Source organism: Atractosteus spatula, chromosome 2 (assembly GCF_055471065.1).
Source record: "Atractosteus spatula isolate fAtrSpa1 chromosome 2, fAtrSpa1.hap1, whole genome shotgun sequence".
NCBI lineage: Eukaryota > Metazoa > Chordata > Actinopteri > Semionotiformes > Lepisosteidae > Atractosteus > Atractosteus spatula.
The window spans coordinates 71,860,749-72,004,927 of NC_142707.1; the positions used below are offsets into that span (position 1 = coordinate 71,860,749).

General features: G+C 39.9%; 1 protein-coding gene across 1 annotated transcript; it reads right to left on the reverse strand.

Annotated features, from left to right (window-relative positions):
* Positions 1-18,457: 18,457 nt before the first annotated feature.
* LOC148840177 (uncharacterized) lies at positions 18,458-89,495 on the reverse strand. The gene is made up of 7 exons (XM_088936541.1): positions 89,436-89,495; positions 89,227-89,353; positions 84,149-84,231; positions 82,868-83,173; positions 80,838-82,252; positions 79,960-80,136; positions 18,458-18,656 (listed from the first exon to the last, which is right to left on the reverse strand). Exons 1-7 carry the CDS (start codon positions 89,493-89,495, stop codon positions 18,458-18,460), a joined length of 2,367 nt encoding a protein of 788 aa, XP_088792667.1.
* Between the last annotated feature and the right edge of the window lie 54,684 nt (positions 89,496-144,179).

Consider the following 144,179-nt stretch of genomic DNA (forward strand, 5'->3'; position numbering starts at 1 on the left):
TAATTTGATATTTATTTTAAATTTCAAGGACGTGATTTCAATTTTATAATACCGTCACCATTTGCATCAGATACAGCTATGTTTGGTGTTTTTTGTTTTAAAATCCTGTTCCAGGAATCAAAAAAGATTGTTGCCATCATTTGGGATTTCACTGTAAAATTTTAATTTAGCCCTTCTTTCTATTCTGATGAAAACTTAAGCTACTTTGACTTCACCCACATAACATCTATAATGAAACAGTAGCAATACTGTATATATAATATGCATTCAGAACGACGTTTGGAAGTAATTGTACAGTAACAAACACTTGTTATACTGTACCTTCATTTGACTAATTATTTGAGAACAAAAAATCTTTTTTCCAAAGGTCACGTGGAGGCCCATTAGTACAGCAGGGCATTCACCGGAGCAATAGTGTGACCATCGCGGTTCCGCGCGGACTCGTGCCCTCCGCCACCCGTTTCATCCCGCAGCACCTGGGGCGCGAACCCGGGTCTCTGGCATAACGCAACAGGGAACCAGCCGCATGAGCTAAAGGAGACCTGCCCCAGCCCAGGCAGTCCCTGCTACGAGAAAGGAGGGCGATGACGTTACCGTATCCGAACTAGCCCAGCTACAGTAGCACGGTGTGAAGTATCCTTACCCACGGGTGCAACCTGGGATTTGTACCCACAACCTTGCAGTCCGGGGTACTAACCACTACTCCCTGCTGCCGCCTATTACAATCATCTCAAATATTCACAGAATCTTAAAATAAGACTAGAATGAGTGTAAAGTAAACACTAAAATCAGTTTGCATATTATTTTGCTGCTAACAGAGAATATGTGTGACATGTTACATTATGAACGAACCTAAAGGGGGCAGCATTCCAAGTCGAAAGAAGGATCCATATGCAAGGGAGGACAGACGCAGAATGAAGGAGAGCCAACGACAAGCACTGGAACACAGGAGCAAGCAGGCAGGCAGGGCAGACAGGAAAGCAGGCAAAGCAGGCGGGCAGAGACGCAAGCAGGGTGCAGCTCTGAAGTCGGGCCGCAGACGTGCCACAGAGATGAGAGCCCAAAAGGGGTGGTCAGGCAGGGGAGGGGTCCAAGTGCTGGAGAGAGGTCCACGGGTTTGGGTGATTTCGGGCGAGTAATTCAATACACAGAAGAAACAAGAACAAAGTGCCAGATCACAGAGCAAGATGCTGCGACCAAGCACGGCAATGTTGCTGGCGTGGGAATAAATACCCTGCCGGGAACAAGGCAAGTGCCGTTTCATTACAGTCCGGTGGTATTGACAACCTGCCTGACCACGTTGCCACGGCACCACGCAGATTGGATGCTTGATTCTGTGACTGGCCACCGACCGTAATGTTTCAGGCACTGGAAACAGCACTTACCCGAGCACAAGCTCTACAACTGTATTATCCATCCACCCATCCATCCATTTTCTAACCACTTCATCCAAAATCGTCCTTGTACTTGCATGAGCGTCCTCCAGTTGCTCCAGCTTCCATCCACTGTTCAAAGACATGCTGGTAGAATAATTGGCTTCTGGGAAAATTCGCCCTGGTGTGAGTGTGTGTGCACTCCGCCCAACCCACCTTGCACCTGGGGCTCCAGCTCCACCCCAGACCCTGAATTGAAAGAAGCAGTTAGAAAATGGATAGATGAATATTTTAAAAAAAAATATGTGCAGCAATAGTAGGTTGGCAGAAGAAGATTAATTTAGATAAATGTTCGAGGAAGTAAGGATCTAATTCTTGAAAGATTACTATTAAAATTTTAATTGTAAAGATTCTTAGTAAAGTCCCAGTAAAGTAAGCACTGGTGTAATATGTTTTGAGTTGTAAGTGTGTGATCTGTTGGCTCCATTCTGATCATTTTAAATTCAATATTTGATATACACAGCTGAATTAGCCAAACCCTGACGTTGCAAATGCAAATATTAACACAGCTGAATTCTTTCTAATAGAGATTTCACTCTGATGATATTTCTCAGATGATAAAGTTTCATTCCAGTAACATAAATCAGCACAGATAACCAAAGCAGTAACCTATTATTCACTTTTGTCAACAATAGAGTGTAACTGACACAGAAATGAATTTGAGTCACCTGTGTTACAATTTGATATATATGACCTGTGAAAAGTGTTTATTTGAGAGAAAACAGTTTCAAATACAATGTCTACAGAAAGGCCACACACCCTTTCCAAAGTAACACATTTTGTAGCTTAACAACCTGAAATCAAAACGTATTAAATCAATAAATTTTTTACCATTATTTGGACATCATCACACCCAACTTCATTAACAAAACCATTGACGAACAACAGTGATGGCTCTTTTGTTTCGTGTTCCATCAATAACATTCTTTTTTAATTTGTCAGACTATGCTGGTAAACTGTGTGAGTGTCTTCATAGATATTAAAAACGGCCATCACAGGTCAGTCTACGAGAACACACACATTCTGAGGTCCCAGTTATGTGTTCGTATATACACACCCAGAAGTTCACAAATTGTCTCAATTGTTCTTTGGGATAGAGCCCCTCTGGTTATAATATTGGAGTAAGTAATAAGTTATACTGATCTAAAAAAATTTAAATATGCAAGGCAAGGCTTAATTCATTTACCTGCAAACCCACTTACATTCAGCTGAGTGGGTAGATTCCCAGTTGCACCTAAGGATACAGTATATGATATGGGTATCTGTTATGCACCAGAATTCTGGGATAATGAGGTAATTAATTTCACCCACGCCAATTATCGCTGCATAATGAGAGCTCCTCTGGTACGCAGCATGAGAATATCAGACAGCGAGACAGGAAGGGATAAAAAACAAATCACCTTGGCCATCGCTGACTATAATATTGTATTTAATCCTTAAAACAGAGGTTCCTGATCCTTGACATTTCAGGTAATACAGGTGCAATGTTAAATTGGGGAAGAAGGGTGGGATTGTGGGATCAAGCCGTCCCTGAGTGGCCCCTGCAAAGATATCGCTGGGCCATCCAAAATGCCTGAGGACAGGCGTTAGATACCTGGAATTTGGAAAAGGCATGAGGAAGGGCAGGAAAGCAGAAAAATGGGAGAGAACCCCCCCCAGGTGATCCTGAAAAATGTAATACTGCGCTGAATGGCCTCTATTTAATATGTGCTGGGATTTTTAAATAAAATCTTCTGACCACAGGCCCTTAGCAAATTACAAACTCGACACCTGATTGCAGCTATCCACATGCCAGACGTGTCTTCCTTTGGCAACAAATCCTAACCCATCATTAAGGTCTGGATTTGTAATTTGTGTCAGCTGGGTGTTCAGTTTCAATATAGTCTGAACCTATTCCAACTGAGGACGAAGCAGCTCACTTAGACATATTTTATCACGTTACATCAATGTGTGTCGCTATTCTGACTATAAAAAGGGGTGAAAACACATGAAATTAAATGCAAAATGTTTTTGACACGTAATGCATTGTCAGCCATGTATAATGATCAAGTTTGTTAGTGGACGATTATTTTTTAGAACTTCGCAAGCAGTATACTGTTGGTCAACAGGATAATAAGCAACTTTAACTTTAACAAAACCATCCATTGATTTTCGCAAAACTACTGAGTCAATGATTTAGCAAACTGTAAAAGATTTGCAAGAGTTGCATGCTTAAATGTAGGAGAAGGTATGAGGCCTATATGATTTAAATTTCTATGAAGGCTGTCTTAACTAAATCAAGATAAGAGGGGTATAATAATGTTTTACTTATCTTTGCAAAGAGTTAACCTGGCTGCTATTGATAATAAGTATAATTCTTTATGGAATACTGGTAATGTTAAAAAGAGATCTGTTACATTAAAATCCTATTAATTAGGCTTAAGGTGCCATTAATTAAGCTTTATGTTGGATAGAAATCCCTGTAACTGTCTACTACTAATCTTTGTTGGTAATGAATGAATTAATGAATGACTTAAGGATTATAAAAAAAATCATTATGATTATTCAGATATATCCTTTCATTCACTGATCATTTATTCTTGCTTCTGATGAGAAATGTCCCAAACTTTATACCCCCTACATTTTTCTTACTATAATTTGTTAGGTTTTTTAACTGCCAATGGTTCTGTTTCATTCAGCATAGACAAATCCTGAAAAACCAGAGTATTGTTATGTGGATTGATATGTACAATATATAGAATGTAAGGTACAGTAAGTATATAAGAATATGTAAGTACAGTAGCAGTTCAGCATCAAACTCCATCAAGATGGTCACGTCCTTGCTTCTGCTCAAATGTAAAAAATGTAGAACTGTTGCACAGCCTACAATAAACAAGAACACCTTCCGGTTTACCACAATCCTACAAGGAATAAGGAGCTTGGGGATAATGGATGAATGGTTTTAGAACTATCTAAACCAGTAAAGGCAAATAAAGAAGTAAGAACCGAAGCAGTGCATATGTTGGTATGCATTACATGTTTGCTGTAAAAAAAAAAATCACAAGAAACACTGCCAGTTTGAGAATTAAAAACAAGATGGAAATACAGTATAAAAGTTACTGAAGGATGTACTGTAGTTGAGAGCTGAAAGATCACAGGAGCTATCTAAACGATTGACTCTTGCGCAAATCTAGAAAGGAGACCAGGGATTGAACAGTTGCATGGCAGCCTTGCAGTTTATAATGGTTCCATCATGCATATACAATGCATATACTTTTTCTTCCATGTATTCTTGGAGTGATTATTGAGTATTATCATAAATTTCTATAACTCTACCATGAAATGCATTACAACTATTTACCATTCAATACATCCCAATGCTCTGTTTTTACCTAGGTTTACTATTTCCTATTGAAGATTTACAGATAACAGTCCACATATCTCCAGGTGCAGAATTACTTTCAATAATTTATTTGAGACATGCTCAGAGATGCATATCAATCATGAAGAATCAGAGAAGGGTGACGTCTTCATAAAATCTTTATTATAATAGAGGTCCCTGGGTAAATTGAAGGTGGATTTCAGATGCTCAGACTTAATCTTTCCAACAGTTCAGAATCCATCTGCAAAATTATTCATAAAACCTGTCGCTGGCAAATGGAAAAAGATGCTACGTTCACTTACTGGGATGAAATTTAAATTTTAATGAATCTTTGAAATGCAACACAATTGCACAATATGTATTGGGTTTGTTGTTTTCTCAGTGGACTGTGCTTTTCCTAAAAACAATTATAAAGTAACACGTCAGCTTCCTGCACAACGATGCTATGCAATTAGCATGATTTGTTGCATTGTAAATCACTAAAATGTATTCAGTAGTTTGATCAAACCCTAATTAAAATGGAGAAGAGGCATGAGTTGAATGAGTGATTCAGAGGACCAGCACTCAAGCAATTTAAGCCTGGTGATTATTAGTCCTCTATGAGCAGTGAAGACTTCTGCACTGTTTCATAGAACAACTCAAAAGTGCACAACACTAACAGGTTACAACAAAAAAAGTGCACACAGTCAAGGAAATGTATTGTGCAAGTATTTCCTTCTCTTTGCTGTCTTATTTACATTTCTTAACACTGTATTTGTAAAGAATATTTCACTGATCACTTTTTATATGATAATGATTCACAGTTTTGATAAAAAAAACATTTTCTTATTTGCTGTATTTTAAAAGCAATATACGTGCTTTTTTTCCTTATTTCTCTGTCCCAAACTCAGGCACTGGGTAGATCCTGCTGTTTTTAAATGCAGAAGTATAGTGCATGGGTGGTGCTTGTAATTTGCATGTCCACTAGACAGTAACTCATTAAATTAAGTGGGTGTGCAACCCCATTCATAAGAAATCAGAATATAATATCCAATTATAATACGAGGCTGTGAATGCTGTCACTTGCTTCAACTTCAGGATGGATTGTTAATCTGACCTTAGTCTGTGAAAAAGAAAACATAAGCTTAACCATGGATGTAGCAAAGTGGAAGCACAGAAAAAACAGACGCCTGTGAAAGCTTAATGCAGTGAGTGGATTAGCATATGTTATACAAACATTGGGGTGCAACATGAACAGAGAGCATGAGGAGGTTCACAGCAGTCCCTGTATTATTCACTGTTGCCTTTGCATCCCTGAACAGTTAACCGTCTCCTATTATATTCAGACATTAGACAGACATTATTACACACCACAGACATTGATATTTAAGTATGATGACATTCCACTTTGTTCCTGTCTATATCCTTGCATATTAATTATTGTCTAAATACCAAATACCTTTCAAGCTTTTGAATCATACTATGCATATGCAAACGCCATAAGCAAATTTATGTTCGCATAATTCACCCACATAAGACATTAACAATGAGATCGCTTAATACAAAGAGACATCCCCACTGTCGGGGTCATTCTAATTGTTAGAATCTTTTTAGGGATGTCATACAAGTCTTACAGTTTATGCGAATGCTTTTCGTGAAAGAGCTTGGTGCTATTTGCAGCAGCAACGGGATGGTGCCGGACAGCTTTAGGCCTTATTAAAAAGGCTGGTAGATTGGTAGGAGACACTCTACCCTCTGGATCGCAGTGTTCAAAAACCAGGGCCACCGACTGGTGACTGGGGAACACTGGGCTGTAGGATGTGCCAGCCCAGGGTCCTGATTACTTCATCATTTAAGATCCTAAGGCACTGCTCTGTTCTTCAGAGCAGGGGTGTGGAATCCCAGTGTCCTGGCTAAATTACACCCCAAGCCCTAAAACATGTCACATGTAAAGTCTACCTTTAATATAAATGGTGAATCTCAGTCCTCTACCTGATCTGCTTTGCCTTTAGTACACCATGGCTGTCGTGTGTCACCCAGATGACTATATGTAAGGCTCTTTGAGATCCTTAGGGGTGAAAAGTCCTATATTGTATGTGGTCAAGGCAATTAATAATAGCAACAACATGAAGGTTATCTGGATGATTATAATAAAAACTTTATACCATTTTTCACTTATAAGTAATTCTACAATAAGGCAATTGCAAGAACTGAAAGCTGAGTATCGGTATAGCTTTCTATAGAAATGGCTGATACAATAGGATAGAAAATACTGATAGTGACATGCATAACGAGGGGAGCGATACAAACTGACACCACCTCATCTTATAACCCCTTATAGCCCCTAAGATAACAGCTTAGATTAGTTTAAAATACAGTCTTACAGTTACTATATATGTTGGCAGGCTGTTCGCTAAACTATTTAATTTAAAATTACACTACCTTATGTGCTGCCTTAGATGAGTGTTCAATGAACATAGAAGAGATACAGTTGAGAAATTAGTACAGTTCAACAAATTATCTTGGTGTAAATTATATTTTAAAAGATAGTAAAATAATATGGTTTGGATGCAGGGGAAATGTACTGAATGCTGTTAACTTTTTAAAGCGTTTTTCTTTGTGTTTTTTTGTTCCTGAGGCCAGGGTTTTTCTAAGCAGTTATGGATAAAGTTAAAGCTCACAGCTTTAGTCATGGTCATGGGTGATGTTGGAATTTTCCCTAAAACACTATACATATGAGGCTAAGAACAAAAGAAACACCACCCCTCCAACTGCTCACATTGCTGGACAAATACTAAATGCCAAACAACGGAAGACAATACACAGAAGCAAATCTGCTTTATTACGTGTTCTATTAAAAGCAAAACCTTTTATTGGTGTCTTGATGCATTATTGCAAATAGAATGGCCTAAAATATAACTAACAAAGTGTCTACTACTCCTGGAATGACTATAATTAGGACGTTGTTTTGACTGAAGTCTGAAATAACATATCGTCTGGGTCTGATGTTAAACTGTAAGCAACAATATACCCTCACATGTCTGAACAGAGTATATCACATAATTATTTCATGCATTCAATGAACCAGTTAAACGTACACATGTAATTTGTTGCGGATTTCATTCTCATTAAAAATGAAGCAATTTGGAATCGAAGATGTCCACCTGTGGTTAAAACAAGGAAGCTTAGCTTTGGTTGTCAAGGGCCACTGTCCAACTGGTCTTACAGATCTCCATTTTCTTGAGAACAAGGAAAGGTTCGACTTGTCCAGTTAAGCAAATAAGGAGTTTAATTAAGAAATTAAGGACTTATTTGGAAAGAAAAACAGAATCTTTCTGGCCTACCTGGACTGCGGTTGTACACCCCTGCTGTAAAGGGTTCTAACTTTATTTACCTTTTTCTTTGTCAGAGTGATACAATATTACAAACATTTACTCCCCATGTGCATTAGTTCACACTGTACTAATGGGCTCACAACACAGTCCTCTTCTGAGGTTATCAATAAAAGAACGATTGTTTCAGAAACCAAGGCAGCTTCCAAGAGGCAAACTTATCTGTGCTGATAAGAGCAAACTGAACAGCAAGCAAGTGATAGGAGAGAAAGAAAGGGAAATATGTAAAAACAGTTTTCTAATCTGTACAGGAAATTCATTAGCTCCTTCGCTGTAATCAGAGTTGCTCTTATGTAAAAGCTATGAGTTTAATGAATGTTTTTTGCTGAAGCCTTGATCAAAGGTGACTTGCGGTGAAAACAATGTGAAAGTTACATAGAGCAGTTAAAAAAAGGCTTGAATTAAAATATTATAATTAATGACTGCTGCTGTGGTGAGTGATTATAAAGTGGTTATTATCACTTCTATCCTACCTAGAAAAGTTTTTAATAACTTAAAATAAATCAATTTTGTCTTGTTAACCTGTGGATATTGATATGAGCTATACATGGGTAAGCACAGGAGATTTAAATAATAATCACATTGAGTTAGAAAACTGTGTCTGCATCTTGGGACTTTCAACAGCAGAACTAGTTAGACCAGTTTAATCATAACTGTAAAACCCCTGTGATTTATGAGGAAGTCATTAAAAAATCCCAGTTATTATGAAACTATATACTGTACATGTGTATGAGTGTATACACATTTGGTGTATTAAGCATAAGGTTAATGTGTATCAAATCTCTAGACAGAACTGCAAAAAGTAAAAAGTGGAAAGCTGCTATTGGTAAGATCTCAGAACTGTAGATATGGAAATTTGCATTTAAATTAACAACGGCAGCATTCTTTTCACATTTGTGAAATACTGCCACAATTCAAATGTCCCAGCCTACCAGATTAGATCTATTTTCTTCTTTTCCTCAATGGGCTTTTGGCCTGCAGCCAGTGATGTACTGTAAACATATAATATTTTCAGGGTAGCTAAGCTGGGCAATGATTCCCAAACCTTTACCACCCAGAGGTCCTGGAATTTCTCCTAATTAACACGTCGCTGTTGTTTTTTTTACAAAATGGTCAGAAATGCCTTGTTTAATATGAGTTTATGAATCATTAATTGCTTGATTAGCACAGGTTTGCATTACAATTTTAAACTGGGCTTTTCTTTAATTGTACAAACTGAATTTCATCTTAAGGTTAAGGTTACTTACTTAACAACTGGCAACTCATCATTACACTGTGTGTCAAAATAAATGTCAGCTAGAACGTCTCTTCAGTCTAGCATTTTTAATGTTTGATGTGATGTTTTAATGTAGTCTCAGTAAGTTCCTTCTACTTATATACTGTTAATTTCCTACTTCTACTTTAACGTGCTTTGAGATGTCCTTGTCAGGAAGCGTTCTTTCAGGACCCTATGCAGACAACACAATCCGGGGAGGAGTGAGGAAAACACAGGGAAAAAAGCATGAAAGGGGCTGGAAGGAACAGGGGGGCATGTCCATGGTGCGCTGGTGTTCAGGGGAGGTATGGCCGAGGCAAACAGTCCAAGGGAGTCCAAGGCAAATCCAGGAGTGTAGCAAATGTCCGAGACCGGGTAATCCATCCTGACAAACAGAGTTAAAAGCCGGAGCAGGATCCGGCGGAGGGTCGGGGGAATAAAAGGGGGTCACGGGACCAGAAGCTCCCTGATCCCGGACCCAGATGGTCAGGACACTGTAGTGAAGTCTATGCCGTCGAGTCGCTTCTGGACTCGCTGGTAGGCGGGCTTCCAGGCGTCCATCTACCAAAGCTGAGTCCCGATACGCAAGAACGTCTGGTTTATATAGCACGGGGGGCTGGAACCGGAGGCAGGTGCGGGAGATGAGTATAAAACAAGGAAGGGCTGGAGTGTCCTTAAGAGGAGGGGTTTATGACCGTGACAGTCCTGACATGAAAGATGTCCATCCATTTTCTAACCACTCCCTCTAGTTCAGGGTCACAGGGGAGCCGGAGCCTATCCTGGCAAGCAACAGGCGCAAGCTGGGTCACCCTGGACAGAACACCAGTCCACTGCAGAGCACACACAGACATGCACATATTCACATCAGGGCCAATTTTCCCAGAAGCCAATTAACCTTCCAGCAGGTCTTTGGACTGTGGAGATGGAGATGGAGATTTGAACACAAATAGCATAACTCAGATTCTTATCTCTTAAGAAGCCGTTACACAGTACATTCGTTCAAGCAGCACGAGGATATGCGCTGTTCTGCGGGAATGTTGTTATGCCAGGATGAGCCCACAGGATGGGCAGTAAGTGAGGTTCCAGGACTGGATCAGGGTGGCACTGTGCAGTCAGGCTCCCATCCATCAGTCCAGTTCTGTAGCAACTAATTCCTCCTGTCTGCATCAGTCAGTTGTACACATCAATCAGCATAGTGCTCCATACATCTGTACCACACTCACTGACATCAACACAGTTTTACCTACCTTAGTGGTAAGTACACTGATAACTATGGTAAAATGAAAATTATGATAAACACACCAATTAGAAAGCAAAGTATTTAAAATGTCTAATTTTACAAAACATGTTTGGTTGGTAACAGCTTTGTAAACTAGTTATTTCATATACTAAAGACATGTTTGCTAATATCAGAGAGGACAGTGCTTTGTATTTATACATTTGTATATGAAGCTACTGAGCACGGCTAGTCTAACACAGAAAAATACAGTAGGATCTAAAGTAGAATGAATATAGGCCATGTGTTGAATATATGGGAAATTTAATATGCTATACTGTACATTATATTCATTATGGGATTAATGTGGCTGGAGTTGTTATAAATAATGAGGCAATGCAGTTGATCATGAAGAAAAAAAAACAGTCTGCAGATCCCAAGCTGGGCAGCAGGACTGCATTACAAAACAAAACTCCAGGTTGTCGATTGCGCCAATGACATGTTATTCACATAGAATAGAATAGATTATTTATATAGTTATGTTCATATTCTCCATTGCATACAAAACAAAATGTATTTTCAGCCGCAGATCAAAGCAGTGGCAAGAAGGGGATGTGTAGAATAGCCAGATGAGGTAGGAAATGAGAAACAGGAACAGTGTTAAATATATTCGACTGAATTGTGAGCTTAGCAGCATTTCAAAATCCTTTTAAAAGAGCAAATGGGCACACAAACGGAGAAAAAATAACCCAGAGGACAAAGATGCTATTAGAGGAAACGGACAAATAATGGATTTCTGCCACATTTGAATGTTCCTGTTTGTAAAATTAATAGATATTTATTTAGAAGAAGTTTTAAATAGGCTTCCACCTTATACAGCTTAAAAAAAGATGAACTGCTTTCATGTGTCACTGAATATGGTAGAGAAGGTCATTCACAATAATTCAAATTGAATACTTAGAGTTCAGTATTATGAATGTAAAAAAAAATAAAATCGCCAATAATGGTATGCTGTAAAGATGAAAGAAATGTGTTTATTTTAATGTATAATTTTCCTTTTCACATTTTTATATGATGATGTTGTGCTAGCATTTCAAAAAAAAAATTTGGTACTTTCCAATGAGTAACAAATGGAAATTTAGAAACAGAGAAATAAGTCAAGGTTAATTCCATAATGTAAAGAAAAAAGACGAATAAAACAATGTTTCAGCTGTGCAAACAGCTGTTTCAGGTGTGTGGGCAGATATACACAGGAATACACACAGACACAAAGGGCAGTGATTTTATGGAGAGGTAAAAAGAGGAACTATTCCCTTGGACAATCTTTGAGATCTTTGATACTCATTGCTCTGACATTTTCCCTGAAATGGACGGACAGTCTTCTTCCAATGCAGACAACATTGTTATTTCAGACTTCATTGTCACCAATGCAGACAACAGGACACTTCCTGAAAGTGATGCAATAAAAGAGATTGCTGGGCTAGAATAATGCCCTCTGGATCTCCCTCAACCCAGTTTGCGTTGATCCTTCTGCTTGCATCCTTTCACAGGGAGTGAAAAGATCTTATACAAGAAGAATATCAGAAGCCAAAATTCTGCTTAAACTAGTTTCAGACCCCCCCGTCAACCAATGACCAACTGATTTCTCCATAAAATTTTCTATTTATTTGCAGATGTGAGCCAAAATTCATCACCCAAGATTATCATCTCTTTAGCCTGAAAAGGACACAATAATAGGTGTATTAAATGCTGAAAAGATGTCACAGGAGCCGGTCCTGACTCCCGTGTAGTGCCTACTTTAGGACCCTGTGCAGACGGTATAACCCGGAAGTGACTGGAGAAGAGCTACAGGGAAAACACGGCGAGGAACAGAGGGATGGCGAACAGGGGGGCGGTGTCGACAGTGATCCAGGTGCAAGAGGGGAGTGCAGGGGGAAATCAGGGCCCAGTCCAAAATCCAAAACCGGGCGATCCATCCAAGACGAGACAAGAGTAAAAACAAGAACACGATCTGGGACTAGGAAGTTAAAAATGGTGTGACGAGGCCAGGTGCTCCGGGCCCCAGACTCAGCTGGTCAGGACGCCGTTAGGAGGCCTAAGCCCTCAAGCCGCGGACGTGGGGTGACTTGATGCTAGGCGGGCCTCCGGGCGTCCGTCTTCCCGTGCTGAGCTTCTGAGCTTCCGGAGGACCGGGTTTAAATAATATACGAGGAACAGGGGGGGGCAGGTGAACGTGATAATGAAACTAAAATACAAAAGGGATGGAGCGCCCTCTAGAGGACGGATGACGATCATGACAAAAGAGAAGAAAGAAAACACAACGTTTCGCCTGTGGAGCCCTCTTCGGGTGTTTTCTCTCTTCTCTTTTCAGCTTGGAATTAACCTATTACTTGTTCCTTTGCAGCCTACGCATGCTGACGCAGGTACCCACCTGAACCATCTCTTTAGCCTGCTTTTCTCCTCCACTGTGCATTTGCACATTCCCTTTCTTTTGTCATCTTTGCTCCTCCCCCTTTCCTTATGTTTCTGCTCTCTCCCTCATTACCCTTCACACATGAAAAAAGCCCCATAGCTGAAACACTGCGTTTTTCCTTCCTTATGTCTGCTTTTCAGCAAGGAATGAGCCTTCGCTTGTTCCTTTGCAACGTGCATGTTGAAGATGTAGCATCATTTAAATCTTTAGGTAGACTTAAAGAGGAGTGACAGTTTTTAAGGATTTTCCATTTTTGCTGGTCAGGCTGTGTAATTGTTACAGACACAAAACTTGCTTTACAGTAGTTACGATCTATGGAGTTCATTCTACAGTATATTGTTGAAAATAGTAATATATACAAAAAAACAGCAAAAAAAACAGCAAAACAGCAAAACAGAGTTTTGGATCCAAAGAATGTGTTATAAGGAAAATAATAACTGATTCACGGTCAGATATGATGTGAAATCACTAAGCATGAAGCTAAGTAAACCCAAAAAATTAAATATAAAATAGAGCACTGTAATGGATATTTCAGAGAGCATAAGAGAGCATGATAAACACCAAAAACATTTATCCTTAAATGACCAGATATTTGGACATGTAACTAATTAAAATATTCTGTAAGCTTTTGTCTGGGGATAAATAAAACAGTCAAAATGAAAGCAGACTTGAAAATGGTTCAACCTGTTTAAGTGTCACTGCACTGTCAAAGCTCTCGTCATTTCCCTCAGATGTCTGGCCCTGGGTTATTTTCCATGCTTCTACTTTCTTTAGAAAAGTGAGCTTTCCTCATAAATCTCAGTTCCTTTTGTCTTACTATTGGTTTGTGTGTTTGAAATTTTACAGTACTAAATAAACTATCAATAACATCTTCTGTCACATAAAGGAAAATGGCTTAATGGAATCTTGGCATGAGATCAGGTTGTATTATTCTCTACTGAATTATTATTCTCTCTAGAGTTCTAACTGAACATTTACCTTAGAACAGCTACATTGGAAGTCCTCTAATTGTGTAACAAACTTAATTAGGAAGTGTGTCTTTTTTGAAAGCCAATTACTATTGTGGTGTATTAAAATGTATGTTCAGTTTCTGGTTCTTTATCTGTACATTTTGTTCAGATTCTGGTCTTTATGTCTACAGATTCGTAGGATTCCTTTGGATTGTTGAACCTTCAGTAACTTTGCACCTTGCACATCAATATTACATCTCTTAAATTAATTAAGCAGCAGGTTCGTTATTCCTTATTTAGTAGCCCCAATGAATGAGTAGAATGTCAGTTATTCGGCATCACTCCTGAGTGCAAAATACATATTTTACATATTTCTCATAACTCAATAAAGCATGAGTTTTAAACAACAATTGCCTTATTTGTCTTAATCAGTGTGGTTAAGTCAGTTCGCTTCAAACAGTATGGAACATGCAGCAGTCAATTTCAAGCTAAAAAGCAAAAATAAAGAGCAAAATGCACATTTTGGCAGCTGAGCCTTCTTCAGGTGTCAGTGTGGGTGGAAGAGAGGGGGAGAGAGAGCGTAGATTTGGAGGAAAGATATGGGGTGGGGAAAACAAAAGAAAAACACCTACCAGTTTGGACAAATCAAGGCGACACTAACAACACAGAGAAATGGGGTTTCTGGTATTTACAAACGAAGCAAAGAAAAACGAATTCTCCAGAGGCCGTGGAGCCGGTTCTGAAATAGTTCATGCAGTAACAATGGAGACTCTGTGGGTGGAGGAGCAGCTGAGGCTGGGAGAGGCTCTCATACAGCATTCACAGAGGTCCAGTGGTCAACCTGGAAGGAGTGATGTGGTAAGATGCCCCCTCACTGTTTTCAAGCTCTGTTGAAAATTAACTCCTGAGGTTACCAGTCTATATCAGCACCTCACTGCAGGGTGCTGCAGGAAGAAAGAGAAAGGAAAACAAAGTATATACTGTATCACAGAAGGTGAAATAACTGAAAAAAAACAACAGGGGCTTTTTTTTGTACTACAAAACCTGTCTGTTGACCTATTCTCCTCCAATGAAAGTATGTACACTGCAGGTGATGCACAGTTGAAACATACTAGGTCAGGAAAAGCCCGACATCTGCCCCATGCAGATGTCTCTGCGATAAAGCAAAAGCAAAAATCACCTTCTACTCTACTGCTTAAAATCAAGGGGTGCCAGTGTGATGTGTCTCGCCCTCTCTCCTTGCTCCTGTCAGGTTTCAAGCCTGGTAGATTGCAGGCTTTGAGTACACTCAGCTCCAGTGCCTAGACAGCACATTACTCCACCTCACCAAACACCTGGGTCTGCTGCTGCAAGAAGATTCTGCACGACACCAGGGAAGAGCAGCTCAACTCTGACCCTGCCTGGACTGGTCACTGGCAGGCCGAGAGCCATACAGCAGCACTCTATAGACAGTGGAGAATTCCACCACACCACAAGACCAGGTGCTCTCCCACAGCAGCATTCAACTGCCTAGATTCCAGAAGATATCTATCACCTATTTTATCAACTTTAAAAAATCAGCCATTCAACAGACTTGATGATCTCTCCGACAATACTGCGTGCTGAATTTCAATATTTACAAGACTCATTAGTTAGCCAAGAAAACAACTTAAATTCAAAGCTTCAACTTATTTCATGCTAATATTTATTCTTCTCCGCATTAGGAAAATATTTAAATATCCTTTTCCTTCGCTACCTTAAAATTTAGATCTTAACTTCAGTTTTCTCTAGTAACGCTTTATTTACTTAATTGTTTCACAAGAGCAACCTTCTTTAAATACTATACCAATCTATATTGTGTAAATTGTTTATTTTTTATTTACCTTACAAATGAAAACTTCCCACCTTTGGGTTCCTTTTTGTGTTCCTTTTTCTAGCAGATGATTCTTTCAGTTCTGGTAATTATCAAAAAGAAAGAAATCCACTGTGAAACAATGAAAACAGCCAGGCTTTGTCTGTAAATATTGGTACTATTGCTACCACTAGTTATATGCCTTCAATTGATGTAATTAACTGTTTTCATTTTGAAGACTGATATAGATTTTGTCCCGTGTGCGCTTATAATTATCTCTTCACTGATCAATAGAAATCTATTTATGCTCTTTAACATACACAGGATGTATGCCATATGTACAGAGTGCTTCTTTCAGTGATATTTCTGTGTATATTCCTCACAGAATTAAGATCACTGTTGCCGACACTTTTTGTGCCAGACTGCCTGCCAGTTGAATATATTTACATTTATCGGCTTAACACAAATAAGCAGCTGCTAAGTTGCACGAATCTATTCTCGTATGCTCAATTTAACTAAACATTGTCATGTACTGTACACATTTGCACTCCATAAAATCGGTATCCAGGTACGCCTCTGGAACAAAGCCTAGCACTTTGAAATCCAAAACACTCCACAACAACCCAAAACAGGAAGCAAAGCATGGGCACCAAAAATAACTTACCATGAGCAGATTATACAGTGTGTAACCGCATATTAGGTAGACAACACCTACCTAGTATGCCAAAGAGTGTGTGGATTCTGTATTGGTTTAATCTGTCGCCTTCAGATGCACGGATGATTATCATCTTTACCCATGAAGGATAGCCATTAAAGGAATGCATGACTTTTGTTTGCACTTCTATAAATCATTTCCAAGGCAAGAACAATTCTGAAATTGACCACGCAGAAACCTTATCACTACTTCTGAGATTTGTTGTATAACTGGCACTTTGCATTGTATTTTAAAGGACCTTAGGCCTTTTCTTTTGGTTTCTACATTATAAGAACATTTCTTCCTATATTATCCACATCAGTATTGAATATATTAACATAATCAGCTGAAATCTCTTATAAGGTATTTATTAATAACTCTTAGAAGTTATTTATTCAAGTTAGCTACCACTGATTTGATATCTGCAACTAATGTACTTATTTTAACACTCTTCGCTTATCAACATTACATTTCAGACAGATCTGAATTGTGTCTGCTTCATGGGTGCAAAACTTTACTCCTAAGGACTATTCAAAGAAATGGAAATCACCACTCCCTTAATTGGACCAATTAAGCAGTTAACTCAAGTTAGTTAACATCCCAGGGGAAAAGAACATCTAAATAGAATGTGGTCCTTTAGGCACCGGAGTTGTGTGAACTTAGTCTGTGTTATTTTGCAATAGAGTATTTATGTTGCGACCTACTGTTTATCATCTGCTGCAAACCTGGTGAGTATCACGCCCTGTACACCTAGAGGGCGCTGCTCTTCTGTCCTGTTCCTAGTTCCCTGTGATTATTCATGTCTTTCTGGTGTGTCTTGTTGTGTAGCCTATTTACTTCCTGTGTCTGCTCTGCTCCTGGCTCAGCATTGAGGGTACAGACGTCGTGAGACCCGCCTAGCACCAGATCGCTCCTGTCTATGGCCTGAGGGCATAGGTTTCTATACCGACATGGTCCGACCCCCTGAGCCTGGGCTAACCTCCGTGTTGCCCTTTAGCCGCTACACATAGGGTCTCTACTGCTCTCCTTGTTGTTCCACGGCCCTTCTGACATCCGTGACAGACTGCTGAGCCTACTCCAGACCCCGCGAGCAGTTTTTTTTTTATTTTTGTTTTCTGGTTTTGGGATTTTTTTTACTCCTGGTTTCGGGCTTCCATGCCCCCTGCTTTCCCTATCTGTTGTGAGTTATTTTTTACGTGTTGTTTGTTTCCCTGTTCCGTCAGGGTTTAATTTTGTTGTGTGTGATTTTTTTACGGGTTTTGTCTGTCCGGACTCCAGCACCCGCTAGTCTCTCTGTCCCCGGCTCCCCCGCCTGCTAGTCTCTCTGTCCCCAGCTCCCGCGCCCTCTAGTCTCTCTGTCCCCGGCTCCCGCGCCCGTTAGTCTCTCTGTCCCCGGCTCCAGCACCCGCTGCTCTGTCTGTCCCCGGCTCCCTCGCCCGCTAGTCTCTCTGTCCCCGGCTCCCACACCCTCTAGTCTCTCTGTCCCCGGCTCCCACACCCTCTAGTCTCTCTGTCCCCGGCTCCCTCGCATGCTAGTCTCTCTGTCCCGGGCTCCCGCGCCCTCTAGTCTCTCTGTCCCCGGCTCCCTCGCACGCTAGTCTCTCTGTCCCGGGCTCCCGCGCCCTCTAGTCTCTCTGTCCCCGGCTCCCGCGCCCGTTAGTCTCTCTGTCCCTGGCTCCAGCACCCGCTGCTCTGTCTGTCCCCGGCTCCCTCGCCCGCTAGTCTCTCTGTCCCCGGTTCCCACACCCTCTAGTCTCTCTGTCCCCGGCTTCCTCGCACGCTAGTCTCTCTGTCCCCGGCTCCCGCGCCAGCTAGTCTCTCTGTCCCGGGCTCCCGCGCCTGCTAGTCTCTCTGTCCCCAGCTCCCGTGCCCGCTAGTCTCTCTGTCCCTGGCTCCCTCGCATGCTAGTCTCTCTGTCCCCGGCTCCCGCGCCCACTAGTCTCTCTGTCCCCGGCTCCCGCGCCAGCTGGTCTCTCTGTCCCGGGCTCCCGCGCCTGCTAGTCTCTCTGTCCCGTGCTCCAGCGCCCGCTGCTCTTTCTGTCCTGGGCTCCTGCGCCCTCTGGTCTCCCTGGCTTTTTACCCCAGAGGAGGGGGTAGCTCTCAGCCGTGGACTCCCGGAGGTTTCCTTTCTGTTAAATGAAGGTTTTCCTCCCCCCAGTGCTGTGCAGCTCTTTTTTGGGCGTCAGGAGCCACCCTTGAAGGGGGGGGGGGGTACTGTCACGCCCTGTACACCTAGAGGGCGCTCTACTTCTGTCCTGTTCCTAGTTCCCTGTGATTATTCATGTCTTTCTGGTGTGTCTTGTTGTGTAGCCTATTTACTTCCTGTGTCTGCTCTTCTCCTGGCTCAGCATTGAGGGTACGGGTGTCGTGAGACCCGCCTAGCACCAGGTCGCCCCACGTCCGTGGCCTGAGGGCATAGGTTTCTATACCGAAATGGTCCGACCCCCTGAGCCTGGGCTAACCTCCGTGTTGCCCTTTAGTCACTTCACATAGGGTCTCTACTGCTCTCCTTGTCATTCCACGGCATGCCCTTCCAACATCCGTGACAGTGAGTTTGTTTAGAGTCTGTATTAAGGATATGTATTGGGAACAGAAGCCGTGTATGTTTGTATGTTGTTCTTTCAAAAGCAGGGTAAGACCTGAACTATATTCTTTAAGTGAAAAAGCCATTACAACCCTCAAGATGTAGGCCAGGTCCAGTAGCCTACAAGAACATTGTTTGGTCATCTGTGCAGTACTGCTCACCTAGGTGCCCCATTCACTGACATCTCATTTAAGTCATTCAATCACAAGTCCTGTAAACAATGCTTTGAACTGGACGATAGACCACACTGGCATAAACTGAATCATAAGCTTCTCCATCACTGATGCTTCATGGGTATTCTCTGTCAAATTGGAATTGGTATTCTCACTCTATTGGTAGCAGAGTGACACCTGCAGGATTGGCTATACTGAATCCTGAACCAAATTACTGACACTAAAACCACCAACAAATCTGCGTTTTTGTAAGTTTAGATAACAAATAGCAACATAAGAAATGAGTAAATCCCTGATATGACAAGGTGTGGACAGATTGTCATTGCTAGTTTGTAATCAATTCAAAATATCACTGGCAAACAATAACCAATAAAATAAACCATTTTGGTAATGTTCTGAAAAGTGTATTAAAGGGCATAAACTAGCTTCAGCATTCTTTACAAGCTGGAGCCTATCTGGATATGTATGTTAGGAGTCACAGTTAAGAGAAAAATTGATGAACATGAGAGACTGCAAAGGCAAGTATTACTAGCTCTGCATTCTTCCTGTTAAAAACCACTGTAAGATTAATAATATGTCTGAAATGACAGAACACTTTTCTAATTAAATTTTGGAAAAAACATTTTCAATTCCTCTGACTAGAAGAAGAAGATTGGACGTACTGTAAATCCATAGCTCCGTCTTGTTTCTTTAAGGGAGGTCTCTTTCCAGCTGTTTGCAGATCTATGAAAATTCTGCCTGGTGTGAAGCACATTCTTAATATCTTTGCAAAACTGAACAAAAGACTGGGAATAAACTCCACCAGACATGTCACAGGCAAAATCTTCAGGCTGCACTCAATTATGATGTTGTTAAATGAAAGTTCGAAAGATCTCAGGTTTACTGAATCATGAGTCACTGCCCAAAGCCAGGAAAGCAACTGCTGACAGCAGACAGAAACTGTTGCCACTAGGTAATATTACAAGGGTACATGAAGCGTCCAAGACCAAAAATCAGAACACTTAAAACTGCAGTGGTTTTCTTCTTACCAAGAAGCTAGATATATAGAAAATGTTATGATTATTTTTGAAAAAATAAACTTTTTATGATGGTCTCACCTCAGTAGCATTGAGGACAAATGTATAGCCTTTGTTAGCTTTCTTTTGATCTGTGTTAGAGATAAGACAGATGCAAATGGAACCTATTCATTTTTTAAGGAATAGTGTTGGTCAGTAAATGTCAGTGTAGTTTTAGTGAAGGATGAGGGAATTCAAAAGGATCTGACAGGACGTAAAGATGAAAACACACCTCTTGGTCACACACTTATGCTTCTGGGTGTACACATATTTATGATTCTGGGTGTAATAACTGCCAAGTAAATTATTAAGTCACTGAGCAGAAATCTTTTCTAACAAACTCTTAACCAGGTAAAGAGATTCCAGTTTAAAGAGTTTAAGCTTAGTTTTGGTGCATTATATTGAAATGATCCAAAATTACTTGGAGACACAAAGTAATTGTTGAACTTAGGGTCAGTGTTATTAGTCTCCATCCCCACGAATGTGATGCAACTCAGACTTAACTTTATTTTTCAGTAAATCTCTGGAGTGCTAAATTATGGGGAATCCATTCTCTATGAAGCCGAAAAAATGTATATACTTATTTATAGTTCTGACCAGTATGTTATTAAAGTCAGGGAAGAAAAACGCATTTTTCCATACTTGCTTTTCATTTTCTATCCTCTGTCTTCCTGCCCACAAATGGCAGAAATATTGTTGCTGGACTGCTTTTCCTACATGACTCTTTCATAAAGAAAGTAACTTTCAATTCATGTGACAAGCTACAGGGGAACTGCTGGTCTATATGGAAAACTCTTGGCTTTAACAATCTGCAAAACTAAACTTGATTTTGGTTACAAGCTACAGTTTTCACTTCTCAGTGGGAGGGGAAGGTTTTGACTTGGCAGAGATGTCACATTTCAGAGACGATAATGATACCTCTTATATATCACACACTGAAGTTGGTGCTGTCAATTCCTAACTAGATTCTCAACTGAATTTGTATTATACACTAACATGCATGCCTGAAAAGCCTCCTCTGTGAAGTTAATAAGATTTTGAATGTTTTGAAACTGAGAAGTAAATCACTCTGATCGTCTTTCACAAAAGAATGGACGCACATAAAACTCCATCAGCCAGTCTTACTCACAGAAAACATATTTGCTGAACGGTATTAGAATTCAGTATCTGAAAATGCAACACAACCATTAATAAGATATGTGAAATATTGATGTGATGAGTGTGCTGTACTGTTTGCTTATGCTTTCCTGCTGGGTTAGGAGGGTTTATCTAATTCTTTGTCTTGTTGATTTGGTCAAAGGCTATACACAGTTCCTACAACATTTAAGCTGCACGTCAGGAAATTATTATTATTAGGAACATGGCCTTTTTGAAGGAGGTGCACTGATATTTTATTGACCAGATAAACATTGTTTCATCAATGGAGTTCGCTGTGAAGGTCACAGGTTACTAGTGGTTGTGGGCACTACTGAAAGCGATATAAGATGCTGTTTTGTACGATTATGTGACACAGGTAGGACAAGTACGTGCCTGTTCGATGATCTCTAAATACTGGATAACACATGTCATCCCAGCTCATTCCATAAAATGTAAAAAGGGCTCAAGTCTGGTGGGTACAGCATCCATGGTATGACTGTCACATTTCATCTGGCAAGAAAACGGTTGTTAAACAAGCCGAGTGAGGAGGTGTGTTTTCCTGCTATACCAGACGTCACGTCTGGATGAGCCTAAAGTAAGGGTAGCCAGTGAGGTCTCAGGGCTTGATCATTATAGTGGATGGGCAGTCATGATGGTCCCAATCACTGCTTTTCTCCATTTTGCGGTCTGTCGTACACAATAATTAGAGTACAGTTCCTCATGTCTGTACCACACTCGCCGTGCATTATCCATCAGAGTGGTGAACTCACAAAACCTTGATTCAACACTAAAGAAAACTTGGCTCCAGTAGTGGTGAGTCCACCTGAGCAGACTTACTGTGGAGCTACTCATGGTTTAAAGAAAAAAAAAAACATGTTTTACTAAATTATAAAGTTTAATTACAGTGGATGAAAGACATAATGAAACAGTGATAATAAAATATTCTATAGGCTATCTGTTGTAGCTTCAAAAAGGTACTGTACCTTTTCACAATAAATTGTTTAAAACAATGCATGGAATTATGAAAATGAAATTACATAATTCATATATTAGTTGATCCATATACAAGTCTGCTCAGCATAAATTAAAACTCATGCAATAATTAAACTGCTGTTTGAAATTTTTCCTGATTTTAAATATTCTTTCCAGAATGTCTTTAATGAGTTGCAAGGTACTGTATATCGCTATTCTCTGTAAAATGCAGGCTACTTGTGAACATCCATACATTCAATACACAAACACAGGGAGAAAACAATCAGGTTATTTATTGTACTATATTCCAAAATCATGAGATAGGTACTCTTCTCCAATCTGTCCATTGTCAATCTGTCAAAGTATTAAAAGTCAATATGAAAAAAATATCACCAAAATAGATTTCTACAGTATTTAACATCTTAATTGAACAAGTAAAATCCAACAAAATTACATCAAATTATTTTCCTACCTTCATACAGATCCTGGGATATAGCAAAATGAATGTCAGTGGATCTGCTTTCAGCCTGCTGGCCTTGTCAAGCCTTTACAACATTTGTTTCTAATGAAAAGCACACCGTATACATGTAGCATGGGTTGTACTAAAGTAAATAAGATAGATAAAAGATAACCGATATCTAGGGCTATACTATCATGGAATGATTTGTTTGAAATCATTGGTGCATCAGGAGCAAAATAATATTCACCACTGCCCCCTTTCAGTGTGCATACTGATGTCAGTAATAGACTAATAATTAATAGTATCATAGCCACTTTTGTGAAATAGTGATATGATACATGGTAGTTAAAAATATCTTGTAAAATTTTACATAATACTATAACAAAGTTAAATTTAATTCAGAGACTTTATACCAGGGAGCAAGGGAAAGTGCAAATCTGTCAGCAAATCTTAACTCGCACTTAGTTTTTGTGAAGAGAAATGCATGAGTATTTGAACAACATCATAAAAGTATCACAGGGTATCTTACTACTATAGAACACAACTAGCTGCCCATTTTACTTTCACTAAAGATCTTTTCAAAATAGTTTCCTCAAAAGAAATGCTTAATTAAGGATGCTCATGATTTTGCCTTTTCTTGGGAATTGTGGTATTGTGGGTTACTGTGGCCCTCCAAATCCTATGGGTCAGCCTCCACAGGTCTAACAAAGCGAAGTGGCTCCTTTTTTTGCATAGAACTATATTGCATTGTTGTCCTTGCACTGTACTACTTATCAAGCCACAACAGTGCGATATCAGTAGGAGTCTGCCTCTCTTGGATTTTACAAACGTGATATCACGTTTAACCACAAATGTACTGTACGTCGACTGTTCTGTTTGTCAAAAATGAAAACAAAACTGAAAAGAAGAACTTGTCATCAGGCCAGACCCTTTTCCTGATGAGTCAAAGCTTGTATCCCCTGTGCCCACAGACTCCACATGTGGGGAGCATCAGAGGCGGCTCGGAAATAATTCACTGGAATAGCCATATAAGGAAAAAACAGGGCTTGAAATTTTTTAAGTGTTTAAGAAAAAGAGGCATTTACAAAATCATTTCAATGTATACATTCCTCTCACTCAGTTAGTGAGGATGCTGATCTTCGTGATGGAATGATATGACTTGGTCTTGGAAATGAATATCACTTAAAACATTTCTGTGTTAGAATGTAGCAGTTTTGTTCTTTTTTTTCTCAGCCAGGTTGCTTCTTCTGCCTTTTCACATTTGTGGCTTCTTCCCTACATCATTCTTTTCTTTTTATAACTTGATTAACGTAGGATTTTCATCTTCGTCATCTAAGGTGTTTTGCAGTGTATACATATAAAACAATTACATTTACAGAGGTTAGGTGCCTATATCATTTTTTTACGCCTTTGTTGGTCATGTTATTTCTACGTCTTTTAATTTCTGCTCTTTGTGGAGACTGACATCCAAACATATGATTGGCAGGGCAAGCTGCTGTGTGTGGGTACCAACGTGTGTGGTCCGATCGAATGTCTGCTGAGAGCGAGCTTGGCTTCATGACTGCAAGCTGTAAAGTCTGGATCAGCAGAAGCACTTCCACGCATGCAGATGAGTCATTGACTGTGCTAATATAAGGTTATGTGAGGTAACTGGATGGACAACACCCATACCTGACAAGCGGAAAGCAGAAGAAAGAGGATTTACCTCTGTCTGAGAATGTGAGAGCAAGAAAAGCTCCTTAAAATACCTTACCTTTCCTGTTTGACTTGTGGTCTGAGTATGCACATCCCCTCCGTGACTCACAGCAGATTAAAGGGCATCCAGAAACTCTTAGTACTGGTAAGAAGCAGACAGAGGTCTGACTGTGGTGATCGATTCAAAATGAATGGAATGGATTGGTCACAGCTGGAAAGGCAGATTTTGAACAAGCAGAAGACTTAAAATGATCTAGTTTTGATCTGGTTTAGGTGAGGGTAGACCCCACACAAAAAAGTAGGGTCAAAATGTGTCTCTTCCCATAGGAAAAACACAAATGCAATGAAAACGTGGTGAAAGAACTGATTCTTTATTTTAGTATGGGATTTTACTGACTGGGTGGCACAGTGCTGCAGTGGTCAGCATTGTTGCCTTGCTGCACTGGGGCCCTGGGTTCAAATTCTGTGTGGAGTTTGTATGTTCTTCCTGTGTTCACATGTGTTTCCTCCAGGTGCTGTGGTTTCCTCCCGCAGTCCAAAGACATACTGACATAGGCATAATTGGCTTATGGGAAAATTGGTCCTGGTGTGAGTGTGTTTGTGTCTTTGCGTGCCCTGCAATGGAACTGGCATCCCACCCATGGTGTACCCTGCCTTACGCCCACTAGGCTCTACTGCAACCCTGTACTGGAAGAAGCAGTTAGAAAATGGATGGATTTTACCAACTAATGAGGAGTGCAAACAAATACAACTGTCCCTTCCTTTATAAACTTACATTAAATGTTTAATTCATTTTCAGGCATAGCCTCTTACATTGAATAATATCACAAAGGATAATTCCTAGAGTAAAAACTGAAATATACTAAGATTAAAACAAAGTCTGCAAAACAAGTGGATGCCTTGTAGTCAGTGAGAGAAATATAAAACCTTTGACAATGCCAAATAAGATGCTTCTATCTATAAAAGGAAGACCTTTGTCAACCTTTGCCAGCATCATTTCTTTATAACATGCTGTTAGTCAAATGTAACTGGACAGTTTGTTAACAGTAAAGTCAACATTGTCAGCATTGATGGTGCAGAAATTGCCCCTGAAACACAATAAGAATGAAAAGATAAAGTTGATATAATTCTTTATTTCTACCAGAAGTCTTATACCATTTTCTTCAGTCATTCACAGAGATGAAATATTATCCTTTACAATATATCCCATACTGACTCTTTCTAAAGGAGTTTTTCCCCCAGCGTAAAACCAATACTGTGGTTTCACCCGAAATATTGCCCAATCTCTCATGTGTAACTGCACACATGTTGTCCTGACGCATTCACCCTGAGAGTGCCTCCTACATCTTTCCCTGCTGTCTTGGTATATACCTTTCAGCCTCTGGTTTAATTCTTCTGTCGCATTCCCGCGATCCCTGTGGAAAACATACACTTCCTGGAATGTCCTACGCTGTGTCGTTGAGCAGGGAAGAAAGCCCTTCCAAAGTGCTGAGAATAGAAACCAAATCCTAAAACCCTTCTTCCTAATATTTCCATGTAGTCTGCTTTTCTTAAAATAAAATTAAAGCATTTCTTTTGATAATAATTACATTTCCATCCGCTGAGGTTTTCTTTCATTCCTGCTCAAACACAATTAAAACACATTCCAGTGGCAAACACTAAAACACACAAAGACGAAAACGTAACCTCCATCAATATTTCAGACTTCTCCAGGGGAATTACGATGGTTTGACAGAAGCAAAACATGCCTTCTTTCCTTCAAAGAGCTCATGCTTCCTTTAATGCATGGTTGAAAATAGAAAATACACTTTGCATAGAAGAATGCTTTGAGTTTTAAAACTGGTTAGCATAAGTATCTCATAAGCAAACACATAGATTTTGATGCTAAAACTCTTTTTATGAATAAAAAAAAAACTATTTTCCCAGTGGGAGCAGACAGGAGAATAATAATAAATGTTTTGACACAGGTAGCAAAACATTCAGGCACTATTAAAATGTGCAATCATTAAAAATAATGTCTAGTTCAAGTTTCAGTGAAAGTGTGGTTAAAACCTTAGCACTACATCTTGGGCAACCAGGGCAACTAAGGCAAACCTGTTCATTTAAAGTCCTTACTACACAAAAATCTACAGTTGCCATGTTTATATATTTGCTCAATGATTCTTTATTGTCTGACCACTTTTTCATAACATGGAGCCCAGTTACCGATTATTAAGACTGGCATATGTGAATATGCCAGTCTGCTCCCGTGCTTGTGGTGTCTAGAACACTGTCTGGCACGCAGTACATGTTATCAGTGGATACCCTCCTTACTAATATGAGGACACTCAAGGTGAAAACATATGTATTGTCACAACAGCAAAAAGAACTGAAAAAGGAGTTTTAAACAGACTGTATGTTTCATTGCTTACAAATGCAGTAAGGTGTGATACATTTTCAATTAACAAAACCCAGAGTTTTTTATATTATTTTTCCTTGTCACCAGTGAAGCTTTTTTTTTTCTTGTTCCTGTGAGACACCCTACATCTACAATATCACCGCAATCCACCTTGAACACCACAGGCAACTGCTTTCTACTCTCACACATGTCCAGTAGATTCTGCATAAAGCAAAGCACAATTAGTAACAGCGAGGATCTTAATATAAACTCCACATGGTAATGTTAATATTTCACCATTGTTGCACTAATTTCTTGATTACTTCAGTAAGAATCTAAATGTTTCTCATGCATTTATTTAACAGTGATGTTTGAGTTTACATTTAATGCATCCTCACTGTCTTTACAGTATTAGTTTTGTCTCCCTTAAGTACCTGTAACTCAGACTTTTGAAAACAGTAGTGACAGAACACCACATAATTTGTGACTACCTTTCAAATCACTTCAATATCCGTCAGATCTTTTATTTTTCTAAGTGGTTTTGTTTAAAACCTCTCCAGGGATTTGTAGTGCACTGTGCCTGGCACAATATTTATAGGTAAATGAAAAGAAACAAAAACAATTTCTTTCCAGTTGGTTTCGTGTTGGGAAATTGTATGCTTAGTATATTTTCTAAACAAAAGGAACAACAAGTAATAGACAAATTACTTTAAAAATTAATACACATACTTTACAATTCACCCCCACTTACTTCACCCTAAATATTTGGCTAATTCATTCCCACAACAACCTCAGTCAAAATGTTTTTCTGTGTCAGTAGAAATTAAATGCATTCCTGTTCAATTTTTATGTAGCGTTCTCAAAATATTAGGGCTTCAGACTAATATTTGCTTTTGAATTTTTTGTCTATAAGTCTCTTGAAAAAACAATTAGAACGTACATTCATATTTGGCTGTGGAATGTTGTACTGAACGGTAGGCACATATCAATAATAAACGTGTTAGATATCATTATATATATTATAATACAGTTACAGAATATTTCTATAGAGTTATTGGTTTCAGGATGTGGTCCACAGGAGTCTGAAGCTCTTACCTAAAGACCAGTCCAGCAAGAGGGCAGATTCTGGATTCTTGGACTGTGGGCCTTGAGGGTCACAAGCAGAACACTGTGCTTGTCTGTAATGTTGTTAGCATAATGAACACAGTGGAAGGGCATTCCCCAAGTAGAATTGTGGTGCTGGTCCTCTCATTATCCAGCTGTTAACACACCCTAAAGCACAGTGATTTCAGACTTGACCCCATGTCTCTGCGTCGATCCTCAGTAGTCCCAGGAAGGGCAAATATGCCCTTCAGCACGTTTGCCACCACCGCGACTATCTGCTCCAGCGGGCCATATGCTTTGGATAAAAAGGTGGTAAAAAAAAGTCCATGGCAAAAAAAATGAAAACACGCCTGCCCTCCATCCTTGAGAAGAAGACATCTATTCCCCCTTTCTCCACAGAGTCCGGCGGAAGAGGGACATGGCAGATGTCATTGTATCCCTTCTGCGCCATGCAGGTTTCACAGATCTCACAGAATCCCTCTGTGTCCGATACCAATGCTACTAGAGGTGCCAGAATGTCTTTGCTTCCCAAAATATGCCCCATCCTAAGCAGGTTTTTCACATCCTGAGCACTTGCCCCCTTAGATAATCAATTGCTGCCTCAGCTCCTGCCGTTCTTAAAAAAAAGGGTGTGTTGTGTCCTCACTCCAGATGACCTGCTGGGTCAACTTTTGCAGGTACCCCTTGCCATGTTACTCATATACTAGGCCCCTCACAGTGGCCACCAGACAACACAACGGTATTCGGCTCGTTCCTCCTTGTGCAGTGTGCTTTGCAGATATCGAAGAACTCAAGGGTCTGGATCGATGGAGCAACCTTCATGTCCTTCAGGATTCATGAAGCTCAGCAGCCAGAGGACTGAAACATGAACCATCCAGAGTAGAACACGGTTGCTGTAAAATACACGACGGGGGGATGTTTCACAGTTTTCACCACTGCCAGCTGCCCAAGTCTGTGCTGTGGCTGCTGAACTCCCTGCTGAAATAAACAAACACCCACATTCTTTCTTGCTACTGCTGGAACAACCTGTGAGTCACTAGTCATCAGTATTCATCATAAACATTGTACTGGAGTCAGGGTACACAAACACAGGAGCTTCAAAAGTGCATGGGCTAGAACCTGAGTGAGACCCCACAGCATTTCCATCAAACGCTTTGATTGCCGACTCATCAAAACTTATGATGTGCTCTGAACATATAAAAAACAAACAAAAACATTTATTCTGCACTGAAAAATGAAAGAGGAAAAACATCCTTTTTCCATTGCAGAGTTCTTCAAACATGCAAAAGAGAAAGGGAGAGAAATGAGATAAAAGAGGATGTGGAGGGGTGGAGTAAGAAAAAGACCAGAGGATTGAAGGAGTAAGGGGACAGAGAAATGGAGATGATTAGGTGGAACTGTGAGGGACAGTTTACAAAGTATCTGTATATTATCCTACATAGGTAGGAAGCACAGATGTTATTCAAATCCTGTTGTTGATAGAGTGTGATCACATCGGGAGCGAGTGTCGCTATTGTAGTCCCTCCCCCTTAAGGGCGCTCCGGCTCTTTCACTTCCGTGTTGATTTTGTGCACCTGCCCCCTGTTCCAGCCTCCCTTCTTAAGCCAGACGACCACTCTGTTCCGGGCTCTGCATTCGTTCCCATACCAGGCGAGTCCGGGACCTGTAGCGTCTGGTCCTGTTCCCCCCTTGTTCCCCCCGACCCTCCACCGGATCCCGCTCCGGTTTTTAATCTCATTTGTCTTCGTCTCTGATGGACCGCCTGACTCTGGACATTTGCCTCGTCTTGGATTTCCCTTTGGACACCCTTTTGGACAGTTTGCCTTGGATTCACCCCCCGGAACACCTGCACACCATGGACACGCCCCCTGTTTTCATTCCCGACTCCTGCATGCCTTTCCCCCTCGTGTTTTCCTCACTCTACTCCGGATTGTGTTGTCTGCATAGGGTCCAGAAAGAATGCTCCGTCACAGCGAGAAAATGTTGGGCTATCATCAGCTGGAAGAGGTTGGTTATCCTCATTTCTCAAACATATTTGAAATGGTAAGATATCGCTGGCTTTCTCTGCCCAATGTAAAAACTGGGACACTACATAGTGTATACACTGTATCTCTAGATTGTATGTTAGTATGTTAGTATGACAAGTATGTTAGTATTGTAGATTCTAGATTGTATGTTAGTATGCTAGGATAATGATATATTGCTAATTCCATCAATTCCTTGCAATTATTTTTAGTCTTCAATCCCAAAACACTTTCAGTATTGGACGGGTTCCAATTCATCTACTTCTGATGAATTGCACAGCACACAACTTGGGTGACACTCATTTATGCACTAGAAGCCCCACAGCACTGTTTTCACTAGATCACTGGATAAGTGAAAAATTGGATCACTGGATAAGTGAAAAATTGTTCCACTAATTAATTGAAGACAAAGTTTACGAAAGGCCAGACTGCACAAGCCCAAAGTTGATTTGGGCTAGGACACTAGGATTAATACCTCAGTCTCCTATAAAAAATACTTCCAAACTGACTGAGGAAGTGATTAGATCACATTAGATTACATCAGTGTGCTAGTAATGCTGATTTGGTCTTAACTACTTACATCAAGTTTTAATGGGAATGATGTGTTTGCTTTACACGTAAAACTCCTGAAACAGATGAACCGAAGTAAAAATCCATAAATGTCTTCTACTTCTTCATGATTAGGATAATAATGTGTACATGACAGAAGTACAGTGATAGGATGCAGCTGTCAGACAAAATCCATGATCCAATAAGTTCATTGTACAATGGAAACAAAAGTTGGAAAAATTTGATTGAATTTATTTGGAATTTATTTATTAGGAATAAAAAGAATAAGTGACATTAATTAATTCATTAAAAAAAGATACCACATTAAGACATAAAAAAGTGTTTTTTGATTCTCAAACCCTTGCAATGTTTGAAAACTTTACAAATAACAAAACTCTCGGGGAATGGGGTGATGTTGAAAAATTCCAAAACCATAGAAATATACATTTTTGACGCCCTCTATTCCAGAAAAGTTCAAATCCTGTTGTTGTCAGCTGTGGTTAGACAGGGAATGAGGAAGTCAGTCAGCAGCTCAAAAACGAGCTTAAGCTTTTGGTTTGTGATTTGCTTTATGTTACTCAGACTGTAAATAAACAGCACTGGTTTTTACCTTACAGCTGCATTTGTGTGTCTGTATCTTGGCCTGCCTATGTAAAATATTGCTTGTCATGGCACTTCAACTCCCAGGTGTGTCACAATATGCATGACACAAATGTTTACTGCTCTACAGAACACTACAACATAAAATAAAGCTACATTTACAAAATACAGTGAGTACAAGAGCTCTGTTTCACAAAGTTTCTATATCTTAATTCAAGAACTGATGCAATAAATGTTGATATTTAAAAATTAATAGAGCAGACAATAAATTAATGAAATGACGCCCAAAGGGATAACACAATGCATTTAAATAGAATTGCTTGTCTCCTGCAGAATCAGTTGAGTAGCTCCAGATTATCTTAACGACTGCCTGCTCGGGGTATAGACCAGCTCTTAACCTTATTTAGATCTGCTGATTCTGGCTGAATATATATTTATTTTTCTCTGATAAGCTAATTCACTGTAAACGTGTTTTGAAGAAATCCCTCAGCTGACTGTTCTGCCGATAGCTGAGAAAAATAAACTTACAAGTAAAACTGTTTTGGGAAAAGAACCTGAATCATCAATCTAAGATTGAAATGTTCATAGAGCATAGATAATAGCTTTCATTCGTCCTTACATCCATGTACTTAAATAGCTTACAATAAATACAAAGCATTTCAGCTTCATAAAAGAGAAGCATTGTTACTCATGACAGCTCTTCAGTAAGAATGCATGAGACAGCCAAGATAACTTTTACCAACATTTTATATCCCTTTCTGTTGCAACAAAAAAAAAGAAGACAGGTTGTTTTTTAACAAAGTAAAGAAAGTGTTTCTGAGGCGGTCATAAGAATTGCAGTGCAGCATTTGTGATACTAATACTTAGAACTCCTTTGCAAGGTCTTACATCTGTGTTGAATTTGTTATGTTTACGTCTCTGTGGTCAATGGTAATGGAATAAAATATGTATGATATATCAGTATGTCAATACGTTAAAGGCCACATTTATCATCTTTCTACCAAACAAGACAAACTGGACATGTACTCCATCCCCAGCACCTATCATCAGCTATGTGCATGCATTTGTTGTAATTTTATCTTGTATTATGATGCTTATACTGTATCTGAATAATATTTAATCTTATGTAATGTCTTTCTGTGCAATCTCATATTCTTTAATTCTGTTATACGCACCTACAGATGTTCACTTGAAATATCTTGACATTATCATTACATATGACAAAATATCACAAAGGGTTTTGCAACCAAAAATGTTTTTTGCACAAATAATTTAACACAGCAGAAAAAATATTTAACAGTAGTAGAACTCTTAAGAAGAAAATGTTATCTGTTTTCCCATCAGTGGGTTATTTTGTGTTCATTCTGTGACTAATGATTGCTTTTAACATTATTTTATAATTCTACTTTTTGTTGCCTGATAGATGATTTCATTCTTTGTACTGTATTGTATTGTACATATCTTCCTAAAGAAAATCAATGCCTCTGGCTTCTTCACAGAAATGGAGCTTAATACAAATGTACTTGTTAATTGGTGAAACTGGAGGAAGCAAGTATAAGCAAGCGAATACCGACACAAATGCCAAAACCAACCCACAGTGATGCACGATGCCAACAGGTCAGTTTGTTGCTAAACAGAAATGCACTCCAGAAAGAACCATGACAATTAGAGCATTGTGTGACAAGTCATTAGGGCATCAAAGCATGTGTAGGTGTAGGAAATCAACCCAGCCAAGCCTCTGGTGAATGTTGGCCTGATTTAAAGACTTCTTACTTATTCCCAGAGCTGTACAGATACAAATCCATCTTCTTTAGGAGATGATTGGTCTAGTTTCTTCTACTCAGGACAAAGCACGCCAAAGTGCTTCAGGTCACCACAGCTCGACTGAGGTTTAGCAAAGAGCCATAACCAACGTGGAGTGTTGAAACCGTCACACGCTCTTCCAAGGCACTTTTCTGAAAGCCTATTAGTATTCAAAGTCACTTGTGAAAGCGTGCATTCCCTTTAAGATTCTCAGAATAGATTTTCTGTTCGTATTCATGTTTCTTTGTCAGAATGGTAACAAAGGTCCTTTCTTAAGTGAAGCTGCTAAAATTTGAATTGTGGTTTTCATGCCCTCCCGGATGCTGAGAGTTCCTAAGTCCGCCTCCTGGTTCTTGTGTACCTGGACAAGGAGTAATGTAAGGTCAGCATCTGCAGCATTTCGTCTGGAGGGGCTGCTCAGTCCCGGAGCTGCGTCTATTTCTGCTGGGATTCCTGCATCCCTCTGACTCAGCTTATGGGCCTCTGACAACCCAGTCTCCAATGTCAGAAAAGCAGAAGAAAATATAGCACCTGGAATCTCTAATCAGCTGAATTTGAATTCTCTGGTTTATCAGCCTGTGGATCCAATCCAGTTTCACTTTTATTCCTTCCTGTGTTAAGGAAAGTGAATTCTAAACAATGAAACATATATGTCCTAATATATATTGTTATTCATGACCAAAAGCCATATGGACTACAGCTCATGTTATATGGAAAGTGATGAATTAATTGAATTAGTTTCCCCTACATTTCCCCTGTATGTTTTCAGATGACCATTTCCTGAACTTTGCTTACGAATACCTGATAAACTAGTCATACATATAAAACAAAATAAACATGAGAGCTGCTTCACAAAATTCAAATATTTTTCCAAATCAGCAAAACAAATATGCAATTAAATTGTTAATACTGTTATCTCTTTCAGCAGACGTATTGTATATATGTGTGTTTCATGGAGAGCAAGCTGGAATATGTGAAAAGACAAATTCCTAATGCAAGAAATTGTATATGGCTAATAAAGTGATCTTATCTCTCTTATCTTATCTTATACTGACCGTTACAAAAGAGCAAACATACCAGGAAAAGACATTATCTTTGTATTTGCATTGTGCTTGTATTGTACTTGCCTTTTGTACAGTGTATAAGCAGTTAAGCATTTGGACACATTGAAATCTGCATAGTATAGGAATAAAATGGCTTTCTTATTCATTTACTACATTGGTCATGCATGATAATATAATAACAATAATGCGCAGGATTCAGGTTTACATTATAAAAAGTAATAAGACTAATAGAATTTAGTAAACTCGATGAAGTAAAATATAGACAACTTTAAGGGAAAATTATAGGTGCCTCTCCATTTGAGACACAATGTTTCACATGAAGAAGGCTCCACAGCTGAAACGATGTGTGTATCTTTTCTTTTCCTTTCGGCATGGAGTAAGCCTTAACCTGTTCTTTTGTAGCCTACACATGCTCCCCACTGGAACTTCTTCATTTAATTGTTGAGTTCAAATTCAGAAAGGATCTTATTAATCCTGCCGGAGCTTGTGAGACCACAGTGGCTTTCTGTGGTAGGAGGTGATAACTTGCGTCCTCACTTGACTTAAGAAGCTGTTGTCCTCTCTACCTAAGAGGCACTTAGATGATAATGATACTCTGCCATGCCCATCTGTGACTAAAGTGAGGAAAGCACAACGTCTGGGATTTCAGGCCCTTGGGGATTTATAGAGGCCCTGCCCATCTGTCTGTGCTTTATTTCCACACTGTCAAGCAAATCCCAGAGTGGGACCCAGGACAAAGTAGATGAAAACCAAGCTATTAAAAACGCACAGTGTGACTGGACTTCAGTAACACGGCACTTACCTCATGGCACTTAAGCAAAGTGGTTTAAACAATAAGCTGTGAAGCATCCATCTTGATTCTATGATAGCATGCCCATCCGGATAGTTCTAAACGGATTTAACTATTTTCATCATGAAGAAAACAACAACATTTCGAACAGCCCTTAGCCTATTTGATAGAAAGTAACTTAAAAAATAAGATGATGAATTCGTTTTTCGTTAATGGAATTGCATTAATTATTTTACTGGTGTGAGTGGAAAGAGCAAAGCAGTTTGTACGTATAGTGAGATCAGCCAGAAAGAAGCTAGGCCATGTTAGAAAATTATTTCAGTTGTTAGGTATAATTGACAGGCAGGTTCGTTTAGTACTATTGATGCAGATTTGTACAGTGTACAGTGGGCAGCGAATCTCCCAGAGGAGGCCTCACTAGTTATGAACTGCTTTTTTCATACTGACAGTTGTTTCTGTGAGCCCACATCAGATCTTTCTGCTTTGTTTCACAGCAGAGAATACAGTATGTGTGGGCCTGGAGAAACCCTGCAAAGTTAACAATCTCCATAGATACTCTGGCTCTGCACCTGGGGATGCGGCTCCATCTAGGAAACTGAGCATAATTACAAGATTAACACAGAGGAACAATCCAAGCCCTGAGCTTATCTATACACCACACCAGAGGACATTTTATGTGTGTACTGTTATTATGTTCTCATAATTATAATCTATTCCTTAACGATAGACCTCTCAGTTTGTTTGGGGTTTTTGTCTTAATAATATTTTTACTCTGTGTTTTATAAATGAAAGTGTAAACCTGTTTTCTGGTATAAAAGTAGTGATTTTTCTTGTTGTAATTGGCATTTTGGCAATAATTCATTTCAATACTATTTATGAATAGTGTATACTGTACAGCTTTTCATGCATTTCATGTGTATGGATGGTTGAATCAGTCTTGGTCTTATTAATCCACATCAAAAGTACTTTTACAATAATGTAGTGTAAATTCATTTTAGGAGAAAGGTAATGTGGAAATTAAAAATTAATATTCGGGTGAGTAAAATGTTTTGGTTTTCCTGAAAGGAGTTAAGAGAGTTCCCTTGGGATCATTAAAGCACCAAAGCTGGGCAACTGCGGGGAGCCTAGGCACAATTTGCTATCAGAACAAAAAAGAACTGTATCGTTTGCAAGGTTAATAATTGAGTCTTAGGATTGTGTAACATTATTAGTTTGTTTACATCTGTCTTACGTGTTTGACAGGAAGAGGTTTTAAACACGTGAGTGAAAACGTGAAGGCTAGGTCTTTAAAATAGATTAAAATTCGAAAGGAGCAAAATCACCCCAATTTTAGAAATATAGCTTTCCTTTTTATCGAACGTACTGTAAGATGGTTGGACGTTTTAGAGTTAAGGTGCAATACATAGAGTGTGGCATGGCCTCGCAGTGCTGAGACTCTGGGTTCGATTCCAAACCTGGGGAGCTGTCTGCGTGTTCATCTGTGTTTCCCTTGTGTGCTCTGGTTTCCTCCCACAGTCCAAAAATAACTGCAGGTAATTGACTTCTGGGAACACTGGCTGTAGGTGGGAGTGTGAGCATGTCTGCGTTTTTGTCTGTGTATCTGCCTGCGATGGCCTTGCGCCCCCTCCTTGCTGGGATAGGCTCCGGCTCCCCCACGACCCTGAATTGGAAGAACTAGTTAGGACATGGATGGAAAGAGTTTGGGAGAGGGGAATGATATATTGGGGGAAAAAAAAAAGAATGTAAAATGGATGGTGTAATACATGCAGTATTCAATATCTGTTTTTATTAATATACTGAATTTGCTGAACAATGTCACTTGTTTGAGGTCAGTATGAAGGCAAACTGGGAGTATTCTGTCTAACCTACCATCACTTCTGTGAATAAATGCCATAATAAATAGCATTGGATTGTGTACTGTGAACTGCATATAATTTGCTCTCACCTGTTTAGATATTGCATGCACAGCCGTTGAGCCCTACATATTTTCATCCATCCTCTTGGCAAACAAGCTGTCTGCAGAACAGATAAGGAAAGATTGTCCAGCTGAATGTTTTTTTCTGTGTTGTGAGAGAGTGGTAGGCTCAGACAGGATGGAGGTTCGTTGTCTGAAACCAGGTTGCAAAGACAGCAATGAGAAATGACCTGCCATCCTCAGTCACCTGAGCAGCTGAAGGAACACAATTGGTCGGGTGACATCTAACACCAGCCTAAGGCTTCCGGGTTGCTGGCTGGGATGGTATTAGAACCCCTGTTTTGTGCTGTATCAGAGATATTCTTTATTATTTTTGAATATTTTTTTATGTTTCGTACAAGGGGTAGATAGTTCAATATTTTTTTATCTATGTAAAATGTGATTTAAGAATTCAGGTGGGTAGCTGCGTCAGCATGCATAGGCTGCAAAGGAACAAGTAATAGGTTTATTCCATGCTGAAAAAAAGAAGAAAGAGAACACAACGTTTCGGCCGTGGAGCCTTCTTCAGGTGTGAGGGTGTGTGATTTAAGAATGTCGATTGTGCTTTTAAGTATAGTGGAACGCTCTGGGGTTCACGTGGGTATGCACCCTCACCGCTGCCGCCTCAGGTCAGCCCCCTGCCGCTGGGGACTCAAACCCAGGCCTCCAGTGTCACTCAACAGGGGCCCAGCCAGTTGAGCTAAAGGGAAATCTCCCCTCAGCCCAGTGGCTGCGGTCCCTGCTATTCACAGGGAAGGGCGGCGACGTCACCACACTGGTAAGCCGGCTCGAACAACCTGCAATGGAGGCCGTATGCGTTACAATATTCTACAACATTACTGAACCTTACAGTTTTTTAAAACTTAAATTAACCAATCTATCTATTGTATCTGTCAGAGGTTTTGCCAGTTTGACATCATGATAAGACCATGATTTAATATCCACTGCAGACTGTGATCACATCCCAGAAAATAAAAACAAACATGGTTCTTGTCAAAATACTGTTTGAATTAACATTATTTTAGTCTTATTCTCTACAAATTATTGTTTCTAGGTCACCAGCCCGTGCCAAATTCATTTTGAAGTAGAGCTTTTAAAAATGAATAATCCTGTTCATTCAAATGTCATTTTCCTTTACATTATCTGCTAGCAAAGAAAGGAGCTCATCTGTGGATGGGAGGCACTCAATGGGAAAGTAATTGTTGATCTAATATAAGGTGTCAGTGTGTAATAGGCAGCACAATAAGTAATGTTTCCAATGACATTTTCATAAAGAAGTAGGATGCCATCCCTCTTTTCACTGTCAGTACATCTTTAGCACCAGCTGTCTTACAGATGATGAAATGATAGGTCAGTGCACTCATCCATTACACTGCCAAATATGGACAGTCTGAGAAACAGAGAAGAAGGTTTGCAGGTACAGTATCGCCTAGGACCAATAGATTCTGTAAAATACAGAAAGGTTACGGGAAACCTAAGACTACTTTGGATGCAGAATCATATCAAAATCCTGAAGCTCTGAATTTAGACAGGTTGTGACAGGCTTTGAAATGGTTGCCCCCAAGTTCTCGTATGACGACAACAGACAATCTTGAAGCTCTCTACCATTGTGCTGTAAGAGAACCTGCCTGCACTGCACTTTTTACCCTCTCTTTCTGCTTAGTATTTTTTGCCAGGTTTTTAAACTTAGTCCATGATAAGTTGACAGGCCTTACAATAAACTGCAGTGCATCCTACTGACAGACATACATTAAAAACTTCTATAATTCCTTCTTAATAGGTGTGATTTATTTCTCATTGTTTATTCTAATTTAAATTATATGGTTCTTTGTTAGAACCATTATATTCCTGGTGCTCTTTGACTGGCATTTCTTCATTCAAATAGAACCACTACTGCAGTATGTTTACCATCTTTAAAAAGGCATTTAAAAAAAACATATTTTCAATATTAGTATATTATTCAGCATGTTTGTTGCATTAGTGTATGGCTACATATTAAAATATGTGGATTCGAAATAAAGTTAATTGTTTTAAAACCGGATCTATATCCTGGTCTGTTCTGGTTCATGTGTATTTTATTGCATATACTGTCTTGATTAGGTTGTACAATTCACATAGGTCTGGAAGACTTGTTTTTATCTGACCTACTATCAGATTTTTTTTAATGTAATTAGGCTGCTGAGGAAAACTTCTTCTCATTTTGGGTGTGGGGAGGTTATGAACTCTGTAAAATTCCTTTTTACTATTGCAGGCCCTCCAGGGAAGCTTACAACTGGCCAGTCAGGGTTTCATCAAAAAATAAACACAGTATAGCGTCTTCTGGTTGATTTGATTGTTTCAAATCAAGTTACAGTGATTACCATCAAATTCTTACTATTAAGCATGTCCATTAACTTTTTGTCTGTGAATCTGTGACAAGCCTTGGGACTGATTGTTATCACCCCAGTACAGCAATTTATTGTTTGACAGTTTATCAACTTATAAGAAAACAGCCTACAAAATTAAATCCATATTCCTTTTTTGCTGCACACTCTATAGCTGTGTTTTTTCATGGGTGTGCCTATTTCTCTTTCTGCGGCTTAGGGGAAAGGCAATAAAGCATATACTGTATAGCCAAGAGAAACATCATCTAGCTTTGCCTCTCTGCATACAGTATTGGAAAATAATTCTGGAAATAGTCTTGAAAAAGTATATACTGAAAATTCTGAATTATATATTAATAGCTGCTGTGTAAAAATGTAATTTTACCAAATGTAGTATCAGACTGACGTGCGATAATGTCTTTGGTTATAATTCAATCACACTATAAGTATAGGTTTGCTTTCTCCGGCCTCTCCTATTGTCAACAGCACCAGTTTAACAATCTCACCTCATAGTCTTACACAGTGTGTAAGAGTGATACACAGTGTATCCGTGAGCTAATGAAGGAACAGGTAAAGATTTATTCCATGCTGGAAGATAAAGAAAAGAAACACTTCTATCCATGACATCTTCCCCATCTCACAGGACAACCCTTCCACAGGGTCGAGTCATTGACAGAATGTGCAAATAAAAAGTCTGCACTATTTACAGAGAGGTAGCATAATGTTTCAATACAGTATTGCTTCCCCACAACACAAAACAAGAGTCATGCAACACTTCCTACATGTGTCTGTGATGAAATGTTCATGTGCTGTCCACCTGGCTCTTACCCGTATTTAGTCCTCTATGGGATGAATGTGGTAGATGGATGTCAGCATCACACACTATGAAAAAGCACTGCCGAGTGCTGATCAGTCGGTTGCTTTATACAGTGTGTTAAATGCGAGAATATATCTGTAGTCCACAGGCACAGTGTTTCCTGGCAACACCACTTGGATGCTTGTGTTTGAGCTAATGGTGGAACCAGAGGGAATCGATCATTTGTGGGGTGATAATAATAATAATTTAAAAATTGCTTTTACTTACTGTATATAGCACTTTTCTGGACACTCCACTCAAAGCGCTTTACAGGTAATGGGGATCCCCTCCACCACCACCAGTGTGCAGCCCCACCTGGATGATGCGCCGGCAGCCATAGATGCGCCAGCACATACTGTACCAGCTCTCAGTGGGGAGGAGAGCAGAGTGATGAAGCCAGTTCAGACATGGGGATTATTAGGAGGACATGATTGGTAAAGGCCAGGGGGAAATTTTGCCAGGACGCCGGGGTTACACCCCTACTCTTTGTGAGAAGCGCACTGGGATTTTTAATGACCACAGAAAGTCAGGACCTCGGTTTTACGTCTTATCTGAAGGATGGTGCCTTTTTTTACAGTATAAGTATACTGGGGCATTAGGACCCACATTGACCACAGGGTGAGCGCCCCCTGCTGGCCCCACTAACACCTCTTCCAGCAGCCTTAGTTTTCCCAGGAGTCTCCAATCCAGGTACTGACCAGGCTCACACTGAGCTTCAGTCTGTTTCCAGTTGTAAGTTGCAGGGTGATATGGCTGCTGGCAATGCGGGTTGCCTGACGTGAATGAAACGTGTGTTTCGTATCTTACGTGACTTGCAAATCTCCTTAGAAACCTGTTTAAAATGATGAGATCACTTTGGGTCAGTCACAGGGTGTCAGGCAGGTTAACAGAAGGGATTCAGACTGCAATTTAAACCTGGGACTGGGAAGAAAAGAACGCAGTCCAAGAATGAAAATTTAACTTCCTGAGTATTTCTTTGAACATTTTTTAAAAGTGCATTTAAGTTGTTATTTTAAAGGTACTACATAAATTTTCCGTGAAGCTAGAATCTATCTCCCCCACACACACTCTTTTGAGACCCCTATGTTGAGTAAAAAAGAACACAAACTCTGAACTCTAATGCACGTGCAGCAAAGAATCTTATAACTTTAAAAAGGGGTATTATTTAAAGGTCCAATTGGATTCAGAAATATTTAAGAAAAAACATTGAAAAACAGACTTACTTTAGTTTAGAAATCATAATACATCTTAACCCTGATAAACCATGGTTTCTTGCCAAAAACAGTTGTTTTTTTTCATTAAATACTGTTTCTAATTAACCACTGCACTAAATGTGTGTACTTGCGTTAATAATTAGTTAATGGACGGGAAACAGAAGCTACAGAAAGAGGCTGAAGGTTTAAAAGAAGTGATGTAGAGTAGGTAGTGGAGTACCTTAGTTATCAGCATGTATGTCCCTTTAACCATGTGAACCCATCTCCTGAAGCAGGTCACTGCTGACCCAGGGCAGCCCACTTGTATGACACAATCTGGACAAGGATATGCATCAAAAGGAAAAAACGTGAATCAAATTAATTGAAGATGTTTGTTCTTGGATACACAAATGCTTCTGTAATATTTTTACCATTCCGATGTGTACTGTATGTTTTTAAATTATGTGAATCTGCCAACAGCTGATCACTATTATAAACTCATATTTAATTGTTGCACCCCCTTTCTTTGCTCAATCCAACTAAAATATTGTCTCTTAGCTCACTGCTCCTTCCTAATTATCTGAAATTCAATACAATTGAGCATACGACTGACATAGTAAGGAGGGAGGTCAAGTAAAAAACAGTGAATTCTATGAATTTTTGACATGCATTTAAATTATGCATGCATGAGGTCACTGAACATCTGTGTCCCCCACACCCTTATTTTTAAGCCAAAATGCACAAATATTTTATCGCTTGTTTAATTTATTTGAGCCAGAGCTGTCTCTAGTGTAATATCTATCAACATAACTTCATTGTCTTTAAATCACTCATTGAACATTTTATGTCAAATTATAAACAGAACCTCAACTACTTCCTATTTCACAGAGGCACTAAACTGATATGTCTTTACTTTTCCTACACGAATTCAACATCATATTTCAGGTAATAAACATTCCTGGCAGTGTGTGAGTGGTTTATTAATTGAGCACTGCAGATAACTGCACTTTATAAAAATGAAAATAACATCTGGACAGTTTTGCTTCCAAAGAGATCTAAAATGTCTAAATTCAAGCTACATACAGTATGTAAATGGCCAGAGGAATTTCAGAAAAAAAAACTTCCATATTCTTTAGATATACAGTATATTATGGTAATGTAGAAGTATATTATATTATATTATACATTATATTAGTATAATATATATAATATACTGTCTTTCGGATGAGACATTAAATTCAGATCCTGACTCTCAGTGGAATCTCTCGATAAGAGTAGGGGTATCCTGGGGTCCAGGCCAAATTTCCCCCCTTGGCCTTTACTGTGGCCTCCAAATTGTCCCCATGTATGACTGGCTTGCACTGGCCCTGCGATGGACTGGCACCCCATCCAGGGTGTACCCTGCCTTGTGCTCGTTGCTTGCCTGGTAGGACACCTTATGGTATAAAGCGGTTTGGCAAATGACATGACATATATAATATATTATTATTATTCATTGTAGGTTTCATTTCACACCTCTCTTCACCTATCCTGACTTCACACCTCCTGATTGGCCTCTCTTTCTGTCCCCTGTTTCCACCTCCTGCCCCTCCTCTCTCCCAGCTTGTGTTCTCCCACTACATTACCTTTGCTTACTGCCCTGTCTTTCTCACACCTAAAGAAGGCTCCACGGCGGAAATGTGTTTTCTTTCTTCTCTTTTCAGCATGGAATAAACCTATTACTTGTTCCTTTGCAGCCTACGCATTCAGACGCAGCTACCCACTTGAACTACTTCAATATGTAATATATTATATTAGTATATTATAGGAATGTAGGAAGGCATACCCTTCATTCATTCCATAGTTTGACACGGGTATTGAGATCTTAGAAACTAAGCAAGGCCAAGTCTAGTAAACACAGGGATGGACGTTTCAGTAAATACTGTTGGGGGGCTGGCCGATGAGACCCTCTGGCCCAGAATTTGCTACCCAGCTTCCTGGTATGATGACTGAGGACACTGTGCTACGTGAGAAACATTACTCTGATGTGCTAACTATTAAATCAATATTCAATGATTCAAAGATGCTTAAAGATTCTAAGTCATAGTCTGTGTGCATTCAGAGTTAATCTTGCTTAATTAACTTGCTAGAGGTCTTTTAAACAAAGAACAGCAGAAATTGATACAGACAGAGCACACAATATGGTATAGTTAGATTTTCAAAAGGCGTTTGATAAACAATTCCTGAAAAATGCATTTTAGTTTTCAAATGCAAAAGGAGGGAAAGGAGTGACACAGTGGCTAGCATGCTGGGACCCTAATTTCAATTCTGGACCTGGGTTTTAGTTTCTGGGCATAAATTCTTACATGTAAATGAGTCTCAAATACAATTAAACATTAGTGTTCATGAAGGTTAGGACCTTGAAGTTTCCTTGAGTGGTGAATTTGTGAATGCAGGACTTAATACCTTATGGGTTTTTTGTGTGTTTTTGTTATGCGTGTAACCGTTTCAGAAATAGTGTTAATAGTTTTTAAGGAAAAGTAGTATTGTACCTCCAGTTTCCCCCCACTCCAAAGACATACTGGTACATTAACTGATTTCTGAGAAAATTGTGTGTCTGTATTTGTGTGAGCCCTGCGTTGGACTGGTGCCCTGTCCAGGGAGAAAGAAAAGACCCGTCTTTCTGGACCTTTTCATCCAGGGTGCACCCTGCCTTGTGTCTGTTGCTTGCTGGGATAGGCTCCAGCAAGCCAGAAGCCCTGTATGGGATGAAGTGTTTAGAAAATGGGTGGATGGAAATTGTAGGAATTTAAGGAAGTGTGTGGATTTACATAAATAATTGGTTAATGGACAGGAAACAGGGGCTACAGACAGGGTGTGAATGCTCAAAAGGGGTGATATACTATAGATAGTGGAGTACCTAAAGTATCTTTGGACCACATTAGTCTCCACAGCAATACAGAGTGTAAACAAAAAAACAAATATTTAGAGTAATCACAGTTGTACTGTCCAGTGCTGGAGCAATTTCTAGCAGTCTCATAGTGCGTGATCATTGAAGTATTTAACCCATCAAGCATTGTACAGTATGGGCAGTCTCTGTGTGTTTGCAGTTTACTCTCAGTCACGACTAAAAAGCAAACCAACGCTAAGAATTAAAAATGAAGTTCTACAGTATGTTGCATGATTTTTTCTATGTTATTTTCTTCAATTAGTTTTATTATCAAAAGCACTGTACAGTGTAGTTTAATAATACATTTTAATACTGTCATTTTGTATTATTACAGTAACATCATGGTAATGATAAAACAAATACGGTAAGTGCAAACATACTATAAAAGACTAGTGCATTCCAATTTAAATAATTTCAGCTCCTATATTGTTGTGCAGCATGTTTTATTGATTATGTGGTTACAAACTTACACCAATCTTTTGATTAACCACTATATTTGATTATCTGGCACTCCTCCCTGTTAAGGCTACATACTTCACAAGCTTTTACAATACATTTATTTATATCTCCAAGACTTTAGCTTTGCCAGATGGAACCCCATTTCACCATTCTTTGCTCTCCACCCCAGCTACTTAGAGTATATTTTGACAGATCTGAGACAGCATTCAAGCCCAGTACTGTCCTCCAGTTCCAGCACAAAATCGGAGTGAATCAGAACTTTATTATTCAGGCCTCTGAAGACATATTGTTTTACACAACATAGGTGCAAGAAAGAAACACTTTCATTTACAAAAGATGAAGCTGGACACATCCATCACAGCACTTTCCAGTGTGAATTAACCCTCCTGAGGATAAGCTTCATTCTGTTTCCATGTTCTCAACTTCTTCTTAACAGTGTAGTGAAACACCAGCGCCCTTTCAGACCTGTTTCATGTAATCCAGACCATATTGGAATGATTAAGACTAAAATGCATTCTCCAGCCTTTGCCTTTTTAGCATATAATCTTGTTTTATCGAATTGGTAAATACAGTAGTTACCCTGCCTTTAAAAAAAACGTGCATTGAAATATTCTTGTAGAGCTAACAGTTTAAAATAGTAAAATAAACTATATAGCTTGAATATAATCTATTGGACTAGTCTGAGAATCAAAATAAAATCAAGTTCTACATGATTTACATCTGATACTTTAAATCTCCCTTGCTCCATCTCCATGTAATTGTACACCTGTTTCTTCTTTCTGTCTAGTCTGTCTTCATTAAATATAGTTTTCCGTTGTTGTTATTATCTATGTTACGCAAATGTTATTTCAAAGCCACATAGGACTGGAAAATGGTTAGCATTCTGCAATGGTTAGCATTGCTGACTCACAGTGGTACCTAGGTTCTATTTCTAGGGAGCTATCTGTGTGGAGTTTGCATGTTCTCCCCACATTTGGATGGATTTAAGTGTAGAATACTGTTATTTGAAATAAAAGTGTATTCTGATTACAATACTCAAAATTAAACAAATGTCTTTATTTGAAATCCTCTCTTTTTACAAATCCTACCCTTTTACAGCACCTTGAAAAGAAATACCATTAAAGTTGCTATATAAAATAATACATTATTATTATTATTATTATTATTATTATTATTATTATTATTATTATTATTATTATCATCCAGGGGAAAGGGTTCAATTTAACTTTCTATCAATTTAACTCATTTCCCCCCTTTTGTTTGAGATGTCAGATCTAAAAAACTAAGCAGGGCTGCATGGGAATACACTATCAAACATTAAACTGCTACCATGCGTGATGTAAGGAGACCAAGTGGCCCTCTTTTCTCTGCAGTAGTTTTAACAGAAACCCCTCAGTATGGAAATAAGAGACGGTGTACTGCAGGAGGAATAATCTTTCAGATGAGATCTTAAACTGAGGTCCTCCCTACTTGGTCATTAATGACCCCACGGCACTGCAGGAAGGATATGAACCACAGTTTCCTTGCTAAATTCCACTCTGGGTTCATGCACTGTGGTCGACCTAAATTTCCCTTCTTACATGAAACTATTGATGCAATTCCTGTCTTCTCCACTGGATCGTCTGTGGATAGTGTGGCTGCTGGCGCATAATGACTGCTGTGCGTCGTCCAGATGGCCTCCAGATTGGAGGATAGACTGAAAGTATGGAAAGATGTAGACTATTTTGCTGCTCAATTCAGTTATTTTATTAAAAATAATATTTCACAGAATATTATATTTATTATACATTCTTACTACTGCTCCTGTGTTGATTACTACTGCAATTATGACTTTGATACTACTATTACTACTGCAACGAGTACTGCTCATTAAATAATTATATACAGTTTTTGAGTTTGTAGCAGATCCTCATGCCAGACCTATAGTATGTACTGTTCATATACCATAGGTTGTATTTTAGGGGAAGTGATTTTTGAGCACAAGCCTGACCAACCTGATGTTTTATCCTGCTTGCCCAAGTTTGGATCATTACCTTCGCTCTTACAGTTCTGATTAAACTTTTATATTTCTGAACACCACTGGCAGATCTTGCCTTCTCTGTAGAGATTGTGTGAATTTATTGACACAATTCATTAATTTTAGCAGTAAGCTAAAACATGAGCTTCCCTCAGCTATTGGGGATCAATTGACAGAATAATAGCACTCTGCACACGGATCCAAAACACACTGAATACATTTATTAATATGTAAAACATGTACATAAAAGCATTCAAATAAATACATGAAATCTTGCCTTTATCCTAAAGGGCACTTTTCAAGTAAGGGTAATTAAGCTGTAGCAGACATCAATATTTAAAAAAAGATCTAAAAAACCCTGAAGAAGGCTCCACAGCCGAAACGTTGTGTTTCTTTTCTTCTCTTTTCAGCATGGAATAAACCTATTACTTGTTCCTTTGCAGCCTACGCATGTTGACGCAGCTCCCTACTAAAAACAAGGATTATGTATTTTGTTTACCATTGGTTAGACTAAACTAGTTAATCTTTAGTCTCATTAAACATACTCAACATTCTGATTCTCATAAGTAAATATTGTTATCTAGATGTGTTGAATTTATATCAATATGTGTAAGGGTAGTAATTGAATTCTCGAGATTGTAAATGTTAAAAATTGAATTCTAAAATCTTGAATTCGCAACTACAATGTATAACGGATAAGGGGACAGCAGACGGGTCAATTCAAGTGGTGTCCAATCTGTGGTCTGCAGGCTTGATGTCGATCCATTCCTGGTGCAGCTCAAAGTGTTTGAGAGACAGAGTTCTACTGTAGTTCAGGTGGGGAGCTGCGTCAGCATGCGTAGTCTGCAAAGAAACAAGTAATAGGTTTATTCCATGCTGAAAAGAGGACAGAGAAACACAACGTTTTGGCTGTGAAGCCTTCTTCAGGTGTGAGGGCTCCTCACACCTGAAGAAAGCTTGACAGCCAAAACATTGTGTTTTCTCTCTTCTTTTTTCAGCACTGAGTTCTTTTGTGGCCTCACTCTGACAGTCCTTTTCAGTGGCATGTCCCAATTGCCAGCAGCCATATCAACCTGCAACTCACAACTGGCATCCCACTGAAGTTAAGTAGGTATGGATCTGGTCTGTATCTAGATGGGAGACCTTCTGGGAAAAACTAAGGTTGCTGCTGGAAGAGGAGTTAGAGGGGGAGAGTAGGGGGCGCTCACCCTGCAGTCTGTGTGTCGCAGTATAATGACAGGGACACTAAACTGTAAAAAGGTACCGTCCTTCAGATGAGATGTAAAACTGAGGTCCTACAGTAACTCTCTGTGGTCATTAAAAATCCCAGGGTGTTTCTCAAAAAGAGTAGGGGTGTTACTCCGGTGTCTTGTCCAAATTTCCGATTGGCCTTTACCTATCATGGCCTCCTAAGAATCTCCAATCTTAATTGTCTCTCCTCTCCTCCTCACTGATAGCTGAGGAGTGGTGAGTGTACTGGCGCACTATGGCTGCCGTCACATCATCCAGGTGGGGCTGCACACTGGTGGTGCAGGGCAGTTCCCATTACCTGTAGAGAGCTCTAAGGAATTTTTAAGGAATTATTCATTATTATTATTATTTTTAGTGTTGACCTTGATTAGGACAAGTTAGTGCTCAAGAATGACTGCTTGGTCCAGGCGAGACACAAATGGTGAGAAAATCAGTTTGATCCCGACGTATTGGACACCTCTGAATAGTGAGTCATTCAGGCGTGCACACGAGCAATCAAGTGGACGCATGTTGGCAGCTAGCTGATCGTGAGGCATTGCTGCAGGCTAGACATGAATTCTGTCTTACATAGGGCTCTCTCTAACTCAGCAATTCAGGCAAAAGTTCCAAAGCTTAGACAACAGTCATGGCAGTCAAGTTGGTTCAGTGACCTCCAGACATCCAGGTGCCACCAGTGAAAGTACATCACAGGGAGTACTGGTACTTTCTTGTATCACAATCCTGGGAAACATCCATATCTAAAAAAAAATGATCTTCCTTATATTCCCAGAAACAAAGACCACTAGACCATTCTATGGTTGAGATCACAGGAAATAGCCTCACTGGAGGTCCACAGCAACATCTAATTCTGTGGTTTATTAATGAGCATTCCTGCTGGAGGTCCAACATGAAGACTTAACCGTTAGTTTTCTTATACTTGAACTTGAAGAGCAAATGTTGGGGTGGAGTAATGTCCATGATTTTATATATGAGACTTTACAATCTCTGTATAGTCTCACCTAAGACTTTGTTGTTATAATGTTATTTTAAATCATTGGCAGATCCTGTTTGGCCCCAAAACTCTCTGTGTATTTTAAATTCCCTATTTATTGTTGGAAAGACTTGACCATTCATTTGGAACAACTGCTTTGTGTATCACCTGAGACTTTGCAATTCTAACAGGGGAGTGGACACTCTTTGTGTAATCCAGGTCTCTTTGACAGTGAGAGAAATCAGCTCAATGCAGGCACTGCTGATTTCTCCCAGCATGTGTGGGATTTTGTTTCTGGAGAGTTTACTCACTGCCCTCTGAGAGGAGATCGTCACTCCAGATTTCTCTGTTGTGTCACAATGTGTGCTGTATATATATATATTATGCTGAATTTTAGAGTAATGATATGAGGAGTTTTGAAAGTAAAAAGTATGTGCTAATGTTTTGCAAACAGTGCTATAGTACCAGATGACACTATATAGTAGAGTGCAGTATCGAGAAATTTAAATGTATGTTTTGGAACTTTTATTGCATTTACAGAATTCATTCCTTTTTAGCATTTTTGTTTTTGGTTGAGGTGTCATTATGTATTATTCCTACTTTAAAACACAACACAGCTTGTAGAGTTTTTTTAAGCAATTGCAATTAGAGTACAGTAATGAGAAGCTACCAATGACATAATACTCCTTTTGTCTGAACAGTTGAAAACTGAACACAGACAGACATTTTCTTTATCTACATTCACTGATTTTGGTCAATGTCCTTTTGTGATAGTCTTCAACAAAAGCACCACACATATTGTCAAACAAGGGTTTGTAAAATAAAAGTACATTAAACTTTGATTTATTGAGTACTGTAGTACCATCTGGCGTACTGGCAAGTAACAAAAGCTAATCTGACAGAGGGCTCTGTTTAATTACTGCTACTGTCTTCAGAAATCCCTTTTATTGTAATGATTTTAATACTCACAAGAGAAGCCAGTTTTAATCCTTAAAAATAAACAAAAAGGCAGCCCCCTGAAAAATCAGAGAACAACAATAAAGTAACAAATGCACTTGTTTTTCGTTGGTTCAAGAAAGCAAAATAAAAAGAAAACACTGGTAACATTTCAGATAAATGTGTATAAATAAGGCATTAATAGGTACTGTATGTTATCAGTAATAGTGACCAAATTACTATAAACCGAAAGTCTGTATAAAATTAATCAAAAATTTATATACTGTGTATATACACAACAGGACTATACTTAATTCTTAACCTAACACTAACTTTTATCTAATTCTAACCCCACCAGTAGTGCATATCTATGGGTGTTTTATTAACATTCTGTAGAATCTAAATTTATAGCAAAATGATACTTATAAAGATTTATTACATTTTATAATTTGTACAACTCAAAACCTACATCAGAGGCAGGAGTAAATTGTAGCTGGTATCAGTACCTTAAAAACTGCAGAAACAATGCAGGATTAGTGTCATTATTGAGAAGTGCACTAGGACAGATGCCGAGTTATAAAAAAGGTGAAGGAACTAGAATTATTCTCTCTATATGGCAGACTGTCATCTGCTTTTGGGGATGTTGCTGCAGTTAAAGTAATTCACCTAAAAAGGAAAGGAAATTTGCAATTGAAAAGAGGCCTTTTGGCCCGTCTAGCTCATTCACTTAGTGTTAATAGATAATCTGGAGTATCCTGTCCGAAGACACCTCCTCCTTTGTTGACTTGGAAATGCTAATAAAGCTGTTTTTAAAACTTTAATGCATTTGCCTGTTGCATTTCTTTTCCACCTTACATATTCAATCTGCTAATATTTTTGTCTCAGGCAATCTTTTTCAATCTGAGAATGGGGCGGTGGGGTGGCTCTGTGGCTAAGGAAGGTTGCTGGTTCGTATCCCGCGGACGGCAAAGGAATCTTACTCCGTTGGGCCCCTGAGCAAGGCCCTTAATCCCAACTGCTCCAGGGGCGCTGTACAATGGCTGACCCTACGCTCTGACTCCAAGCTTCTCTCCCTGTCTGTGTCTCATGGAGAGCAAGCTGGGGTATGCGAAAAGACAAATTCCTAATACAGGAAATTGTATATGGCCAATTAAGTGATCCTTTATATCTTTTCTTGTTTTTCTCTGTGGGAGTTAACACTCTCGAGGTAAAAGCAATGGGCTGGCCATCTTACTTCAAGCAGCAACCCAGACATGTCATGCTTGAGTTGCCCTGCACAATTACGGGTTTGGTGGCATCATAACATTTGAGTCTGGGTGCAACAGTGGCCAAACGCTTTATTTCTTGAACTGCCTCATCATGCATGGGAAGCCAATGCCAACCTGCATGTTTCTCCAGCTGTTTCCTCAAAGGTTCACACACAGCCAAAAGGCGGGGCAGGAACTTTGTCACCATGGTAAGTCACCATGCCAATGAACCGCTGCACTGCCTAAACATCTGTGGGTGTGGGCAGCTCAAGGATGGCTCTGGTTTTCTCAGGGTCCACATTCAGGCCTTCGTAAGGGCAGGATGAGTCCACGGAAGCAGGCTTCTTTCAATTTGAACTGTAACTTTATCATGCTAAGTTTCACCTGCCTGCAGCATTCCAGTTGTGCCAGTAGTTTGTGGTGATGGCCGTGCTCTGCTTCTGTGACTGGGCTCCCCTCAGCGCTTGCTTGAGGAATATGGGGTTGGTGCATATTCTCATATCATCAGGCTAAGAATCTAGAAACTCCAACCATGCTGCTGGTCCTGTCTGCTGGTTTGGTTACAGGGGCGATGTGCCCAATTGCCTTGTGTCTATATCGAGTTGAGGATCCACTCTATTCCAGAGCTGCTAGTAGATTGCATGGTGCACATCAAGCTCAATCAAGCTCAAAGTGCGCTTCACCTGGGATTGATTCTACAATGCCTTCAAACATGTACTCATACCTCTGTATGAACAGTTCTTTGGTGAAGGGAATGTCTTGTTGTTGTGGAGGTTGACAGGAATGGTGGATTGTACAAGTCCTTACACTTACATGTTTATCCAGAAAGCAAAGTTTTTTGGTGTGATTCCACGATCACAAAGGTGAGGCGATGGCCCAGTCTCATTTTGTTAAACACATCACGTCGCAGGTGGTTCCTGAGCCCAGCTGACGGCAGAATTGTATTTTTCAATCTAAGATTCACCAATTCCCTCTGTCCTCCAGATCTGACTGCTATGTTGCATTAGATAGAATAAGTAGTTTCAGTAGCACATGAATCTGTGTTCGTCAGCTGCTATTTTCTCCGCTGTGCGAACTTTGCCGCTTGCCTCTTGTCTGTTTTTTTGCCAAGCACATTTTGACAAAGCGATTTTGAATGCCACATTCCCTGCACGTCTTCCCATAATCAGAGCGTGGCCTCTCTTGTGTATGTTACCATAGCATTGACAACCTGTTTGCTTACACTGGCTCTCTTGCTGTCTTGAACGGTTTGATATCTCTGTTTTTCCAAGTGTCAGATTTCCTGCGGCATTTCCACCGCCATTCTCCGGCCTGTCCATCAATCTCACACGCTGTTCGGTTAGCTCCGCTGTGCAGCAGATCTCAATGGTGGTTGTTAGACCAAGACCATGGTCTCTTAAAAGATGGCAGCATGTGTTCCTGTTAGTGCTGCCGTAACTATCTTATCTCTAATCGGTTCATCTTTCAGTGCCCTGTACTCACATGTCGCTGCCTTCTCTCTCACGTGAGTCACAAGGATATTAATGCACTCCCCATCTTCCGGTGTACAACAGCCAAACATGTAGAGCTTGCAGATCACATTTCTTGCTGGCTTAAAATATTGCTCTAAAACATTCAAGATTGACCCAATGTGTTTTGATTAGTAAATGTGACAACATTCACCGCACATCGTTCTCCATGAATGATGGACCTGCCTGTACTCCCGCCGGTCTGTCTGTAAGTCCTGTCGCTAGCATGAAATCTTCATGCTCGGCTCTGAAGTTGTCCCAGTTTACTCTCAAGGTCAAGCAAGGACATAACAACATCTGGGTCAAAGGTATTAACTAGTAACCCCTTCATCAGTACCCCTGCCATTCATTGTAACAGCAATATTTAAATCAGTTTCCAAAGAATGAACATATAGTAGTTCAGCACAGATACACAACTTTGTTGAGTTATGTATGCAGGTTGGTCAATGTGTGAGAGAATGTAAAAGCATCCCAAATGTGTGTTGTTACGCTAAGCCTGTCATGCAACCTTTTTTATTGTACACGTGTAACTAGTTCCGGTATACAGCACCTTACTCGCGTCATAGCCACAATGTGCCACAGTGATGGAAAAAGTGAATGGAAGTGGGATAGTCAACGCCTCACATTCCCCTGTTAGTAAAAAAAAGCTTTCTTGCAAACTACTACTACCACATTACTTTACCTACTTTGCATGTAATCAGTAAACAAGCATTTGTGTTATTCATACTGTACATTTTTATATCTATACTGTGCAATACATTTTCTTTGTGCACTGTGCATTCTGGTTTATTTTGTATATTTTGTATTGTGTGCAATTCTTTATTACACTTCCTACTGACTGTATTTATTGTCTTATTGTATTGTTGTATTATTATACTGTATTATTATGTTGTACTGTGGCTGTGTTGATTGTGCCTCGCTGCTGTTGCACTGCAATTTCCCTTACAGGATTAATAAAGTATCTATCTATCATTATATAGACATTTTTTGAATTACATCACAGTCTTTTTACCCACACAGGTGGCCTTCTAACAGTATGTTCCAGTATGTCTGGCACGTCCAGTTGACTCAGCCCTACTGTAGTAAAAACATCAGGAACAGGTAAGTGTCCTTCATCTGGATATTTTCTGCCTGTTCTTGCCAGTCTGATGCAGGGTGAATGGCATTTCATGTCCATCCATCAGACAGTTCATATGTTTATGGTCCTTTTTTCTTCATCACTTGAAGTAGATTAGTGAACTTGTATCATCACTTTTTCTGCATTACAGTTTTTTTTTTACTCTGTCAAAAGATCTAGACTTAAAATTGACTTCTCTGCCTACTGTTACGGCTGCTACTCGCTGCAAAACACCTAATCGACCATAAGCGCCGCCGCACAAGGTAACTAATTATCCCCAGCTTTCTACCATCGACTTACTTCCCATTTAAACCCTCACTTCACATCACTCTGTGCCTGGTATTGGTCTCTCTTTCTGGAGCTCATACCTCGCCTTTGCTAAAACCTTTCTGAATGGAAACCATGGCTTCGAACCTGACCTCGTCCTCGGACCATGACTTCAGTATCACGGATCGGATTGTCATCGCCTGAAGAAATCTCTCATCTCCCTAGTTCTCCCCCTACTCCGCACAGGCTCCAATTTATATTAAGGCCGGCCAGGCCTAACAGCTACTCACTGTCCGTATTCACAGTGGTCCTGCTGTTGTTTAACTACATCCGCAGTTGGCTTTTTCAGTAAATCAGGATTTTATGTAATTTTCACGTCTTCGGTATGCAGTTTAGTATGCATTTGTGTACCATGAAGCAATTCTGCTGGTGACATCCAGGTAATTGCCCAGTGATTTGCTCTGTAATTGTGTAAAAACTACAGTATGTAGTGAAGGTTTTCTTGGGTTTTCCTTCAATGCTAGCTGTTTGTAGTGTTTCTTTCAGACTTCTGTCGAATCACTGTTTCCCTATTAGCTTGTGGGTAAATAAAATGAAACCATTCTATGCTCAATATATTTGTTTATCTCAAGAAATATTAGAACATTTCTGCTGAAACAAACTGTGAGAGTTTGTCTGAAATTAGTTGTTTACTATTTCCTTCCCTACCAAAAACTGTTAAGAGAAACTGTTATGTAACTTGTGAGGTAAATGCAGTTTCTGGACATTACTGTAGTAATCTGTCAGAATAATAGTAAAACAGTAATCCAATGGTGCATTTTTAAAAAGTCCTACAATGAAAATTGCATGTTTTTCCTATTCAGAATCAGGAAAAGGTACTGGCTAGAGTGGTGGTTTCTGTACAACAGCTGTTTTATCATGAAACTAACATGGTACAGAAGAGTGAATGCCAGTTTCCACTTGAGGATCCATTCCAGGCCACCAGTATAGATCACATAGCCTTTGTTTTGTCCTTACAATTCCTAGTTGACTGGCATGTGCAAAATGTAGAGGTCTCTCTTGCAGATCCCCTGGCACCAGCAAAGAGATGAGATCCATGAGCTACTTATCCATCTACTAACAACAGGTCATGTGGAATTCCAAAGTAGGCCCAAAGGTTTGCACTCAGTCTCTTTTCAGATGCTGGCCATTTCTTTTGTAAGAGTTCACAAAGGTGGGTTTGTTCTGGACACACGTCTCTCAAGTAACTGACATAATAGAAAACTCTGCTTGAGGGTTAGAGAAACTGATAAAAGTGATGAAAGTTATATTTTCTGTATTTGTTATGTATATATTTTTTTGCAATTCTTTATAAAAGAATTTGTATTTCTGTCATTTGTAGCTTATTTTTTAGGCCATACATACACCAGGAGCCTACCGAATGTCTGGCTTTAATTTCCTACCCTTCCGCTCAAAGGGCTATAGTCGTTATTGTAACAATACGGGTTTTTGGGAGGAGCCACAGCGAACAACGCCCCGTTTGAGAGGGCAGAGGCACCGGTGTGAGGTCAGCAAAAAGAGAGAAAAACCAAAAAAAAAGGGTGGAAAAAGGAAAAAGAAAAACGCACTGCTTGGAACAGGGGGGCCCAGACTGGAGTGAAAAAGAGGGAGAGGCCTAAAAACTCAGCCTGTCCCGGTGAGAATACACGGCGAGGAGAGGAGACGCTCGGCCGGCCCCCATGAATTCTCATGGCGGGACAGGAGAGGAGGCGCTCAGCCTGCCCCCATGAATTCTCATGGCGGGACAGGAGAGGAGGCGCTCAGCCTGCCCCCCATGAATTCTCATGGTGGGACAGGAGAGGAGGCGCTCAGCCTGCCCCCATGAATTCTCATGGCGGGACAGGAGAGGAGAAAAAGGAAGCAAAAATATGGCCTTAACACTCTCTCCACAATCCCCTCTGGGACTGTCGGTGGAAGGTCCTCCCCTTATGGGGGTCTGCCAGCCCCTCCGGGGAGGTGCTCAATGTTCTTAAATGACCCCCACAGCTGCAGCTTGTCCTAAATTAGCCAGAACAGCTGTGGTTCCTAAGGCAACGTGTCACAATTAATCCAGGGCTCCGCCTCCTCACTGAACATGCCCCCCCGTTATGCAACACCATGTAAAAATCTCTTTTTAGCAGAAAAAGAATTTTAACTCATATAAACGTATATTTTGAATATACAGTGGCTATCAGAAGTATTCATTCCCCTTAAAGATTTTCTTGTTTTGTTGTGTTACATCATACGGAATCATAATGTATTTAATTGGGACTTTTTGCCATTGATCAACACAAAATATTCTTTAGTGTCGAAGGGACAACAAAATTCTAAAGATCCTTCTAAACCCATCATAAAACAGAAAACCAAAAAATAACAGCATAAGTATTCAACTCCCTTAAGTCAATATTTGGTTGAGGTAAGTCTGGCAGAAAATACAGCCTTGAGTCTTCTTGGATAAGTCTCTACCAGAGTGGTTTGCACATCTCACTCTTTAGTTTTTGCCCATTCTTCTTTGCAAATTTGCTCAAGCTCCCTCAAGATGGATGCAGACCATAGGTGAACAGAAACTTTCAACTCCTGTCCTAGGTTCTCTTTGATTGAGGTCTGGGCTTTGACTGGGCCACTCCAGAGCATTGGCTTTTTTGTTTTTGCGCCACTCCAGTGTAGATTTGGCTGAATGTTTCTGGGTCATCGTCATTCTGGAAGATGAATCTTCTCCCAAGTTCCAGGTCTCTTGCAGACTGCATCAGGTTTTCTACCAGGATTTCTTTGTAATTCTATGCGATGGCTGCAGACATTTTTTCTTCAGTTTCTGTTTCTATTTCTCTTTCTATTTCTATCTTCACCAGTATTCCAAGCCTTGCAGCAGCAAAGCACCATGCTTGACTCAAGGCATGATGTTCTCAAGGTTGATGTGCAGAGTTACTCTTGTGTCAAACAAAGTGCTCAGCATTCAAGTCAAAAACGTAAGACTTCTTCCACTTGATCTCCGGGTCTCCCACATGCCTTCTGGCAAAACTGTTCATCACATGGTCACGATATACTGTAGCAGGAGTGACGGGATTTTCTCAGCTGCTTACAGCTGTCAGTTGCTATTCCTTTCATGACCACTGTAGACCAGTCATTTTCTCTCTGCAATTTAATCCCTCATTCAGGCAGTATGCATTATTGTTTGCAGAGTCAATCCCCTCAGCATGTATTTATATGTTAGTGCAATATTACTTGTACACGTGCTCCATCACTATCATCAGGATCTGGTTGCCCCCTTTTTATTTGCTTTGGTTCATTTTTACTATTTACGTGTATATGCTTTGGTTTCTGAATATGGCCAAAGTTTTATGTGCCTTACTTTACAATATTTTCAGTCATGGCAACCAATGGAGGGTTCATCGAGCTGAAGAGACTCCAGCTAAAAAGACTACTCTGCTCAGCAGTATTGCTGCCAAACGGGAAGAAAACAACACATTCCAGAGTTATATGGAAAACATTAAACCCCTAATGTCAGAATATTATTTGGAACTTCTGTAATGTGCAATTAATTATATATGTTTATTCTTATTATTATTTCCTTTAAACTCAGAGCACACATTCCTATGTGGTTTGAAGTAATAGTTACAGCCTCTGAACCAGCGTTTTAGTCTGCACAAGTTCAGACAGAGTTTAAAGACAGCGTAGTAGATCAGTGAAATCCTGAGCAGTGCTTGCGTAAAAGTATAGCCCAATTTTTTTGTGCTGAGTGCCGAGAACCTAGTATTCTTAGAGACAAAGTTAACGTATGGATAAAAACTACTTCAGTCTGTTTGCAATTAAAGTGAAAGGGAAAAAGTTACATTTCTGGATGTGTATATAGATAACATTCTCATATTTATATTTCCTCTGAGAACATTAAGCCTCTGTAATTGTGATAGAGTGTTGCTATAATGACCAGTGACAAGTGAAGGTTAAAATGACAAACAACTATTTTGCAAATTGCTCCAGTAAAGTGGTGAAAATGCCCAGTCTCTGTCAGAGAGAAGGACCTCTAGGCCAACACTGAATTAAAATGTCAAGGACATGAGACACTGCTCTGACAAAGTCAACTGACATTGGCCAGAAATGTTTCATGGAGGAAAAGAATGCATTAGGATTTACGCTGCATGGGTTTATAGAGTGAGGAGAGTACATCAAGACTCTTATCAGCCAAAACCTGATGACCTATATCACTATAACATCTATGGCTGTTGCAAGATTATGATTTGAATGTGCCTAGTTCCAGTTTGTTACATCTCTACGAAGAACATCTCTGCTTATGGTTATTTTTTAATGTTTTCTGTATTGTGATCTGTACAGACTACATACAGCACATAACTTTCTTGATGGATGTCAGATAAAACACTTAATATTGTTATAATTTGTGGGTGTAAAAATGAAGCAAAATGACAACAAAATTTCACTGATGAAATCAGGTCCTGACTCCAGCTCATCTTGCAGGCAAATTCAAGGAATGTAATAAATCTGAGTGATAATAAATACAGTCCATGCCTCCTGTTGTTAGGGGTTACCGAGTAGTAACACATGTAGGCACTTGGTTTCCTTGTTCTTGGCACAGTGAGATTTCCTTTGCCTGGTGGGTACCCCAGAAAGGAAATAGATATCCCCACAGTAATAAGACCACAGTCCGTTTCATGTAGATTTTTCAAAACAGATGTGAAAGAGAAAGTCAAATTCTAATATCGCCCACGTCCATTCTTGCATCCCTCCATCCAGCTCTTCTTCATCCTTCAGCTGGCTCATTCCTCGCCAATGTGAAGGGGGGATTCTGCCTGTTCTCTCTACATCGCATTATTAGGCTATTTATTGCTCATACCACCAGGTAGACTTCGCTAGTGCGGCCTGCGAAGGTGAGAGTCCACTTACAGTGCAGCTTCTTCGTTGCCTGCTGGGACTAGAGAGAGTGGGACTGTGTGGAGTCACATTTATACTGTTTTGAGGATCACCTCTCTACTGTATTGCCCCCCCCCCCAAAAAAAAAGGTTGGGTTATCAAACATGTTGATTGGAAGAGCCGTGTGTCCAGGTCCTGACAAGCAGATTGACCCCGTTAACGTGAGGTTCACCAGTGAGAGCTGGGTCTAACCCTCTTGCCTGATGTGTAAGAAGGTATTGGCGCTGCAGGTTTGCAGTCTGCAGAGAAGCAGGGCCTTGACAGGGAAAGTGTGAGATGAGGTGTGCTGTTTTCCTCTCTCCAGTGCCAGTGGGTGGGTGGCGGCTGAGCCAAGAATTTGGTCACTGTTTGTGAAAGTGAGGGGTATTGGTATAAAAATAAAAAGAATAACTGCCAATTCCCTTTTTGTAAAAAAATGATTTACATTTTCGTCTCACGGTTTATCATCCCAGCTGGGACTAAACACAAGCTTACTACACTTTTGCTGCAGAGGTAATTCCCAAACAGCAGCTTTGTACACCCACTTGATTGGGGACCTTCTCTAAGGATTAATCCCACACTCCAAAGTTCTTAGTTTCCGCCTTGATTTCTGGAGGGTTTTAAGCACTCTGTCCACCCCACACCTACTATCCCGCCTATGCTAGCTAAAGCAACAAATCGAAATTTTATACTGCATGTGAACTTTGTTTTCTACACTAAGGCAGCATGCAGTTTAGTGTTTCAAAAGCAGTTTACTTTTGCAAGTACTATTAAAATAAAACATGATCAGCAAGCACATATTTACTTTTGTTATGAATACTGAGTGTTCATAATTACAGTGGCGTACATATATTTGGCATTATCAGGGTTGCATACTGATCCAATGCCCTGGTTGTGATACCATACCATCGAATCCAAGCCAAACACGCTCCAGCAGAAATCTTTCCTTTGAAAAAAAAAAATATGTTGAGACTCTGACTTAGAGGTATTTGAACTTTTTGGTGGGAGTTCTAGTTCGAGGTTCACCACTGACTCCTCAGCCAGAGCTGAGACACCAGATATCTGAGCCAGGGTGTTCCTCTCCTATTGAGCAGGATTATGATTATGAACAACACATCATCATTAGGGTAAACCTAACCTGTCACACGATTGAGAGCTGACTAAACCCAGCTCATGTTCCCTATTAGTGGGGGAACAATCCAACTCATAATCCAATTAAACGCTTGGTGAATTCTGCTTCACAATGATAGAAAGAGCAAAGTATTGAGCTTCACAAAGGTGGCATAACTCATTCAATTTATTGTCAGCCTAATAGCATAGACATAGTTGTTGTATTTAAATATGTTTTGACATATTTTACAGCCCTCTTAATTACCAAAGGCATTCCATCAGAGTTCTATGTTATCCTATACCAGTACCAAATAGTTTATTATACTGTATGTGTTCAAAGAGTGCTTAAATATAAATGCTATGACAAGGCCTGTCAAGAGTAATTTGGGTCCTTAATACATCATCTTGGCTGCCTTGTCCCCCTCATCATCACTTTATTCATGTTCATCAACCAGCCAATGTATAAATGCATACATTTAATACTTATTGACCAGAAGTATTGCATCCATTACAATATCATGCATGTTCAAACCAAGAATTTTAGGGACAGTTAAGAGTTTTTTTTTTACTTTTTGGGGTTCCCCTCTACCATACAGTATATAGTTCAGACTGGCTGTGAAATGGCTGTTAGTGCTGACCAAAGGGCGACACCTAATTGATAAAGGCAGCTGTTTCTGTTTGCTCCAAGCAGCTTATTTTTTTGATCTGCTTCGCTGTAAAATTTAATTTAAACAGTTTAAAGAGTTGATCGTATTTCTGGCAAAGCAAATTATTTTCTCTTTTAATAGTGTTTTGTGAAAAGGTCTAATAACTAAAAAAGTTAACAGTAGGAGAAGAATATACCAATGGACACATAGTAAGTGTCCAGAAGCCATCAACGATAACTTGTATAAGCATAATTAAACACAGACCTTTGACAACTTTGACACAATAAATGCAGATGTGGATTTATAAATAAATATTTGGAGTATTGTAAATTGAGATTGTCCAATAGATATACTGTATATCATAATTGTTTGGAATTTTTTAAGGCAAAATGTTTCTCACTGTTGGATATGTCACTCTCTCTGCCTGTTTCTCATTTGTCTAATTATACTTACATTTGTTGTTTGTCAGCATATATTTCTGAAAAGCAATATTCCATATGATGTTCCATATGTTCACCATTTTAATAACAATAAACAATCCTTGATTTATCCAGGCAGGAGAAAGATGAAATGAGAACAAATGTTCATTTATTATAATGATGACCTGGCCAATGGGTTTACACCAATGTTGCACAGATTGTTGCATGTTTTTTCCAAATGCAAAATGTTCAAATTCATGTATCAACTATGCATTTTCCCACATTACGCTCCTTGGTGGTTATCTGGTAGTTTCTCCAAGCTTCTGTAAGATGTTAGAGTTTTCCCATTTTTCATTTGATTTAAAGTATCATTAATCATTGTGTAGAAAGGCAGGGGGTTGTCAGAAAGTCTCAGGCTATTGAATTCCATCAGTTGTGCGATGGTTACAAAGAATTTCAAAGGGATGTTAATATCCCAATTTTGGGCTCAGGTACTAAGGACTGTAAATATCTGTGCAGTACATAGCCTTAAATGTGGTATAGTGTAGTTGTAAATTAATGTACACATATAATTGTTTAAGTTTGTTGCCTGGTTATTAATTTATTACCAATGCTGTGCCCGAGAAAACAATAAACCTTGTTGCGTGACTTATGTTATTCCCTGACTATATGGTGTGCAATTAATGTCAATTTTTTACAATTGTCTTACGTAGGAAAGTGGTACCAGGACCCAATTTGACATTGGATTTGGTTGATACTTCTTATTTTTTTAATTATAGCAACCTATTTTGTTACCACACATAAATTATATACTGTATGCTATGTGCATGACACGGAAGAGTTGGGTCTTGACCCTAACAGTCCTCTTGTAGCTATTAAACCTGCTCAGCGTGGTCAGCTGTGACTCAGCCTCCAAGCGGAACTCACAACAGGATATCCTGCTATTCATTGCAGGAGTCACAGTTGGCAGAGCACCACAGCTGCAACCAGCTCTCCTGCTCACAGGCAGCTTCTGAGAACAGGAAGATGTGTCTTCGCCTGTTAAAGTGTCTTTTTATAAACAATGTAAGATAGAAACAGCTTGCAAAACAGCAGCATTTGCATAGTAACAGCCCACATGTTCCTATTTATAACTCTAGAAATTCAAAATACCGCTGGTCAAAACACAGAAATCGCACAGTAAATATTGATGTGAAATCTAAGGGGGAATGGGTCTTAAAGTTGTCTTTACTGGAGTCACCGAAATTGCTGAGCACTGTAGAATGGGAAACTAAAGTTAGCACTATGTAGAAAGACATTGCTATTTTGATTAAGCATCTCTTATGAAATATTTCCCTTAAGCACTGACAGAAACAGTTATTTGGTTATGTAACACGAAGAATAGGGGAGCTGTGTTACTGTGATACCCATCATGTTCTTTCTTCTTACTTTTCAATTAACCTTTACTTATTTCTCATTTTAGTGTAATCGTGTATTAAATTTGAAAATTACTCTGAACTGCAATGATCAGTTTGTATGTAATGCAGTATTAACTCCTTAACTCCTATTGAAATATCATTTATACAAGAAACATAACCACATACTCCTTCAGCTGACACTTCACTAAGTAAAGCTTGAGAAAATGAGGAAATCACATTTTCCCATACAAATGAATGACACATAATGTAGGTCTCCAGAACCCCGCTGAGCAGTCAAATAAAGAGTTAAAACTTTGAAAGCAAAAGGGCAAACTTTTGTGCAGTAATAACTTTATTTAGTAATATATTTCAGATGTGGTCAGACAATTCACCACACATATTCACACTTGCATGTGATCATTAGAACTGAACATTCTTTGATTTTCTTAGATAAATTAAGTAGACTATACACCAGATTTCTACTAGACTATGCACTGCATTACTGAAATATGTCTGAACATTTCCCATATATAAATATGCAGGACACTGAACACACCCCAGTAAAAGACCATTTCTCGTTTTAAAGCAATCAATTTTATGTGTTGTCATAATATTACCTATCATGATTAATGCACCACAAACCTATTGCCTGTAGGGGGCACCCTTCACACCCAGGGCCTCCAGAGGCTGATTTCCTCCCGCTCTGGGCTCGTGTTTTCTCCTCCTCTGCACCCACATGGCAGACTGATATATAACTCTGTAAAGTCTTCAGGAGCAAACTATTGTAAAGGGCGCTATGACATGTAAAAGACTGATTGTGCATATTTAGGAAAGACCTGTGGAGAGTACAGCCAATTTGGTGGCCCAGTTTTGAAACAGGAGCGTCTAAAGATTCAAGTACTGTGTTTTGTATGTTGCACAGCCCAGACCAGTACTACATGCCAGTCATGATCCAGAAACCAGTGTTCATAGAGGGTTGATGATGTTTATGGTGTTGTTCCAGGACAATTGAGGTCAACGGCTACTGATCAAAATAACATTGAGAGAATTATTTGAAAGTCTATCAAAAGGGGGTTGTCAAAAACGTCAAGAGAAGGTGATGCTCTGATATCCCCAAGGATATCCTTCAGCTCCTTCTCTAAACTCCTTCAAATCCAGACTCAAAACCTTCTTCTTTAGAGGAGCCTTTACTGAACTGGTTCTGTTCTTTACCCTTCTGCTCCTACTGTATTCAGTACCTCCATCTACTGTCTCCGCTAACTGTGCATTCTCATTGCCCATATCTTTTTTTATTGTTGTTGTCGTTCTGTAAAGCACTTTGAGAATCCACCTTTAAAGGCGCTACATAAAATAAAGTTTTTTATTGTTGTCAAATATCAGAGCTGTAGCAGGAACCCCTGACTGGAAGCAGCTCAGTGGGGAAAGGAGCTCGACCCCAAGTGCATGTTGAGTTCTAAGGCGGAGATGTCGCAGGTTTGAGTCAATAGCTGACTGTGACTGGGAACGAGCAGCAGGAGAAGGAGAAGAGCTAGAGACAGCTGGCCAGGGCACTCTCAGCCCCCAGTGAAGCGCTACTTCCTGGCAATCTTCAGGCTCTCATAGCGCATCTTCCCCCAATCAGTGCTCAACCTTTTGTACAGTATGTTCCTGCAGAGACTGTCATGTGATACAGTGGGTGGCTCAGTCAGTGGCCTTTTTCTAGCATAATTGAGCATAATTGGTGACTCTATAGAGAGACACATTTTAATTTAAATAATACTGTAAAATAAGAACCAAACATGTCCAGAAATGCCTTGTGAAATGATTAGCACAAAGAAATAAATTACGATAAATGTTGAAAAGTGAGCGAGACTTGATGCTAAATTTCTATTCATCCTTTCAATTTCTTTAGCTTATATAATCAGCAAAGGGAAGCGTACTGTCTGGAATATGTAATTTCTTATAAACCCTTTCGCAACAATATTTAACCATAGAACAAAATTCTGAATCATTTAAATTGAGAAAGTTCCTAGTTATTTGTTTTTTAATCTTCAACGCAGTGACCCAGATCAGGGAAGCAAGCAGTTGAATGGTGCCAGACAGCCCCCACAGATACTTTACTAACCTTTATTGCTACAACTAAAGATGTCAGCTTAAATACTGTATATGTGTGCAAACTCAATGTTTCAATTAAGTTAACCAAACCTTGTAAATATGTTATACCTCTGAATAAAAGGAATGGATATGCAAGAAATGTATTTCTAATAGCATGACACTGTTCTGTTGTTGTGACAATGCGGAGAAGGGGAGTAGAAGCTCATAGACTTGACCTGAGATTTTCTATGAAAGCTACAGCGCTTTAGGATATATTTTAGATCTTGGGAAAACAATTTTAGACATGGTTGTCATAGAGATGATCTGAGTCAACCTCAGCAGTGCCTTACGTTTTTTCAGAAAAAAGGTTTTACCCTGTGACAGATCCTGCTACAACCCCCTGCACCACTCTGGGGGGCTACAGTAATGTTCATAAAACACACACCTCTCCTGGAATGTCACCTCTCTCTTATTCCCTGCCTCCCTCCAGGAAATCAATGCTAGAGACAATGTAAGGCATCAAAAAAAGTTCTTGCCACACGTCATCATGTAATTAGTGTAAATGGTTATTGACTGATTGTACTTATCCAAGAAATCTTGAAAAAATATAATTCCATGTAAATCATGTCAAGCTTTTTAAAATCACAAAAATATAAATAATCAGTCTGTTAACATCAGTATATTTTTCATCTATATAGAAGGATGGATGTGTCTTAATGTTAGATAGACCAGCACAGCAGAAATCCAAAGTTAACTCCAAGTTTTCCAAGAGATAAACTGCTTTGCTAAGTCACATTTTTTTATTTACCAGTGTTAAGTAATGCTTTGTTGAGGTTTCTAGTCTTTACCTTAACGTTGAGGAAAAGGTGGTATCAGCCTAAATGGAATGATGAATAATCAATTTGGAATGGACTGTTGATGAGTCTACAATCCCACGATAAAGATTCTTTTCTTTAATCTTTAAGAATATTCTCTAAACATTCTCTAACGGAGCATTGCAAATATGAAAAATATGAGTTCATTGAAATGCACAAACTATCACAGATTTACACTTGGAATAAATAATGTATCTTTCAAGAGGATGGTGATTTTTGCAACTTGAATTAGCAGCTTTGTAAAACAAACTAGACTGCTAGAAAACTAGCTAACGCATCATCTATAATTCAGCAACGCTTGTTTTATATAGCAGCTGTTTTATATACTGTACAGTATATCTCTTACGTAACACATGATGGTCCTGTTGATCTTTCAACTTGTGTTTATTCATCCATTTATTTTATCATTATCTGATGATGCTCACCAGTTTATTTAATGTTTGTGATGTACAGTACATACTCGTATGTCTCTTACAATTAAACCTCTTTGTAATATTTTTTTGCAGCAACCTTTAAATTAAGAAAACAATGCCCACAGAAAAACAGATACGGAGCACAAACTTCTGCAGGTTCTGACAGATCTCTGGTTTTACATTAGAAATTTCATCACTAAATAGCTCAAGCCATTCAACTGATCCATAGTTCAAACTTTGCGATCAAAGCTTCAGGATCAAGGGTCTGTATTTGTTTGATATTGACATTGTGCACATCAAGGATTTATAAACAGATTAATACAAATGGCTTGATACTCATAACCACACCAGCTGGAGCTTTCAAATAAACTTTAATCTAAAGAGGAGCAATTTCTTTCCTTTACTGCTGTTGGTATCCAAAGAACTTGAACAAGTTAGCGAAGCAAAACCAGCCTTCATTTAGCCCTCCTTGACTATCCTTAGAATCGTACTGCTACACAGAAGAGCCTGTAGTTAAGCTGTAATTATTGTTTCCATAACCCTGCATGCAATCAAAGTAAGATTTACTATATAATTATTTGGTTTTAGTTTTGTCACTTTTTTTGGATGGGTGCTCCATTAGCAATTTTCCAGTCAGTGGAAATTACCCCTGTCTCTCTGCTGGAAGAGTTTTCTAAATGCCCTAAACGGAGAATCAACTAAGAGAAAGGTATAAAAAAGCTTTTGTTTGCTGACCCACTGCTCTTACTCTCGGAATTTGTCTTTCACAGTCCACCTAAAAGGTCTGAAACAGTGTATTTGAAGTGATTTGGGACATAGCTGCCTAGCCATGTTATTGAAGCCTATTTTATCATTTTCTTTAACAAACTGGTGGATGAGCTCCTCAGATGCCTGATGTGAGATGTTTGATTTCTCATTTTGAGTGAGAGCAATAAAGGACTACGGAACAGAGTCCCATAACGTGAAAGCAGAATCCTTAATTGTAGAATCAATTGATTAGACTAGAATTCGAGTTTAATTAGATTAGACTGCAATTAAAGTAGATTGGGTTTGGATTGAATATAAAATCCATCATTTCAGTGGAGAAAAGGTCATTAATTAATTAATTAATTAATTAATTAATAATGTTGACTGGAATTCCTTGATAAGCAGGGAAGAGCTCTGCATTAATTGGAGGCATGGCCAAGAAGCATTCAGCACTGAAGCTGGCTTAGTTTGCGTTTAAAGGAGTCTAAGAACTAGTGGCAAGTCTTCCAATAAGAGTCAGAATGGATGGCAGACTGAGAGGAGTGTATTTGGTAGTAGGAAGGGAGGTAGGGAGGTTTAAGGAGGTAGGAAGGTTTAAGGACTGTATGCAGAAACAAAATTAGAGTAATAAATTAATGGAAAGCTCCAGGTGCAATACCATGAAAAAGTTATCTGAGACAGTGACATAGCATACAGGAAGAGGAAGAGGTACTGGACTGTAGTTTCTGAAAAGATCTGACACTGGGATTTCTTAAAGGGGGAAACTGAGAACAAGACTGAATAACAGGATATACAGACAGTGCATAAGAATTGGATACAGATAGGACCCCAGGAAAGACGTCTGGGAAGGTTCATGATACACAAAGATTTAAAGACCCTTTTTAAATGCATGCTACCAATTCACGAATGAATGAATCAGGACAGATTTCTAGCTCCAAGTGGACCTACAAAGAAAGAACAATGATCAAAGATGATCAGGTACAAATTACGAAACGTTACTGAGGATTCACGGGGCTAAGGAGCCAGGAAGAAATCCCATATAGTAACACTTGTAGCTGAACTGAGAGCAGCATCCTAGAGCAGTGAGATGAGCCCTGGGGCAAGTTGGAGCAGGAAGGCAGACAGGTGTTAGAAGTAAGCGCAATTCCAAGCTGAGATCAGTAAATAAACAGAGTTCGTAACCAACAGCCCAGCACAAATTCACATGGAAACCCAAGAGCCTAGCCAGGGCACAAACGCAGATCAAAAGCCAGAAAAATTACCAAGCTGATCACAGGGGAAATCCAGAGTAACGTCAAAACACAAGCAAAGTCCCTAGTGGAGAGAATACAAGAGGTAAGAGGGAAATCAGGAATGCTGAGGCTAGAGCGAAGACTATCTAAGACAGAACAGAGATGACTGGCAAATCGGGTCTAAAATATCCCATGGAAACAAGATAAGTACTGATTTTATAGCGGTAAGGTGGGACTGATTTCCTGTCGCTTCATGTTGTCATGGCGATTGATTGTTGGAGCAGTAGGAAGGTTGTTTGCCATGGTTGCCTGGACGTGTCTTCTTGTAGTCTGTCTATAGTGAATATGGCACTTATTGCCACACGCAGTACTGACAACTGAAGCAAGCAAGCTGTATCCACGATGTGGAGGTCAGGCCAGCATGGCTGACTTGGAGAAAGATCCAGAGGGTTGAAAGCAGAAGTACAGTGTGGAGAAGGAATGGAAAACATCACTGCTGGCCTGCGTCAAGTGGGCTCAGGCACGAGGGGCGACATGAGCTGTCAACGAGGAGGCCCGGACTGGTGCAGACTGACGCCATGCTCTCACACCAAGGGGGTGGAGCTAGTGTCAACGACCAGGGGGGCTCCTGTCAGGATTGCAGAAAGGAGGAATGGGGTGGCAAAAGAGAAAACAACAAAGAAAGATAAGCTGGGGCTGATGTGTTGTGAGTTAAACACCCAACCAGAAATGCTGAAGAAAGGGGGAAGAGAGGGAGAGCGGAGACTGTAGGGAAAGAAGGGAAAGTGACCGGGAGGTAAGAGGAGGAAGAGAAGAAATTTCTGTGGTAGAGAGCATTGGGGAGAACCACAAGGGTGCTCGATTCCCGCAGTGCTACAGTTTCTGTGTTTAGTTTGTATATTTTTCCCATGTTCATGTGGGTTTCCTTCGGGTTTCCTTCCACCGTTCAAAAATATACAGGAAGGTTAATTGTCTTCTGGGAAAAGTGACCCTGGTGTAAGTGCGTGATTGTCTGTGTGTCTGTCTGCCCTGCAATGGGACTGGTGTCCCACCCAAGGAGTACTTGGGTACAAGGAGTCCTCTCGCTTGCCGGGACAGACTACCCGGTTAGAAGTGGTTAGAAAATGTTGTAAATGGAATTATATAGTTTTCAAGACAACGATTCAATTGTTACTGAAATCACTTTTACAGCATGAACAAAGTAGGTCACTTACTTCCTATCATGCTTCAGTAAATAATTCAGCTTGTGTCTGCTTAATTCTGTATTCAATTAAAGTGAGTTTCTGATGAGAACAATGCAAGGAGTGACTTGCTTTCAAGCTGAATTATGAGGTTCACAACTCCCTTGTATGTAATCTGCTTAAACATGATGAAAGTGATGAAGATGGCATTTTCTAAATCCTGGTAAATGTTGAAAGACCTTTGTTGTTTGAATGGCTAAAAACAGACGCTCTTAATAATTAAATATACTGTAGTGTTGTGTGAATCAACTGGGATAATCATAAAATAGTAAGAGTAATTTGTGTGAGCAATTTATTGACTATTAGGAATGAATCAAAGGAATAATAAGCAGTTTGCACACAGCTTCAAAATGCACAACATACACTGTATTAATAAAAACAATACATATTAAATCAACAAAACTTAATATTTGATACAATCTGCCTAGATACAAAATGGCTGAGCATTTACTCATAATTGCTTACAGTTATGCACTTTGCAGGTAATGGGGATCCCCTCCACCACCAACAATGTGCAGCCCCACCTGGATGATGTGGACGGCAGCCACAGTGTGCCAGAACGCTCAGCACAAAGCAGCTATTAGTGGGGAGGAGAGCAGGGTAATGAAGCCAATTCATAGATGGGGATATTAGGAGGCCATGATTGGTAAGGGCCACTGGGAAATTTGGCCAGGACACCAGGGTTACACCCCTACTCTTTTCGAGAAACACCCTGGGATTTTTAATGACCACAGAGTGTCAGGACCTCGCTTTTACATCTCATCCAAAGGACGGAGCCTGTTTATAGTATAGTGTCCCCATCACTATACTGGGGCATTAGGACCCACAGAGACTGCAGGGTGAGTGCCCCCTGCTGGCCCCACTAACACCTCTTCCAGCAGCAACCCTAGTTTTTCCCAGGAGGTCTCCCATCCAGGTACTGACCAGGCTCACACCTGCTTAGCTTCAGCAGGTTGTGAGTTGTGAGTTGCAGAGTGATATGGCTGCTGACCGCATCACTTGAAGGTGGCCATACTTGAAGGTCGCCAAAATACAAAAACATACAGGGAAAATCTAACAGTTCCACGGCTCACAGAACAAAAGTTACCGTAGAGTTTTTTTTTGTCAGAACTCTTTGAATGTTATAACTCTTACATGTTATAACTGTTTCAGAAACATTCATATTTCTCGATAGGATTTTTATGAAAATGAATACTGTATGTTATAGAATTAAATTACTTAGTATTACAGTTTTCACTGTTTTACAGGACAAATACAATTTTCCTTTGAATATAATTCTGTCCCAGTAAAGTTCTTGTTATATAGAATACATTATAATCCTAAATATTTTAATCATTATTAGGTCATCAGTGAACTAATAAAAACATACCAATGCATCCTGTTTATTACTACAATACAGACATAGTGTACCCATTGAAATTACAGTTAAATGTAGAGGTCAGTTCAAGTCCAAACCTCAAACCCGACCCAAAACGGACCCAACAACCTGAAACTGAACCTGTTGTGCCGTTCTAGGTTGTCCCTTTCCCCTTCACACTGCGGTGAACTAGATTCCAGTCCAGTGGCCAGTTCTGCCCTGTGCTTTCAGGATAGACTCCATGCCTCCACAGTCCTCAGCAGGACAAGCAGCTTTTCTGATCATTTGTGGTGTGTCAACCCAGTGGGGCATGTCCTAATGAGATCTTTAAAATAGGTATGCTAGGGCAAACAGATTAACATGCCCATAAGGTATAAAAGTAGGGCACTTTATTTTATAGTGCATCAAAACCAAAACAGCCCCCCAAAGCAACAAACAAAATTAAAACTTAAGTTTTGAGCTTTTAGCTGACTTCTTCCAGTCCCGCAGGGCAGGTAGGCTGCTTCACAGCTTCAAACACACTCTATCAGGCTCTATCATTAAGACTATTTGCTAAATTCTTCCATACTTATTCACAGTTCCTAGTAAGTTGCTTCTTCTCCCTCTGGTGACACTTCTCCCCCACATCTCCCCCAGACAGCACATCTCCCAGCAACAGGTCAGGTGACTGAGAGCAGCAGAATGAGGTTAACATTGCAGTTTAATACTTGTAACACCTCCTCAGAATAGATACCTAGATAAATACATACAAACATTCCACCCCTTCAATATCTTAAAATACCTTATATTTTAAGGTGGTGTAATTTTAGAGTACATTAAGATCTGTATCATAAGATGTTGGTGAGCAAAAGGCACACAAAGAAAATATAAAGTTTAAATAAATGCATTGCAGTTACAAGGTATTTCTCTGGTAAACTGCTAGCACACATTTTTCTTGCAATTATTTATTTCATACAATAATAATGTCATGACAATATCTCTGTTCCTCCTTGACGGAGTACCAGAGTAGCCACTTTCTGTTAACCTCACAGAAGTGACCTCTACTGATGTGTGTGATGTGTGCAAACTTCCATTTTCATCCATTAGAGCAATTACAAACTGTAGTTTGTTGAAGTTATTTTAGACAGAATCAGCAGCTGTTTGGTGATTCTTGAAAATCACTGATATTGTACAAATAAGTGGTTTAATCATTTATTACCTCACACTGAAAGATTTCTAAAAGGGGAACTGAGCATTAGCAATCTCAGCTGTACCATTATTGATGCTCTGAATAGCTTCAATTGATACTGCAGTGACAGTATAATGAAAGGTGGCTAAATTGCGATTCTCTTTCTGTTGCTTACTGTTAAGTGCCAGTGAGCCCTATTCTCTTTAGAACATAACTCACATAAATGCAGTTTTTTTCTTTTACTAAGCATATTTATTATATTCTCCATTTTCTTAACTAGATGTTCATGTTTATATGTATATGCTATGTATTGCTGGTTAAGTTAAAAATGTAACATGAATGTTAATAGGATTCCCAACTTGTTTTAAGCTCTAAGCCAGACGGACAGCAAGCGTTCAACAGTTTCGGAACCATATCTGTAAGTTCAGCACAAAATTATACTGAAATGCAAAAAATCTGTATTTCTGACAAGACAAATGTAATTCAAAAGGTCTACCTTTAACAATACAGCTAGTTACACAGGTGGCCCAAATCCAAACAAAAAACCTGGAACAAGGCCCGCACCACAGTATACACTGTATACATGAGGAATAATGCATAATAATAACAATACATCTACAGTTTTTACATTGTGCCATTCATTACAAAGATCTTGAAGTGTTTAACAGTATACAGTAAAAAGCCATAAAACAATTCAAAATACATACAGTACTTCAACATTAGAAAAAAGTCAATATATAAAAACTGGTATTTAAACAAAATTTGAAAACTTAATCAGTGTCACCTCTGTGTTGGGGCCACTAACTGAAAAGTATTAAATATGATTTTCACCCTCTTACTCAAGGTGTTCCACAGGGTTCTTTGCTGGGACCTTTAACCTTTAGTATTTGTATGTTGCTTCTTGATCGAATGATTCGCCATAATGAACTTTAGATCCAGTAGTATGTTGAATATAGATTAATCTGAAGAAAAGTCAGATGCTAGAGCTGAAGTTTCTGTCTATAGGTGCCCACGCAACGGTAAAAGAAGAAACCTTGGTGCTAGTTCTGACCCTGTGTTATTATCTGTAGTATGTTAGTATTATCACAAAGTTACAGTATTTTTAGACTTTAAAGTTCTCACATTTTCAGATAAAGGGCTCTCAGTCCAAAAAACACACTGGTAGATTAATTGGATCCTGAAAAAATTGGCCCTGTTGTGAGTGTCTGTATTTGAGTCTGTGTGTGTGCCCTGCCTCTAGCCCAATGCCTCCAAGGATAAGCTCTGGGTCACTGTGACATGAACTGGAAAAGCGGTTATACTGTAACATGACGGGTTCGGCGAGGATAGAGACAGGAACTCAGGCTCTTGTTAAATGAGAACCTGGCGCTTTATTAATCAGACGTGCTTCCGGCACAGCAACCACAACAGAGGGAGGAGGGAGAGAGAAAAAAGCGAACAAGCTACAACACACTGCAGTCAATTCGGGTGCAGTTACACAGCTATAGGGTGGTAATTGGGTACAGTACATGTATAAAAGGGGTGTAAAACAAGGGAAACTATTTACAAGAGTCCGGCGATCTCGCGACTGTCTACACATGTTCCACCATTGGTCAGCTGCACTGGGCGGCAACTCTCTTCTTCCCCGCCCTGGCCACCACTACTCCCGTCCCGACCCCAGCCAGGCGCTCTTCGGCCCCACCTCCAAGGCGAGGGCGCTACAATACAAATTGATGTGATGTGAAAAATTAGTTGGCCGATATATATTTGCAAATTTACTTTATGAATTATTATACAACATTTAACATATAATAACTGTGATAATCCGTGAGGTCTGGCTGTGCTTTTATCCACCGGCATACACTTTCCTAACTCCCTTTCGGATCAGAGCACCGGTGTGGAAGTATGCAGGAGCCGATAGAGAAAAGAAACCAGCTAGAGACAAGGGGGAAAATAAATCTCTTTACTGAGAATGAGTTAGAACGGAAGTGCATTGCTGCCACCAAGGAAAAAAAAAACCACCCCCCTTATCTCCAAATTACGAGATAGCAATAATTACTTCAGTGTACGGTATGTACATCCTGTTACGTTGTGCTTTAAACACATGTAGAAGCTACCGTGAACTTAGCTGGCACTTTTTAATGATTTAATGATCGTGTCAATGTCCAGCGCTGCAGGATTTGTACGGATTTACTTTGGACTGGGGTTTAGTCCTAAAGAAATCTTGCAATTTTTACCAAATATGAACAGAATCATTATAAGCATGAGGACCAGTTTTGTGAGACTTAGAGATCAAAGCAATGATGGTTCCGTTACGAACAGTTACACGTGCGATCAGTTCCACTGTTTAAAACTGCAAGTCCGCACATAGCGATATTTCAGGTATTATATGACAATTGTGCTATCGCGTGATCACATGAAGTACGTGAGAATTTCTATCTGCGAGACACTTTTCTCAAAATTACGAGATAAGAGGGCAAATTTACTTTTCCTTGGTGGCAGCAATGCACTTCCCTAAGTTAGCGCCTAAGCAGTAAGGCTTTCCGCATAGTTCTGTGACGAAAGACACACCAGCCACTTGAGCATTTAATATAGGGCTCTCAATTAGGGACATCCATGATGTTTAATAAGAAAATGCATTCCCACATGGCTGTCAGAATGTTATGGAATGTTTACGACCGGGAGTAAAAGAAAAGACGCTATGGTATCTCGCAATTGTGACTTAAAATCTCCAAATTACGACTTTATATCTCGCAGTTGCAACTTAAAATCTCAGAATTACGACTTCATATCTCGCAATTGCGTCTTTTTTATCTCAGAATTACGACTTTTATCTTGCATTTGTGACTTCAAAATAGCCCACATTTCATTGTCTGTCCTTTTGTTATTGCAATGGATTGGGGGTTCTAGGGCTTGTACCCTCTCCGCTCCCACCCTAGTTCGTGCCTCACTGCATTGGCTCGAACCCAGGTCTTGCCAGCTGAGCTAAAGAAGACTTTCTTTAGCCCCGGCGGCCAGCATCCCTGTTATGCGCAGGGGAGGGTGGTGCCGTCACCACACTGCAACCAGATCGTACAACCTGTATGTCGGCCGTTCCGTTACACTGTATTCAGGAATCGTACAGGATCTATAGGCCTGGAGACTTGTTTTGTACAGTGCCCCAATAAAAATCAAATTAATTACATTAATTTTTATGGAATCCCATTTCCGCCACGGAGGCTTCCATAGTACCTGGATGGAATAGTGGACGGTTGGCTTTTATAAAAACGTTTTTAAACACCAGAAATACAAAAATGGAGACAGAATGTGAAAAAAGATACAGAAATAGACAATTCACATCCAGAGGAATTCACAATTATAAAAGCTGAAAATTATATTTTTTACATATTTCCATTGTACGTCTTGCCTTTTCTTTCAATTTCTAATAGAATTTAAGTACAAAAGTGTCACAATCGCAAACCCCTCCTCTTAAGGGCGCTCCAGCCCTTCCTTATTTGCCTCATTCCCGCATTGTGCGAGCCCGGGACCTGGATGTGCCTGGCTCCATTATGGTTTTAAGTTTCTGTTCCTGTTCCCGTTCCCGTTTCCCCTGCCGGTCCCGACCCGGCTCTGGTTTTTAATCGTCAGTCCCGGATGGATCGTCTGGCCTTGGACTTTTGCCCTGTCTTTGGATTCCACTTTTGGCCCGTCCCCGGATTGTTTGCCTCGGTCTCACCTCCCCCGACCAACAGCAATCCATGGACACACCCCCCTCTTTTCATTCCCGTATCCTGCATGACTTTTTCTTCACTTTTCCCTGGATCGTGTCATCTGCATAGGGTCCGGAAAGAACTCTCCCTAACAAAAAGGAATTGTACTTTAAAAGCACTAATATAGTGTCACGGCCGCCAGCCAGCAGAGATCGACCCACAAAAGAGCTAACCAGTGCCAGCCGCGGGTTAATTATAACAAGCGCCGCCGCACGTGTTAATCTATTAGGACACGCTCTACCGTGCAGCACGCAGCTCTATTTAAACCATCTAAATGCGCTGCTCGGTATTGAGTCCTCTCCTAGAGAGCTCCCACCTCGCCTTTTTGATAAAAATTCTCTTGTTAAACTTAATTCATTTTTTTGATCTACCTTTGCTTTTGACTACGGACTCGCCTAGCAATTTGGATTGGACACACAGACACACACACACACACGAAGGGAAGAGACTGTCTCCCAGCCTCCAGTCCCGTAGTCCCACGCCCAGGCGCTGTTCTCAGCCCGCCTTGTGTGCGCACTGCTAAAGCGCCCTGCGTGGTGCTACAATATTTTATTACTTTATGCATTTTATCACAATTTGGAGTGTATTCATTCTTATATTTGCAATCTGTTGATTTTCCTTATTAATCATTTTTATTTTTTCAGTACCTTGACCTTGATGCATGAACACCTTTAGACAAACAAAATCTGAATAAATAAATTTTATGACTATAACTTTTATTAATGTGATGAAGTAGAATATTTTTTGGGCCATGTTGGAAACAGTAAGACCTTTAAACCATGCTGGAACTGTTCAGCAAAAGTAACTTGTGAAAGTCAAATAAATGAAGATTTACTTGCATTGCTCTTTCCCTTTGTTAAGTCTTTCAGACGAAGCACTTTCTGAACACAATAAAAAAGAAATTATTTTACTTTTCCATTTGGATAATTACAGCTTAATTAGGCAACAAATTAAATGGTTTATATATGAGTTAACATTAAGGAAAGAGATTAGGAACATTGTTCCTTATCTTTGTGGTCCAGCTTTCAAAGGGGGCAGCTGATGACACAATTCACATTCATATTTCAATCAAATGTCGTTGTAAAATGGTTGAAAGGATGTGTTAGAGCAGTTAGTGTAATTAGTGTAATGGGTATCCTGCTGTAATGTCAACAAGCAATTTGCTATTAAGCCAGGAAATCAAAATGTATCTTTAAACTGTTGCAAACACACTTCTGAACTCTGTAGCCAATAATAAATGTATGCTGTGTAAAAACCATATAAATTCAAAATTTCCATGTTAGAACAAATTCAAACAAACTTGGAGATGTATCTATATGATCTGTGTATCTAATGGCAGCATTAGACAGCTTGTAGTCCATACTCCTGAAGTGAGGAGTATCTCGTTAGTGCAGACTCAAAGCTGGATTTTACTAAAGTCTGTAATGGTAGCACAATACTCCTTTTTTAAAAAAAAGTGTATATGTATTTGATGAGATGCCCATGTTGCTGTTATTTATCTTCAATATAAACATATTCTTGCTAATATCAAGATGATGATGTCTCTGAGGAATAATAATGGATATTGCAATATTCCACCTACACTGTTGTGCATCTTGGATACTTAGATCAGATTGACAAATAACACACACATTTCTTCTTTGCCATTATTTATTTCAACAAATCAGCCAGTGGTTGATATCTTTGTGAGAAAAAGTGCAACCTGTTTTTGGTCATTTTAAGTGATGATATTTGATAGCTTGATGATAAGTTTCAAAAAGATTTAGAAAAGACTAAGCATTCCCATTACCCAAGTGAATGTCCTACACTGACAGGCTAAAAGAATTTGATGTTTTTAGTTGTGAACATTAGACTGTGAGGGGACTACATTGTGTATTTAATTGAGATTAAGAATCCTAATTAAAGTATTCAGACTCTTAAAGGCATTTTGTCAGGAACAGTTCTTTCCGGGCCCTATGCAGACGACACGATCCGGAGGGTGAAGAAACAATAGGGAAAAATATCATGCAGGAGTGGGTCAGGAGACAGGGGGGCATGTCCGAGGTGAGCAGGTGTCCAGGGGAAGTGAGTCCGGGGCGAACAATCCAAGCTTAAATCCAACAGGGAAATTCAACACGGGAGGCAGAGTCCAAGACCAGGGGATCCATCCAAAGTAATTAAAAACCAGAACTGGGTCGGGACCGGCGGGGCAGGGAATCAGGAACAGGAAACTAAAACCATAACGGAGCCAGATGCGGCAGGACCCCGGGCTCTCACGAACCGGGATTCAATGAGAAGCGTCGGGGTGACGCCTGCGTCTGGCTCTTAAGGTTGGGCGAGAGCTAAAACAGGCGCAGGTAATGGGGCAGAACAAGGAAGGGCTGGAGCGCCCTTAAGAGGGGGAGTAGCGATCGTGACACATTTACAATGGTCTTCTTCTTCTACAGAAACACCAGTGAAACGTGAACCCGAGGGGGCAACCAGAAACAAAGGAAAGATTTAAAAATCAGAACAGGAGGCATATTTTAAACAAAATGTTGTGGGACTCTGGACCGAGCTACCGATATGTTATTCTGCCATGTTCCTGAAGCTGATACACTTACTTATCTGCCTTAGATCTGCAGGTCAATTAGCTACTAGCAATAACGCACTAAACTGACCAAATGACCAACTTCTCATTTGAAACCTTTCTTATATTTTATATAATTTATATTAATATATGATTCCGATCAATCCTGTTCTTTCACTTAAATGGAAATTGAGATATCATTACAGGTGTTCCCAAGATGCAGTCAATAGTTGTTAATAGAAGGAGCTTTGAACATGAATTGTGCAATTTCCACTGAACGATAATGACCAACTGCTTTTTCTCTGATTGTCACTCCAGGCAAAAGAATCTTTTCTAACAGCATTTCTTTAACCAACAAAATATGAAGCACTATATTGTCTTTCTCTGTAAATATTTATCCTAAAGCCTTCAATACATTCCCAAAGGACAGGTTTAAGATGCAGTAACAGGTCTTGGAAAGACAAATTGTGCTGTCCTGCTGTGTGTGGTTAGATATGTGTTTAAAAATAGCCTTTACCTTTGTGTGACAGCAGTGCAAATTAAAAGCAAGAAAATAAACATTTTCTTTACTTCTTAAAAAAAACTTTACTTTGAAATTATTTTGTGTACTCAATTAAAAATAAATAAGTAAAGATTACTTTTAATCTAGCAGATTACCATTGCCAACCCAGTTATAACGTTTATGATTTTATCAATTTTTAAGAATACAGCATTACAAAGAAAACTAGATATAAAAGGACACTGTTTCTTGAACAAGTCATTGTAAAATTGACAGTGGAAGGAAACAGCTGTATTCAAGGCAAGGGACAAATTATTGAGTCAATCTTATATTTTGAATCTGGTGCTTCTATAATTATTGAAAAATACTAGCATTTGGTATTATGAAACCTGCAATGCATTATTTAGTAGTGGGTTTTGAAGTGCTTATGGTTAGAATCACTTGACTTTATCAGGGTCAGTCATGAATGATCAATCAAAATTATGCCAAATTTGTGCATTAACCTCAGTTTACTTTCATTCTCTGTATACAGTTCCTACTTTAATAACAAGTGAATGAATTCAATTAATCCTTTACTGTTTTTTATCACAGGAAGAGTACAAAAATATGTTTTTATAATGAGGTGAGGCTAAAACCATATTTAATTTCTATATCATAATTATAAGTCTTACATTTAAGAACTGCAGCTGTTTTTTTACTGTACCATTAGGTGCTTTGTTTTTCAGTACTACAATTTTGCTTTATCAGGCTGTAATAATCATTGAAAGACCATGTGAGAAATGCTTACTGAATTGAATTCTATGCAATATAAAATCATATTTACTTCTAAGGAAATATACTGTAACAGTACTTTCACATTTCTAATCATTTTTAAACAAAATTAAGAAAATGTCATTTTCTATTTTGCCATTGTTTTTCACGAGGAATGATGGCAGCCGAAAGCTTGGGAGAATTTAGAATCATTTATTGAGATGTGGAGATTTGGCGTAACCCGCTTGGCTGAGGGCCGACCTCCCGGCCATTGGACGGGGAGGATAGGACCCCCATGCGACCAATGGGGTAGCTGCAAAGGTGGAGAGGGGGTGGAGGAGGGATGCAGAAAACGAACGAGGAAGAGGAGAGGGTGACATTTGATATATATGGAGACCGTTGCTTACGTCAGGATTAGTGGGAATTGCGGCAGCTGTGTCGAATGAGCTCGGCTGCTTTCATTCCTCCCGAACATTCATTAAAAACTCCATTTCACGAGGAATGATGGCAGCCGAAAGCTTGGGAGAATTTAGAATCATTTATTGAGATGTGGAGATTTGGCGTAACCCGCTTGGCTGAGGGCCGACCTCCCGGCCGTTGGACGGGGAGGATAGGACCCCCCAAAAGAACCAAGCGGGAACCCCAGTCACCAGTGCAGAAAAAAAAAAAGAAAACGAATGGTTATTAAACTAATTCAGCCGAGGAGAGAAAGTGCCTGCTTGAGGGTACTGGGGTTAGTTTTGATGTATGCATGATAAGCCTCGGAGGACCAACGGCCGAGTTGCTTGATGAGATACTCGGGTATGCCTTGGCGAGCGGCAGAGGACGCGGCCCCTGATCTGAAGGAGTGCCCAGAGAATCGTTCAGGGGGGTATCCGGCGGTTAGAAGGATGTCGTAGAGGTGAGAGAGGAACCAGTTGCGGGTCACGATACGGCCCTTCTCGTTTACGAACAGAGGGTCAGTAGGCAAAGCTCTGGCAGAGGTGCGAAGATGTGCGTAATGGGATAGAGGTTCGTAAGGGCTTACGTATGAACAGATTTTGAAATAATAGATGAGAGTGCCGGACCCGAGTTGGTCGGTTTTGCTTTTCTTGAGATAGAAGGTCAGTGTATCGGAAGATAAGATGGAGATGTCGGATAAGCAGGGTTGAGAAGAGGGATCGAAGGATGCGGAAGCAGCGGTAATTTCGGAGCACCTTAGGAAGCCGAAGAAGACTAACAAGAATAAAGATTCGAGAGTGCGGTCGACCCAGGGTGAGTGGTAACCCGACCTGAGAATGTAGATGCAGGATTCGAGGATGTCCAAAGTAAGTGGCGCGCGTTGGTTCGGAAGTGGTTTTTCGAGCCGCTGAAAGCCTTTAAGCAGGAGACTAATTTGAGGGTGGATAAGGGAGGGGCAGGTCGTGCCGAAAAGGAGTTTATGGAAGAAGTGGATGCCGCACAGGTATACTTTGGTGGTGGATGCTCGTACCTTGAGTGAGTTTCTACAATAGCAAACGAAGGATGATACAGTGAGAATATCGAAAGAAGGGAATTTTATGTTTGTGGAGAGGTGGAAGGATTGGAAGCCCTTCCAGGCAGTCCAGTAAGAGCTGAGAGTTCGAGGGGCAATCCCTAAGAGGATAGTTTGCTGGGCCAGCTGGACTTAGTGATGGAAAGGATGATTCAGAGGAACGTGAGTTCCGAATAGGGAGGTACTGTGCATGGGTTCGGTCTTGCATCTGGTGCCAAGTTCCTGAATTTCTGAAATTGAAAGCGAGAGAGAGAGTCAGCTATCTCATTAAGGTGACCTGGAATGTGAGCAGCTACGAGGACGAATTGATGTGTGAGAGAAGTCCATTTAAGGTGGCGGAGAAATTTCATGATAGATCGGGATGAAAACCTTCCTTTGTTGATTATATGGACTACTGCGTAGTTGTCCGAATGGATAAGGACGGATTTTTGTTTCCAATTGTGGCCCCAAAGAGAAGCTGCAACGACAATTGGAAATATTTCGAACAGGGCCGATGACTGGTCGGCGAGAGGGATCGAAGAGAGCTCAGGAGGCCAAGGGGCCGCAAACCACTGGCCTTTGTAATAGCCTCCGAAACCGACTGAGGGGGCTGCGTCCGTGAAAAGCTGGATATCCTCGGCATCGGAGAGGAGGTCATCGTAGAAGAGAGATATGCCATTCCAGTTGGCCAAGAAAAGCTGCCAGAGTCTGAGCTCGGATTTGCAGTCGGCTGAAAGGCTTACGTGGTGGTAAAGAGAGGGCACGGAAGAGGCGAGGTCGAGAAGGTAGGAGATGAATGACCGTCCTTGGGGGATGATACGCATGGCGTAATTGAGGTGGCCGAGCAGAGAGAGAAGATCCCTCTTTGTGCAAGATTTGGCGGAAGAATAGGTAGAGATGTACGTCTGGATCCTGTCGATCTTGTCGCGAGGCAGGGAGGCAGAGAAATTGATGGAATTGAGGGTGATCCCGAGGAATTGGATTATATGGGAAGGACCAGTTGTTTTGTCTGTGGCGAGAGGTACCCCTAGTTTCCCGAAAACGGAAGTAAGTGTGGAAGAGGCTCTTGCGGGTGGGGCATGAGGAAAATCTATGGTAAGGAAATCGTCGAGAAGGTGGACGAGAAAAGGAAGCCTATAGTTATTTAAGAGAATCCAGCAGAGCGCTTCGGCTAAGGTATCGAAAATTTTTGGGCTACTCCTGCATCCGAAAGTAAGGCGGACTGCGAAGAAGAACTTGTTACGCCAATGAACTCCAAAGAGGTGCCAGAAGTCTGGATCGAGAGGCATAACTTTAAAGGCACTGGAGATGTCGGCCTTAGCGAGCCAGGCGCCCGGACCTGCGATTTTGATGAGAGAAATGGCATGGTCGATTGTGGCGTAGTGGAGGGAGAAGTCTGAACTGGGAATGAGGCTATTGAGACTTGGCACGCGGGAGTTATGGGGAGCTGACAAGTCGATTATAAGGCGTTTTTTACCGGAATACTTACGGACCGCTATACCGATGGGATTGATGCGGTATACGGGGAATGGGGGAGAGTCGAGTGGGCCGATCATGAAACCGTTCTCGACTTCAGATGCTAACAAGGAATCGACGGACTGGGGATCGGCGGTGGCAGATTGCAAATTTTTGCAAAAGACGGGGGAAGAAGGAAGTGTGCACAGGCCTGGTGAGAATCCGAAGGAAAGGCCGTCAAGTAAGATGTGGGTGGAAGAGGGGTCAGGGTGACGGAGCAGTTTGGAAGCAAGAGCGGGGATATCGATTGGGGTAGACAAAAACGCCAGTAGTCATTTGGGAACGCTGAAGGTGGAGCGAGCATGGAAAGGCCGGCGGGGGCAGGCGGAGCGAGCATGAGCTTCGCCGCAGAAGCTGCAAATGTGGAGGAAGCGACAGAGGGAAGAGGTGCATGTCGAGGAATTGAAGTTGTTGCAAATTTGTTGACCTCTGATCATCACGATGGGGCGACCACGAACGTCTCTGGACCGGGAAGGTTTGAAGAAGACCTGGCGGGAGAATTGATGCTGAGGGGGAGAAGGGGCAGAGTCGCGGTTGGGCTTGTGGACTGTATTTGGACAAAGATTTGATGAATGTGTCCAAGAGGAACAGAAATCGCAGGAAAGAGCTCTGATGCCGGCGAAAGTGCGGCAATAAAGCTCAATGTCGAGGGCTCCCCAGTAGGTGCGCTGGTTCCATTGGAGTAGGCGGGCAGCGGCCTTGGCCGAGAACTGCTTGTGGCATTCGTAGAACAGGGAGCCCTCGAAACGGACGGATAGATCGAGGATGATGTGCATGTAATCGTCGAGTTCCTGACGACGTTCAGGAAAGGCGGAGCACATGATGTCGCGAAAGATGCTGAAAGCCAAGCAGAAGTCGGAAATTCGAAGGACTGAAGCAGGGTGAGGGTCGGAAGATTTGAGAGTAACGGAAATCGAGCCGCAGTCGACTGTTCTGGAATCGGAGTTGTAAATGGAGGAAGAGAGAAGGTGAGCTAGATTGACGTCCGCACCTCGTAGAATTTGCTGCCGGAGTGAGAAGGAAATGGGAGGAGGACTTAACTTTAGTGCGTTAGGAGGAGCTGGGAGAGGAACGGCTGTTCGGAGAGAAAAGTCCTTAGTAAAGGGGAGATTGGAATCCGGGGCCGAAGGCATGGGATGATTGATGCCGTGTTGGACACCGGGGATGGGAGAGGATGAGGAGGGAAGAAGAGAGGAAAGCAGATTGTGGTAGGAGGGGTTAGACAGATCTGGGGCCTGAAGCTCATTGGCTTGGGATATGGAAGCCGAAAGCTGTTGAGGAGGAATTGAAGCAGGGGCGAAGGCTGCGTGAAGGACTGAGGGGGCTGCCGAGTCGTCTTGGACGCCAGGGGGTGGGGGAGGGTAAGAGCCGCCTGCTGGCTGGGCTGCGGGTTGTTTACTGGATGGCCTTTGGGCCGTGGAGACCGCTGCAGGGGCCGAAAGAAAAGAAACCGGGGCCGAAGGCACCAAGCTGGCGGAGCTTGGGCCGTGTTGGACGCCGGAGGTAGAGACAGAAGAGAGTGCAGAAATTAGATTAAGCAGAGAAGGGGGTTGGGGAGGGGCGTGAGCCTGGGGCCTTAGACCCGGCAGCAAGGAGTTTAGGGAAAGAGGCTGGGCTGCGGGTTGTTTACTGGATGGCCTTTGGGCCGTGGAGACCGCTGCAGGGGCCGAAAGAAAAGAAACCGGGGCCGAAGGCACCAAGCTGGCGGAGCTTGGGCCGTGTTGGACGCCGGAGGTAGAGACAGAAGAGAGTGCAGAAATTAGATTAAGCAGAGAAGGGGGTTGGGGAGGGGCGTGAGCCTGGGGCCTTAGACCCGGCAGCAAGGAGTTTAGGGAAAGAGGCTGGGTGGAAGAGGCTAGGTGCGGTTGTTCGGCAGAGGAATGGATTGGTTGGGGAAGAGACACAGACACGGATATATCAGGACAAGACAAGACGGAAGACGCGACAGGCAGAGGCGCGGACGGCCTCGGGGTCCTCACGTTGGGATGAGAGGCGGCGGCGCGGGTGATGTCATCGGAGGGCGCCGGGAGAAGCTGTGTGGCTGATGTTTCCTTTGTGTAGACTGCGGTTAAGTACAGGGAAAACAGGGCTTTTTTGGAAGCGTTTCTTTTAAAACGGACTCCGTGTTTTCGAAGTATCCTCTGGAGGCTTGCTACGGTCCAGTTGGAGATCGCAAGGGATGATCCAGGAGAAGGGGGGGCAGATGTGCGTGAAGCGCGGCGGCTGGGACGTCCTCGAGAGAAGCGGGGGTTATTTGGAGACTTTGCCGTGGAGGGACGGGAAGGCTGGGTTTGTGGTGAGAGAGGGACTACGACGGCGGAACGCAGTCTTCGGCGAGGAGTTGAATCTTGTGAGGACTGGCTGGGAGATGAGCGGCGCTGATGTGGCACGGCGGGTGAAGGAGGCAATGAGACGGAGGTGAGTGGAGCGGGGGGGGAAGGCTGGATGAGAGGGGTAGGAGAGTCTCCTGTGCTGCATAAAAGGTCTTCATCGGAGCAGCGAATTTGCAGATCCATAAGAAGGGAGCACGGATTCGAGCTAGGCGAAAACGAACCATGCAGAAAACGAACGAGGAAGAGGAGAGGGTGACATTTGATCTATATGGAGACCGTTGCTTACGTCAGGATTAGTGGGAATTGCGGCAGCTGTGTCGAATGAGCTCGGCTGCTTTCATTCCTCCCGAACTTTCATTAAAAACTCCATTAAAAGAAAAACGTCAAGTCTTAAATTTACTGAGTTCTCTTTCTGGACAGCTGATGTGAGATCCTTTGGTATCACAGTCTCAGACACCACATTATAGAAAATTAATCAGGATTTATTACCCACCGGTCCAACAGATGGGCCCTACGTCTATGCAAGATGTTTATCAAATTTGTAGAGAAATGTCGGTCTCTCCCCTGTGAGGTGTGTATAGTCCAGGGATCAGTACTGTGTTACTACCTGTAACTCATGATTGAACAGAGCTGTCCAGGAAATGATGCTCAACTGGCTAAGAGCTGCTTCTGCTAGGTGGATCAGAATACGTCCTTATTTGTATTGGATACCAAGGTGGCTTGGAGTGAATTTACTGAGATGTTCCTCCTTCTGATGCCTTAGCTTTAGCATTCGCTATCTGTAAACTTGCAAATCGAAGGGACTTGGAGACCCTGAAAGTCCTCATTTGCGCCTGTTGTCTTCACTCTCCTTCCACTGGTACAAAAACATGCAGCAGGGAGCTGTATTATCTATGTATAAACTAACAGCAATGTTAGGTGCTGAAACATGATAAATAAAACATAAGGATATTGAGTTAACACATCATCAACTATCAACTTTGATGTGGTAGTTTCTTCAAGGGTTAAGCTAAATGATCACTATGGTGATGGTAAGCTAAATGATCACATATCTTAAAAATATGTTCTGAAAAAAAGAGAAAGAAGAGCTGTTTCAAGAGTTGTTTTATGGGTAATAACAGTAAACATCTATATATAAAGATATAGATCTTTATATCTATAGCTCTATAGCTGGTTTGGAACAGGGAAAGCACATTAGGTCCCTTTCAATTTAAAATGTGGTCCTGGCCAATACAAAAGAACGATTTATGGCGAATCGTTCATAAATAAAAGAATATTTATGAACGATTTATGTGAGACAGAATGAAAGGAAATTAAAAGCAGGTTTCTTTAGCTTTAAAAAAGTTTATTACTTTCCATCTTGTTATATTTATAGACAGGAATCTTATACAATGAATGGCTGGTGCACATCATTCTAATTTGCAACGTCCTTATTTATAACTGTATATTTTTATTTAAGAGATTTCTAGCATTTTGCAACCTGCTTATATTAATCATGGGTGTTCTGGTCAACACAAAAACTATGACAAATTGAATGTCATAAATATATTAGGAATTATAAAATAGGTCTAACTAAATATCATTCTCAGTTGTCCTTGATTGTGAAATGAGATGCTTAGTCTGGGTGGCTGATTGCCAGCAGAGCTGATGTGGGTGAGAAGGCAACAGCCAATCTGTGCACCTCCACTTGTTAACATAACATATAACTTTACTTCGCGTATCCTTGGAGCTACATGTCATTCTTGGCTCAGCGGCACCAGTTTTCACTGAAAATAATGGTTATTTGCGGCAACAGCAACCTCAAAAGATCAACAGAAAGTGCACACAGTTTAATTGATTTCTCAAAATGCTTAAAAAGGATTTTTTCCTCGAAATATTATTTTATATGATCCTATTATCAGCAACTCTTAAGTAATGACTGTGCCAGAGAATTCTCAACATTTATTTGGAAAATTAGATTATCTTAATCAGAGGTATTAACATTACTTTGTTGCATTTACTATGCGGTCGTGGAATTATTATCACAATACACATATCTTCCATTTATCGGCGAGAGATACAAATAGAAAAAAACATGATTTTGTCGGTCTGGAAGATCAACATTGAATGCCAGTATCGACACCTGGTTAATGAAAAAGGGCTGCAGCAGGATTACAGAGCTCTGCATTGTCAGCATTGGAGATTGAAAGAAAATAACAGCGCCAGTATAAAACTGCTCCAAGGGCAAATTTACTAACAGGCAGGACTAAAGGTGCCGTCACACGACTGAATCCTGAAGTCTGGAGTCTCAATCAAGCCCACACTTCAGATAACATCCCCCCAATCTCCACACTCATTAAAGAGTGTGTTCATGCCTGTGCTCCAGGCACTCAAAGGAAAAGTTGAATACCCTTCGATTGCTGCTACTAGGTTGTTTGAGTGAATTAGAAAGACTGACTCACCAAGGCAAGTCTTGACAGGAATCCCTTTCTTTTCTCTTAGGAACAAACTTACTTTCCACTTTTTTTAATGCAATAGATTCTATTTGAAACACACGGCCTGTTATCTGCCTAGTACCTTCAAAATACTAACTGCTTGGCAAAGACTGAAGGACATTCAACAAGGTATCTGTGGCCTTTGAAATGAGCATCTTTTTAAGGCAAAAAAGTTTCATCAGTGTTATTCAAATTAGGATATTCTTTAGTGTCCTTTGCTCCTGTCTACTGTATATACAGTACTTCATAACCCTTTGATTGCTTGATGTCACTTTTTTTCATTCCTATTTGTAATATTCTGATTTACAGCCATTTAGTATTTAATATTTTAAATCACACATGTCAACAATTCAATTCAGACAACATTTTTATTATGGATTTATAATTGGAAATTATACATTGTAATACAAGATCATTATAGGAAAAATATTGTACCTATACATTTTACCTAACATTTACCCAGTTCAACAGTAGTTAATTGTCAAATGAAGAAGCTTGGTTTGTTTTACATAACCTGTTAAAACTTAATTAAATAATACTTTAAAATGATAAATGTTTATTTATAGGAAGTTTTATTTTTTACCAAGATAAATAAGAAAATGAAACAATTATAATACCAAGTATGTAATCGTATGTGTCTTTGGCTTGTTATTTTATTACTATTTTTAATAAACCTGTTGAAGGCATATCTGTGCCATACTGTACATTCAGGAGGAAATGATATAACCCAACATGTCTTCAAATAAGCAGATTAATCAAATTGGTAAAAACGAGTTCATAGCTTCTTTAGCATGAAATAAAAACAAAGTGGAATGACTGTGCACAAAGCTTTGCTTGGCAGTACCTATTCACTAGTTCTCCAGTTTGGCATTGGGTTTGCAGACGTGGCTCTGAAAATGAATGACATGAGTGGAATCCGTACGCTTCCTGCTCTGTCACAACAGAAGAAACACCCCTGCATTAAAAAAGAGATCAATGAGTGAGACATTTTTTTTCTGTTGTTTAAAAACAACAACTGTATACAAAACGAAGGATTGTAAATCTGAAGAATGTGCATGTTGGCAAAAAACATAAATACACTATATTTCTTTCTTATCCCACATTTAAACTTCAGCTACAGCACTATGACATACTGTATAAGTGTTTAACAAAGTGTTTCACAAAGCCTGTAGTTTAGTGTACACAGTTGTTAATTTATTCTGTTTATACCTAGTTATTATATTATAACAATTTAATCAAATTAAAATAAATTAGCATATACATTACATTTTACATTACAGTCATTTTAAACACATTCAGTATGATTTCCTCTATGTTCAATTAGGTTAGGAAAATTGTTCAATACATTCAGAAGCATGACAGGTACAATTCAATTATCTTCTTTTTCATTTGCTGCCTTAAAACTCCTTAGTTGTACTGTGCAGAAATTACCTTTGTCACCAAGCCAGTCCACTGTAGTCCACAGCAGGGGATCTGTCTGAGAGAACTGTAGATGAAGCAAAATAATGCCTTTAGTCAGCACATTACAAACTACTCATGTGTGGTCATTTCAATTCCCACTCCTAATGTTGATTTTTAAAATTGTAATAATTTCTCTAAAAAAAACACTTTTACAGGAACACTGCATGATGGCATCTTAGATAACATTTGTATTCCAATACTGTATATTCTCCTTTTGGCTTTATATCGATATCACCAAATATGTCAGTTCAGTCTTATATAATTCATGTTACAAGCAGCAGCAGCACAACTGCTGCAAGCTGTACAGTGTAAGTCAAAAAGAACAATAATCACTATGATGCCATTTGTGTCCTATTAGTCCCGTATAGAAAGTATTGTCTTGTACTGCACAAAGGAAAAATGAGCTGAATCCTACTACAGGAGGCAAATACAACCACACCCAGGATGATATCAGTGCAGCTCTTTCAACACCGACTGCAAGCCTTGAGTTTGGATGTGAAAGAAATATCAATTGTATATTATATAGAGTTTAAATCAATGTGTTTGATTTTGTTACTAGCAGATCACTTGAAAAAATCTCACAATGAAGATATCGAAACCAAATACACAGAGGTCAAAATGAGAACACACGAGAGTTCACAAAGGGATTTAGAGACATAGAGATTTAGAGGTACAACATATATTTCAGATGAATATATTTTAGAGAATTAAAGATTCTACATGGAGGTCAGTTCTGAGTGATGCGCCTCATCTGTTAGATTTTATTGATTTTTTTTAAAAAACTGCTACGCGTGGCATTATCCCTCCGCCCATTTTCTAACCACTTCATCCAGTTCAGGTCAGCAGTGGAGCTGGAGACCATCCTGGCAAGCAAACGGCGCAAGGTGGGGTATACCCTGGAGGGGATGCTAGTCCACTGTAGGGCAGACACAGAACCAAACACAGACATGCACACTCTCACACCTGGAGCTGGTGTTCCCTGAAGTCAATGAACCTACCGGTATGCCTTTGGACTGTGGGCGGACACTGGATCGCCCGGAGGAAACCCACGCAAGCATGGGGAGAACATGCAAACTCCACACAGACAGAACCCCAGGTCCAGAATAGATCCCTAGAATAGAGCCCCAGCGCCCGCATGCTGGCCATCAAGACATCATATAATTATACAGAATCTAAATCGCAACCGCAGTCTGAAAACAGCATGATTGCAAGATATAATTGTGCAGTAAAAGCCTTGGTACAATATTTGAAAATAATAACAGCACCTACCAGATCTGCTCCCAAAGAATTTAAAAACTAAACATACTGTAACTCTCAAATCCCTGTGAAAAAAGATCTGTTTGTCCATGACAGAGTACCTAAGGGAATTAATTATCCAACGGTGTATCAGAAAACCTTCATGGGCTTTTGCTTTACACAAAGCTACCTGTTTTGAAACCAGGGAGTGGTTAACTCTAGACTTCAGGAAAGATAAGTTAACCTTCCTGCAGCATAGTTTGTATTGTAGTATTTTTTTTCAATTGATATAATTTTCACAGAACAAAATTGTTTTCTGAAGCCTTTGTCTCTGCAACTTGCTCAGTCCATCGGGGTCAGTTACCTAAAGCAGCAGCCTATTCAGCAACACAATAAGGGCTTGAAACGCGTGTCCGAAACAATGATGGCTAACACCCACAGGTCAGAGGGGAAATGGCTCTATGTATCATGGCAGATGGCAGTAGCATGCAATCCCAAGGGATGGAGGGAAAGGGCCAACATCCTGTTAGCCAGATCAATAACTGAAGCAGGCTAGGCCACATGCTCAATAATCCACGCTTGAGGCAACATACTTGTTTCTTTGGCTGGGCAAAGTGGGGGAAAATAAGAAGATAAAGGAAGTTTAAAAGGAAGCATCCTGTGATCCCTGAGTATTAATGGAGAAACATCTGCTTTCTGCAGAGGAAATCTGCCCTTCTGAAATATGTGGCTAGCTTTTTAAATTGCATCTGATGAGGATAAATACCTACAAAGTGTGGCTCAGGAAACAATACATTGGTTTACATCTACCGTAAACAAAGTTGACAAAGAAGAATAATTTATAACTCTTATGAATAATCTTAGATGAAAAGATTGACATTTGTTCTCAGGATGGTTTATTTATAAGTAATGTGGATGAGGACAACGGATCCATGTTCCAGTGTTCTGAGCACATAGTACAGAAACAGTATGGATTCTGGGAGTCTTGCTAATGGACAACTGATTGTGGTCCGTATATTATTTCTATAAAACAAAAGCTCAGAGACACCTTTAAATATTGAATGACAAGTATAAAACTTTAAATATTATAAATGTGTTCGTTAGATAACCAGTTAGACAAATATGACAAAGTTGCAGCTTATGTATTGTTGGAGAAATAATTTTGTACAGAATTTTGCATTGTTCTCATTGTAGCAAAAATGTACTATAAAATAATTGTAGAATTTAGACATTTATACTGTAGTGAAATAGAGAGCAAGCAACAGGACAAAGTGGCATATGAAAACAATTTTTTCATGCCCTTAAGTCAGGATTTTTGTAAGTCAACAGGAAAATTCCTTTACCCTGATTTAATCTGAGCACAGAAGTCTGTCTACAATGTACACAAGCTGAAAAGTCTGAATATAGACACTTCATATTCACAAGTATCGTGCTTTTTTACTGCACTGTACGAGAAAGCCGTTAAAGGGATGTGACAAAATGAATAAGAGGTACAGAGAACTTTGGAAAATCCCTGGAAAATAACCCCATCACAGTATCTCAAAAGTGAAAACTACCGATTTTAAGATATCTGCATGAATCCCCAACATGGTGGAAATAAACTTAGGTTCAATTTTAAAATCATAAGGACTGAAATGATTTCATACAGTATAATGAAATATACAGTAGTATAGAACTTCTTTTTCTTTGGAACTGAAATGAATTTGAATTTTAGAATAGAATACTATATTTATAATTTTTTTGTGCAATAGCTTCTTTGGTGCATCCAAACTTAAAAGAACCATAACACAGTCAGGCACACCACCAATATAGTATGTCTCACAATGAGGAGAAGGGCCCAAATAATCCCACTGCTGAATCGTGCCGTTTTACCATGGGATACACTAATTGAGAACAGATGGGCAATATCACCCTGCAGCTCACAGCTGGCAGCCTACTGGAGCCCAGCAGGTGTGAGCCTGGTCAGTACCTGGATGGGAGACTCCTGGCCCTATGTGGGGAGAGTACTGGCGCACTCTGGCTGCTGTCACATCTTCCAGGTGGGGCTGCACACTGGTGGTGGTGGAGAGGAGTCCCCCTTACCTGTAAAGAGCTTTGAGTGAAGTGTCCAGACAAAAATTATATAAGTGTAAGGATATTATTATTTTCACCAGGGGAAATGTAAATGTGCAAATCTTTTTATATATCTCTATCCTATTTCCCAGCTTCCTTCTAATATGTGACACCTGGCATACACCTGGATTACCAGAAAGACTGATATTCAATCATACTCTTTAACAATGATGTTGTTTATATCCAAACAATTTATTGAATTAAGGCATAAATGGCTCCTCATAAATGTCACCCTATCTGTTATTTACTATTTACTATTAAATATGAGACCATCATACACGTTATAGGAAACCATGAACACATTTTATTTGGTATTATTAATATAGTCCTAGGTGTCTAATTTATCCTGGAAATGTTCAGTGGGTTTCCTAATTATCATATTTTAATCTCTCAATAAAACCTTACTGACATACTGAGTTGTACATTCCTGCTGGGATATAGTCATGTAGTAGGAAGGGCAGCATGTGATATATAGTACCAGGATTTGATTCGAGCGGAGGTGAGTGTCACGTCCACCAGCAACCATATTCTATCCCGTAAACGACCTCTCGTTAAACCGACCACAGCTGTGGCTAATTCCAGCAAGCGCCAGCGCACTGATCAATTATCCAATCACGACACCACACTAATAACCAAACCCTCCACTTCCTGGGATATTTAGACCCTCACTACACTCAGGTATGCGCTTGGTATTAGCCTCTATCCTTGGAGCTTTCTCTTTCGGATGGAAAATCTGGTCTTGGAATATTCTACCTTCGTCCCTCGACTCCGACGTCAGCCCCTCGACTTGGATATTTAGCCTTCGATCCCCTCTGACTGAAACTCTGGTCTTCGAAATTCTACCTTCGTCCCTCAACTCCGACTCTCCTCTCCCTTTCACCCTTTTCCCGATCTGAAACTCTCAGAAGAACACACAGGGTCCTTCCTCTACCTCGTGGACAAAGCATTCGTTAGCGAGTTCTGTAGCGACTTCACTCTTGGACCGTTCGATTGGTCTGTTGTACACAACAATTAGTGCATTGTTCCACACCAGTGCCCTTAATGGCTAAAGAGGACTCAAACATACTGATAGCATGGCATCATTCTTCTCTTGATAAGCAAGACATATTGTTTCCTTTCTGTCATTCTTCACCCAGCTTGACATTCAACAGACAGGTGAAATCATTTGAAAGATTAGTCAACAAAAAATAATACAAATATACTTAACCAATAACCAACACCTGTATCTGATTTATCTAAAAGCACACAAGCATAGGTAGAGAGATATGTTTCATTTGATGCTCAGTATATAAGTGTTTTCAGATAGGAAATAATTGTCAGTTACTACAGTATATGTGTTTATGAATATCTTAATTTACAGTATGTGGTCATAGAACCATAGAAATTCTTTAACACCACATGACCATAAAGGATGTTTTGGGAAATTAATTTATCAGATTTTGTAAAGTTTAAAACTATACTAACCAATCGCAACGGGTCTAATTCTTACATACAGCAAATATGCTTTGACTCTGCAATGAAACCCGTCTGCTTCTGTCTTGTGGTTGTTTCTATCCCCTAGAAAGTATATATAGCGAAACCATGTGGGTGGTGAGAAAGTGACTCATTTTCAGACCAAATGCCATTATAAAATGAAAAAAAATAATTGCATCAATAAAATGGCTTGTTGTTTGCTGATGCTCATCCCTAGAACTTGAGTTTAGAAATTTTTATGACAAGAATATTGTTTGAAAAATAGTAGCTATTTATCAACATATTCATAAAACTGACATCGACCACCACCACCCACCCTGAATGAAACACTTGAGAGATCTAAAGCAAGCCAGATTTATGCATGTGTTTGGACGAATGGCAATGTGTTTCTAAAACTGTTTTTCCATGAAGTAGAGAAATCATTAGAGCCTTGTAGCCTTTTTGTGTTTTGCCTTGTAGACAAATACAAAGTTTTATTGCCAATTATACTTTGCAGCATGAACCCATGCTGTTGTAATCATATCTGCAAAGTGATTAGTTAAACTGATTCAATATGCTTACTTGGAAAAATACAATCTTTACAGGTACACCTTTCAAGTTGTCGTTTCTGTTTTGACCATTTTCATTTCAGCTAACTGATCTGGCTTTGGGAGAAATGCATCTTACTGTACATTTGTGTACTGTATATCACAAAAGGACATGAGATTCCAACAGCAAGGACAGAAGACATAGTGCTATAATGAGAGGATTTACTTAGCATACATTTTGAATCTCTAATTGAAATGTAGCTCAAGTTAAAAATAAAAATCATTAAGTGAGCTGGACAAGTCCATGATAGCACATCTGTGCAGATTTAAATATTAGACAGATATTTAGCTCAGTACTCAGTATTAAACATTACAAAATATCCTGACTTGCTCACATTGTCACTAATAATGTTCTGCTCACGCTTTCTACAGTAGTAAAAACAATTTGTATCACATTACACAATAGTTCCGTGTTTCATAAAATGCATTTCAAATAGATTATTTATTAAGATTAAATATCATAAATGTACCTAATTTAGACAAGAATGTGAAATTAGCTACATACTGTAAGCATTCGTGCAATAGCAAGAAAGAATGCTTTGTAATGGATTCCAAGTAAAGACATCATGTTCTGCATTCTTGAAATATGCTAATCTTAGATGCATTTGAATGAACATGCAAACTGGTGACCTTTACAAAAATGTACTGCTGCTCTGTTGCTAAGACTTCCTTAATATACAGTGCTGAGAAAAGTTTGTGAACCTCCAATGTAATTATGGGATTTACAATTTCTTACCCTGATACCCTTGTTTATTCAAATCCATCTTTGTTTAAAATAACTAAAAGGGTTGTAATTGCCAGTTTAGTGTTTTACTGACACAATGACAGAATAAAATGAATGATTAAGATTCAGTGTATGTAAATTATTAAGTGAACTCTCAGTTTACTTACCACTATTAAGAGTAATTAAGAAATTAGAATTAGAATTAGAATCAGGTGATTAGATAATTAGATAACAAGTAACCAAGGAGTGATTTCAGGCAGCCGTGTCCTGTATAATGTACAGAAAGTTTGTAAGTTTGGTTTTCGCCATACAGCTGAAGTGGAAAAAGAGATTTCAGAGGACCTCAGAAAAAGAGTGGTTGATGCTCATCAGTCTGGAGAGGGTTACATAACCTTTTTCTAATCATCTGGCACTCCAACCATCTACTGTCAGGCAGATGGCCTAATAGTGGAAAACGTTCATGCCTCAACCGCCAGGAGAAGCCTGAATGAGAACGGTGCCCATGGGAGGATAGGAAGCAAGAAACCTTTGCTCCCTCAAAGAAACAGTGGTGCCTGTCTCTACCTGGAACATCCACAAGACTGCCGGAAGAACGTGCTCCAGCCAGGCAAGTCAAAAGTTCATCTTTCTGGTCACAAAGAGAAACGATTCTTCATCCTAGCGTTAATCCCACAACAGCAGGGTCCGCTTGTCGGCATGCCTGTCTCCATTTGGCGCGATAACCAAATCTTGAGCTGACGTTGCCATTAGATGCGACTGAGAATACTCCAACCGGCGCGTCGCTCCGCCTGCCATCGGAGACCTTCACCGTTAGTTCCAACGAGTCATTGTATCCAGTTGTATCCAGCCGGCACCGCGAGGAGGTGGTGATAGGATTTTGCCGGCCCACAAAGAGAAACAATTGGCATGCTGAAAATCAAACACTACCTTCTAACTTGAAGAACTTCATCCCAGCTGACAAGCATGGTGGTGGTAGTGTTATGGTCTGGGACAACCTTGTTGCCTCAGGATCCCTGACCAGGAGAATATCAGACCATCCATTCTCCAGCTGAAACTGGGGTCAAAAGTGGGTCAGGTATTGAGACAATTATCCTACACGGACAAGACGATCTTTGCGTTTTGGAGTGGCCGAGTGAATCGGACTGGTAGAGCTTGAATGAGCTGTTCATTCACGGACACCCTCAAATGAGACTTAGTTGAAGACGAGTGGAACAAAATTTCTAAACATAGACACCAGAGTGTTTTGAAATTAATATATGCAGCAGTAAAATGAATACTGAGAATCAAAACCTCTCATCATTCTATGTTTCCTACATAGTTTAGTAGTAGAATAATTATTTATAACTGATATTATCATATCTGCCAAAATGACAGCATTTGTTTCAGAAATTCAAAGAATCTTAGGTTTGTAAATTAATTCTTATTATGAATTCAACATCGCCTTTGCATTAAGTTTTCTTTTTTATTATACCCTATTATAAATTTTGTTCCCAGAGGTTTTAACTATGTTGTATTTGCAAATCGTATTCGAGTGAAACATCACCTGGGGTAAACATTTCATCTACACCTCAGATTATTCAGGTACAGCAGTTGTTCCCAGATCCTGGTCCTGCAGCCCCACACACCCCTGCTGGTTTTCATTCCAGTCCACCTTCATTAGATCACTGAAGCCTTGCTCGATCTGAGAAGGTGCTTCAGTTGAATACAGTAAGTGCATTTTCTTTCTTGTCACAAGTTTGCAATTTTATTTCACTTACAAAATACAACGGTTAAAGCTCCAACATGTTTAAGAGCTGGGAACAAACAGTTCAAATTGATCTTATTATGTCAATGAAGGGTCTGATTGTGTGACCGAGGGCTCAGCAGGAACAAAAACCAAGCAGGTGTGTGTGTCACCACGACCAGGATTGGGAACCACTGAGGTACACTGAAAGTGAAATATCTCCCAGGAATTACTGTGAATAAATGGAAAAGGTTAATTGCTTCTTCATAGAAATTGGCTGCGTCAGGTAATGACCAAAAACTCAGGTGTTGAAATTGGTCTGGCTTATGCTTAGCTTTGAAATTACACAGGCTGATAGCAATTTGAACATAATTACTTCCTATTCTCCCTGAAATGCACTTCCCACACAAGCTGGCATACTGACTGACAGCTGAACTGCGTTAAGGTTAATACTGGCTGAAGGTAATTTGAATGCCCATGTACTGTAGTTGTAACATAACTTAGCTTAGGTTGCTTGAACGTCTTTCACCTCGTGTGCAAATGTAAACCTGAACGTATCCAACATGGGCTTATTTTCTCAATGAAGTCAATAATCAGCTGTGTTTTTTTGGGGAAAAAAAGTGTTTATAGGATTCGAAGTTCTGTTCTCAGAATTTTCAAATCTTGAAATAGAACATCCTGTTCTGAGTCTTTGGTTGCACTGTCAGAGTTGTTTTGGATTGTTCTTTCTTAATTTCTCATTTATACACTGAAGGGAAATAATGGTCAACTCATTTGGTGTTTTTGTGTACATTTGGTGATTCCCTGGAGCCCAGTCTGATCCATATGGTAGAGATATCATGGGTTTAGACAGATAGATAAGACTTTATCGATCCCGGAGGGAAATTGATGTGATACAGCAGCCCAACCCAAGATAAGCAAGACAGACATCAGAATAGACGAAAAATTAGAATATGTACAGCAATACAAAATAAATATAAAATAAATAAATAAAAATAAATAAATACATAGGTGTGTGCAAAATTTGATCATAGTCACTGTAAAAACAATAAAATATGTGCAATATGTGCATAGGTATATACAGATTGAGTGTCCAAAAAGTACAATGGAGCAACATGCTGTCCATAGACGAGCAGATGAAGGGCTAACAGTCCTTGCCTAGGGCAGCGTTATACACCCTGACAGCCGCCGGGAGGAAAGACCTGCGGAAACGTTCCCTTGAACACCGTAGCTGGAGCAGCCTGTTGCTAAAAGTGCTCCACTGCCCAGTAACAGTCCCATGAAGCGGATGAGAGGTGTTGTTCATGATGGCTGTGAGCTTGGTCAGCATTCTCCTCTCAGCCACCACCTCCAGGGGGTCAAGGTTCAGCCCCAACAAAACACAGAGCCAGCCTTCTTGATCAGTTTATTGAGCAGTTTAGCCACCTGATAGACAGGGGTTGCAGGGGCTTGATTTGGCCACAGTAACTTGGTAATTTTAGCCCTGTGTATTGATTGCCTGCAAGTTTCTAATTTTATTAGTCTCTATTTCAGCCAATGCTTTATGGAGCTGGCAAAAGGCAAACTGGCAAAATTAACATTATACATTAGAGGAAAGCATGCACAGTCCTTTTCAAATCAATGGATTAAGAAGATTAAGAAGAAAATGATAGTACCAATGCAGGAGAACTAGAGCTACAATCTTTATGAAACTGAGAATAAATGAAAGTTGTATTTAACAAATAATCTATTCCAAAGAAAAACGAAGTGAATACTATCAAGCTAGAAAAGGTCCCAGAATAAATATGCCTGAAAAAATGAAGAGTTCAAATTGGCTGCAGTGCTTTTGGATTCTAAATGCAAAAGTGACTGTCTTCAACCAATGAGCTGTTTATATTAACATACAATATGTCATTTAAACTCGGTGTCTGAACATAAAAAAGACCCAATGAAGAAATGGAAAGATGTATGCAAGAAACAGCATGGAGACAAAGAAAAATACATAACGCTAGAGTCTGTAGCATCATCATAAAAGTGTGAAAATACTGAAATGGCAACAGGGCAAGCACATAGCAAAAAGAATATTGGATGAAAAAATACTGAAGTGGATTCAGGAACATCACTCTAAGGTGGCAAAGTACAATCAGGAGCAGGCAAGACGAGAATAAACAGAAAGAATCATGGACAGTCTTGGGAGGGCTTTCTAACAGCTGTGGGTGGATGAAGGCTGGAGCTGGAGATGATGTAAACTATTTTTTTGTGCTGCAGCTCACGACCACGAAGTGCTTGTCTATAAGAACAAGCATTGTTCTTGTTGGAGTGCATTTCTCTATAAATGATTCCCCTTAAATAGCTGGAAAGAACAGTTGAGCAATTTTCCAACTCTTTTGAAGGTTGAAGTTAATACCACTTCCTTGGAAACAGCCTGATCTCACACTGTCTGTCCCTGTCATGCAGTCTCAAGGTCACCATCAGTAACTTTGTATTTTATTATATAATAGCCATCAAATATATGAAGATAAATGTAACTGGTGCTTCACATACAATTAAGGCTGTTCTACATACACACTTTGTAGCTGCAGACCTCTGTAACATAATATAGATGTGCACCCTGGGGTATGAAAAAACACGCTGTCCATTTTGTCGACATACTTCCACATTATTTGTCATTTTGAATGATTTAAAATGCTTAAGCATACAGATATCAGATTTACCCTTCAAAAAGGAATATGAGACATCCTAGATCACACATAAATACCTATATTTGTTCAGCTATGGCATATGGAAGTAACTAGGCAACAGCATTGTATCTATGGCAACTGATACTCAAACAACCTTGATGTGAACCTAATCTAAGATGAAATATGATGTTGTCACTTTGCGTAGCTGTGTCTACTCAAAATTTGTAAGAAGGGAGTCTTAGAAAATGATAGCCGAATTCAAAATTACATTTCTTGAGATTCTTTGTGTGTGTCTTCCCATCTGTGCATATAAACATTCATCACTTTGGAATTTAACTTTAAATTTGACCATTTATATAACATATACTATTGATTTCTAATGCAGCATTACATTTTGGCCAAGAATTGTAATTGCACAACCTTTGTTTACACATAAGCACTGAGAAGTACAGTAAATTACTTTTGTTTGGCATGGAATTGGACATATACTGTAGTTGACAACTGGGGCAGCACAGAGCTGCAGTGATTAGCTTTGCTGTCTCACAGCGCGGGGGCCCTGGGTTCACTTTCCTTCAGGTGCTCTGGTTTCCTCCCACAGTTCAAAGGCATACTGGTAGGCTACCTGGCTTCTGGGAAACCCAACCCTGGTGTGGGTGTGTGCATGTTTGGGTCTGTTCAGTGTGCCCTACAATGGACTGGCACCCAGTACAGGGTGCATCCTGCAAGCAAAGGGCACAGAGTGACCCTGAATTGGATAAAGCAGTTAGAAAATGGAGGGATGGGTTTACGAATAACTGGTTATGCATTAAATATTTTAATGTAGTTCAGGTGGTGTCACGTAGCAGTTCTTTCTGGGTCCTATGCAGACGACACGGTCCTGTTGATGAAGACACAGTAGGAATAAAATCATGCAGGAGAAGGGATGGAGACAAAGGGGCGTGTCCAGGGGAAGTGAGTCCGGGGCAAAAATCCAAATAGGAAATCCAAACGGGTAATCAGAAACAAGGGCTGGAGTCCATGGCCAGGCGATCCATCCAGGGGGGAATAGGAACAGGAACCGGGTCGGAACCAGCGAGGGGAATCAGGAACAGAAAGTTAAAAGCATAACGGAGCCAGACGCAGCAGGACCCCGGGCTCTCACGAAACACGATTCGATGAGGAACCTCAGGTGACGTCTACGCCTGGCTTTTAAGGTGGAACTAAAGAGGGGCTGGAATAAGTGACAGGTGTTGGGAATGAGGTAGAACGAGGAAGGGCTGGAGCGCCCTTAAGAGGAGGAGTAGGGATCGTGACAGGTGGGTAGCTGCGTCAGCATGCGTAGGCTGTGAAGGAACAAGTAAAGGTTTATTCCATGCTGAAAAGAGAAGAAAAGAGACACAATGTTTCGGCTGTGGAGTCACACCAGAAGAAGGCTCCACAGCGGAAACGTTCGATACCAATATTTACACCTTTGTTTTTTTAATGCCAGGTTCAATCAACTATCAGATGAATAGCTAATCAGCTTTATGCTTGTAATCTATAAAAACATCTGTTTTGTTTTAGTATTTCACCAATTAAAAAAACTTACGACTAGAAATGAAACCACAAAGAGTTTTTTTTTTTATTATTTTCAAAAGTACTACCAGACAGACAAAGTCTATCAAACACAAGCATGGCAATTTGCAAGTAAATTTCAAGATTACCCATTGATCTGTATGAACAGGCAATGTACATATTTGAAAGTCTTTATTTTAATGGTAGTCCTATAGTAAACCTGTATAAAACTAAAATTTAAATTGTTGGCCATGTGTTCCACGCTGGTGTCTTCTTTAAATATGAAATTCCCACATGCACAATAAAATAATATACTTCACGAGGAATGACAGCAGCCGAAAGCTTGGGAGAAATTAGAATCGTTTATTGTGATGTGGAGATTTGGCGTAACCCGCTTGGCTGAGGGCCAACCTCCCGGCCGTTGGACGGGGAGGATAGGACCCCCATGCGACCAATGGGGTAGCTGCAAAGGTGGAGAGGGGGTGGAGGAGGGATGCAGAAAACGAACGAGGAAGAGGAGAGGGTGACGTTTGATATTTATGGAGACCGGTTGCTTACGTCAGGATTAGTGAGAATTGCAGCAGCTGTGTCGAATGAGTGCGGCTGCCTTCATTCCTCCCGAACTTTCATTAAAAACTCCATTTATGTACTTATGCTGATTCCATTTCTTGATTGAATATACTGTATCTATTTGTACTGGATTGTGATTGTTTTCTTTGTTTTGATTGAACTACCCATAGGGCATAGCAATAAGCACAGTTTATGCTGCAGAAAAGCCACCTGGAGTGTTCGGAAGCGCTCCGAGGTGCGAGAAGCAAAGTCTCAGTCAGGACCTGGAGGAGAAGTGTCAGGATGGCTGCCTGTGGTCAGAAAGGACGTGCAAGGAGCTGATCCTCTGTAGAGGGCTCAATGTCAGAGCGCTTTCCAGAGCAGCATCTCGGGAATCGGTGCTAATTAGTTAATTGGTCGATGGGGTAGGAAGAGGGCTGGTCTGAGAGACTCCCTGCCCAAGTGGTCAGACTGTGGGGATGTCCCAGGGTAGTCAAGGACTGCGAGCTTCAGCCTGCCTGGGGTAAGATACGGAGGCCATGACTTCTGTTATCTCTGGAGAAGGGAGTTATAACCATAATAACAATACAACAACGTGTGCATGCTAAGAGGTGTGTGGTTGTGAGTTTACACTTAAACACTAGAGCATTCAGGATCCGGACAGTACATCTCCTAGCTCAGGACTCTAGCACCACTGATAACTGCAAGGAATTACAATCAGCCTGTAATGAACCTCTCTTTCAGGACCTTATGCAGACAGCACAATCCGGGGAGGAGTAAGGAGAACATGGGGAAAAAGGCATCCAAAGGGGCTGGAAGGAAAACAGGGGGCGTGTCCACGGTGCGCCGGTGTTCGGGGGAGGTGTGGCCGAGGCAAACAGTTCAAGGGACTCCGAGGCAAATCCATGAGTGTAGCAAATGTCCAAGACCGGGTAATCCATCCTGACAGACAAACAGAGTTAAAAGCCGGAGCGGGATCCGGCGGAGGGTCGGGGGAATAAAAGGGGGTCACGGGACCAGATGCTCCAGTCCCGGACTCAGATGGTCAGGACGCCGTTGTGAAGCCGATGCTGCCGAGTCGCTCCTGGACTCGCTGGTAGGCGGGCTTCCAGACGTCCATCTACTAAAGCTGAGCCCAGATTGGCAGGAACGCCTGGCTTTTATAGCACAGGGGGCAGGAACCGGAGGCAGGTGCAGGGGATGAGTATAGAACAAGGAAGGGCTGGAGCGTCCTTAAGAGGAGGGGTTTACGATCGTGACACAGCCCAGATCTACTGTATTTAATGCCCTTTTAATGACTCAGAATTTTTTATGTATTTGAATTCTTTTTCTTCTTTTAATTCACATAATATATGCCATCAATAAAAGTTTTTATTTACAATAATGTATGAAAAATGAAATATCAAAAAATGGAAATATATGGTTTCCTGAAGTATTCACACTCCTGAGTGAATACTATGTAGAAGCACCTTTTGCAGCAGTTACAGCTTTGAGTGCTCTGGGGTGTGTTTGTATCAGCTTTGCCCATCAGGATGCGGGTATGTTCATCCATTCACCCTTCCGGATCTGCTCAAGTTCTGCCAAGCTGGATGGAGAGTGTCGATGAACCACAATCTTCTAGTCCTTCTACACTCTGGGTTTTGGCTGGGCCTTTCAAGGACGTTCACCTTCTTGTTCTGAAGTCACTCCAGTGTCATTTTGGCTGTGTGCTTGGGGTCATAGTGCTGCTGGAATGTGAACCTTTGTCCCAGTCTGAGGTCTCTTACTGACTGTAGCAGATTTTCCTCAAAGATTTCCTTGTATTTGGCAGCATTTTTGGTTCCCTCTATCCTAACAAATATCCCAGTCCCTGCCACTGAAAAGCTTCCTCATAGATTGATGCTGTCACTACTATGACACTACTGTCACTACTATGCCTCATAGTAGGGACGATGTTACCCAGGCGATGAGCTCTGTTCAGTTTGAAAACCGTTTTATACTCTCTTGCAATTACACCACAAAATCTTGTTTTAAATTATTATAAAGATATTTGTTTTCAATACACCAAAATTTTAATTGATAGGCTACTTGTCAGTAAACACGTGTTTAAACACTTATAAACAAGTCTTCAGTGTGGTGAAATATTCATCATGCTTTGCTCCAGTTAACTTGATTTAATAAATTAAATAATAATAAAATATTGAGCCATCATAGTAATCGATGAGTTCCATCAATATAAAGAAGTTATGTCTGATGTACATGAACTATAGTGCAGAAACCTTGTGGCGTCCTGTTAATCAGTGTAACCACATAAATGAGACAGCAGATCTCAAAAACTAGTTACATTTCTGAAAATGTTCTTAAGAACATTAGCCTTATGCCTATAAAACAGAAATACACAGAGCATTTCCCCTTTAAAGCAGTTGTTTATTTAAACAAAGCATTTGTGTATCCCTGTAGATAAGGAACCCAAGCAGTAACCTAACGTTTCTGTTTCCTGTTATTTTGCTCTTTCGTTCTTTCATATCCTTTTTATACGAAGCCCTTTTGTCAGAGCTTTGAATCAGAGCTTTACATTTCCCAGATTTCTGATTTCAATTCAGGCTTCAGCAAAATGGCAGTTTCTGATGGAGTAGATGGTAAAGGCAAATGGACATCTATAAGCAGAAATAATAACTGGCTTAATAAGAGCAGAAACTCTTGGACTGAACGAAAGATAAGGAATTTTCCAGAGGAAAAGGAATTTGAAAAAAAGAAAGCAGTCCCGCCTTTCTTAAAGTACACTTTATCCACACTTACTGGAAGTATTGGCACCCATATCTGAAACGAATGAAAAGTCATTCACTCATTTATTAAAGTTAAATATAACAAAATATTATTTTTAAAGCACACTTGTTTGCAAACGCTACTTCAAATTCATGAATTCTGTTGAGTAAGAGGTTAAGATAATCTTGTGATTTCACTCATTTACACCTGCAGGTCGCTAGTAGCTTATGGATTCAAGGATCTCATCCAGCCAGTTCTGGAAAGAAGCCGGACTATCAGCCTGTCTTGTTCCAGACTCTCGCTGTCATGCCCAGTACACCTAGAGGGCGCTCTACTTCTCTCCTGTTCCTAGATCCCTCTGATTATTCATGTCTTTCTGGTGTGTCTTGTTGTGTAGCCTATTTACATCCTGCTTCTGCTCTGCTCCTGCGCTCAGCATTGAGGTTCGGATGTCCTGAACCTGCCTAGCACCAGGTCGCCCCACATCCGCTACCTGAGGGCATAGGTTTCTATATGGCATTTCCTGAACAGCTGAGCCCAGGCTAACCCCCGTCTCGCCACTATGCATAGGGTCTTTTTCGCTCTCCTGCCATTCCACGGTTCGTCCCTTCAGACGTCCTTGACAGTCACAACCTTCAGTAGTTTCCAACTTACATCCTTAGATCGGTGTTTTGTTGGTGTACCCATCAGGCTGACCTTGTCAACGTCTTTGATTGAATCATACTTCATTCTAGTCTTCTCTGCCCTAGTGCTTCTGTCCTGTGAATGTACAGCATCGTTCCATTAAACTTGGCAATGCACTTGCTCACTCTTCTCTGGATTGATTCAAGAATTACTATATATTTTTGTAGAATGATGACCAACATTAAAGACAATATTACAAAGAAAACCTTCCTAGTTCATTAACCAATTTTAACATAACTTGATTTACAATCTATTTTTAACTATACTGGGATTAGAGCACAGCTAGAATCAATAGCACCATGCTTGTAACGAACAGTTCTTTCCGGACCCTATGCGGACGACACAATCTGAAGAAGTGGGGGAACACTAGGGAAACGTCATGCAGGAAAACGGGGCTGAAGACAGGGGGGCGTGTCCAAGGTGCGCTGGTGCACGGGGGAGGTGTGGCCGAGGCGAACAATCCGAGAGAGTAGTCCTTAGGGATAATCCAAAACGCAAGGGTAAGTCCAAAACCAGGAGATCCATCAGAACAAGTTAAAAACCACGAAGGCCGGGTCGGAACCGGCGGACGGGGAACAGGAACGGGAACAGAGGTTAAAACCTTAACGGGACCAGGCGCTTCCAGGTCCCGGACTCGCACGATATGGAAATCAGATGCAGAGCCCGGAAGAGCGTCAGCGCCTGGCTTTTAAGGTGGGCTGGGAATGGGAAACAGGTGCAGAGAATAAAGTCTTGAGTGAAAGGGCTGGAGCACCCTTTAGGAGGGGGGACTATAATCGTGACAATGCTTGTCTATTACTGTCACAGTTATTGTTTTTTCTAAGATCTCAAACTGGTTAGCTAAACATCATCCAGTAAGATTTGGTCTATAACTGCAAAGGAACAAGTAATAGGTTTATTCCATGCTGAAAAAAAGAAGAGAGAAAAAACACAACGTCTCGGCCGTGGAGCCTTCTTCAGGTGTGAGAGAGACAAGGCAGTAGGCAAAGGTAATGTAGTGGGAGAACAAAGGCTGGGAGGGAGGAGGGGTTAGAGGCGGGAGCAGGGGACAGAAAGAGAGGCCAATCAAGAGGTGTGAAGTCAGGATAGGTGTAGAAAGGTGTGAAATGAAACTTCCAATGAATGGAGAAAATTTAGTAGAATAGTAGTCTGTCGTTAAGAGAAGGGGGAAGGTGTGATCCTAGCTGCAGGATAAGTTTGGTTTCGGTAGTCTTTCTGATGTATGAGTTCGCAAAACCATCTTTGAGAACACAGACGGAGAGATTAGAGTGGTCGTGGCCGTCAGAAGTGAAATGAGAAACAATGAGCTTGGAGAGATCTTTAATCTTCACAGCCCTGACGTGTTCTCTGAAGCGGTCTCCAAGTCTCCTTCCTGTTGGTCTATAACTGCTTGGTTAAGTTTATACTTTTTTTTTATGGATGGATACTGTAGATCACCTGTGTGTGTTAACAAGTGTGTTAAAGGCTTATTAATTACATCTCATTACCAAAATTATCACCATCATCACAATCATAATCATTCTTTTTCTTCTTCTTATCGACATATTCATATACTGATAATATACTGTACATATTAATATACTGAAATACTGACATTGTTGTATTGAAATGCTGGGGCCCTGGTTCAGTTTCTGGGGTGCTGGTATGTTAAATGGCTTCTGGGAAACGTGGCCCTGTGAGATTGTGTGTGTCTGTGTTTGTGTCTGTGTGTACCTTCACTCACTTTCCTGGATAGGCTCCGGCTCCCCCTACGACATTCTATTGGATAAAGTGGGTAAGAAAAAGGATTGATGGATGTATATACTGTACTGATAATGTCCTGTTCAGGCATTTCTGTTGCTAATACAGAATTCCAGTATCTAGCTGATGCGTACTGTATGCATAAAGCTCGAGTGAGAGGCTGTAAATGAAACACACCAATGCCTTCAGAGTTCGCTCTTAAAGGGGTAATAAAAAGATCAATTGAGTGGAATATGATGTAAAATGTATTACATCACCTCCAGAGATGGGCCATGTGACGAGCGTCATAAATACCAAAGAAAAATGAATGAGAATATTGTGCGTTGTCTGGTATTCCATCTCTCATTCCTGGTAACATTGTGCTTTTGATCACAGGACTGAGAGACGATTGCAGCGATAATTGAGGGGAATGATGCAATGGTGACAAAAAGTTTGGAAATGCATGGAGGTTTTGTTTGAAGCCAGAGGAAACTGCATTTTAATGTCTTTTAAGGAATTTCTCAATTGAATTGTACTGCTTTATAGCCCTGAAAACCCATATTTCAGAATTAGATGAGCATGACTTGTCACAGACAAGGGGACTAATATTCCAGAAATTAGAGAGTCTGTCTGAGGTAGAATGAGCAGCCTCAACATAGTGGTAGCATACGTTTCACCCAAGACAACAGACAGAGAAGACACAAGCTGGTATCTAGTTTAATTTAGTTTTTCAAGTGTTCTTAAAGCAATTTACAGTAGGAAAGGACCTAACACACCTAACACTGACATGCAGCACTCTTTGGTTGAGCTTGCAACTGCTGAGCAGATGAGGAATGGGAGCAGTCACCTACAGTATCTGATTTACAGAAAATTAAAGGCTGGATTTTTTGGTAGGTTGGATTTTACATTTGGCTGAAGAGGTTAAAATCTCTACACTTTTTAATATAGCAACGGGTGTTTAATAACCTCATTAATTGTTATATTAACGTGATACAGAGATAGAACCTCCGACAGTACAGTAACCCCTCTGAATAGTGCCACCAGCAGCTCCCCTCTTGTAAATAACTTGATTTTCCTTGTTTCCCAGCCAAGTACTGGTGAGACTCAGCAATGCTTATCTGTATAGATGTGTTGAAAACAGACTGCTAGACAGTAGCTGCTAGCATCGCTCATGACGTCAAGATGTTTTAGAAGGTTTTCGCTTGTCTGTTGTGTTTTGGGGTGAGTTTCTCTTCACTACATTTGTCAGAAAAAAATCATATTTATCTTTCTGCCCTCGCAAGTGTTCAGAATGAGCATTCAAGTACTGATTAAAATTTGTACTAAAAAATCTGTTTACATTAATTGTAATTAAACAAAAGTGGCACATCTTTGGAAAGGCGTGAATTCTTCTGTATTCTCAAATTTGTGTAAAGTAGATCAATACTGCCTTGGTCTGGTCACAGACGGGATAGATGAGCAGTAATACTCACTTTAAAATATATGCAAGGATAAAATATGTAACTTAGAAATATATATATTTAGAAATACTGTGTAATCAGGGTTTGATTACTGAAACATTAATGTAAGCAATTACACTATAATTCAATGGTAATATCAGCTTTTTCATTAACACAAAAACATTTTAGGAAAACATTGAATTCATAAAACCTTTAGATCAAAGGTTGTCAAAATATCCAAAGGAATTATAGACACAAAACTCTGAGGACATTGGGCATCTAAAGCTAAAAGCCTGTTTATTGTCTTATAACTCTTAAGCAGAGTGGACATATGACTCTGATTTATGGAGACACTTTGTGACAGGACATAACTTTAAAATTGCCCTCTAACCTAATTTTAAAGTATTACACTTCTACAGAGATGAACTTTAGTACTTAATTTACTGTGACAAAATGTACTGTGCCTAATATGCATGTTAAGCTCATAATGCTATTGAACAGTTTGCTCTTCCAGTGTACAATGAGATCAAATGATTATCAATGTTACTGATTTGTTTGGTACCATTATAGATTTTATTATTAAAAAAGCTTAGCAGTCACTTTATCATACTACTACTGCAAAAGAATAATAAACAGAACACACTATTAATATTTTTATTCCTTTACAGAATAAATAAGCAAAAATGCTCAAATTGGCAAAAATGTAAAGGTTTCATGAAAAAATTAAAATAATTATGTTTCAGGGGAAAAAAAAATCAAATCCCCAAGTGAACAGTCAGATGGTGATTCTCAGAAAGTGAGAAAGTCAGATTCTCAAGTCTTTCGTTTAGGGACATAAAGATACATGAAAGCAATTTGGGCTTGTAAAGAGATAAATTACAGTATCAAAGCGTCTCATTCCTGAAAGCTCACCTTTGTTTGTCCTGCATTTGGGGACTAGGGAGCTATGGATTTTGCACTAGGACTTGCTTTTGTTGATCAGGTTTTGGCTCCTTTTACTCCACAGGGAAATTTAGTTTCTTCACCGCTGACACTCATAAAGTTACCCAACAGATTTTTATCAATCACGCCAGAAGGGCCCAATGACCTCTTGTTTGTAACTTTGTAAGAAACCTGTTTGTTCACGTCACAAGTTGCCAAGATACAAAATGTTGTACGTGGCGAATGCCGTCTGCTCGCTCTTTAAAGAAATAGTTCCTTGGAATAACAAAAATCGAAACAGTTAAGAAATACATCTGAAGTTTATTTAAGCCTTTCATTAATTACGTTTCCCCTGACAAGCGTCTCTAATCTGCCTTGTAAACCATGTAGTATTGTTTTCCACTTTTAGAATTCAGGACTGTACTGTAAAACATACAGTATGTATATAAGGTATAAGACTACTCTTAGTCCCTATAATAAAACAATCCAAGACAACAATTGACTGTTTGCAGAGACAGATCTTCATACATACTGTATATACTGTATAGGAACAAGTAACAGGTTTATTCCATGCTGAAAGGAGAAGAAAGAAAATAAACGGTTTTGGCTGTGGAGCCTTCTTCAGGTGTGAGCTTATTGCTTCTTCTCTTTTCAGCATACATACAATATATATAAATATGGAGAAGCCCTCCATATCAGCATAGCATCTTATCCAATGTGATTATGCAAGAAAGCTCCAGATGGTATGGAAATGTAACTTATTGAGAAAGACTTCAAGCTGCCCTGTACACGACAGCTCTATCCCTAATGGTGATGCTCACGCTCAAAGTGAAGTATGAACATCAGTGCGAGGTGCGAGCGCAGACTGACTGTGATATCTCCTATTGATCAGGAGGACAAACAGCTCTGGAGAGATCAGCCAAAACTACAACGACTGAAGACTAAATGAAATCGACGGACATTAATTCTAATTAAGTCAATAATACATTGAGTTGTCTGATTGTATTTCAAGCTCGAGCTTGTATTAAATTGTAAACAACATAAACCGCAAAGTAACGAAGCAGATATCCTCATCTGTAATTTCTCTTTGTTGATAAATTTGAAATGTCTGCATTAAAATAAAATCTGCTCCGCTTTCAGAAATATTAACCACCGAGGTTCAGATTTCTAAAAAAACAACAACAAAGGATTAAGCAGAACATCACATAAGATCCATTTAAAGTGCATAGCTAATTTGTCTTTGTTATATTTATAAACAAATAAGCATAAAATATACTCTATTTTCAAGCAGTTCAGGATAATGCAATTGTATTAGTTATTCTATTGCTTCTTATTGACAGTTTCTCAGTAGTGACATCATTTTCATCTGACACAAATAAATATGAAGTTTTTACAGTACATTTCTTCTGCCATGTAAAGCATTTGGCATTTATACCTGTACAACTACAGATTCCAGCACTGGAGAATAATATAATATCAGTGTGTGTTCTTTTCAGACTATTCTCAATGTATCTCTAGCACATAATAAACTCTTGTGATTCTCTGTTATTAGCTTTAAAAATAACAGCCTTTGGTTAATTCATTTTCTTGAGTGATGCACATTGGTTCCACTTCCTGAATTACACTTAAAGCTGTGTATCTTCAAGCCAGTGAGAGAAGGCAGAATGTGCCACTCATTGAAAAGCTGTAACAGACATATACTGTATGTTATGTCCATCTCCTTCTGAGCCTGGAGAAGTGAAGATGGCAGATATGAGATGTACTGTAGAGCAGGTTGGATCTTTCCAGTAAGAGGCAGAGCTTAAATACTAACTGGAGGACAGAAACAGCTTCTGTTCACACCTCTGTGAACTGCTCAGCTTTAGCAGCCTACCTGGTTTACTTCAAAGTGCCATATGTCCACGTCTTTAAGTTTCAGACGGTGTTACACTGAGTGGAGTCAGGGGCAGCAGGATGTTCGGACACCAGCAATGAAGCAGAGCAACATCCTTGTTGACAGGGGTGTCCGTTGAGCTTAAAGCCGGGAAAATTGAACTTTACCAAACCAAATTCTTGCGCTCTGTGGCAGGAAGCTGCCTACCTGTAATCCAGGCCAGTTGACAGTAAGCTCCCCCTGTAGACTGAATACCAGGATTCCCTTTGAAATGAATACTGTATATTGTGCATCCCAGCAATATGCTTTCTTTAGCTACTACAGCTAAAGAAATGTAAAATTTGGTCAAATGCATTCTTGAAAAAAGCCATAAGTTACTTAGAATGTATTTATTCTAATAAATAGAAATCAAAGGCATTGCAGGTCATGTGATCATAATCTGCTAAAAAAAATAACATGTAAAAAAGTGACATTGACTTACGGAGTGGCGTGCTGGTGCACTGGTTAGCATTGTTGCCTTGCAGAACTGTGGCCCTGGGTTCACTTCTAGACTTGGAGTGCTGTCAGGGTGGAATGTATATGTTCTCCCTGTGTTTGTGTGGGGTTGCACTGGTTTCCTCCCACTGCCCAAAGAGGTACTGGTAGGTTAATTGGCTTCAGGGAAAATTGGTGTGTGTCTGCATGGCTCTGGCTCCCCTGCAACCCTGAAGTGGTTAGAAAATGGCTGGATGCTATTACCTTTCATTGCCTTCATACTGTCCATTTGGCATTTGTATATATTTGATGAGTTGACAGCAATTAAGGTTTCAATGGCAATGATGAGCTACGTGTTCAGCTTTGTAAAATCTAAAGACTGCTGTAGTTCTATTTAAGTGCAAGTGCAGATGTGAACAAAATATTTGCTCTGTCTTTTTCAAAGCCTTAATTAGTCCATTTTCTTTTGTTCTATGTTATTGGAGCTCACAGTCTACTTAAAAAACATCAAACAAATGATAAAAGTGTTTTCATTGTTTTCTCTTCAGCAAATAAGTTCACCTACTAGGGAGGCACACAACAAAAGCATGTTCCCACTGTACAGCTGTGCAGAAACTGTTGCTAAGTGAAATTCGAAGCTTAAAATGAGCCTCTGATCTGAGCATTGTGGGTTGCTTTCTTCAAATCCATAGATTTGGCTAAATAAGTCATGCATTAGCTTTGGGAATTCAAACACAGGGCTGGAAATCTATAATGAACTTACACGGAGAGTACAGATGCCACTGTTTGATGCAGACAGACGTTGGATCTAGCTCAGCGGGTGTCATTATAGAAAGAGGTAACTGTTTACAATCTCTTTGTTACTTTTGTGTTGGCTTGAAACTCAACACAATCTTGCCTGTGTTCTCGTAAATTGTGAGAGTCCTCATATGCGGCAAAAGCACAGATTTTCTCTTTACAGGAAACTAGGAGAAGACAACAACTGCATTAAATGTGGCTTCACAGTTCTAAAGTTCTGACCCCCAAAGTTTCAGTAGATTTACAGTACAAAGGAAATTGGTGCATCTAGATACCCCATTGAATGTCATGCAGTGACAAAATAGTGTGTTTAAGGTGGAATAAAGAACATCAGTAAAAGCTTGTTAAATGAGTTATTTTTTCAGTTTAGCATATATTGGCAATCCAGATTGAATTCCTCAACCAGAGCTCATATTGTCAGCTTCCTTGCAGTATCATAGAGTTTACGTGTAAGACAAGTCGAATCAGCGGCCAACATGCTTGAACTGCCCTTAAAACCAAAGAGACTAAAGAGAATGATGCATAACTCAAAGATCTCACATTGAAGTTTAAGTAACAAATCGATCATTATTATAATTATAGCGTCCCTGCAATCACAGCAGATCAGTTATTGAGAATTGTAAGTGAACGGGTATATTCAGAACACTACTGAGACGAGAAAAGACCGAGCCATGTACCGCATGTGACAATGAAAGAAAAGGTCAGAATAACCAAACTCCTAGACTAATCGCCGATGAAGCACACTCAGTAAAGCTTTATACAACCTGAGGTCCTAAGAGAAGAGTAGAACAGTGCCTGAATTAAAAGACCATAAATCGAAAGGGCTGCTAAAGTCATTGGCAGGGCGTATAACATGTTCACAGACAAGGCTGATACTGTAGCTCTGAAGGTCTTTTACAGCACCCCGCTGCCAGATGAGTCAAAACTGACCTGCTTCCAAAGCAGGAATCAAAGTTCATATGGGAGCAAAATATGAAAAGTGAGTTTCAATGTGAAGCATGATGGCAGCTCCAGTAAAGTGTGCTTTAGCTCTTTTTGGAAATTAAGTGTGTTAAAGTTTTTAAGACAATTACCTTACCTATTAAAGACCAAACAATCTAGAAGGGAAAAATGGCCTCATATCACTCTTAACCTTTTATATGCACTTGGGGCTGAAAAATGTTTGTCAGTAAAAAGAGGCTTAAAAGATACTAGATACCACATACTACTGAAACAATGCATAGTTATTTTAGATTTCTGGTTTTAGCTGCATCTTTCAGGATAATAGGGATTACATCAGACCACAATGGTCAATACAGCACTATATTGAGCAGCAAACAGAAATTAAAAGCAAAACAATTAGTTTGGATTTTGTTTTTATATCACTAATACTATAATAAATCACTTCTACCCTACTGCAGTACGCATTCTTAACAGCTAACTGCAATGCCTCAGACTCAATACACATCTGCCCTTTTGCATAGTTTACCATGGGGTTTTTTTCTCAATACATATTTGTTGTCCCACACCATATTTATTGTTCTGGTTGTTATTATTTATTAAGTTTGTAATGTACTGTTATACTGTGTACAATATGTTCCGAGAGATCAGCACAAATATAAGAATTCCCATACACATGTACATATGGGAATAAACACCTCTACTCTACTACTCTCTCACCAACATCTTTGTTTGCACAGTTGCATGTGTTACTATATACAGTGTATAACATGTACTTTCAAGATCACCTTGAGTGATAGTTAATGTGTAGGTTTAAATATTAAACTTTAATATTCTACTGCAAATGTACTGCAGATGTACAGTGGGGTTTTCTGAAGTGTTTACCATTCAAAACTAAATTTAGAGCAACACAAGATATTTTACACTGTGATTATGATCTTGGGTGGCATGGTGGTATAGTCAGCATTGCTGTCTTGCAGCGCTGGGGCCCTGGGTTCAATTGCAGAGGTGGGGTGCTGTCTGTATCTGTGTGGAGTTTGTAAGTTCTCACTGTGTTTGCTTGGATTTCAGTCTGGGTGCCACGGGTTTCCTCCCACAGTTCAAAGACATACTGCTAGGTTAATTGGCTCCTGGGAGAGTTGGCCTGGGTGTGAATGTGTGTCCATGTGGCTGCCTTGTGATGGACTGGTATCCCATCCATGGTGTACCCTGCCTTTTGCCTGTTGCTTGCCAATACAGTCTCCAGCCAGAAAATGGATGAATCTTGGTCTTGAAATTTAATGTTTACACACATTATATAAAATTACACACATTATATAAAACATTGTAGACAGTACTGATTCATTTTATTTAAAACTCTACAGTACCATGAACTCTCAGAGCTAGATCTGTTCCTACGTAGTACTATTTGTTGACACTTGAATATGAATTGCAGAATTAACATCAATGCAGCTATCAGACCTCAATGATTGTAGAATATATACTAAATGTTGGAACAGAACAATATCTTTCTTTTTAAAATTATGATTCATAGCTTTGAAGGTAATGGAATGTAGGTTTGGGGAAAAATATCCTAAACATATGTTCATCATCATTGCTTCTGGGAGCTGTGCCAAAGGCCAGGCTGCTTATACAGTAGGTGAGCATAGCAATTCTGTTCCACAAGCTTCTGTAATACCTCTGTATAAACGCTTGCAGACGGACACATATCTTTACAGACCTGTAGGAAGTGATTACTTTTGCAGCCTGAAGACTTACACTCATAAAATGGTACTGTCAGATAGGCGTGTCACATCCAGTTCTGCCATTACAGTTTCTTTAATACTATAAGAAGAAAAACCTCTTGAATTGTAAAGATGAAAGACGTCTCATGATATTCAAATAATCTGAGTAAATAAGAATTCGCTGAAGCTGATATTCACACTCATCAGAATAAATAAAAAGTACCCTGTTTCCTGTTAGGATTTAAAACTCACCTTGGCTTGCTTTGACCTGCTAGTCAAACTCAGTAGATTTTAGCCATCATAAGTAGCTGTTTGTCAACTTTAGTAGCTGCTTGCCAATTTCGGTAACATAAATAGAAAATTTTATCCCATCTGAGCCCCAGAGCTGTGATAGAGGCATTTGAAATAGGAATATGAGTGGGAAACGCTTATTAAATGTGACTATGTATTTTTTAAACATGTGCATTGTTATTAAGATACAGATTTTCTTATTATTGTTATTGTTGCTCTTGCTGGACCACTCAGAGGGCAGGCAGATACCAGTGGGGATTCAAACCCTAGTAAACAGCTTGGCAACCACATTACCTCATTGCCAACAGACCCAGACTGTATTGCAGAAACACACGACCTTAACCAGACACAGTCTTAAGGGGGTGTACAGATTATTATTATGCCCATCTATACAACAAACTGCTTTAATCTAATCCATTTAATCTGGTATAGCATCATAGTTTAATAGTACTGTAACTAACATGATGTTGAAATTAAAAAGTATTGGGGCAAGTGACTTCCTGTAACCTGAATGCTACACTGTTTTTATCCTGAATAATGTCTTAGATCAAGACATTGTGAAATTTCATTTATTATTGTTACTTTAAATGTATTACAGTTGCATTTAATTCTTGTATACAATAAGTAGAAATGGAAATAAAAAATAGCCCAATTACAAGGAGGCAATAGTTTTTTAAGTATTTCAAACCCCAGCCCTTCACACAACACAGTATAAAAATAGAACAATAAAAGACGCATCAACAAGACTGATGTGTTTCAAGGAACAAAGAGTGCACGACAAATGCCTTTGTCTCTGATCACAACAACAAACGAGTGCTTCATTTTGATTTCATAAAAGGTTTTGTGAACAAGGAAAACGTACAAATTAGCAGGCTGTGTAAATGACTCCTGTTTCACTTCAAAGATCCTGTTCAGCTTCTTGAACGTATTTCACTTTTTAAGCTTCACAGTCAGTACCACTGTGAAAAGACGGGGGAAAAAAAGGTTTTGTTGCCCTTGTTTTAGAATATGCCTTACATGTGGTTTTAATTGATGAGGAAATTTAAATCAATTTGTATTAAGTGTAATTAATTAAGAACATCAAGTGTAAATGTTTTAATTATCTATTTCCATAGTTTCTTCAAAAAGGATCACTGACCCTGAGTATCTGAAATAGTAAGAACAAGAAGCACTGTGGCCATTTAGGGTGACATGGAGTGACACAACCTGCTTGTTGTGTGACTGTGTTGCAGAACAGAGGGAAGAAATGCTGTGCATACAGTATACAGTTCTGTTTGTGCTGTATAGTGGTTTAAAAGGATTCCTACTGCAAACAATTTTCATTTATGCAACAGAATGAAGATGCAAAGCACATGCAGTGCTACATTTTCACAATGTAAACATAGTGCAAAAAGATTTAGAGCTTGCAGATCTCCTGAGGTGTTCAGTACCACTAATAGGAGCTGGGAGTGCTGGAGCACCTGGTAACGAAAGCAGGATCTACAAACAGCCTGGAGATGAAATGAGGAAGAGCTGTGTATGATATGAAATGTTAGACCTACAGTAACTCCAGCTCAGTCGTACATCATCCCAGAGGATACAGCGAGTGAATTTCCTCCTGACTTCAAGTCATTCACTTTCAGTTACAGGAGTAAACCTAGACACGTTTTATTTGTTGAGAAAAGAAATAACAAAATCTTTGAATACAGTATTACTCATAGAGAGTGAGATTCAGCTTGCATGCAAAACTATGTGGCATTATTGCAATGAATGGCAATTGTTCCAATCTTTTCTAAGTCTTCTTAACCTTCGTCTGTCTGTTCTGACAATTCCAACACTAATGAAGTCACAAGCCTAACCTGTTTTCTGAAAAACTTTAACTGTAAAATTTGTTTACAGGGGTGAGGGGGTGAAATCGCATATGTAGGTTACTCTTTTGTTTGAGCTCTGCTTAGTACAGTGAATTGCTTAATAAATTGAATCCTTTAACTTTTCCCCAGATGAAGTCAACAATAATAATTTTGTTCACCTTACACATTTTGCTTTTTTGGAAGTATTTATATGCAGATTTATTAGGTACTGCCAAAGATTTTACAGCTGACATTTTATCCACAAACCGAAGGTCCATGGTACAGTACTTAAATTCCATTGTAAAGAGTCTTGCAGAAAGCAGAACATTCTGAAGTCATTCTGATGTCCACAGCAGCCTGCTTGCTGTGCAGTGCCAGCTCCTCTGGAGAAACCACATCACTGGATTGTGTTATTATGTCTTTGTGTGCCTCTTTTTGAACTGCATCGTCTTATATTACTTTGGACAAAAGCAATGGTGATGTGGCATTTGGAAAGCCAGCTTGTTACTGGGCAGAGAATCTGCAACTTCAGATTTCTCTTTAAACTAGGTATTTGGGCTTCATTATGATGATCGTTTGCCAGTATATACTGCAAAGCATGTGGTGCCTCATTTTAGTGATATAATCACATTGTACTGTGCAGAAGATGTAAGCTAAGGCATAGATGTTTGTTATGCTGTTAGCATCTGGTTTAAAATAACATTTCATCTCTCAGGGAAATATTTTTCCTTTACAGTACATATCTTTTATTGCACAGTGCCATTTTTATATAACTGGTTTTAGAATCCCTAAAACATTCAGCTTTATAAAATATAATAAGATTTGGATGGCGTACATTTCACAGCAAGGAATGCTTATGTGTCCGTTTTCCGAACGCGAGTGTCGAATGCATGACAGTGACAGTTTTAGCTCTTACCAGTCCACTAAAACCTCTCTGTCCTGTCAGGCGGACCATGGCAATGACTTTGCTTGCTTTCCAGACAGGCAACTAACAAGCCCCAGAGCTCCTGTCTAGGCTGAGTCATCCAGCCAGGCAGCCTGCGTGCATTCAGCCGTGAAGAACCCCTACACAGCTATTTAGATAAGTGATTAGCATTGTTACAGACATAGCTCTCCGATAGTTTTCACAAAGCTAAGTGTATGGGTCTTCTGAGGATAATAATTAAACAACAGCAGTGTACAAGCTACTGTATGTGTGTGAGTGTGGTTGCACCGTACTGACGTCCGGGCGGTAACTTGTCACACGCGGCGGAGTCCGGGCGGACACCTGAACATCTGTTCGCTGGGCAGCGCACAGTGGGTGAGCTCACGCTTCTCAGTGTCCCAGCTGTCCACAGACAAGTGGGCCCATGTCCTTGATTCGCCGCAGAGTCTGAATCCGTCCCCTGGGCTGACCCCATCTACAGTATTTTACATTACATATGAAAGTTACAAATGAGAGCGGCTCATTCAGCCCATCTATGTAATGTGTTTAGATGGGAGTAGCCGAGCGATCCAAGGGTCTCCCCCAGCCCGTAAGCTCTGACAGCAAGGTTGGATAGCTTGTTGTATCAGACTCCCACAGCTCCTTGTGGAAAATAAAATGCCTCCTAGTCTCAGTTCTAAATATATTTCCCCATATTAAACCAAATCGTTGAGCTATTTCTTTTCTCATTCTCTTTTATACATACATGTACAGTAACTAAAGGGCATTGTTTCCTTTCACTTCTTTGTATACTTTTTTTTCTCCCTACTGAGGAGTTTTTGGTTCCTCTCCTCCGTTGTCTTCTGGCTTTTTCTCTTTCTGTATTGTAAGGTCATGTGTTGTCACACAGCTTTGTTAAGTGCCTTGGGGCAACCTTGTTGTGAAAGGCGCTATATAAAAATAAATTGAATTGAAATTGAATATATGATCATTCCTCTTAATTTTTCAATCTACAAACAATTTTCATCTTAATTTCAGCTTTAGGCTACATATCATTCTTGTTGGTCTTCTTTAAACTCATTCTCAGACACTAACATCCTTTTTTGTGCCATAGTGAACAAACCTGAACCCAGCATTCTTAATGAACTGTTACTAATGTGGAGGAACAAGTAATAGTTTTTTTTTTTCCATGCTGAAAAGAAAACACAACGTTTCGGCTGTGGAGTCTTCTTCGGGTGTCGGGTGTTGATAACTGAAAAAGGCTCCAGAGCCGAAACGTTATGTTTTTTTTTCAGCAGGGAATAAACCTGTTACTTGTTCCATTGCAGCCTATGCATGCTGACGCAGCTCCCCACCTGAACTACTGTTACTCATGTGTTGTGCAGCTTTGTTATATTTAAATTACACATGATTTTGAAGCACTTGGGTATTCTGTTTTTTTTTATAGTTTCCCTTGCATTGTCTTGATAAGAACATACTGTGGAAGAATGTTTGTGTGGAGTTTTCATTTTCTCACCTTCACAAGACATGCTGGCTAGGTTAACTTGTATCTTTAAATTGCTCCTGTGTGTGTGTTTTGCGATGGACTGGCTGTTCATCCAGTGTCTTGAGTCCCAAGACTTTCTGATGGGCTTTAGTTGGGTAGGGTGGATCAAAGTATGAAATGCAACAATGTTTTTTTTACCTTGATTTTGAAATATCGAAATATTTGAAATATGCGAGTGACTTCTCTTTACATTTATTTTTAACAGGTATCAGTTTTAAATTAGACAGAAGAATATTCAATTTAAATTCAAATTTAATATATATATATTTCTGAAAGCAGAACAATTGGAATTGCAAGAAAAATAGCAAAAGTTATGCTGGTTACCTTTGTTTTTGACTTTTTGCAATACACAGTAAACAAATGAATAAAGTTGCCCACACTGGTTCAATGTTCACAGTTTCAAAGCAACACTTACAGTATATTTGAGATAATGCATTTTCCAAAGTTTAATTGACATTGAGCTTAACTGTGTATTTCACCTTGAATGCAAGTAGCTGCCAACATTGAATTAACATTTAATCAATGTTAAAGTAGCTGCCAATGTGCAAAGTCATTCTTACATTTAATAAACTTGAGATAATTAACGATGTTGAATCAGTGTTTGTATTTCGATATTGAATTAATGAAGCTGTCGGCACTTGATTAATTTTTTTTAATTCTATTTGACCAGTTTGCATGAGGTGTTCTGGCATCCACACTTTAAAACATCACGCTTACTACTAAAATGACTATTAATGTAGAAACACTGAATGGGGCCGTATAAACAATTTTGCTCCTAATGTATACATATAAAATTGCCAACCACAATGCCATATTACCATTCCAACTGTAAGACCAAACCTAACCCACTATAATCTAATACATTTTCTTCTAACTCTATTATAATCACTGACTTAACCGAAACCGAAAAGCATGATAACATACACGCCTATACTGAAAGCCAGTAAAAGGGCTGTGTAAGTCTGTGACTTAATATACAGTACATGACTTAATTGTTCTCAGACCCACAGTCTGAACACAGAAATATACTGTATTTTACTGCTACAGTATATTCCTGATGACGAGGTCTTTTGAGGGAATATACATTCCTGAGTGCTCTGTACTGTTGAGATATACCTGAGAGGCCTCCATAATCAGAAGTCATTTATTGAAATGAAAATTGAAAGCCTAATAAGAATACAGGTGTAAGTCAAGTTAATTGTAATCAGCTGACAAAAAAACTGGGAATAACAGAGCAGGAATGTCTCTTTGAAGGGAAAAAGAAGTGGAAAGAGAGACACAAATGGACATGTGAGTAAGGGAGATTTATTTAAACACTTGGTATTATTTTGAGGTTAGGAATTAGTCCTACCTTATTGCTAGTGAGGGAAAGGAATTACAAATGTAGTTAGGACTCCAATAAGTAGTAAGTTTTTGTTTTGGGTGTTTTGTTACCAAAAGAATTTCATTTGCCATTTAAAAGGAGACAGACTGACCTTTTTTGAAACGAACAGAAACTATTAGTCAGCCATCTGACAGGCCCCAGTTAAAATCTGCTTTGACTCCAGTAATCGCCGTGCTCTGCTGTATACTGGCCTTTTTGTCTTCTGTGCAGTCAGTTTCTTTTAAAAATAAAGTGCAAGTGTTGATTTTCTAGCTTAAAGCATTCATCTTCAGTACGTTCACTCCTTCAGGGGAAGGAATACTTGCTTGAATATAATTATGGCCTCCCATGGCAACTGCAAGATCAGGTTACGTTTCTCAGTCTAATGAGAATAATCAAAAAAACAAATGAGAATAATCCAAATCTAGCTGGATACCTGTTTTCCACTGTTAATTAGCTTCACCTGCTTCATCTAATGAATATTAGCAATATTTTATTGGAGCCACGGTAGCTCGGATGGCAAGGGCATCTACTGTAGCTCCTGGGTTCAATCCCAGGTAGGGGCAAGCGATGGAGCTTGCTCTAGTTCCTTCCAGACGGCTCCCAGGTCCACTCAGCCTGCTTTCCACATGAGAACCGGGGGTAATAGACTGGCCGGAGCATGATGCTGACCACATCGCCTCCACCTCCAGTGTCGGATGGTTGAGAAAAATGGTGGCCCTTGCCCCCCCATTCCCCATGGGCCTTTATGGTCTGAAAAGGGACCTACCTACCTAATATTTTATTATATTTTTACAATTAAGGTTTAGCACATCCAGATTCACATTTTCACCTTTTTGCATACTTCTACAGAGCTCTGCCTCTCTGTATTCCCGACTGTGGTGTCTACTTTTTCTCACTTTACACATCTCACTCCTGTCTTACTGAATTGATAGCCCTTATGAAGCCCACCTCCTGTTTGTTTCCCTTTGTTTCATTTCACTTGTGTGTCTCTGTCATTTTCCTCTTGGTGCTTAACATAATGAATGATTCCCTGAGCTCTGACTGCGCCGGTAGCTTCTAAGCCAACTGCAGTTGTGCCAGTGCCTGAAAAAACTCATTTTGCTTTGGGTAATCTGAGTAATTTTCAGTGTATAACGTGATAGTTCTTGCGAGAATATCAGAACGTGCTTTTTACAGTGCAGCTGCAGCAAGTCATCTCACTGTAAATAAACTTCTTGAACCTTTTCAATTTGACTTTAGGCAATTACAGTATATAACACTGAAACATCTCTTGATAAAGTTACTAAACTCCTTAGGGAGCAATTTTAATTTTCTTAGATCTCAGTGCTACATTTTATAGTGTGAATCATGACCTTCTATTTACTGTAGGCGATCCCAGCTCTTGGTGGCATGATTCACTTTCACACATAAAATACTCCAAAGTCAGCTGTAGGTCCAGAATGTTTCCAGTTTTTTTTTCTTAAGGGTATAATAAAAGAATCTTTTCAAAAATAACATAAAGAGAATTTCTCAAGTTAATGAACAAAAACTACTTTAGAAAGTGCGGCTACCAGCCTCAACCACTGTAATTGCTTACAAACTAAAGGCTCCTGGTCCTACCCCAAAGGTCCTACCTCCTCCAACTACTCACTCTCCCCACCTACACACAGTGACACAGCCTTATATACGAAACTCACTAATTAAACACCTATGAAAATGGACTTTTCAATCCATTATTTTGTTAGACACTTATGTGTGTGGCAACAGCTCAGCCCAAAAAGGTGACAAGCAGCAGCAAGCCTGCCTCCAGCCAAGGGACGGGTCTGTGGGCAAATAGCCCAAACAGATATCCCCCCAGATCGGACCTTCTCCACAATACATTTCTCAGGCTGGCATTGGTCAGGGAACAAGGCTCTCCTCTTTCCCACAGGAAGTGAACTGTTCCTCCCATCCTGGGAACTGCAGGAAGAGAACTATAGATGTGGAATGTCCTTGTGCGTGGATGCCCTTGATGGCTTAGCAACTTCTCACCCAGGGAGCTGGAATTCACAGACAGGAGGCCATCAATGACCTGGTGATGACTTCCCCATCTTCTGGAGGTGTGCGGAAGGTCCTGGGGTCTCAGGAGTGGACGCTGACCCAGTGGGGTCCCTTGTTTGGGCCAACACCAACAACACGTTTAAATTTTCATATTTACAATTACAATCAGCTTCATTTTTGGATTTATTTTCAATTTTCAATCACTTTCATTTCTAAAATGAAAATATAGTTGAAGTAACGACAAATCTAAATCCACATCTTCAAATGCAAAGTTCCTTTAACCTTTCCTTTCATATTGACACGTAGTTTGATCCACCTGCTGGGCAAGCAGTTGCCCTGGGAAACTGGGAGCATTCACACGAGGGCTCACGGTTTTCCACGGATCACCACCAACACCGAATCTCCTTTCAGCCCATCATCCTTCCTTCCTAATCATGGCTCTAATTATTCAATCACCTCTTTCTCTACATAATGCATAAGCTCCTCCGTTGCGACACTTCACCATTAAATTATCACAGACAGTGCTGCCCTCAGAACACTCCACCTTTCCCTCTGTCCGGTTTTCTTGGATGGTTTCTCAGCAGCCTCTCTTCAGGCCAGTCCACTCTCACCTGAGATCCTGGTCCTCTCTCCTGCTTTCTCACTCTCACCATTTACCCGGCTTCATCCCCGAGCAGCTTCCCGGATCCTGTTGCTCGACAGGACTGCCTTTACCCCAGCTGCTGACTCGGCCCTTTTGTTCCTTTTCACTGTTTCTCTTTCTCTTTTTAACTTTTCTTTTCTCTCCTCCCAGCGTTGCCTTCCCCCTTCCCAGGATTCCCAGCGGAGCCTCCCTCATTCCCAGGATTGCGTTCCCTGAGTTCCGTCTGGGAGCCCTGCCCGCGCCTGTGCCACGCAGGGAGACTTCAGGCAGCCGTGAGAGGAATGGGGGACTGGGACCCCGTTTCAGACCTGGTCTCAGCGGTTGATGCTCATGGCTCAGTCTCAGATGCGCCCCTGTAGCCCCGACAGCACGAGGCGGCTTGGTCTTCCATTGCACCCCGGAGCTAGGCAGATCCAGATCTTCCAGATCTGGGTGGCTGTCCCCCTTTCCTTCCTCCCTTTCTCCTCCCTTTCCTCGGTTTTGCACTGGACCCGACCGCCGGAGGGCTCATCATTCGTTACAGTGACTGGGCACCTGGTCCAGCAGTTCCACTGCCAAGCTCCTGATTCTCCATACTGTCCAGGCGGGGCTATCTAAGCACTGCTGGCCAGTGTTCACTTATTCAACTATCCACCAGTTCCCCGATCACTTTCCCTTCGCTCTGCCGGAGTGCTCGATTCCCTCCCAGTCTGGAGGGATTTTGACCAAGTCTCCCAGGTCTCCCAGATTTTGACCAAGAACACCTGTGTCTGTGCCTAGCATACAGCCACACCACAACAGAGTTACAATATGTAAAGTTAATAAACAGCACCATGAGCCTGCAAGGTCTTCCTCACTTCCTTTATATATATATATGTTATATTTCAAGGTCATAAACAACACTACTGCCTTTGAAATGAATTTAAAGTGAAGTCACTATTTAGCTGTTAAACACGTGCTGTATTCCGGTTTTATCATCAGATAAGAAAGCAGGTACTGTAAGTGTAGTGACACTTTGATTTATTTTCCTTAGTGTGCATGGAAATCTGAGTGTCATCAGTGTAACAGTGGAAGTCGATAACTTGACAGTGGATGATTTGGCCAAGTGGGAACATGTAGATGGTCTAAAACTGAATCTTGTAGGTCACCAGTGGTCAGTAAACAAATGAGAGTGACTGTACTGTACGTTGTATTGATAAATAAGTCGGATAAGGAGTTTAGAGGTGTTTATTTACCATATGTACATGAACATTGGGATTCTTATTTACACAGTTCTCTTAGGACATGCACAGGAGAACTCGACAACATTCCAAAACAGTGAATAATAAAGGAACAAGTAATAGGTTTATTCCATGCTGAAAAGAGAAGAAAGAATACACAACATTTTGGCTGTGGGGCCTTCTTCGGGTGTCAATAATAAATACTGACAGTATGTGCAATACAATAAACAAACAGAACAATAAATACACGGTAGCCAAGCCGAAAGTGCAGAGTGCAGGGGTGAGGTGCATTGAGTTTCAAGGCACTGCACAGTTAGCTGTTAAGGATGGAAGCCATAAGCAAGGAAGCCATAAGCAAGTCATAAGTCACTTTCACCAGATCCTTTCCAGTATATGAAAGCATCCCAGAAACATTTCCTCATAAATACTTTTGGAGGTGAGGTGTCAGCACAAGCTGTGGAAGTCTTAAAATCTTTAAACTCTAAAGGTTTTTAGCAGAGAAATCACAACATACTGTATTTAATGTGATGATGGCACAATACTCAAGGATACGGTAGCTATCAATAACATTTGTTGTGACAAATAGACATAGAGCTGAAAATTAGGAGCACGACAGAAAAGTAGGAATTGGATCCAGACAACAGGCTGTGGAGCTTATTTCATGTACCATGTCAGTCAGTGTTTACTAATATATACTGTAGTTATATAGAAATTACCTACAGGTATATAACCCAAATGGATTGATTTATCCTATCAATATACTGTAAGTGAAGAAAAAATGTCTCTGTAAACTGAGCTGCAAAATTTCACACACATTACTATGGGCAATTGAAGTAAGATGATTTTATTATGATCTGTTTTGTCTCAAAAGAATAAGAATAGTCTTGTTTTCAGGAGGACAGGGTACATAAATCATGACCTGTTATAATTCAAGTCATCAACTCACAATAAAGTCAGACTAAACAAAGATGAACACTAAAAACCTCACTACTGCATATAATAAGCCACAAGAGAAGTGTCTGTCACCCTACGATGGCAGTAGAAAAAATGAAAGTGTAGCCATGTTCTAGGAATATGTGCGTGTGTTAATTGTTATTAATTTGTCACCTACAGTATGTCACAAATGCATGCAGAAAGAGGAATGTAGGTGGTTTTTCCAACTAAATAGTAACAGCTGTTCCTGAGTGACATGTTTAATGGCAGTTGCAAGAGGTCTGCTTTTATTGACTTTGGCTGCAGCCTTGGAGTGGGGTGTTTCAAAAGGATATAATCTGCTGTCAGGCACCAGGCTTTGAATAAACATTCTTTGGTTTCCTGCTTCACAGTACGCCATGCATTCCAGCATCAGATATGTTCAGTGGGAAAAGCCCTGTTTTTATTAGAGACTTAACCACAATCATAATTTTATAGTTCAGCACTTTCAAAAAACATACAAAGATTTAAAATAGGTTAAATAAAGAGAACAGTGAGATTTCTTGTTATTTTTGTATACAGTCTGTAACATTTTTAAATTACTACATTGCATTAATACCTTATGATTGTAAATCTTTTTATCTGGGATTTTAGAATGTCCCTTGGGGTCTGATTTCTGTGCTAGGAATGGAAGATTTGATAAAGGTAACCATTCATTTTCACCTAAGTGAAATTTTGTATTATTAAAAATTTTTTTTTTGTGACATTTAAGTCTCAAGTCTCAAGTTTCTACAATTTGGCCCAAAGTTCATTATGGTAATTTACATGTGGAAGAGCAAAAAGAGGAAGATTACAGTGTGAATATTAATTTTCATGAGGACATGAGGCTGATAAAACTCCCTGATTTGATTAGGGCTACACTTTTTGTAACGATATTAAAAGCTCAATCTGTTTCAAATTACTTCATATGGAACTACCACTTGCAAGGCCAAATAAGTAAAAGACATAATTACAGCAGCTGGTCTGAACTGTAACCTGAGAAAACAGTCTGGAAATGTCTGGTTCTAAATGTGTGGCTCGGAGTGTCAAATGTTAAAGTGTTTCCAACCCACGTTGGGAAACTTACTTTAAATCCTCAGTCAATTACAAATGATAGCTTTTATTTAAAATATGTATTGTTGTGAGAAAAGTTAATTTTATATTACTTTCAGAATTATTTTCTATAATTATTTTCTTCATCAGACAACTCCAGAAAAAACAGATACCAGTTAGAAAAATGTACTGGATCTCTGGTGGCAAACTGCAACTCACATGTGACTCCTACCCTCCACAGTGTAAGATAGATCACTTTATTGGCCATATACAATTTCTTGCATTAGGAATTTGTCTTTTTCACATACTCCAACTTGCTCTCCATGAGACACACAGACAGAGAGAAGCTTGGGGTCAGAGCACAGGGTCAGCCATTTATACAGCGTCCCTGGAGCAGCTGGGGTGAAGGGCCTTGCCAGGGGCCCAACGGAGTAGGATTCCTCTGCCAGCTGTGGGATTTAAACCAGCAACCTTCCAGCCACAGGCGCAGATCCTTAGACACAGTGCCACCACTCCTACCCAGGAAGAGGAGGAAGTAGGAAGAGGAAACATAGACTATTGCATCTGTACCCATACTACTGGAAAATGATGCAGTACTATATGACATGATTTTCAAGGCTAGCGATCATGATCTCCAGACCAGAAATTATGTGACTTGGGCAGTGTGACTACTTGAGGTAGATTGTGTTTCAGACTATACCTGTTCAAAGATCATAGTGGCATCATAGCCACTGAACACCGAACACTGAACAGCTCCAGGCAAATACAAAACATGCTATAAGCTTCTGCATAATCAAGCCATCAAGGACATTGAACATGTAGTGAGTGTGTAGTTTCATTGTCCATGGTCGTATACTCCTCATGTACAAGCATCACATATTCCTGTTCCATAGTGCAGTTCATATAATGCTGTCGTTTGATTAGGCAAACCATTTTCATAGACATCTGTATGTAACCAATTAGAGGAAGGCTTTAAAGGTAGCTTTTTCAGGATATTTTTTTTATTCCTTCATAGCTCTATATACCTATTCATATATACAAATATTTTCCTATTCAAACTGCTTTTCTTTAGGATGTTTATTGTGTACCACCCCAACATAATATTTTTGGAGCCATATATTTCAGAAACTCTAAAGAGTGTTGGTCCTAGAGTCCAATTCCTAATGCAAGAAGTTGTATATGGCTAATAAAGTGATCTCTTAAGTCTGTCCTCCCACCACACCCCGTACCAAGGGACTGAGCAGCAGGGAACTCGATATCACTGCAGCAAATATTGAGAAAAGTGAAACGTTAAAACCCTCTTCCTTTTGTGGATAAAGGCAGTGTGTCCTCACTGCTCACCCTTATGTTGGAGTTCAGTTCACAAAGCAGCAGTCTCTCAGTGATTGTAGCCTTATAGAAGAACAGATTCAAAGTGTTGTTTTTATGTGTGTGGATTTTGCATATTTAACTTTGATAATTGCAATCTGGGAGTCAGCAATACTGTAGGTAATCAACTGCTACAGCCCTTGTATAACCACAGGTGGTTTTTGTAGAGGGAGATACAAAACCTTGTACTCTTACCTCTGAAATCTTGCCAGAGCCAGAATACAAGATAAGCGATGGAACAGATTTGAGGAGAGACACGTGTCTTGCCATCAATGCCAGAATTTTTCAAATCCCACTTATTCAGAAAATAATTCATATAACATATAACATAGCTCAACATGAAAAATGTAACTGTAGAATGTATTTGTAAACTTGTATATACAGTAGTATAATACTATAATATTATATGTTAAACTAATTTTTAAACAATCACTTAATATATATTTTATAAAAGGTTTGTCACAAAAATTGTATTGTATAGAAACAGTAATCAGTATTATAACAGTATAACAGCTTTGTATATACTTTGTTGCATTACTGCCATGTTCTTCTTAGTATTAAAATTGTTTCTCTTTTGTACAGATATACTGTAAGTGAAACCCTACAGACTCTTGGCAGAATATGCTGTTCATATGCCGCACTGCAAAAGAAAAGCAAATGAATAGACATGAGGTGTAACTTTAGCTAAGCTGATGGTAAATTATATTGTAACAGAGCTGAAGAAATTAAACTAGGTGTTAGAAAGAGCTAAGCAGCATGAAAACTTTGAGTCCCCTCTACATTCCCAGACTGTGGTCAGAACTATATCACCCACTTTGCATATTCCACCAGCATCATATCAATAAAAAACTACACAAAAATAATATCTGTGCAATCAATTCACAATGTCATTAAGTGTCCTCAGGGTCTTGTAGAGGTTTGAAAAGTTGCTCAGCAACATCCAGTTTAAGTTGTACTGTATCTTCTTATCACACGTAGTGCACTACATAAAACCATCTTTGAATGAGGAAAAACTGCAGAAGAATGAATTCATCTGTGTGACTGAAATTCATACTCACCAAAGCGTACTTGACACAGAAATACTTTGGCACAATGACATGAGATCTGGGTTTTGAAGATTAAATTATTGTTGGTTTGAGTGTTTCAATTTCTTTTTTTTCCCTCCATTCCATTACTAGGATTATTATTCTAATAAACCACCGATACCTCAATATTCTGAAATAGTTTCAACGATAGGAATAGTTTTGTATGCTGCAGCTTCGGGTCTCCGTCATGTCACTAAACGACAATGGTGGGGCTCACCAGGCAACAGTGCACTATTAAATCAGCACTGCTAACTGTATGGAGATATTAGCCAGCAATACGCACCCCCAGGTAGTGGCAAGCTTGTGGACTCCTGTCACTTCCTCAGCCGCTGAACCCCTAGAATGAGGCTGTGTTGCCTATGATGTTTCAAAAGACGGCTGATTTGAAGTCAGGTAGGTCAGAGAAGTGTACCTGCACTCTCTCATTCTCCCGTGTGCGGTTGCAGGGTTCACAAGCCGAGACAAGAAAAATGTGGACTTAGCAATTCCAGATCGAGCGAGTACTGTGTAACAAGGATAAATGGAAATTATTTTTTTAAACAAGGCTGTCTTATTGAGGACACTTACCTTACTTTGTGGTTTTACATCAATCAAAAATAAGTTTTACTTGTGAAAAGTCTGATTTTCTCTTTCAATAATATGACAACAAAAAGGGTTTTCTGGATTTCTAGTGTAGCGTACACGGATTTAGATCATTTGAAACAGGAAAGGAAAAAAATGTATTTGACTTACAGTAGGTCTGGATGTTTTTTATGGACTTTGAGAAAAAACAGAAAATAAAAAAGTAAACATAAACAGAGAAAGCAGGTTCATGCATATCTGTACTTTTGCTAATTCAAAGCACCAGTGGAACATGCTGAATAAAAGCTGTCCCCTGAGGAAAGCTATATGACAAATATTGTGAATATATGACCACATTATCCAGTGAATCAAATGTACCGCAACCACACATATTTTTCACATAATAAGTGGTGACAGATGAAAGTGTCCAAGTATGACATGTCAAATATGCCTTCAAATCGCATATGCATTTTGTAGACTCCATTCATTGGTGTACATATAATAACTTGTAAGAATGATGAGGACTATTTTTTTTTAAGAAGGCACTTAAAAAGAAAGTCTGCAATCCATACACATTGACGTTGTGATCATTCAGTGATGGATGTAAGGACGCATTGGGTACAATGTACTTCAAGTGGCATTTTCCCAAAACACTGTTGTCAGCCACTAAAGAAAGTCCTACTTTACTTCTGAGATGGTACAATGACATTCAAAAAAGTCAATGACAGGACATGTTCAGGGTATCCATATATAAAGACATCTGCACTTATCACGTGAATCAGAGTCACACACCTCTTTAGTCACCTTTAAGTGGAAAAATCCATACAGAATCAGTCATCCGAAGGTTACATTGACATGGCATGAAGACTAATTGCCTTCGTACTGTAACTTTTTTGTATTTACATCCTGCATGTTATGTTGAAGACAGCAGGTCTTCAGAATGTAAGGACATGGACAATTAAGGTCCATAATTTGTTCTATGAATATAACATCCACAATGAATTTACCTGAAACTAAAATTTAGTTTCACATCTTATACTTCAACAATACCACATTATAACATTCCATGTAGATTCGTTTTTTGGGGAGGTACACTATGTGTGATCCTCTCAGTACAGTATGTGTTAATTTCTAGGAAGCTCATTGTTGTGTTGTCTCACTCATGAGAGGGGGCTGGATTCACAGTCCAAATGACAGTGTATCAGGAACGAGTTTGACCAGAGAGATTATAGATTCCTCCTAAATGAGGGTGAGAAGAATATGATAATTTATTAAAGGATCAGAAAGGTTTATACCAGGGATATTCAGCCTGCAGCCTGTCCAATACACTTTACCTTGGTGTCTTTCAAAAATGCCTAGATGTGTCATTTGGATCAATTAGTTACGAGAAACCAAATTGCTCAATGGACTGAATGGTCTGCTGTCATTTGTAACTGTTCTTATGCACTTAGACTATTTCATGTTTTTCTTATTCATGCACATTAGGCGAGGTCCAATACTTACAATACCACGCAGTTAAATGAGCCTTTGGTTCTGACGGTCCAACAGAGCTTCTTTTATTTGTTTCCAGATACTGAACATATTACTTGCAGGTAGCAATTTGAAGATGCCTCCCAGCTACAGGCTGGTTCGCCAGAAAAAAAAAAAACATTTTACAATTTTGAAATAAAAATTAATTAACAAGTAAATAACATTTTGTTCATCTGTAGTACAGTATCTTACAAATTGTCAGTGAAAATAAATTCACACATTGTCATGGCCGATTAACTCATTCCCATGCGCGCAGATCCCCGCAAACACCAACGCACAACCTACTGTAATTATCCAACCACGTCCCTTGTCCCGCACCACACCTCCCAGCTACTCTCTACTTGAGCACTCCTCACCTGTACTTCAGCGCTTATTATTGGTCTAATCAGTGAAGCTCCCAGTTATTCTGGTTGTTTTGTACTTCTGTATACTCTCGGCTCTGACTACGACTCCTGATCTTTCGATTGGGCTACGTAAACCCGGCTTTTCTCTCCCTCTTTCTCGCTGAAACCCGGCGCTTGAAACTAGCAAGTTATCGTTTGGGGTCCAAGAAAACAAACAATTCGGCCTCAGCGTCGTGATTGTATTTTAACGTTTTAACAAGAATTGAAACGCAGCATATCGAAATCACACAGCAGGAAAGTTAAATCCTACTTCAGTGCCTTCTAAAGTCACGAAACGTAGTTTCACTTGAAATTGAAATTATTTTCTTAGCTCTTCCTTCAAATATTAAGGAAACCTATTTCCAATTTAGCACATCTTGTTTACGTGTCAATCTGGACTCAACTTGTAAAGGAAGAGTACAGTAGAAGAAATTATTTCAAAAACATCACACAGTCGAATGTGGATAGTCAAAAAACAGAAGTAAAATAGATACTTCTGTGCTTCACATATAATCCTAACTAGCAAAGTGGTGAAACAGTTTTCAAACAAATGCAAACAAAAAACAATATACAAAGAAATCACGAATGACATATGGTATGAGTTTCTTAGGTCGTTTCTTACTCTTAGTTTTTTCTTGAAAATTTATTTTGTTAAGTGTTTTACTTAATGTTGATTTAATACAATTAAATTGCTTGATTTTCATTACATTTCACAACTGCTTGTACTGTAATTTCTGAAATGTATTAATTTTTTATTCATGATTATCAGCAGATGTGAAAGCCCTGTAGATATCTTTCTGCCTTTTGTGAAGAGCTGAAATGATATTTATCCTTTTTTCTTCTGGATGTAGGCATCACAGGAAACGTAAGTTGAAATTGATCACAGCACGCTATGACTATTTCATCATTTTTAAACACTTTTCCAACAAGATATTTCAAACCCCACACATGGTATTGATCACATACTCAATTCAAGGCAAATACACACATGCAAGTCATGAATACCTGGTACTGTATGTCCCTTATTAACAAGAATATAAAGGGCATAGTATAGACTAGCACAGTATGTACAGTAGATCATGTGTACTTTTTGCGATCTGGTCACATTTCTGCAGTCTGGTGATGATGGATAAATGGATCATGATTTTGTTGTGATCCACTCTGCCAAGACATTGTTTCTGTGTAGGATTGAAACTTGCTCGCCTGTGCTTTGCCTTTATACAAGCAATGGATATTAGATTACTGTAGCATACTGTACATTTATAAGAAATTGGTGAAAGTTATTCACAATTATGGTTATGGAATTTTTAGGATATACTGTATTTTTAAAAGTGTAGAATTTATATAAATGATTGGTATGTAAAAATTGTACAATGCCCTTTTTAGTATCCAATTTAGAATGTTGTGCTCACAAAAATGGCAGTCATATTGCTGCTCTGGAATTACTAGAGAGAAGAGCAAAAAGATCATTCTTGGGCTTAAAGGTGGATCCTACTCTGACAAGCAACGAGTACTGAATCTTTTTGATCCTGTAAAGGAAAATCTGTGAGGAGACTTAATTCTAGCAGTCAATTAAACTTCCACTGCCAGACTCAACAGTCAAACAAGAACTAGGTGATACAAGTTTGAGTGGAGGTGCATTTAAAATTGAGCATAGAAAGACTGTGATTACACAAAGGCTTGTGGAGGTGTGGAACATCTGATACCCTGGTTCCTTTCAAGAAACAGTTGGATGAGATCCTCAGATCATTTACTGTACTTACTAGCAGCTACAGTACATGAGCTACACAGAATTGTCAGTTTGAAAACCCAAATGTTAGCTCACTGTTCTTCTGTAAATTTAGGGATGAAATACATACTGTATGTTAGTTGTAAAATGTGTTTGATTTCTTCATTACCTTTATTTCACTGTGTCTTCCACACTTTTAATACTGCACTGATACTGCACAGTTATAGTGCAGTGTATGTGTCAAAAAGAACACAATCGCTGCTTCTTTTAATGTCATGTAAGCAAAACTCTAACTAACGTGAAAAAGTCCAGAAGGGGGTCATAAAATGCTTCCACAGCTATAAAATGCGAGTGAGAAAAACATGTGGCTAAAACAGAAGGACTCCATATTAAATGAACAAATACTGTAATGGACATATTTCAGTACCTGACAGGCTGGAATGGAAGCATTGTGGAATTTCCTGAACTGGGCTGCAGTTTATCATTGTGTGAACTGACAGTTAGAGGTCTGGCAGTCTGCAGCCCAAGAGCAAAAGCCATTTCAGCGCAGGAAACCTTGATCTAAATCTGGAAGAAACGTCTGGTATGTTGTAGCACTTCATCTCTTTATTTTTTATTGTACGCTTTGATCAGAAAAATATCAACGAGATTTTCTATTTCTGCCTTTGGTGAAGAGCTGTAATGATATTTGTTTTTTTTCTGGGTGTGAGATTATTCCATTGGGATAACTGCACGTGTACGGCACCAAGCAACATCTACAATACTGTAGTTCGCAGGTGTACAGATTTCTCCAGTGTCTTTAATGCCTGTTGCAGTATATGAATTAAGTCTCAGAGTAAAAGAATATACAGTAACGTTGAAGATTGTATGGCTGATAGGTGAACAGTAAGAAAAAGTGAAGGTTGGGTTTCCTGAAAGAATTAAATTTGTATTATTATTACCTTATACATGATTGTAAATTTTGTAAACTGAAACAAATCTTAATCATAAATCTTGTAATTAAAAAGGTATACAATATGATCTATTTACTGATAATACATTTCTGCATTTTAAGAGTGTCAAAATTCCTGTTACCAATCTGTCTACATTGTTACCTGAAATGATAATTATTGAGAAAAAGCCTTCAGGTACTAAAGCATGAGCCTTGCTTTCACTGCCTGTAAATGCTGTGACTGGAGATAAATCGTTGAAAGAAAAAAACGTAGTGACCGATACAATCATGCTATTTTGCATCATCTTATATGAACTTTCTTAAACTGTAACTGAATCTTTATACTGTATGTCAGATGGCTATTCAGCTCATCTCATCCATCTGTCCATGTGGGTTTGAGTGTTTCATTAGTCCCAGTACCTCATACAGTCAGCACTAGAAAGAAGCTGTTGCACCAGCCTTGACAATGCAGTCTCTTCTTTCCTCCTGCAGCCCTTTGTATAAAGAACCACCTCCTCTTCTCAATCTTAAATCTTTTTCCCCCAGCTTCCATTTGTGTGTCCTGTCCTGGTTCCGGTTTTCAGGGACATTTTAATTTTCAGAAAGGCTGTGTTTTAGTGTTTTAGAAACTCCATTCATATAAATTAATCAGACAAACAAGCTGCAGCAGGCCAACATTATTTTAGTTTTAGAAAAAGTTAGAAAGTTTGCAACTATTTTGACTGCAGCTGTAAAGCAGTAGTTCTGCTTTAGTGTTATATCCTCTCATAATCCAGAGACATGCTCTCTGGGTTACTTGGCTGGATCTCTTTTTTGCTCTCTATTCCTGGTGGGATAGACTAGGACTCGTTGCAACCTTTTAAGGATTGTTGTTACTGACAAGGGATTGATGTTTACACACATTTTAAAAAATGCTCCTTTAATAATGCGTACACTATAATGGTTTGAGGGGGAAGCTACAAAAAGCAACTCTGAAAATGTGAACATAATACTTTTAGCTCATTGCTGATATTACTGACATCACTGGCTAGAAGTCACTCTTGTGCAGCCTGCCAAAGACAATTTATCAGATTCAAAACTACCCAGTCCTGGTAGTACTCTACCGTAGAGTCTGCCACAGTGTGCAAATTCTCAATCCATTTGGCTAATGACACAGATCAGGCCTGGGCAAATGATTTCTACACTGTAGAGCTCGGTCTGTGCTTTGAGTGAGGACCTTTTCTGATTCATCCAGTTGGCTTTAGTCAGCAGACTTCCTTTATGGCTTCAAAGCTCTTATGCTTATTTTCCATTCACTCTTTCTGTTTTGAATTGGTTATACTCTGTAACCCAGTTTGATATTTCTTATTGTCTCAACTTTGTAATCCAATTTGCTCTTACACTAACCAGAGGAATCCTGGTGAATAACAAAAAAAAAATCAGCTGCATGACGAACTCGAAGCACTTTAATTTGAGTGACTGTCAAATCAATCATCTAGAAATTATACACTGCTTGTTCTCATTGTTACCATAACAAACAGTGGGTCAAAAACCCACGGTCACTCATCTTTGCTAGGGCAGCAAACAGATGTAGAGGAAAACTCTTTACAGAATAGACTATTAGGTCATGAATAGCACTGGCATGCACATCCATAAGAAGAAATTGTAATGGACAGTGGTGTCTGAATCCGAAATAGTCATATATATCCTAAAGGACTTACAATGCACTGCAGGCAGAAAGTGGAGCTTGAGTAGAGAAAGAACATTATTACAGTATATAACACTATATGGAATAATATTCTCTTTATCCTTCGATACCGCAGCTCGAAAGCCCTTCATTGGTGAACATGTACAGTAAAGCCCCCTTGAAGAGTGCAGTGAAACAGTGCTGTTGGGGCTCTCTTCTGGATGAAGATGGCAAGCCAACTCTGCCCAAGAGGAGTACTTTAGTCTGTATTTCTTTTAAACATGCCACCACTCCCCTCCCGAACCACTGGTATTTATATCACGTATGTCAATCCCATGGAACATGACCACCACATGATTAGAAGCAGTAGTATCAGTATGTGCATTTGTCTTTTTGTGCCCTGTAATGGACTGGACTCCTGTTCAGGGTTTATTCTGCCTTGCGTCCGTTAGTTACCAGGAGAGCAACCCCGTGACCTTGCATTGGATAAAGCAGTTAGAAGATGATTATTATAGTTGTACTGTACTTCCTTAAATCTTAAAGTAGAATGGTAGGTGAGCTTCTAAATGCATTTCATATTTATGGCCAGTAAAATCATTTCAGTCAAACACATTAGGAGACAATGGTTGATTCAGGTCATCTGCTGAGGGGACAGGGCTGATTTAAAAGGCTTAACGACTGTCTTAGGAATGTCTGGAATGCCTCACACAGCTGCTTTTCATCACCACTTCCTGCCAGAGCGAAAACATCTCTATTAGTTCATTCTAGGAATTAACAAATGTCGAAAAGTTAATAACTGGAACTTTCTCACCACATGTTTTTGTCATTTTGTGTCACTTCAAAATTAAAGCAAACTTAATTAAGGTTTTGTTCTTCTTAGCATGAAACAATGATTAAAAAACCATTGGATGTAGTCAGAGTTTGCTGAAAAGGAACATTCTTCAGGAAAGCAATAATTAAAGTTTGAGACACATTTTATTAAACACTTCTGCTAAACATTATGCCTATGTTTGTAACATAGTGTGAGTGACACTGAAGGCCAAAATGGTGCTTCCATACCTATTGGCAGCACTTCATTATGCAGCATAACAATGACCCCAAACATACAGTCAATGCAATCACAGGGTTCTCAGGAGAAGAAAATATGAAATTCTTAGACCAAGGTCATCTCTAGCCAATCGAGTATGTATTTTATTTGCTGAACAAGAAAAATAAAGTCCCAGTACCCCAAGAACAAGCAAGAACTCAGTGACCGCATCAAAGGCAGAAATGGTATACAAATGATTAGGCAAAGGGTTTGGCGAGACTCGCGGGTTACAGACTTCATGCATTCTTCATTTTATGTAAATATCAATTTGATTACAGATGATATGCCAGTCCCTTTAAGTTTTTTTTCGCGGCCTGCTCTTTGACTTTAGGCTCTGTCTGATTCGTCAAAACCTGAAACAAAACGTGAAAGTCTGAGGACCCAGTCCACGTTTTCCGAGAGGGGGTTTTGAAGTTGTGTTTTCCTCGACATCCCTTCGCTGCTCTTTATAAACCGACTTGTCTCCTGGGGTTGAATGGTCATCTGTCACCCTGCCCCATGACAGCTGGCTGCTGCAGGAGGTCACGACGCACTTGAGGGCGGCGGCAGCCAGATCAGGAGGTGGGACCGCCAGGCAATGGCGTGTTCATCATTTCTCACATTACTTTTAGCTCATGTCTATGACAGTGACTCACTCTGTTCTTTACAGTATTATACAGATGTCCAAAATAAAAAGGAGTAGAGTTAAATGACGGTGTGATTATAGTTCAATGGTTATTGGATCCACTGGCAAAATTTATTAGGAACAGCCTGTCTGGTGCTTCGGAAAAGCAGATCAGCTAGACGCACCGGTTACTTGACACCATTCTTTCATGTCAGACAATCTTTCAATGTACTGTATGTGATTTTATTAAGCTGAAATGGATTGGTAAAGAAAATGGTCACACATAATTTTAATTACTGTAAATAACGTGAATTGAACGATACCCTTTAAATTTCATAGCCTTCAGTTCACAAGTACTCCTTCGTTTGAACAAACAAAGCATCTATTGCCAATTGTCAGTCTTTTCAAAGAGATTCTCTTATTTCTTGAAACATGTTGTAGTTGCTGATGTGCTATATTAATTTGTTGCTTACTCTTTTACAAAGCACAATAAACTGCATTTGGTCCCTGAACAGGAAAATCTGTTTATTCCCATAAACAAATCAGCCGTGACTCCTATCAAAGGAATGGTCCTCAATGCTGAGTCGTGCCCAGCTGGGCAAATTCAATTAAAGAAGCAGATAACGTTCTTGAACTGTAGATAAATGTGTCATACAGTATGTCTAACTATGTGAGCTGTAAAAAGAAAAAAAAAACTAACATGAAAACTGCACTGTAAATAGGCTGCATTTGCAACTTAGCTTTCAAAACTGAAAAGAAGAACAAAAAAATCATACGACTATATTAAACGTATGGGTATTTCTGTATGCATTAACCAAACACGTGTTTGTAGCAAAACTCCGTGCTCAGGGCAGCAAGTAAATTTAGTATCTGTTTAATATCCTTTTCCTTTGAGTGCAACATTATTGAGATTGGCAGTAAAACAAGCTAAGGGGAGATTTTCCACTACAGTAAGTATTTAAAATTCCCTCTAACAGATCAATCTTTATTACAAACTAAGCTCCCTAAATGAGTATTGATCAAGTTTAGGACCATAGCATCCTATTTCAAAGTAAGTGAGCATGTAAGCAAGGAATTAGCAGGCTGCCACAGCAGCTGAAATGCCTCCTGTACCTGACACTGCACAGCAGGCAAATTAGCACAGCTACGTGAAAGAGGTGCAGTATATAGAACCTGACATGATGCACTCAAGGAGGTAAACCTGAGCATTACTCAAAAATACCAACTAATATTGGTTCAGTGTATTTCATCACTATTGAGAAATCCTAAGTCCTTTAGCATCCAAGAGGGAAATTCCCCATTTTGATTTGTTAATCTAACATTTCCAATACTATTTCACCATCTTTGATTAATTGTAGTTTCAATAGTTACGGTGGAGTCTTTCAAACTATGTGAATTGTTTTCCATTTTAAAATCTGTTCTGTAGGCGTCTGGGCACGTACAGGCCATGACATTACCTTTGCGGTGCTACAGTACCACAGTTTGCGTGGAAGTACAACCGAGTCCGGAAAAGTTCATAAATATTTGACACAGTTGAGAGAAAGGGAAAGAAAAGAGCAGAACATATTCCAAAGAACACCTCCTCTTTCATGAAACTTAAAAAGCATTTTTGTGGGGAAAATTAATTTAACAAAATACAAACACAATCAATAAATGAAATACATATAATCAAAACACTATGCGATATATCACTATAGTTAAACTATTGCATTAAAATGGATTTTGGATGCATTTTTGTGTGTTAATGTAATCTATAGGAAAGTAGAGACAGAGCCTTATATCAGACAACTGAGGAAAATGTGACCAAATTACTTAAAGGTCAACGTCTTCCTGGTGAGAAATAAAAATATCATCATTCACCTGCTGAGTTAGAACACTAGGAATTTAATAGTATAATTATTTCTTAAGCTGACTGATGCACACTCATGCAGTATTACCCTAATGCAATACATTGTATTCATTTATTTATATATATTTCTGAATTGCTGGTTTCACATTTTAATTTTTATTTTTGATGGGTATAATATCTTTAACTTCCTCTTGGGAATGGATGTATGGTCTAAATAGTGACACTGTGTTGTGGTTGTTAGTGTTGCCACATCACAGCTCTGGGGTCCTGGGTTCTAATTCCTGGGGGTGCTCTTTGTGTGGAGTCTGCATGTTCTTTCTGGCCATTATAGTTATTTTTCTGGCTACTCGATATGTATAAATTGCTTCTGTTCATCTGTGCGTGTCCAGCAAATGATGGAACTGATTGACTCCAGGATGTAACCTTCTCCATGAGTAAGTATCTGTCTCCAGTGGAACTGGAAGCTTCACGTTCATTTCTTAACATAATCAAATATATTTTCTGTTGAATTTGCGTTGTGTACTGATAATTTGTGACTTTACATCACTCAGCCATGAAACAAAATGTCTTCACTTTCATAATAAAATAAACACAATATCAAGATCCATCCATTTTCTAACTACTTTTTCTAATACATTTTCACGGAGGAGCCTATTGGCTCGTAATGGACAGAAGGCAGAGTAGACCCTGGACAGGGCGCCAGTCCATCACAGGTCACACACAGACACATCAGGGCCAAGTTTCCCAGAAGTCAAGTATCCTACCAGCGTGTTTCGGGACTGTGGGGGAAAACGGAGCACCTGGAGGAAACTCACACGAACATACAAACTCCATGTACAGAGCAGCCCAGAAATTGCATCCAGGTCCCCAGTGCTACAAGCCACCATACAATATAATATAAACATATAGGTTACAAAAGAGAAGTATAAAAAAACAGTCACATGAACACTACTGCAGAAAAATGTCTTAAAGATTTGTAATTTGCAAATAAGCTGACTTTTAAAAAGTTGTAATAAGTGCTGTGCTTATTACAGTTAAAGCATTACTTTGAATTACTGTAATAACAAAGGTATCCTCATTTTTTATTAATAGCATAATAAAAATGTTAAAACAATAAAATGGTTAGCAGAAGCAGACTACCGCACTGCCATCTAGTGAATACTTTCACAAGATATTGTAAATTCAACCTTTTTAACCAGTCAAGTAAGTGCAAAGTAAAAGTTAAAAGTACAAGTTCATTATATATTACAACATGCAAGATAATGTTTCTCACTAAAAGTTCATCCTAATCCCAGATTTTCAAACATTCTGGTGTATTTTTCAGGGAGATTCACAGTTCTGTTTTGTGCTTGATTGAGGGTTAAATAAATTCCAATAACGTCCATATCCCCACCCTTAAGTGCAGAAAATTGACTTTTCAGGAGTAATGGAGTCCGCAGGGCAAAGGTCACACGTTAGTCTTAAAGCATGACCATTGACCCACTAAAAGAAAAAGGGTAAGTGCACTGATGACTGTGCCCTTATCTTGTGCTGTCATTTAATTTGTTTACGATCTTTATTCCTGACCATATATGATCTCTATTTTCAGAGCCACTAAATCAGTAATTGACATCAATGTAATGGAAGCAGCAAAGGAATCTCAGAAAGATTTCAATGGTGTTTCAGAACAGGCAGGGGCAGGCAAAAACAAAACTGCACAGCGCTGCCTTCGGATTGGATTGCAAGAATGATGAATACAAAATGGCAGATAACGAACTCCATAAGCCTAATTGTCAAAAAAGCAAATCGATAAAGTTAATCAATTTCTTTCACACAATGTGCAAAAAGTGGAAAATGAACAACAGCACATTTGCACTTGTAGTAAATGACTTTCATTCATCTATTTCCTGACTGCTTTTCCCAATTCAGTGTTGTGGTGGAGCCGGAGCCTAACCCAGCAAGCAATGGGCACAAGGCAGGATACACCCTGGGCAGGATGCCAGTTCCCCTCAGGGCACACAGAGACACAAACACACACACACCAGAAATCCATTAACCTACCAGTACATTTCTGGACTGTGAGAAGAAACAGAAGCACCCAGACACGAATCTGACACGACTACAGGGAGAACAAACTCCATTCAGATTGTGCCCTAGGAGTTGAACTCCAAGGCCGCAAAGCAGCAAGGCTAACCACTGCACCAGCTTCATTGGAGAAAACCTGGAAAAGCTCTTCAATAGAGAAGAAGTGGAATGCAAAGTCCACTCCAATGCTGCTGTCACAGCCAATCCTGTCGAAAGAGTCATACGAGAGTAAGAACTTTATGGTCCACAAAATGGTCTTGCTCTTCCAGTGATGCCTTAAAGGCATTAGAGCTGTAAAAAGGACCAGCACAATGCAACAGGCCCACATGCACTAGTGGTCAGCTTTATTATCTATAGCAGCAATACGCATGGTACAAGGGTTCATTGAAGGACTATCCTTCAGTGGCCTGCACTGTTGGGCGTGAAGAAGGAGCCCCTCCTTCTGTTCTGTCAACACCTTGAGATGTGCCTGTCCCATTTAGAGGGAAGAAATCAGCTGCATGCAGTGCAATAGGTGTCATTTTAAAAGTGAATAAGCTCATGAAATGGTATGCATAGATATGATCGTAGTTTCTGAGGCCAATGGCAAGATCAGAATCTGTCAACCTTACTAAACTGAAGGTTAGAAGAGAGCATAGTTGTACTCAGATGTGACACTATTTACTAAGCTAGATGCACATTGTAGATTTTGGCAGTTATCACCTGCAGATGAGCCAGCTTTACTCTCTACAGTCATCATACCATTTGTTTGCTAATGTTTCAACAGACAGAATTTCCTTTGCACCAGAACACTTCCACTGTCAGGAATTCTGGATGCTCGAAGACATCCTGGTGTTCAAACATAGAAAAAAAGAGCACAACAATTGACTGCACAAGGTTCTTCAATCACAGCAGCATGAAGGACTGACACTTAATGAAAAGAGCAAGTTTGGCAAAGAATATAATAATAATATAGCTCTTTTCTGGACACTCCACTCAAAGCGCTTTACAGGTAGTGGGGACTCCCCTCCACCACCATCAATATGCAGCATCCACCTGGATGATGTGACAGCAGCCATAGTGCGCCAGAATGATCATCACACATCAGCTCTCAGTGGGGAGGAGAGCAGAGTGATGAAGTCAGTTCAGAGATGGTGATAATTAGGAGGCCATGATTGGTAAAGGCCAGGGGAAAATTTGGCCAGGATGTCGGGATAACACCCATACTCTTTTCGAGAAACACCCTGGAATTTTTAATGACCACAGAGAGTCTGGACCTCGGTTTTACGTCTCATCCGAAGCACGGTGCCTTTTTACAGTATAGTGTCCCTGTCACTATACTGGGGCATTAGAACCCACACAGACTGCTGGGTGACCTACTGGCCCCACTAACACCTCTTCCAGCAGCAGCCTTAGCTTTCCCCAGAGGTCTCCCATCCAGGTACCGACCAGGTTCACACCCATGCAGCTTCAGTGGGTTGTCAGTTGTGAGTTGCGGGGTGATATGGCTACTGGCACAAATGTCCATTACGTTATAGGCCTGGTAAATCATTTAGCCAAATTCAATCCCTGCCACTCCAATAAAAGAGGATCATGTGCTGGGGGGAAACCCTCTCATACAGGCAGTGGAAATCACAGCTAAGTTCACCCAAAAAAAGTGTTAGCATAGCACTCACCTAAAGCTAAAACCAAAACCAAAGTGGCCAAAACTACACTGGCACTTGGCATTAGCAGAGTGCTCATACAGAATCTGACAGATGGAAGGTGGAGGCCTTTTACCTACATTTCACACAGCTCAACAGATGCTGGAAAATGATACGCTCAGATCGAAACAGAGGCATTAGCAGTCACTTGGGAATCTGAGTGTCTTTTCTTCCAGACCAAAAACCTCTACCATCATTGATCAGCTGCTGCTGCAAATACCATGATTCCATCTGAGACATCTCAGATATTTTGATCATGATCTGTACAAGAAGCCACACATCATCCGTGTGCCTACAGCAGAAGATCTACAGCTAGAAGGAAATGTCTTCATTGATGTCGTCTAAGCAACATTACCAACAGATAACAGAGACATAGCAAATGGGTCAGATTTGCCAAAACATGATCCAGTTCCATCAAAATGATTTGCACAATGAGAAACACTGTTCGCAGCAAAACCAGAACACACCGAGCAGAGCATTTGGATGGATTTGCTCATGAGGAAGCAAAACACATGCCTACAGATTCTAGACCTTTTTTCATGCTACTGTACATACAGTAGAAATAGCAAGGCTTTCCATAACTTTCTCAGCACTTGTTGTTTCATCCAGTGAAAACGTTTTCATTAGAGATGGGGTTCCAGCAATATATCACAAGTCTACAGAGTGAAAAGAGGAACATGTCTTTGGAACAATCAGGACTTTCTGGAACTGTGTGTCAGACCCCATAAGTGCATCAGTGCAGCTGTAAATTGGGAGGCATATACATACACAAGGTCCACAGCTGCTTACAAAGCCAAACAAACGCTTGTGAACCCTTTAGGATTTTCATTTATTTTGCATATTTGAAACCTAAGTGTTGTTAGTGTGAGATCCCTGTGCTTGAGGTGGTCCGTGAGACATGAGATGAACCCACATGGTGGACGAGAGAGAGAGAAACGAAACAAGGTGACTCTGGCAGCGTGCTGACAGGGACCGAACTGTGTTGAGCGCACAGGCAGGCGCGGTTCACATGGAAACGGACAAGCAAAACAAAGTTTTGGGGAGTGGTCCGAATACGTAGCAGGGCTCGTAACCATGCAGCAGAGAGACAAGCAAAAGTACAGGGAAACACAAATCAGAATTGTAGCAGGGTTCAAAGCCGGGGAACAGAGTACAAAGCAAAAGGGGCAATCCAAGAGACGAGGCAAGTTGGAGCTGGGATGAAAATCCAAGGCAAGCACCAAGCAGGGAACAAGGGAAGGAGAGAATTTAAGACAAGCGTGGCTCCACGTACTGTAAATACTCAAGAGTAAATACTCTTACACAGAGTTTAACAGGCTTGTAAAAATGGGTGAAGAACTAAGCTTACATACTGACAAAACCAAAGTCATGAGCTAAACGGCCTAAGGTTGTAATAAATGAGAGTATGCGCATATCTGGGCTTAGGATAACTAGAGACACAGAATGCAGAAGGAAATAAACACAAGACTGGCAATGGCTCCACTAAGCT

What these genes read in the sequence shown, in the direction of transcription:
- LOC148840177 (XM_088936541.1), bottom strand. Translation starts at nt 89,495, where the DNA reads ATGCTTGCGTGGGTTTCCTCCGGGCGATCCAGTGTCCGCCCACAGTCC. An exon ending in CCTCCCTATTCGGAACTCAC is followed by an intron (nt 80,137 to 80,837) that starts GTTCCTCTGAAT and finishes CACCTCTGCCAG; the next exon opens with AGCTTTGCCTACTGACCCTC. An exon ending in GCTCGCCAAGGCATACCCGA is followed by an intron (nt 18,657 to 79,959) that starts GTATCTCATCAA and finishes TGGGGTAAAAAG; the next exon opens with CCAGGGAGACCAGAGGGCGC.